This window comes from Mytilus californianus, unplaced genomic scaffold (genome assembly GCF_021869535.1).
Source record: "Mytilus californianus isolate M0D057914Y unplaced genomic scaffold, xbMytCali1.0.p SCAF_4, whole genome shotgun sequence".
Lineage (NCBI taxonomy): Eukaryota > Metazoa > Mollusca > Bivalvia > Mytilida > Mytilidae > Mytilus > Mytilus californianus.
In genome coordinates this window covers 116,808,182-116,917,886 of record NW_026262690.1, presented here as the reverse complement: position 1 = coordinate 116,917,886, position 109,705 = coordinate 116,808,182, and the positions used below count along the sequence as shown (strand labels likewise).

Sequence of the window (109,705 nt, the reverse complement as noted above, 5' to 3'; positions counted from 1 at the left end):
GTGACATGTCATCCTGCAAACTTGCCTTGTGGGCTAGAACCAAAAAATCTGGCACAACATGTTGGTGTATTACAAGACAGGGTATTAATTTTTAATAATCATGTTCTCATCCAGAATATGCATCTGACTTGCCACTGGTCGTTAAACAACCAACCATCCATCCAAGCTTATGGAGATGTTGCTTTTTCTTCAACTAAACACGTGCACAATCAATTATATATTTTTAAACCAAAGTAATGGTGGTCGCACTAATGCATCATTGTTACACAAATGTATTGAAAACGTTTGTTGGAGGTTGACAGAAACGTTTTTCATAAAACTTTATTTCAACGTTTTCTGAATGTTCCAAAATAACGTTTCTTCAAAATGTTTTTGAAACATTTATAAGAGTCTACAAATTTTGGTTTTTAAAACGTTTTAATAAAACATTCTAGAAACCAAAACAAAACATTTTTAAAACGTTTTTAAAATGTTGAATTGTTTGCTGGGAAATATCCGAGATATCAACCCCGTATCCAATAACTGAATGAATAAAGAAAGAAAAAAATAAGTAAGTTCACATTGAACACTAAAGTTTTGGGCAATATAATCCAACAATAAAATCAGTTAGAGTGTTATTGGTAATCCGACTGGTTAAACAAATGCTGCTTCGTACTACTATAATAGTAAAAGAGAATATAGCCAGATACATCACACACACACACACACACACACAAATGCTATGAAACGAAATCAAGTGCAAATGAAATGTACTAAACAATGTACACTACAAACTACTTTGTCTGATTATTTAGCCTCTTGTTATACCTCATGTTTATTTTTTATTTCTTGATTTGTATATTCAATTATATTCCTTTATGTTCGCACCATTGTTTCGTTGGTCATCGTAGTTAGGTGGGAGTAGATCAATAATTAACAAAAGTTCTCTTTTTTCAAAATTAATTCGGAAAATCAAGACTATTCCAACGAGCCCTGGCTGTTGGGTATGTATGTGTGATAATCCCGTCGTGTGAGCTTACCATCTAGAGAAAATATTTAACCTGAATTTTATAATATACTATCCCGTTATCACATCTACTTAACATTCAATAACCAAGTATCGTCCTCTGCTTGGCACTACCTTAATGTGTTGTCTCTCAATCTTTTTTTATATACTAAAAAAATAGAAAATTAAATCATTTAATGCAATGATAGGAAATTAATAAATCATAATCATTATAGTCAAATATAGGTATTGTTGTCATGCATCATGATCATATAATTATAGAAGAGGGTGTTTTCCAAAGAAAACCTCAAAAGGTAATTATAAAAGATCAAAAAATTTGTTTTCACCTGGCCAGGTAATTTTGAAAGAGGCAAACACACTTTTTGTGCTTCTTTGTTACATATTTGTTTGTTTTTATAGTGATTATGATTATAACACAAGGTTGACTGCTGTCTCCCTATTTTTGACATTTTCACCTATTATGTCTGTTTGTTTTGTTCACACATCGTTGCCAATATAATGGAATTGTATGCGACTGTCATACAAGTGAGAGGTTTAGCTAGCTATTAAACCAGGTTTAATTCACCATTTTCTACGTAAGAAAATGCCTGTACCAAGTCAGGAATATGACAGTTGTTCATTCGTTTGATGTGTTTGAGCTTTTGATTTTGCCATTTGATTAGGGACTTTACGTTTTGAATTTTCCTCGGAGTTCAGTATTTTTGTGATTTTACTTTTGAACATCGGTAAACTATTTTTGCTTTGACTTATGCAAGGAATAATTATTAAAGAAACAATGTATGTGTTTATTTACGCATTGCTTTCTACAGTCTATACTAACCTCAACAATTCACTCATAATTATCTACATGATATGAAATAAAATATTAATAGATCTTGTATACGCATGAAAATTGGTAATTCAACAAATGATCACAAATATTCAAAATTTCATAACAAAAATATCGAGCTTTACGGTAAATTCAAAAGGGGAAGGCCATAAAAACTAAACGTTATCAATCAACGGAATTAGTGAAAACAGCTGTCATATTCCTGGCTGGGTACAAGTATTTTCCGAAGAAAACGTTGGGTTTAACCTTGTATTATAGCTTAACCTCCCCTTTTTTTAATTTCCAATTTGAAAAAAATGAGGTGTGGTATACGTAAATTAGAATTTAAAAACCGACATATTGTAACAATCAACAAACTGAAGATGGCGACCAAAGAACTTGTGATGTTAAAGTTCCAGTAATTCTTCCTGATAACCCTGTCTTTGATTTAAGAGTGTATCTTTGCTAGTGAATTAACCAAAGTAGGAACAGGGATTAATAAAATCACTTTAATGTCAGTGTTTCACCTAAAACGAAAAGAACCCCCATTCGAAAGCAACCTTTTTGATACCATCATGCTTAAAGAAAGACATGCATGCCCTATATTCTGTGGTTGCAGAATGGCATTCTTTTCAGTATTTCAGAAGTCATCTTCCATGTAGGTTGGAATGGATTTAAATCAATTTGATTGATTGGGCCCTTCTTGTTATCCTGTTAGTGTTTACCCTCTTCCTTGAGCATATCTAAAGAAGATTGATTCCAAAACATATGGCCTGCTATTGATAAAAAATATATACATTTATATATACAATCAATAATCCTTTATTTTGTGCATTTAATTTGCTGAACTTTTGCAAGTCTTATATAAAACTGCAAAATAAATATCTAAATGCGTCTATTTAAAATAAATATCAAGATCTGCGGTCTCCTTTTTTGAGAAAAAGCTTGAACTATTTAATTCGGCGATAATGTGCAAATAACACTAATTTCGAATATGCATGGTGACATGGTGACCAGTTATCTGGCCCGTTAAAATCTCACAAAAAAAATGAATGGGTTTAAATAAAGCCTTTTATGAGCATTGTGTGAAAGTTATTTAAAAATCAAAATATTTTTAAAGTTGCCCCGAATCAAAGAATGTAGATAAAAGTTCTATAAACTATACTAGACCGTGCAATATATTTGAAAATGCTATTGGATTGCAACAATAGAATATGATTACGAATTATTAGAGAACTATCCATGGATTTGAGAAAAGAAAAGTTGTAAGTGTTTTATAACGTTTGAATAAACATTCAAACATAAAACCGATGAAGGTAGTTTAGAAAAAAGTATTAAAGATTATATAAGGATTATAATTCAAAAGTTTGGATTGACGGTAAAAATACAGCTCTCTTCTGTTTTAGACACTTAATGGTTAAGTATAATTTTACAAATATTCCATGTCACTCCAGGCCTAATTTCAATTTATGAACTTTTCGGTCATCTCCCCAAAAATATTTGGTCCATGCAACTTTTTGGTCTATAAACTAAATTATTTGAAAAATAACAATATCGTCATGATTTATGAATGAATTTATATTTGTCGGCAGATAATTATATGATCTGAATAGGATTATGTGTTATCGAATAATAAGCTTACTTTTCAAAACTATTACGACAAGGTATTAGATTTAAGATATAGCCTAACATTAGCAATGTTGAAATGTTTTGTGCGATTCATCTGCAGTTGCAGCAATATTAATCAACTTACACGGGATGGTTGGCGGTTACAGTGCGAAGTATCCTGTAAAAACGTTTTCCTAGTGTATTCCTCCCAACACGAATGTTGGTTCATCCCATAGTCTTCTAACGGATTTAAAGAAATACCAACTGTGTGAGATTCTCCAATGTAATAGCTGTCATTAAACCACAGATGTAGTACATCAAAATAACTGCCTTTGACTGTTGGACAAAATATGCTTACCATTTGGATCATGTGATATCTCGGTCTGCTTTTATAAGAGCTTTTTTCTTTTGTCTGTTGTTTTGTTGTGCGTGTGTCTGTGTTAATTTTTTTTTTACTCGTGTCTTTGTGGTAAATTATTTTGGTGTACGCGTGTCTTTGTGGTAAATTATTTTTTTATTTTTCTTTAACTTTGGTTTTCGAGTGCGTATAGAGATTTTAATTCATGAAATAATACATCATATCCCTTCTTTTCTATAACAATGACATATAGTGTCGTTTGGAGGCCGTAGGTTTCTAAGTGCTTGAGGTAAATGTTCTCATATTTTTATAGTTTTGGCGTATTTATTCTTGAGATAACTTCTATGTGTATTTCTTAAACTTTTCTCCTTCGGCTTGTATTTAAGGAATAACTGTAATATTTTTTCTGTCTATGAAGAAATAACATCAAAAATGTGATGCACACTGAATAACCCGCGTAGAATTCCATTTTAAACCGGAGTAAACAATGAAAAAACGTTGATGACGTCACGGTCACATGACTAAATTATGTCTATGAGCTGATAAACAAAACAACGTCAGCCAATCAGCAGACGCGTTACATCCAAAATTAAATTATACGATTATCGACATCTAAATACAGATCATGCTAATTATTTGCACTATTCATACATAGATTTCTACCAAGTTGTGTAACAAAGATCTTGATTTAGTCCGAAGTTTATTTAAATGTTTGTATTGTTTCTGCATTTAAAAGTTTGTCGAGCCAATAATGAGTGTGTGTTAGATCCCCCCCCCCCCTCCCCCCAACACCCCCGTATGGTCTCTAATTTGTTGATCGATATTACCCCATAGCTGTTCAAGTCTTTATTGCACAGGTAAATGGGCATCCGCAAAGAACTCCACACATATTGATGTTAGGGGCCGTGTTGACCTAGCAGTGAAGTTAAATCTTTTTGTTTCGTGTTGAAGGTCTCACTGTGAAAAAGCTCATCATAGATACCAGGCTTAAACTTTTTTTGCACCAGACGCGCGTTTCGTCTACAAAATCTCATCAGAGACGCTCGATTAAAAAAAGGTATAAAAAAGCCTAATAAAACACGAACTCAAAGAGCATTGACTTTGAGTTGATTGACAGCAATACGAGAGCCTTTTCTTTGCTTTCGGTTTATGAGAGTTCGTGTAGGTATATTATGTCATGCATCATATCCTTTCGTAAATTTTACGGACACCATCACGAGTTGGTTGACCGTTATGGAATATATGTTTCACAGATGACGACGGATATGTTCCAATTGTTGTAACTACAATCTCGTCCCCTTCCCCCGAATGTGACCTACCGAATTAGACATATCACCGGGTTTGTACTTACATGAGCAACACAGACGACGGGTGCCACATGTGGAGCAGGATCTATTTTCCCTTCCGGAGCACCTGAGATCACCCCCAGTTTTGGTGGGGTTCGTGTTACTCAGTCTTTGGTTTTCTATGTTGTTTTGTTTACTGTTGTTTGTCTGTTTGTCGTTTTCTTTTTTAGTCATGGCGTTGTCAGTTTATTTTTGACTAATGAGTTTGAATGTCCCTTTGGTATCCTTTGTCCCTCTTTCTTTCCATTTTATGTGCATAACAAGGCAAACTAACGTTGAACATTCCTTTAGTTATCCAGCACATATAAACTTGTCTTCAGTTCAAATATATAGCCCGTAATCGTTTACGTGCATTTCTAAAGAAATGTGTACCACACTATCCAACACCCTCTTGGAAGATTGATAGAAGGGGTACACATTCACGTACATGATAACGGACTATCTAAAACATGAAAACATGCGTACGAAGCGCTTTTCTTGGTTTACCTTCATCAGGAACGCTCAAAGCCTAACATTTAAAAGCCAAGGATGTATAAGAACCAAAACAGTTGAAGAGCTATATAACCAAAAAGGACCTAAAAACATAGCCAAATCCTTCTAAGGTCAACTTTGCCTGAGAGAGTTGAAACCTTAGTTTCTTTATAATTTGAAAATTTACAAACGGATAATTTTAGAACATGTGTGATTAAAGCAAGTCACTACGGTCCTTCAATACATGTACATGCTGCATTTGAATCTACATTCACTAGATATCAGCAGTATAACCTAAAATTTATACGAACTTCTAAGACAAGTTTTTAATTATATTCAGTTCTCTTTCAAAGGCAAGTCGAAACTTTAGAGATACATATGTATACACAATGAAAGTAAGTTCTCAACAATCAATAAATTCGGTGATGTCGTAATTTCATTAGAAATAAGTCACTTGAACGAACATCGACATTAAGAGTAAATGAAAATATTTTATTAAATTTTTAAAAGAAGTTGAAGTTCTGGCATGCATGTCTTGGCGAGTCCAATCCAAAATAAGAAGGAAATGAAAATTTAAATGCTTGAGATGGTATTAAACGAGAGTCGAATAGGTTTAATTGGATGTAGATGAATTTTATGTCATAATTGTAACCAGGAAATTCAAGAATATATGTGCAAGTTTATGTGAGGAAGGGCCGATTTCCAGAAATTCGTGTATTTACATTTTGAAATATGTTGAATATCAATAGTGAAACAAAAAATGAATCAATTGGACATTCCTAACCAAGATTTAAATCATATCGGCAAGCTCCTCTATGTGCTATGTGCATTATTTCATTTACAAGCTCATTTGTTTTGGTTCTTGGAATCCTTCACCGAAAATATGTCATGTACAAATTGCAATAATGTATCAAAATTGTCCCTAATAGTAATGTATGGCAGTAAATAACTTTCCAATATTATGGTTATATGTAAAACTATTGAAAATTGTCCAAAAAGCAATGTACAAGTAAATGTTATGCATATAAGGAATTTGTTTTAAAATCTTAAAAGAATTTCATTATCAAAATTCATCAGTAAGTTTCATAAATTTTCAATTTCGACCATATGAGTGGAGTAAATAATTACGCTAGAAATTGGTCGTATGTCTTTATTTAAGTGTTAAATATTAGTTTTGTGGAAAATGCAATCAAAGCATTTGTTCCTGTATAAGACCAATAACTATTGGTCTATAAGCTTGTTGTCATGTTTACGTTGTAGCATTGTAACATATCTCTCCTTTGTATTGTTTTGTGAACAGTTTTGCCGACTAAAGCAATAAGCTATGTCCAAACATTTAAAATGGGAGTGGATAGTGGGTTTTTCCTATTTCTCAAGGTAAACCAAACATATATTAAATATAACAAGATTGAACGGAATAAAATATTCAAACATGAACAGTAAAATGCAGGAAATGTATGCAGTGCACTAATGCATTATCATTATAAGTGAGTATATTTATGAAAATTTTCTTTTGGAAGTGTTCCAACTTAATTATTAAATGCTTCTGTATACACACTGCTGTGTAAACTCTACGTATATCCGGGAGAGTAGTCGTATACTAATTACTATTTCGCTTGTATTAATTCTTTCTACAATATATGACAAATTACTGTTGATCATTGCTACTGAGACTTCAAAGTTTTGGGGAGTAAACAAAGGAACATATATGTTTGAAAAAGCTTAGTCATTGTTTTAATGCAATTTTTAATGATACTGATATGTTATGGTAATATATGCATAGTTGTTTTTAATTCGTGTATTTTTTAAACACCTAAACAAAAGGGGGTATGAAGCTTAAATATTTTTATTTAGTTTTATACATCTATTTTTTTTCAATCTAAGCTATATACATTTTTTTTAAATTTAAGCTATGTACATTTTTTTCAATTTAAGCTCTAGGTTCCAAAGTTTAGTTTTTGTTTACTTGGAGTTCTAAAAAAAAAAAAATTGGCATGTAGGAATGAAGAAATACGCTGTTTTAAAATTTTCATTGCTTTTTAAAGTTTTCTCGAATTGTAAAATAAATTGATATTATTTTCATTATCATTCTCTTAGAAATCCCAAGATTACAGGGTGTATTAAATAAATGCATGTTTATAAAAAAAAAAACATTGTTGAATTAATTGGAAATTTCAGATTTTATTAAGGAAAAAATTGGAAAGAATATCAGAAAACCGTTGTTTTTCTTTCTATATTTTTGTTATCATTGCCAAAATTTTCAAATTTGTTCATTCGTGTTTCAAATTTAACGTTTTTTTTTATATTTTACTTTTATTTTTACAATACATTGAATTTAAACTAGACAAAGATGAGGTTATGTCAAATTATAAAATTCTCATTTACATGTTTTGTAAAGCAAACAAAGAACATGAAGAAATAAGCACATTTGTATTAATGATCTCTTGTTCTGGTTTTGTAATTTTTCTCCTTACGATGTGTGTTTGCCCATTCACATCACTTATTATCAGTTGTACGTTTCTGCTGATGCCATGATGAACGCAATGAGTATTATTTTTAGTGTACAATATTCATTTTCAAATAATGGAATAAATCGTCTTGAAGCCTTAAAATGGTAACTGAATTAAATTGCAGGAAAAATTTTTACCATATTTTTTTTCTAATTTCGGGTTATCATAAGTTGGACTTCATCGTTATACATGTTGAAATTGACAGGGTATTAGCATGTCCAAATATGGAATTGTATTTTTTTATCTTTGAAATATATGTCATCATAGTTATTATTGCAGTTATGTATTTGCATAAACGATTTTTTATAAGATTGAATTTGTCTATGTAAATTTGTGACAGATATTGCAATGGCGTCATTTCTAAGAAATTGTTTATTTTTTAAGGCGAATTAGTTGCATCGGGGCTTGGTTCAGTTTTTACGTTATGTTCGATGTAACTAATTGAGCATGATTAAGAGAAAAAAACATCTTGTCGATTAAATGTGTTCTCTTAATGAAGTATTTAGTGCATTCTATAGAATTTATAAAATTTCGTTTGTCTACTGCATCAACAAATCATCAAAAATAAATTCAATAACAGTATCCTCTCTGTGTAATTAAACTTGTAACAATTTCATTTTGCATTATTGGCATTTATTCTGTAATTTTCATTTCCAGTTTTCATATCAAAGGCATAATTTACAAATATGCTGGACTTTCAAATTCAAAATGGCGAGCTATGCAGTCTTGAAGAAGCTCTATATGACATTTTCTCAAAATCCAAGTGTAACAATGTCCTTGATGAATCACTAACAGCATTAGAAACAGGAGATCTATCTCATCTGGTCAAGGAAGAATTAAAATGTACAATACAAACAAGAAGACTAGCAAAAGGACAAGATGAACTCAAAGTCGACTTTTCTGAAGAAATCAAGTATCAGGTAAAATGATATTTAGTACTTGTAATTATTTTTAGGCCAAAGTTGTATTTTTCTTTGTTTGCGTTCGATTTCTAATAGGTCTTTTTGGTGGTCTGAGGTGAAACTAAAGAAAAAAAATGTCTACACTTATTATTCACTTTACTTTAGCTCCAACAATAGTCCAACCAAGAGAGTAGATATACATACTAGTACTAGTAATTATTTTAATGATACTGATATGTTACGGTAATATAAGAATATTTGTTTTAAATTCGTGTATTTTTAAACACCTGAAAAAAGGGGTATGAATCTTAAATATTTTGATTTTTTTTTGCATGTGTCTCAATCCCATTTCAGGAGCCAACTCTGTTGTTCCCTCATATGTTATATCTAAATTTGAATTTAAATTTAAATTGCGTTATATTTTCTATTTACAACATGTGCTGTTCTTTCTACAAAATATCTTCCAACTTATATAATGTCAGTTATAAACCGTCTTACATATATAGTATAATATAAAGTGAACTAGTGACAGGGTCAACAGAATAGGTTACTGACCTTTTAGCAAGTTTGAACTGATATATTATTTTACTGGTTGTCCTTTTGCAAGTTTAGATCTGTTGTGACTTGTCAGTTCTTACGCTTATATTTATCAACAGGGGGATTGATATGTTGAGATATGACAAACCCCGATCTACCCAACAATAAAATATACCTTTATATCTTTCATAAAGAGGGGGTAGGGGTATCAACGACCGCGATCAACACAATGACTCTATTTTTTTGCACGTGTCTCAATCCCATTTCAGTAGCCAACTCTGTTGTTCCCTCATATTCATGTAGATGTGTGTTATTGCGTTATATTTTCTATATACAACATGTGCTGTTATTTCTACAAAATATCTCCCAACTTATATACTAAGTTCTAAACCGTCTTTAGGTCAAATTTAAATAAAATTCTAAATAAAAAAGAACATAAAAAATTCTGGCGAATAGTGGAAAAGAAACCATATGAACTATATTCTTATTGGTTACAAATCTTTCATAATGTTTTCATTTTCATGAAAAATGTGGCATTCGAATTTACTGTATGATCTAATGTACTTTTGATTTTGAAGCTTACAGAACATGAACAGAACAAAATTATAAGAAGACGAGAACAAAATAAAATGGCTGCCAGGAGGTTTCGCAAAAGACGGAAACAAAATAAGAAAACACTCTCCGAGGTAAAAGGGTTTGATTTTGATTGAAACATGCAATATTTTGGACGATCTCTTCTTGCTTTATATGTTATATGATCTTATGACATTAACTTCTGCATACCTAGGTATGATATATAAGCAAGCAAAAACTTAAAAAAAAAAAAAAGGAAATAAAAAAAAAAATTCACACAACTCAATATAAAATATTCTAATAACTCATTTGATATAATCTCTATACTGCAAAATCAGAGAGCACCCAAAACATACACACACACACACAAACACACACACACACACACACACACACACACATATGAAACTATTACAGAAACAGGAAAAAACTTACACACATATACAAACAAAAGTATAATACAGAAACACTCAAAAACACAATCATGGATACATACACAAACTAAAAAAAACAAATACAAACACACACAAACGCCAATTAAAACTCCCAAAATACAAACATACGCTAAAACAAAAAACGCACAAACAACACACGCACAAACAAACGCTTTAGGACTTAAGTATATGCATGCATGTATATAGGAAATCTGAATAAAGATCACGCTAAAAGGACGGAACAAATTAAAGCAGCAAGACGGACAATACTGACAAACAAGAAAAGAATTATACGGACAAAAACACTTAAATCTGAAGGTTTAGACCATACGAAATCAGGAGCAATATCGTGGTACTCTCGATGGTTAAGCATTAGGGTGTTTTATACGGTAAGTGAATGCAAGGAACCCATTTGGCGCCTTACAACACGTGAGAAACAAAACTGCATCTGCTCGACTCATTCAGTGCATTATTATCAAAAACTGTACCCTCTCAGCTCCTTCTGTGCATGTTCAACAAAAGCTGTACCCTATCGACTCCTTATAACACATAATCATCAAACTGTATCCCATCGTAAAAAAATGCATCCCCTCCTCTCATGCCTTACAAAACTAGATCACAGGCGCTTGGGGAATGACCACCCTTTTTTTCTCTAAATATATTCTAATTTGCTTTTAGTAAATATTCTTTATATATTTCAACTTTGTTTCACTGACTTAATGTGTTTTTGCTCTTATCTATACGATATTAAAATGACAGTAGTTTATATATGATGCCCCTCTAGCGACTGTGCACGATATCACTAATATTGCATCTTTATTTTTTGTCTACTTTGTTAATTTTTCATTTTTTTCATAACAGATCCAAGAACTTGATCGTGATAATGATGCAAAGATGGATGAAATTAAGAGATTGAGAGAAGAAAAAGAGACTCTTCTTAAACTTTTAAATGATCACTTACTTGTCTGTCCTGGCATTCAAACGACTTTGTAAAAAATCATGATTGTTGTGATTTGAAAAAGAATATTTGTGTTGATATTCGTATGATTGTTGTTTAGATTGTTTGTGAATTGTGTAAATGAGAAGGTGTTTCAAAATTATTTATACAGAAAGTGTTTATTATATTTTTAAATTATTTAAGTTATACAGTTATAAATCAATTTGTTGAGAAATCAGGGAACAAGATATAGATATGGATCAGATTTTAAAATGTGTGCAATGTTTTGGTTGTTATATGTGTATATATTATGTGTGTTAAATATGTACACGGTTTGCAAGCGATTATAAAAAATAAATTAAGCATCGAGTTACCACTTACTGTACATCTAAATAGTTTATTTTAAAAGATTTTCTCCAGAAACTAACATTATCCTGTTTAAGTTTACCCAAATAAGGGTTTCCTATCTAATCTATACCTATATATGGTATAATCTAGGTTATTGAAACTCGTGTACTGGTGCAAAAAGTTAGTGGGAGGTGGGTTTTCCAAATTCTTTCATATGTCACCGACTATCAAACATGCATTTTGAGGGTAAGAACTGTACCGGAAAGAAACGGGGTAGAGAACAGTATGATTTAAACACCTGACCTTGACTTTATTGTCAGAATTTAGGTTTTTTAAAGTCTTTTTCTTAATTCATTACCGTCAGGCGCTCTTACTTTTTTTTTATTGATTTAACCCATATAACAAATTAATAGCAAAACAAAATTGCTTATTGTCTATCGTGTCTGTCGTGTGTATGCTTTTTATGTGTTTTTCTTTCTTTCTTTTCTATCATTGAAACAATCTTAGTGTAATATATGTTGCAGGTGTATGTAAAAAAAATCTGATATGGTTCGATTAAATTGGACCATAATTAAATATTGATTTAAAAAATATAATACATTTAAATCTAGCTTGCAAATATGTTCAACTATTTTCTATTTAGCTAAGTTGCTTGTGTTGTACGTCAGGTTGGTGTGATTTTGTAATGATTTTATGATAAATTTTCGTGTTAATGCCATCCGTTCACAGAATTTGTCTCTGTAAACAAATACCTATATACCTTTACTTAACTAAAAGTGTATTGCTATATTTTTTTGGCAGAGACAAGAGCCTTTGTTGCCATTTTCTAGTCTCAAAGATAAGGACGGGTCTGATTTTTATACTCCCGTTTACGGGACGTATTATGGTATACCGTTGTCCGTTCGTACGTCCGTTCGTCTGTCCGTCCGTCCGACCGTCGTCAACATATCGTACAATAACTCAAAAACGCTTTAACCAATGTGCATGAAACTTTGTTTATATCTATTGACGTGAGCTCCTTGTCGATTTTTATAAATTTTAGATTTTACATTTCCGAGTTATGGGGTTTTATTCATTAAAAAAATGGGAATTTTCCAGTCCTTAGGTGGTCTGTTGCAAGGCAAAGTTTCTGTCCCTATTCAAATACACTGGTTTTCTTGTGGCAGTCCAAATTCCTTCGACCTTCTTCCCGAACGGCCTCTATAACAGGACCTAATCATTGTATTTAATTTTAAATTATACTTGTTCTGAACATGCATGAAATATTTGCCACTGGACGTTGAGTAACCAACAATCAATCAATCAATCATTTTGAACCAAATAAGGATTTAAAAGTGTATTTGATAGCAGACCTTAAAATACCTACCAGTAACGAACGCCAAGCAAAGGGAAAAAATACAAATTTGGTTTAAATCGAAAAAACAAGAGCATGCATAGCAAGGATTAGATAATAACACCTTTTTATTTGATAAAAAAATGAGAACAACTTTTTATTCAATTTTGATGATATTTACTTATATCTAATTGCAACAAAATGTGCAAAGGGGAGGCTGGAACAACATGAATCAAAGACAATTGAAGAGTCAAATCAGATGGAGGGAAAGAGCACTGGTAAAATAATAATGACTTTAGACGGTTTTTGTTTTTGTTCTGTTTAGTTTCTTTGGGTTTGGTATTCCGAGAAGTTTTATGTATCTGCCTTTCCAAACCTTGGTTTCCAGTGGACATGCATGAAGTCTTAATCCAACTTTTGAAGAGACACGTATCAACTATCTTACTGTAATCCAGTTTATGATGTTTTAATTTCTACTTTAGAATCTGAATCACTTAAACTTATTGAATGGTTCAAAATTAATAAAATACAGACAAACACTGAAAAATTTCAGGTTTTATCAGATGGGAAAAAGACATACAACAAAAAATAATGTATACGTATTAAAAGTTTTGATCTTTCATGTGAATCAATGGTTAAACCGCTTGGCATTGACATTAATTCATCAGTTAAATGTTGATATTATATCAGTAACATATGCAGGAAGGCATCTAAGCAGCTAAATATTTTGAAACGTTTGGGAACTTATTTGAACAAGCTAAGTAAGCTAACTATATTCCATACATTTAGTTTGAGTATTTTCAATTTCTGCCCTTTGGCATGGCATTTCTGTACTGAGAAAAATAAAAAACAAAATAGAAAAAGTGCAAGAAAGAGAATTAATGTTTGTATATTAAGACCATTCATGGTCATACCAACAGTTGCTTGAAAAGGTTAAAATGCCTTCACTTTATATTAAAAAACAAATTTCAATGGCAATGGAAACGTTTAATATAGTTAATGAATTAGCACCTGCCTGTTTACATGATCTATGAATTCTGTCAGATATAGTAATATACTGGATATTCCTAATGTATAAATCCACACAGTTTGGTAAAAAAAAGTTTTAGATTTGCAGATGCTACTCTGTGAAACAGCCTACCCAACCATTTCAAGACTAAAAATAATTTTTTACAATTCAAGAGCCTTATACAGTCCTGGAATGGATCGAAATGTCGTTGTTATGCATGTAGATAACCTTTTCGTGTATTATGTTTTGGTTATAGCGCTTATATTTAAACCAATATGCTTAACTTTTGCATTTGCTCTAAATTTTGGATGTGTGCTCTGATTTTATTTGTCCTTTAAAGTCGTTTTGCTTAATTTTTGTTGAGCTTAAATTTAAGTTATGCTTTAATTTTCGTTATGCTTCAGTTTTAGTTTGTTTAGATATATAGTTTAGTAGTGCTTTGCATGTGTTTCAATATGCCTGTGCTGTATCTATACAGTATGATGTATTCTGCTTATATATATCTTATCTGCATGATCTCTGTTTTAATGTTATGTATATGTTATTTACATTCAGTAAAAAACTCTCGACAGCTTATTCTTGTAATGTTATATGTGACCCGCTCTCGACAGCTTATTCTTGTAATGTTATATGTGAACCGAATCAAAATAAAACTTTCGTATTCGTATTCGTACGTGTCGTGCGTATGAAAATCGACAGCATACCTTTTTAGATTAGACTTCAGTATAACTTTAAAGGCGGGAAATCTATTTAAGCGTTTTAGGAAAATAAATAGTGGAAGAAGTATATAAAAATCAGAATAGATCTTGAATCAAAGGGAAATAAACTAACACAATGTAAAAAATGTATTTGTTTCATGCAATCTAATTAAAATATAGATCTATCGTAACTTATATAACAGTATAACGAAATCCGGCATATATTTGCATGCCTATCTTAATTCCATTTATTATTATTTGCATGAAACTCAGAGGTCTATATTTTAATTGAATTGTGTTTCATGAAAGCAAATCATTTAATGTATCCATCAGTAGGGTTAAACATTTAATGAAATGCATGCATTTTAAGCTATATGCCCAATCAAAATTTTGACACTTTACCAACCTATTTCTTTAAAACATCCATCACATTATCCACCAATTAAAACTAATACATGACAATACCAGTTCTATAAAAAGAATTAAGAGCTACAAATAACAAAGAGAGGCTATCGACGGGTCCTGTATTAAAACGGAGAACAGAAACAATACGCAAGCCAACAGATGCAAATAAAATATAGTTCAGAACCAGGCATACCGATTAAACGAATAGACCTATACAAATTATAGAAAACTCTTCACACAAAAGCGGAGTGTATAGACAGGTAATCTTGTAACCCTCCACTAGAAAGAAGAAGAAAAAGAACGACCCCCTCCCCCTTCCCCACACCAAACAACAATAACAAAAATCAAAACAAGCGCAAAAAGGCATAATAATTCATTTGTTTCATTATATGAAATATTCATAGGGTAGATAGAGTTGCTCCTCTTACATTGTAGATGCTGTTTTTGTTAGAATGGTCATCATGTCGGAGCTTTTTGTAGCCGACTACGATATGGGTTTTACTCATTGTTGGAAACCGCTCGGTGACCGATACGCCATTTTGGTCTTTGGTGGATAGTTGTCCCACACGCAATTATACCACATCATATTTAACTGTCCTATTTGAATTGTGAAATTAAACATTGAAATTATGCAAACAAGCATTAGCACCGTCCTGACTCGGCAATTTTGTCTGTCAGCAGTCAACTTCAAACATGATCGTAGCAAATGCCCTAAAAAGAGAGAAGGTCAGGTAGGGTGCAGTAAACTGTGAAGTGAATATATAATAAAACTACACCAAATACATGCAAGCAGAGGTAAAGCAAGAATGACAAAGAAAGTATAATAATTTATGTTGTCTGCCTCCGTTGAACTTTGGGTCCGGTACATGACTTTTGTTCCGTAAAACTTAGGTTAACCAAACTTGGTATGCAGTTGCATCATGGGCTGGGGTTTGTCATATAACAAAGTCAGATCAATCTGCCCTTGGCTTTGACCTTTGACTCCTATGATAGTAAAACCTTGTCCAATTCGTGTCCATTGCATAACTTTTGTACCGTAAAACTTAGGATGACCAAACTTGGTAAGCAGTTGCATCATGAACTGGGGTGTGTCATATAACAAAGTCAGGTCAATTTGACCTTGGATTTGACCTTTGACCCCTATGATAATAAAACCTTGTCCAATTCGTGTCCAGTGCATAACTTTTGTACCGTAAAACTTAGGATGACCAAACTTGGTATGCTGTTGCATCATTGGATGGGATGTGTCACATACTAGTCAGGTCACAATGCGTGTCCGGCTCATAACTTTTGTTTTTTAAAACTTAAGTTAACCAAACTTGGTATACAGTTGCATCATGGGCTTGGGGTGTGTATACCAAAGTCATATCACTCTGACCTTGTCTTTGACCTTTGACCCCTATAATAGCAAAGTCTTATCCAATTCGTGTCCTGTTTATATCTTTTATACAGTAAAACTTAGTTAACCAAACTTGGTATGCAGTTGCATCATGGGCTTGGGGAGTGTCATATACCAAAGTCAGGTCACTCTGACCTTTGACCCCTATGATAGTTAAACCTTATCTGATTTGTATCCTGCTGATAACTTTTGTACCATAGAACTTAGGTTGACCAAACTTAGTCTATTGATATATTATGGGATAGGATGTGTCATATATCAAAGTCAGGTCACTCTGACCTTGAAATTGACCTTTGGCCCCTATGATAGTTAAATATTGTCTGATTCGTGTTTGGTGCATAGATTATGTACTGTGGTGCTTAGATTGACAAAACTTCGTATGCAGAAGCATCATCTAGATTTTACCTTTGATTTCTGAATTTTCAGTATACGAACCTTATACTTTGTTCCTGGATCAGTATAATTCTTTTCGCTTGACCGATCAGTAACTATGTATCAATCTAACACAGCGGCAATGATTATATAAAATGAATAGCTGGAAACCAAAAATCTCAAAACGTCATTGCCTCAATATTGAATTTCACAGTAGCAACTAAAATGCATGTACGGGGGTATTAGTCCCGCTATGTTGGTAGTTCTAGTTTTAATTAAGGAATATATCTCCCTCGTGTAAAGCTCTTATTCTTTGCCCGGCTTTGGCTATATTTTTTGTACTTTTTGGTTTGATCAGCTCTTTTTATTTGTTGAAAATTTTGGATTTTCAAATATTTTGGCCTCTAGTAACACTGAAGAGACATTAATTGTCTAAATGCGCATCTTGTGCAGTAAATTTGTTGTTACACCAAACTATCTTCCGCCTCCTCCGTATATTATTGAGTGATTTATTTTTGCAATAATCATACAAATTGAACGCACGAAGAAAGACAACTCTATATCATAAAGGTTAGTTGTTTGGTCTTGACTTATTGACATATTATTCATTGACTGGTACATCATTTAACCGTATTTTGCAAGATTTTCAAAAGAGTACATTTTTACTATTGAGTTCCTTGTTTGTGTTATGATAGTTTTACTCAACTAAAAGACAAATAGATTTAAAAGAAATAGAATATATAGAGCCAAATAATCTTATAGTTAGTAGATATAAGAAGATGTGGTATGAGTGCCAATGAGACAAATCTCCATCCAAGTCAAAATTTATAAAAGTGAACCATTATAGGTCACAGTACGGTCTTCAACACGGAGCCTTGGCTCACATCGAACAGTAAGCTATAAAGGGCCCCAAAAATTACTAGTGTAAAACCATTCAAACGGGAAAACCAACGGTCTAATCTATAGCTATATAAAAAACGAGAAACGAGAAACTCTTATGAACCACATCAACAAACGAGAACTACTGAACATCAGATTCCTGACTTAGGACAGGTGACTTAGGACAGTAACCTTCTAAATTATAATACAATAAAAATGAGAGAGAGAGAGAGAGAGAGAGAGAGAGAGAGAGAGAGAGAGAGAGAGACGGGCTTGCATTACTGTTCTTCATCTTAAAACCTTTAGGAGCATCTGAATTACCCTCCGGTTTTTCAGTCTGATTAGCGTTGACCAATATTTCGTTTTCTTTTGTGGACTCATTTGACATTTCGTCGTTTTTCTTTTGGTCAGAGTGTTGTCTGGTTTTTTTGGCAGTGGCTATTTTGCCGGCTCTGATTAAATTATCTTAATTCAAGCCGGCAAAATAGACTATTTCTATAGAAATGGCTATTTTACCGGCAACAGCAATATAGTGACTTTGTGGCCGGCGCTGGAAAAATAAAAAATATGTTATTTTGCTGGCATTATAGGAAAGCGGAAGCCAGTTAAAATCTATTTTGTTTACCATGCTTACACATATGCAATTCAAATAACTGGCTATTATTTCAAAAGCAAGTTTAATTTAAACATTTTTGAATTTTGAAGCTATGTGATTGACTTTGTTATGTTGTATAATGTTTAATCAAACTATGATGCAATGAGATTTTTAACTTTTATTTTTTTTTTATAACTCAGTTAAAAAATCTGAGATTTTATTCTTATGCATACATGAATAAATTAGACTGTCACTAACTGATTTTAGAAATAATTTCAACTACATATTTAGATATGATTTAATTGCAACAAATGGATGCTTAATATTTTTATTTTGTTTTTTTCTTGTTATAAATTCTTAATAGTTATTTATACTTTTACTGATAAATGTTTTAAACGATTATATGTGTCTCAAATATTGTTAGCTGTTTTCTTATTTAACTACTGGTATATCAGTAATTATTTGATTCTTTTATGTTGACAGTGCACATTTTCACAGTTCTTTTCAAAAGTAAATATTAAATTTCAATCTTTAAAAAAACTGCAAAATATTAATTTCGCTTTATTGCTGGTGCCGGTAAAATAGCCATTTCTATAGAAATATGCTATTTTGCCGGCTTGAATAAGGATATTTTAATCAGAGCCGGCAAAATAGCCACTGCATTTTTGTTCTGCTCCTTTTAAAATGCCCCTTGGTATGTTCTCATCCGTCTCCCTTTTCTCTCTGTATATTAATCAATCTTTGGTTTTGCAAACTTTTAGCTTCGAAAGAAAGGACAAAAACTGTACAATGAAAATATTTGAACGTTTGAATTCGATCAGGAAGAAATAAAGAGGCACCTTCCCAATAAGTCCTTTCATTCATATATCAAAATCGTGAAGGGATATTCAAAAGGAGTACTAGTATATAAGTACTAAGATGCAGCGACCTAAAATAAAGATAAGATATAGAAATAATGATATGATGCATGATCGCCAATGAGAAAACTATCCAACAAAGACTAAAGGATAGGGATGCCTTAGTTCATGTCAATCCAGTTTACATTCTAAATGTCTTTGTATCGTTGGGTCACTGTGTATCGTTAACACCACACACATCTACTTTTACAATTACCCAGTGTTTCCAAATTGAATGTCAGAGTGGCCCTTATTCTGATTCGAGATCCCCTAATCATGAAATTTCTTAAAATATGTTTTGTTTAACTGCAACATATGGCATTGTTATGAGCTTTTCGAAATTCAGATCACATGGTCAAAATTCAATAATGGAAAAGAGCCAACATAGATGAAATCAAGAATGAGGTTAAGCAATTTTTGAAACCTTTTACCTGAAGACCTTTATTGATATTGAAAACATGTGGAGGTATTTCAAAGAAAATATCATAAAATGATTTTTAGTAGACATATCTTTATATATCTTACTTCAAATTTGCTTAAACATATTAAGCCAAGACTTTCTCATATAAATGCCAAATTTTGAGTCTGTGAATTATGTATGTATGTTGTTATTTTTTTTTATGTTATTTATTTGTTTTTATATCTTATCTTAAATATATTTATATGAGGTTTTAAAAAACCCTTCTGTTACCTCTAAATATGACACGCCTCCCTCGCACGGTGATCCAATCAGATTACCCTTTTCTTGGTAAGTAGGAAACACCATTTCGAATACAACATCCGGAGGAAATGCATGTGAAAAATGTCAACAAACATCAATTACCTGAAAAGCAATGTTTTCATGCATTGTGCATCTGCCGATGAGTTTTGAATATTTAAAATATGACGTAGCAATTTACACATCATGGCTTTTGCATCCTCGACTAGGGCTGTGTATAGTAGACCTATAAAAAAGTTTGACAACTCTAAAGTTGATGACAAACCAACTTATGCCAACGAACCGCCTAAAAATTTACCACACCAGTATCAGAATGGAAGCCCTTTTGACAAAGTTAATAAGGTTGGTGTGTCTCGTCCCTTTAACAGAGAGACAGAAACCCATAGTAAGCATCATCGTGGGAAAAGCAATTTTGATAACATTCGGTCTGAATGTTTGAGGAGGAGAATATTGTATGAAGATCCTGATTTTCCTGCAAAAGACTCTTCAATTTATTACAGTCGGACATTGCCATATAGGATTGAATGGAAAAGACCTTATGTAAGTGGTTGTATCTGTCCCTATTTATCCTTTAAACTGTGGCATTTTACAACCGTACCAGTCAATTGTCTTTATTTAGGCCACCCCAAAATATATGTGTGTTTATGGCAGTACTCTGAATACCTGAAACATGAAAACTTGTTAAAAAGCCCAAAACTGATTGATATTGCCCAGAAACTGTATTTTATATGGTTTGATATAGCTTGTACATGTATTTTATGATAAAGACTAAAGTTATACATGCATATCACTATTATCTGTCAAAGTACAATTTAACTTCTGAAATATGATTTTTGTGTCTTGTATGCAATGCAAGTTCCCTTAATTTATATAGTAGTATGGGAAGATGCAGGCACAATTATTCAAAGGAATATAACTAAATAAATACATCTGCCATATCGTCATGATTGTTATTCAAGGAACTTGCATACGAGATACGAAGATCATATTCCAGAAGTGTTATTAAAAGTGAAGTATATATGTATGATTATCACAAAATTAAGCTGTATTAAACCATATGACGTAAGAGTTTTCAGGAATTCGATGTACCCTGTTGCTGGTATGCATTCCAACCCTTTTTTTCAGTGAAAATTGGGCAAATGATATTTCACTGGTATTGTTCCTGACAGAGTTGTTCTTTATGTTCTATCGCTGGCTTAATGCTGAAAATCGGCAACAAATTTTTTTTTTACACCTATCAAAATATAGATCACTGACACAAACAACTTTGACAAATGGCTCCGGAACAAGACAAGACTTTTCTGGGTTTGGCGATCAAATAGAAAAAAGTTGGGTTTTTTTCAAAGCTGACAGATAGAAGAATAGTGTCAAGATGAAAAAACTGTGTATGATCTCGATATGGCGTTATGCAGAAATTTATGATACATGTATACTTAAATATTTGACTCATCTAATGATGATCTTTGTGAAATATTTCTATTAAAAAAATGAAGGGGAAAGCCTAAATGGAAGATAAAAGAAAACAAAGTGGAAGGAAAACAGTATTAACCAATTCTGACAGAAAAAAATTTAATAGACCAAATCATTTACAAATGTAGCCCCTATTATGAAAAAAGTTTAACTTACAAATTGGTATGCTTGGAAAATATGAAGAAAAAAAACAAATAAACTTTGCTCTATAATCTCACTTTTTAAACACATGCTCCACAATAATTTATGTTAGTATTGTGCCTATCTGTCATTTTGTATATCAGACAATAATTTAAAAAACTTGTCAATAATTTGTATATACTTTTTATCTTGGTCGTATGATTACATTGCTGATGTTAATTTAATGACATGTTTAAGATTTGTAATCTCTTGCCCCCAGGGTAATAAATGTCATTTAATAAGTACAAAAAATGTTAATTCAATTCATTTTCCCAAATATGACATGCTGCAAAAAAAAATCCTTGCAACTTTAAAGTTCAATTCCAGTATTCAAATTATGATCAACAAAATAAATAATTTATAAGGAACATATATTAATATTTTGAATAGGACCTCTGAACTAAATACACAGTTCTTGAAATCTTTTTTTCCCTGGTGGTCCTTGAAGGATATCTGATTTGCTCACTATCATTTGTATTGCAAAGTACCAAAACTTTGGTCATGTTTGTGGTCAAAACTTGTGGACCACCACTTTTCTAGAACTCAGACCACATAAACTTCTAGTACAAATACCCTAGCTTGCCGTACTAGTGGAACACACATGTGAACAGGGGTTCAAAACAGCCACCCCATTCTATTTTTACTTTACAAAATACCACTGAGGCCTATTTCGTTATAATTATAAAAAATTACTGTAAACAAACTAATTTTCAGGAGCAATTTATTCAGGGGACCTTTATGTGTAGAAAGGGTACATCTAATTATCCTAAAGATCTTCTCTTACATGTATATACATTTAGTAAATATATACACCAATCAATTTAGAAATCACTATAATAAAAGAGTCATTTGCAAAAGTGAGAGGTGAAAAAAGTGTGAAAATAAGTTTAATTATACAGAAACAGGTCCTTTATGAAAACATTGAACATTACCTTAGCCTTATTTAGCACAATTTTGGTGAATTTTGTGTTTTTAGTGATCTTCCACTTTCTATTTGATTTGGCCTTCCGATTGTTTTGTTTCAAGCGTCCATTTTGAGTTTTTTGTAGAAGAAACACACCTCTGGCCTACAAAATTATACGCCTGATATCTTTGATGAGGTTTTACATGTACATTGTTATGTGCTGGAAGGAATTTTGAATAGTGTAAAAATGTGTTGTTGGAGTTCTATGATGTTATAATGTTAAACATATAGTGTAGAAGTACCTGTTATAGAAGTTTTGCAGACTTCTGATCGTTTAAGTTCTATAAGCATGATAAGATTTATAAAATGTTTTCTAATCTACATGTATAGAACAGTCAAATAAGTTCCTTGGACATTTTGTGAGAAAAAGAGATCTTTGTTAATACTTACATGGACATCATGTACATGCTTATTTTTATTGACCAATTTGGACATTACATGTATGTGTTCATGCGTCAGGTACAAAAAATGTAGCCTATGGCCAACAAGACTACTCCGTATAAGCTCAAGACTTACATGTTTGTTTCCATGTTTAAAATGTTCAAAAGGCAAGACATCTACATTGTAGTATGTAAAATATCTAATAATTTGTGAATGATGAGATGTACAAATTAATCTACATCATTTGTACACAGGCATCCATGTACATTTTTAAGGTTGAAATATGAGCGGAATTCTTTGTTCGGTACAAAATTGAAATGCATGTACATGTATTTATAATATCTACATTGTTTATACTTTGATTTCAGGCCTTTTTTGTTGAATGCTTGTAGTTTTTATACGCCCAATTTTCGTGAAACGTTGGTGATTTGTTCATATCTATTGATGTAAGCTCCCTTTCGATATTTACCAGTTTTAAATTTCACGTTTCCGTGTTATGGGATTTTATTCATAAAAAAATATGGGATTTTCCAGCTTTTGGACAATAATTCAAAAACGCTTTGAGCAGTTTTCATAAAACTTTGGTGACTTGTTTATATCTATTCAAATAAGCTCCCTTTTGTTTTTTTTTTATAAATTTCTGATATAACATTTCCAAGTTATGGAAATTGATGGAACTTATTTAGTTAAAAAATCAGTATTTCTAGTTGATCATATAAATTTATTTAAAGCATAAAGATGAGCTAAAAGGACGACAGGCATATCATGCGCTTCTTGCACAGCTCTTTATTTTAATTTGTTACCCCAATGATAAAAATTATATGTATAATGTATGTAGATGTGTGAAGATGAAAAGAGATTTGAGTGTAAACTTTTCACTTTTCAGATATAAGTAGGATAATTCATCATATTCTGTTTATAAGACTATGTTAAATATTTCAAGTATTTTAAATATTTTAAGTAGAAGAGACTCTGTTGTTTAACAGTATGATTATTGAATTATTAAAGTCCATCAACGAAGTTGCATGTACTTGTCAGAATGATCATAAAAGAAAGTTCATCTCTTTATTTGTAATCATTCATAAAACCAGTTGGTTGTTAATAAGGTGAAATATCCCAACTCAACCATAAAGTGGGCTATCATTGATCTAACATTGTATGATTACTACAATAGTTACAAATTTACAAGATTTTGTTTAAATCCCTTAGAAAAATAGTATGGTGTATTGATAAATTGCTTAAATTCCGAATTGATTCTGGTATAATTGTTTGGTCATTGTTTATATTGTAATTCAAATTAAACCTGAAGACAAAATGTATACACTTTACATTGTATGTCAATGTGTTTTGTCCATACTTGAGCACATGTACCTAGTTACATATTCATTTATGTTGTGTATGCACAGTAAAATTCCTCTTGATAGATATGATATGAACAAAAGATTATGTACATAATTACATGTAGAATTATTATTCATTTAGAGTTCTTTATGATCAACACATGATCATATAAGCCTTAGTTTAGATCCAAGTTTAGTGAAAAAAGGGTTTTATTTTACAATGACACTTTTTTTTTTTATTTTTTTTTTTATCATTTGGGCTCAAGCTGAAATATAAATTTTCAAAATGTGTATATGGTGCATCAAATTAATTTCAGTACAAATGTATTACAAAATTAAGTCTTTTTAATTCTATAAATGCAGAAATTATTGTGTGGATTTATTATTGCGTTTGTTGAAAAATGTCCTTTTATAGGGTTTGAATGGACAAAAACTCAAATTAATTTCAGAAAATATTCCATCATGTAGTGTCCATACAAATAATGCAAACAAATTTAGATTGTGAGTTTTTATTTTTGCGAAAAACCTATCCGGTCACAATAATCCTGATAATAAAACATCTGTTAAATTTCTGAATTTACAGTAATATATTGATATTGTTGCACAAACCATATGTTAGGGGGGTCCTTCAATTAGAGCCTTTTTACTGCGTCATTTCGAATTTAGAGATTAAAAAAAACAGCAATAAAAGCACCTTTCTTTTGCAATTCAGTTTTGGAATGTGTGTGTACATCTGCAACTTCTAGCAAGTTTTATTTGATGACGGATGCTTTTTAATCTAACAACGAATTTAACACCATGTATCAATTAATACATCTTTTCTCGTCTTTTTTATCGCTAGAATATATCTTTATATAATTTTTTTGGTTCAGGCACAGATTTGGTGTTAGTCTGTACCATGCATATATATTGTAGTATCTAATACTGAGTCACACAAAATTGAGTAATTTTAAAAATATTTAAGTTATTTGAAAAATATGTAAAATTTTTATAAATAACCACAATATGATTATTGTTTTTCAGGAGATTTCTGCAACGTATCGACTAAAGCCAAACTTTTTTGTGGATACACTTGATAGTGCCTCAAGGTTCGACGTCAATCAGGGTGAACTAGGTGAATGTCGTCCTTTAATATTATCTATAATCTATGGTATTTACATTTATTGATTTGGTCAAGGTGAACCAATTTAAATATTTCCTTACAACTAGCCAACTTATCAAAAAAATGTGTACATGTTCTCTGATTAGAAATTGAATGAATGAACAATTTTTCTGAAATTTATTTTCAGCGTAACGTTGATTTGATTGTATTCATTGACATTTCGAAGTAATAAAAGATTCAGTTTTATTAAATAATATGATACTACAAACACATTAAAATTTTGTGGCATGTTTACAAATTGATGTAACATTTAAATTTATGTGTCACAGTTTCACTTATATCTAATTCACCTGTAATAAACTTACACACAATAGACTTAAATGCCGTAAAAGTAAAGATTTTTCACATAATTAAACATATTTAATTTGAGACGAAGTTAATAATGTGCAACTCTATTTTATCTTTTACAATGCTTAATGTACTAAGATTTTGTGGTATAACACATTTTGATCTTGTTTTTGCTTTTCTCTATTATTTAATTAATATGAAGTAGAAAAAAATCATAGTTGGGATGGATGCATAAATATTGAAATATTTGAGGAATGATAGCAAAAGATAAAAACCGGTATAAAGTGTCAAATGAAAAAAAAAAGACATTTCCTGAACAAAAATCAATGAGATGTTTTCTCTATTATTCAACTTTTATATGGGTCATGTTACAATAAGAAATATTCCTCAGTTCTGTTCCCTAAAAGGTAATCAAAGTGAAGGTTATACAAAATCCATGTGATAATTATTTAAATTTTACATTTATAAATAAATGTTTTTGTGAATTCAGAAGCAATATTTCTTGAATTGATTGTCATTAGAATTATAGATAGCAAGTAAAGCCTTTCAGTTTATTCACTATTGCAACTGACCGTGCGAGACTCTCATGGGTACCGTAGTCAAGGTCGTTAAACACCCCCTAGTAGTACTTTTGCAAGAAATCTAACATACTCCGGTGACACTTTGTCATCACAGCAGAAAAAATGTATTAGCATCACAAACCAAAACTTATAATTTTGTAATAATAATAAGGTCAACTAATTAAAAAGAGCTAACAAAATATCTGACTTCAAGAACAAAAATATTGATGGGATAAAGGGGGTAAAAAGTGGGATCTGAGAAAAAGACGGGAAAAAGTTACAAAAAAGCTGGATTTAGGAAGGAGCACTGTGTGTCACTCTCTCCTCTGAATGAAAGTAATTATACATAAAAAAACATTGTAAGTAAACCTATATTAATGCAAATTAATCCCACTACAGAAATTATATCTTTCTGACATTAGAAAATTTGAAGGCGCAAGTTGTCAATTTTCAAATATAATCACTTTTATTTTCAGGAGATTGCTGGGTTCTGTCTGCTATTGCCTGTTTAACAAGTCCAGATCACCGAGAGCTTTTCCGACGTGTTGTCCCAGCAGACCAAGGTTTCCAAGATGGCTGGTACGCTGGTATCTTTAGGTTTAATTTCTGGCATTTTGGCAAATGGGTAGAAGTAGTTGTGGACGATCGATTGCCTACTTATAGAGACCAGCTGGTGTTCATACATTCTAATCAATCTAATGAATTCTGGGCTGCATTACTGGAAAAGGCTTATGCTAAGTATGTCAAAATGTTAATAAGCTCTTTTAAAGTACAGAGTGGGGATTTTGAAAAATATAACTCTGGTTTATCAGTTCAGATGAGCATCTGTGTTCTTACATGTACATGTAGCTATAAGTTATAGTACTAATTTCGGACTTTTAAAATTGGCAAAAAACTTGGATGTAAAATATTTCAGACTTAGTAAAGTGATAATTGTATTATATTTTCATACTGAAATTTTAGATTTTATCTTTGCATTTGAATTTTTTGTACATCTGCAATACTAAACTGTATTAACCTCAAAACATTCTTTTAAAATACTATGTTCAGTGATCTCTTGTTAATTACATACAAACTGATAAATGTGGAAGGACTTTTTGAAAAGTTTGTTTGGAAAAGGTCAAGTAAACACATCAATAAGTTCCTTGAAAATAACCTTATTACTTCTATTTATATTTATTTCAATAAAGCACTCATACAAATGTTTTAAAAATGTCCTGATGAAAAAAATCTCATCACACTTATAGAACTATTTTGCCTGTGTAGGAATTCATACTGGTGATGTCATAAAAAGGGGTTTATGCACATATACAAACATTTTGGTTCTCACCAATGAAAAAGACTTAACACTTAAAGTGATCTGTTTTTATTTTCAGACTGTATGGGTCCTATGAAGCTTTGAAGTCTGGGAATGTTGGAGATGCCTTGTCAGATTTTACAGGGGGCGTTTCAGAATACTACACACTACGAGGACAGAAAGCCAACTATCCTAAGGGACTAGTCAACATATTGTTTAAAGCATTAGACAGACAATCATTAATAGGATGTGGTATCAATGTAAGATTATTTGTATAAATTACAATTGTTGGTTGAAAAATACCAAAGATTATATTAAACTAAAGCTGATTTATTTCTGTAATGAGTGCCAATAGAAATACATTGTACAACACATCACAATCGCTTTGGATCTATTTGAATGACAAAATAATAAAGCTCATTTAAGGCATTCCTTTAACATTTGGCTACACATTACTTGGACATTTCGGTCTTGCACCAACATAGTTCAGAAACTGGCAATACAATTTGTAAGTCTCATAGAGGTCAAAGCAAAACTTACTCATTAACTTCATGTTTACAATTATTAATTGCAGGGTAATCGTTAGTAAGCATTCACACACAGTTCAGTTTATTGTCTTTTTATTTCATCTACCAGCTGGTCTGTCTCAGATTATGCCTAGTGGATTGTTAACATGTTATGCTAGAAATGTTTCAGGTCTATAAAACATATTGTTCATTATGTGTTTGTTTTTTTTAGCTCCCACCAGATGGCAGGTCTAGGACAATGTCTGATGGATTAGTGACAGGTCATGCTTACAGTGTAACAGATTTAAGAGAGGTAATTTAAAAAAAAAGTTCGTGATGACAGGATAAAGTTAGCTTCTGGGATATAGTATTAAAATGTGCCCTCTTACTAGACATCACCACATCCGGGGATAATATTCCAAATAAGTATGTCTGCTCTTACTCTTATATGGTATACCGTAGAAAGGCTTGTATAGTTCGCACTGGTACATAGTCCGCACCCCCTTCTCCCCACGAAATTTTAGGTAAAAAAACTTTTTGTAACTGTTAGAAAAGGTCTAATGAAACTCCGGTAATTTCAAATCCTGTGCGGTCGTTTGCGGTATTTTCTTGGAAAAACCTGTTTTCCATCATCAAACAGAAGCTGAAACAGCTTGTAAATAATTCTAGAACGCTTCATGATTGTTAAAATAAGTTTAATTTACTTAAAAAACAATTTCGAAACTTGTGTATGTTTAAACAGGAAGCTTAAAAAGCACGTGTAAAAGAAGAAATTAACCGGTGAGAGTCGAAATCCGTACATAACAGATATCACTATAATACGACTTTGAAAGTAAAACAGTTCCATCCTTTTGTAAAACAGTCTTTAATATATCTATCACATTAATGTTTGAAGGGTCTTAAGCTAATACAAACCATATTAGTCAGTATGAAACACCAAAACGGAACGAACAATAACCGATTACGTTTTGTAGTCTACAAATTCTAAGCTGGTTTACGGTTGTCTTTTTGACTATGTTTGTATCGTTTCAATCAAGCAGATACCAGTTTATTTCAACCAATGCATTGAAAAGAAACGAGAAATTTGTAATGAAAGGTTTAGTTTTTATATTTATCAGTATTAATTTGATATTGAATAGAAATAACTTATTAATATGGATGAGTTAAAATTATTAGTTTGAAAAATGATAAGAGCGCCCTCTACAATATAAATAACAAAGATGGCGGAACGTAAACAAACCACCTCGCCCGCGAAATTGAAATTTTTCTCTTATTTCTTGCTTATTGTACTCTATAGTCCGCACCCCCTCTGGAAGGTCCAATTTTGGAGAATAAAACCGCGGACTATACAAGCCTTTCTACGGTATGCCTCAAGGAAAAGTACCAGTTTTTTGTCTTTCAACAACTGCTTTGAGAGTTTTTTTAATTGTTTATCTGTTTCAAGGCAAAACTCTTAACACTAACAATCCAACCCCAGCAGGAGTAAACCAAATACTTTAAAATTGGTATTTGCTGCTTCTCACTGAGCATGCAGTATTAAGAAATTAGAGCAAAGACTGATCTTCTTGGAGTTAACATTATGTGTCAAGGTAGGATGACATGTCTTCCTACTAACTGTTACCGTGTGAACTAGCATGTTAAAAAAATCCGGCTCAGTATGTCGGTCTAGTACAAAGCAGGTTGATATTCATATATCATTTTAAACATGTTCTCGTCCTGAATATACATTTAAATTACTGCTGGATGTTAAACAGTCTTCCATCATCATCATCTAACAAAAACAAACATCTCGCCATTTTCCAATGGTAGTTTCCCAGCTGTCCTCAAAACTCATCCATTTTTATGCCCCACCTAGGGGCATTATGTTTTTCGGTCTGTGCGTCCGTTCGTCCATTCGTCCGTCTGTCCCGCTTCAGGTTAAAGTTTTTGGTCCAGGTAGTTTTTGATGAAGTTGAAGTCCAATCAACTTGAAACTTAGTACACATGTTCCCTATGATATGATCTTTCTAATTTTAATGCCAAATTAGAGTTTTGACCCCAATTTCACGGTCCAATGAACATAGAAAAAGATAGTGCGAGTGGGGCATCCGTGTAGTATGGACACATTCTTGTTTAGAACCTATCAAACTATTGGTTTTCATACTAAAAAAGCATGAAATATCAAACAACAGTGGATAAGTCTATCAATTTCCTCTTTGAAATTAGAACATAACTAAAACATTTAAATTCTTATGGGAATACTTGATGCTTATTTATCTGTTGCAGTATATAAATTTTGATGGAAAATTCTTCCTTTAAGAGCACCGCTACGCAGCAAATTACTGCCTGAAAAAATATCTGTTTCATGTACAGAATTTGTCAAAATAAATCTCTATATAAAGGCCATTTAAATCCACATACAGCATTGGCTATACTTTTAAATGTGACAACAGGAAAACAGATGAAAGATAAGACTTAGATGAGCCTGCATGTCAGGTTTAAAACCAATCTATATGCAACCTTAGTAAATGTACAATGCCCAATGCCTGTGATGCAGATTGTAATTTATTCTGGTGTTGATATACCTTCACATTTCATACATTGTTTTTAATGACAACATTAATATTGTTTTGCAGATACTGTTGATGTCTGATAGTGGAGAAATTCCTATAACATTAATCAGAGTAAGGAATCCTTGGGGATATAAAATAGAATGGAGGGGCAGATGGGGTGAAAAGTAAGTGTTTCTTTACTCTAAAAAAGAATCAGAAAAAAAATCTGTATTGATAGGAAAAAATACATTTAATGGTGTAGCCAGTATGTAAGTAAGAAGATGTTGTATGATTGCCAATGAAATAACTCTCCACAAGAGACCAAATGACACATTATGCATTCTTGTTTTTGTGGAGCATCCACATTGTCTAAAAAATCACTAAATTATCCTCCATATTTTGTATGTATGTGCATGGTAATGCCACTAAAAGAGCAAAGAATTTTTAGTCGGTGTCAGTTACAATGGGGTCTCATTGGGGGTGTGGTCTGATCCTGGATCCCACTTATTGTTTTGTCAGATTCCTGTATCCCGCTTATCATTGTAATAATAACGCTTGTAATTTCACATGTCCCTCCCGACTTCGTTTCATGTTTTCACTCACAATAATTTGACTTTCACGAGTCACACTTACATAAAATCAGCCAATCCCGCATCACGCTTAGACCCAAATGAGACCCACTTCCAATGAAGCTCTGAAAAAATGTATCATTTGTGCATTAATTTAAATTCATATTTTAATTCTGATTGCATTAAATTTATGTTGCATTCCTATTAGAAATAGCATTAGTTTATGTCACATTCTCTATAAATCATTAATTTGCTATAATAAAGGCAAACAATAATTTGCTTATTCATAGTATCTGAGAATCCAGTTTCTATAAATGTCCTTACACTGCCTTGTAATATAAGTTCCTTTTGATGAAATGTCTTGTACTGCTAATTCAGAAAAGTAAAGTTAAATTTTTATCATACACCAGATTTATTGTCTTAATAGTATCTTGTTTATGTTGTTTCACAGATCAAGAGAATGGAACAGTATTCCAGAAATAGAACGAGAAAAAATGGGACTTATATTCAGGGACGAAGGAGAATTCTGGTAATGCAGCTTATAGCAGAAATGTTATTTTTAATTCATGAAAGGGGAGATAATGTGTATTAATGTACAATCAAGCATTTGGTAGAATAACTTGCATTTAATAAGGGGGGAGGGGAGAGGGGAGACAGTAAAATAGGAAATTATCAGAAAGTTAAAGTCTACATTATGTCATTTAAATCTTTAAGATTACAATTAAAGTTGTGGAAATGATAAAAAATCTTATGAAGTGCCTGGAATTGTCGAATGACATAATATATGATGTACAATCTGTTATAAGGAATATTCTATTGGATAGGATGGAATTTGGAGATTTTCTGCAGAAGTATGACACATTAGAAATCTGTAATCTGACTCCAGATGCTCCTGTAGAAATGCCAAAACAGTGGCATACAGCGGAATTCCACCATAGATGGGTCAGAGGATTTAGTGCAGGAGGAAGGCCTTCAAACCAAGGTAAGAAAATTACTCTATACTATACTGAAGTCTTATGGTTGCTCTGTCAGACCATCGAATAGTTGTTGCAGATATCAATATGCCTCAAGATATTTGAACAGTGTTTAGATACATGGTGTTTATAAGGCAGCAACCCAACTACACATGATTGACATCTAGGGATATTTTTACAGTCTTAAACGTTTGAAAAAGCATTTATAGCAGCAATCAATCTCAAAATACTCTATGTTAAAAAATGGTCTGTGTAAACTCAAGGGAGATAATCACAATCAAAATTGTGACATTGTCTTCAAACTCTTAATTGTTAGAAAGAAAATAAAGAGACAATAAATTACTGTTCTACCATCCTTTAAATAAGTGGGTAAAAATTAAAGCTTTAGAGCCTGTTGGCCTCAAAAGATATATTTAATTATACTTACAAAGATTTAATCACATTAAAAGTACCAATATTACTGCACCAGATGGGCATTATGACAATAAATGTCTCTACATTGAAGCGTGAGGCCTAAATAATTGAAAATCTAAAAACCTAATAGAAAGATTGAATAGCTTATAAACATAAACAGACCAAAAGGTCAATCCTGGACAAGGAATCAGAGCTACGCATGAGATATGTTCCTTGATTTAAGATTATTTCAAAAATATCAATACAGCAAATTTAAACTTTTTATGAGATATGCAATTCACAATTTGAAAGAGACGGTTTACTAGAAAAACAGGCTTTTGGTTTTTTTTTGAAAATTAAAAGATTTTCCTCTTTTTGCAAAAAAAATTGATTAAAACAAATTTGAAAATTAGTGTAATTGTTTGCAATTGAGTTTGATTAAAAAAAAATTGAAACATAGTGTCATTGTTTGGAATTGGTTGATTTTTTTTTTTTTAAAATGGTGTCACTGTTTATATTTTCTCGGTTATTATAGACACACATTGGTCCAATCCTCAATTTTCTGTTACCCTGTCAGACAGAGACGAAGATGGAGATAACGTTTGTAGTCTGGTTATACAACTTATGCAGAAAGATGGAAGGAAACTAAAACAGTTTGGAAAAAAAAATCAACATATAGGCTTCTTTGTTTATCAAGTAAGAATTTTATCAAATAAAGTGGAAAGTTTTAGCCTCTTATAATTTTCAGATATACTAAAACCAATTCATCATTTGAAAACAGATGGAATACAGAGTATATACAAATGAGATAATCTGGGTACCTATTAAGAGCAAAGGCAAAATACCCAATGTTATCAAAGATATCAGAAATTATGGTAATAATGGAAAATTATAGATTTTTTGTGTAAGTTTGGTTTTCAATTCTATAAAATTATTTTCCATGGACTTATAAAAATTTAATAATAATTGTACTCTTGTGAACTTTGTTTTGTGTGTAAATTTTCATAAATATTGAATTTGTTCACCCTTTTTTAGTGTGTAATTGTTGATCTGACTCCTTGTTACATTATTGTATAATGAAGATTTACAATTCAGTTTACATTTCCTTTTGGTAGACCAACTTTTCCCAATAAATCTGCAGGCATTTTTGTCATACTGGCAAATCTTATTTTTACAATCACATGAATAATTCTGTAAATACTTTACACAGGTGATCTGTTCATCCTGATAATAAATATTGTGTTACCTCATATTTTTATTTCTGTCTGAAATTATCATTTTGATTGAACAACACTAGAATTTTGAGGAGTTAAATGCATTGTTTACCTCCCTGAATGAAGGAGCTAATCATAGGATTTTCGAGAGGGAGAAGTGACTTCTGTTTCCAAGAGAGAATAGGGAGAAGCAGTCAACTTTTTTGAAAATAGATTTCAATTACCGTGTTTTAACGATTAAAATCATCATTTTGCCAGCAAGATTATGCCCTGTCTGAATGTACTGTGTAGCTGCAGACAATGTTTGATTAATAAGATAGAAGTCATTTACAAATAAATGTTTTTAAGTTACAGACTAAATAATACTTTCTTGTAAAAAAGTGGAAATTAGTCTTGGATTGTACTGTCTTGAATATAAGTTTATTAAGGAGTATAGATTTATCTATTTGGGAAATATAATTACCAGCGCAAGCCAACAAGTGACTAAATGTCTAATCAAAGGTACTATCTGTATTCCTGACTTTGCTCTCAATTTCTTTTTGTATAAACAAATGTTTATTCATATTCCTGATGAATTAATTTGAATTTCTTTTCGTTTCAGAATTTAAAGAGTCATCCATTGCCATTGAAGAAGGAATTTTTTGACAATAATCAAAGTGTACAATCTAGTGGGCTATTTATAGATTCTCGACAAATTATAAAGCGATTAACTTTACCGAGAGGACAATATGTAGTGATTCCATGTACATGGGATATTAATGAAGAAGCAGGATTCTACCTCAGATTCTTTTTTGAAAACCAAAACACAGCAGAGTATGTATTTTTTACTGGAATTACACTCTAGACCAAAATTTGAAAAAACTAAATAATATATAATGATTTAGAGTATGTCCAGTAGGACCTATTCAAAGGTCAAGACTGAGAATGGTCAGTTGTGTTTGAGGAGGTACAACCTAAGTTTTGGTGTAGCCTAATTTATGAACTGATCATTTAGAGATATAATGCAACCTCTACGTATTAGTCAATTTTTAGTTTCCCCATTGCATTGCAGGTTTCAATTTACAAAAAATTTCTATATTTTACAGATGTACATCCGCTCATTAGGGAAAATGGCCTTCATGCTATTTCTGACATTTTGTATTAGTTGTCAAGTCAGATATTATTGTTAACTTTATATTAATGTGATTGAAAGCAACAGGACAAAAAACACAATTAATCTAATAGTATTAGATATTCAACTACGACATGAAATTCAGGAATCACTTTAATTACTGTGAATTCATTATTATTCGTGGGTTACCAATTTTTCGTGGATTTCATTGGGATAGGTGAACCGCGAATTTAAATATTGAACGAATTACAAATTTCTATTGGATTTTATGCAGACTTTGGAAAAACCTAGAAATCAAATGCCCACAAAAATGCAAGATTTCCTCAATCCACGAAAATTGGTACCCATGAAAATAAATGCATCCACAGGAATCTTGCATTATTATTTGTTGTTTTCGATTTTAAGAATATTAACAGTTTTCAGTACTTCTCAATGAATGCTTAGAATTAATGCTATTGGAACATTATGATCTTTTTTTAGACGGTATACTTTTGTACTTTCAGAGACATTGATGAAATTCCAGAAAAATCAGACACGCCACTACTTCAGCATCCTCCAGATAAAGAACGAGAGGAACAGTTTAAACGATTCTTTTATGCTGTGTCAGGGGAAGTAAGTCTTGTAGCACATAATCAAAACTACTGAAACAAGATCTGTTAATATGGTTGTTGTATCAGGAAAAGTAAACCAATGTTAAACAATTTCAGTACACTAACATGTCGACAGAAATATTACTACATTCAATGGTCTCAAGGTAGTTTGTTTGTTTGAAGTGTGAGGTGGAGGGTTTGATCCTTGACTGGGTTAAACCAAAGACTTGAAAATAATTATTTGCTGCTTCTGCTCTAAGCGCTCAGTATTTATTGATAGAAGCAAAAATTGGTCGACTTGTTATCAGAATATATTGTCCAGGTATAATAACCTGTCTTCTGAGATCTGTTAGCGTTTGAACTAGCATGTTAAAAATTTGGCTAAGCTAATTGGTCTTATACAAAGCAGGGTTCATATTCATCTCAAATTAACATGTTCTCATGTTGATGTGCATGTACTATTTGCTGCTGGACAATAAACACCAATCAATCACTCCATTTACACATACATATCAATTTTTTATAGAGGAACATTTTAAAGAAAACTCTTATGTAACGTAAAACAAGGCCACCCTTTGGAAATTCTTTGTTTGATGTTGCCTACCCATGCCTTCTAGGGTTGGGTAGGAAGATAGTAATCTTATTTTTTTTTTTGGCCTACAACACAAGTTACATGTTTTAGACAAGAAAACAACATTAGAGCAGGAAAAAATCTTTAAAATTTTTATTTTTTTATTTTTGGTCCAAATGAAACATTTTACAATGTAACAATAGATCAGATTTAAGGAGTGGATAAAAGGAGATGTGGGGTATGCCATGGTAAGACAGAAATGTGATTGATGCGGAACACACACAAAAAACATCTCTAGGTCAACAAATGATCTACAACAATAGAAAAATGTCTTTGCATAGTCATAAAATTTAAAATACATATACAAAAAATACTATATTTTTATATATTTTCCTTAAAGGCTACAAAATAATATAGTATTCTTATTGATGGATTTATAGAAAAAATATTAATGATTGTAATCTATTTTTTAGGACATGGAAGTAACGCCTTATGAATTGCAACAAACATTAAATGAGGCATCAAGGAAAGGTAATTAAGGATAAGAAATAGACAAAGGAATAATTAGGCTTCCTAAATAGAATTAATTTATGTATGTAGTAAAAACTACATCAATTTCAATAACATTATATATTTTCACAAGACTGCAAAATGGTATGAAATTGATAAATGTTAAGCTCCCTAAAAAGAATAAAATTGTATATGTAGTAAAAGCTACAGCAATTTCAATAATATTTCATATTTTCACAAGACTACAAAATGGTATGGTGTTATGGTTATCATCGTTCTTCTGTAGACAAAATGAATTCCATGCAGGAACTAATATTCTTTTAAACACTTGCTGAAGGAAATTTGAGATTTAAGGATAGTCCATTTCCCAAAAAGATGGTTTACAGAAACTTATAAAAGTGTTTTCAATGATATTATTATAAATCATTTTTTTATATGACTACAAAAATTTGCGGCCGTGTAAAGGTATGGGGATGTTGTTGTCGTAGTTGGTCATCCCAAAGACATTTGGTTTCCAGACAATAACTTGAGTAAAAGTGTATGGATTTGTATGAAATTGTACCACAAGGTTTCATGCCACAAAAGGCAGTATCACTTAGGAATTAGGGGCCAAATAGGGGTAAAAAATTAGCAATTTTTAAAACTTTGTTTAAATTGCTTATTTCTGACAATTTCAATTGGGTTTAAATTATCTTGAAATATTGGTGTTCTTTGATATGCTTAATCTTACCATGTATTTAGCATTTTATTTTACATCAATGTTGTTTAGATTTCCTTATTATTTTTTTTTTCATGAAACATATCAATGTTTTTCTAGGTTCTATGCTGTTTCTGGTATACAAAGAGCTGAAAAAGGGGGAAGGGTTCTAAATTTAAAATCAAGTCTATTTGATGTCTTGTTTTTATACGACCGCAAAAAATTTTTTGTGGTCGTATATTGGTATGACGTTGGCGTCGTCGTCGTCGTCGTCGTCGTCTGGCGTCGTCCGAAGACACATTGGTTTTCGCACTCTAACTTTAGTTTAAGTGAATGGATCTTTATGAAATTTTACCACAAGGTTCAATACCACAAAAGGAAGGTTGGGATTGATTTTGGGGGTTATGGTAATAACAGTAAAGGAATTAGGGGCCAAAAAGGGGCCAAAAATAAGCATTTTTGTAACTTCCAGACATAACTTGTGTGTTAGTGTATGGATCTCTCTGACATTGTACCACAAGGTTCCATATCACTAAAGGAATGCTGGGATTGATTTTGGGGGTAATTGCCTCCAAATTTTAGGAATTAGGGGCCAAAAAAGGGGCAAAAAACAAGCATTTTTCTAGTTTCATGACAATAACTTGTGTGTAAGTGTATGGATCTTTCTGAAATTGTACTACAAGGTTCCATATCACAAAGGGAAAGCTGGGTTTGAGTTTGGGGGTAATTGCCCTAAACGTTTAGGAATTTGGGGCCAAAAAGGGGCCAAAAAACACATTTTTTTCTAGTTTCCAGACAATAACTTGTGTTCAAGTGTATGGATCTCTCTGAAATTGTACTGCAAGGTACCATACCACAAAGGGAAGGCTGGGATTGAGTTTGGGGGTGATGAATCATAATGGGGGTTCAAAAAATTTTGGGGGGGGATTTATTTTTTTTTCCTTTTTTTTCTTTTTTTCCTTTTTTGTTTCTTTTAAAATTTTCCATTTTAAGTTGGTTATTTCTGATTTATATTTAAAATCAAATAATAATGATATGGTAGGAGATACACACCAAACAGGATGTGTAAATTATTATATAATAAGTATTGTGCAATAGCAAGAAATTTTCAATTGCACAGTATTGCACAATAGCAAGAAATCTTCAATTGCACAGTATTGCGCAATAGCAAGAAATCTTCAATTGCACAGTATTGCGCAATAGCAAGAAATATCCAATAGCACAATATTGCGCAATAGCAAGAAATTGTCAATTGTACAGTATTGCGCAATAGCAAGAAATATTTAATAGCACAGGATTGTGCAAAAGAAGATACTTCCTATAAATTGCTTATTTCTTGACCAATTTCAATGGGGTTTTATTCTTGATTTCATGGGGTTCTTTAATATGCTGAATCTAACCGTGTATTTAGTTTTTGGATTTTGGGCCCCGTTTTTAAATTGGTCCACATTGAGGTCCAAAGGGTCCAAAATTTAACTTTGTTTGATTTCATCAAAAATTGAATTATTGGGGTTCTTTGATATGCCGAATCTAACTGTGTATTTAGATTCTTAAATTTTGGTTCCGTTTTCAAATTGGTCTACATTAAGGTCCAAAGGGTCCAAAATTAAACTTAGTTTGATTTTAACAAAAATTGAATTCTTAGGGTTCTTTGATATGCTGAATCTAAACATGTATTTAGATTTTTGATTATGGGCCCAGTTTTCAAGTTGGTCCAAATCGGGGTCCAAAATTAAACTTTGTTTGATTTCAACAAAAATTGAATATATGGGGTTCTTTGATATGCTGAATCAAATCATGTATTTAGATTTTTGATTTTTGGGCCCCGTTATCAACTTTGTCCACATTGAGGTCAAAAGGGTCCAAAATTAAACTTTGTTTGATTTCATCAAAAATTGAATTATTGGGTTTCTTTGATATGCCGAATCTAACCGTGTATTTAGATTCTTAATTTTTGGTTCCGTTTTCAAATTGGTCTACATTAAGGTCCAAAGGGTCCAAAATTAAACTTAGTTTGATTTTAACAAAAATTGAATTCTTAGGGTTCTTTGATATGCTGAATCTAAACATGTATTTAGATTTTTGATTATGGGCCCAGTTTTCAAGATGGTCCAAATCGGGGTCCAAAATTAAACTTTGTTTGATTTCAACAAAAATTGAATATATGGGGTTCTTTGATATGCTGAATCTAACAATGTATTTAGATTTTTGATTTTTGGGCCCCGTTATCAACTTTGTCCACATTGAGGTCAAAAGGGTCCAAAATTAAACTTTGTTTGATTTCATCAAAAATTGAATTATTGGGTTTCTTTGATATGCCGAATCTAACCGTTTATTTAGATTCTTAATTTTTGGTTCCGTTTTCAAATTGGTCTACATTAAGGTCCAAAGGGTCCAAAATTAAACTTAGTTTGATTTTAACAAAAATTGAATTCTTAGGGTTCTTTGATATGCTGAATCTAAACATGTATTTAGATTTTTGATTATGGGCCCAGTTTTCAAGTTGGTCCAAATCGGGGTCCAAAATTAAACTTTGTTTAATTTCAACAAAAATTGAATATATGGGGTTCTTTGATATGCTGAATCTAACCATGTATTTAGATTTTTGATTTTTGGGCCCCGTTATCAACTTTGTCCACATTGAGGTCAAAAGGGTCCAAAATTAAACTTTGTTTGATTTCATCAAAAATTGAATTATTGGGGTTCTTTGATATGCCGAATCTAACCGTGTATTTAGATTCTTAATTTTTGGTTCCGTTTTCAAATTGGTCTACATTAAGGTCCAAAGGGTCCAAAATTAAACTTAGTTTGATTTTAACAAAAATTGAATTCTTAGGGTTCTTTGATATGCTGAATCTAAACATGTATTTAGATTTTTGATTATGGGCCCAGATTTCAAGTTGGTCCAAATCGGGGTCCAAAATTAAACTTTGTTTGATTTCAACAAAAATTGAATATATGGGTTTCTTTGATATGCTGAATCTAACCATGTATTTAGATTTTTGATTTTTGGGCCCCGTTATCAACTTTGTCCACATTGTGGTCAAAAGGGTCCAAAATTAAACTTTGTTTGATTTCATCAAAAATTGAATTCTTGGGGTTCTTTGATATGCTGAATCTAACCATGTATTTAGATTTTGGATATTGGACCATAATAGGTGAATGTCCAATTTAAAATTTTTAAGTTCTTAGACCACATTCAATCTGTGTTAGAAACCTATGCTGTGTCAAATATTTAATCACAATCCAAATCCAAAGCTGTATCAAGCTTGAATGTTGTGTCCATACTTCCCCCAACTGTTCAGGGTTCGACCTCTGCGGTCGTATCAAGCTGCGCCCTGCGGAGCATTTTATTATAAATCCTTATAATATTCCTGTCATTTCATGGCAAAATTTGCCCTCTTGCCCCTCTGCCATAATTGAATCAAGACACAACATGGAATGAAATTGCAAACTTTAAGCTGTTTACTTTAAATTAATTTGAATGTTACTATTTTTCAGATCAACATCACAGAAATATGAGTATAGACACATGTAAAAAGTTTGTGTCTTTGTTGGATGTATCCTTACCATCTTTATTTATCATATAATACTGTGGATTCATTTATTTTTATGGATGCTTATTCACGTGCATTGACAAAGAATTGAAATTTTGTAAATATTTGATTTCATGGTTTTGCCAAAGTGCATACAAGTTTATAGAAAATGTGTACTTCATTCAACATTTAAATTGCTGGTTTACCTTTACCAATGAAATCCCAGAAAAATGATATCACACAAATAATAATAAATCCACAGAATAAATAATGATTCAATTCGTATTTCTTAGAGAGATACTTTCCTATTAGTATGTTTTGAACCATACCGATCAATATGTTTAAAGTCTTTATCAATTTCAGAAAATATTCAGATTTATGATATTTATTTATCACATGATGCCAGATCATTTGAATGTTTGAAAGGCAGCAGACGACACCAACAGATCATTTGAATGTTTGAAAGGCAGCAGACGACACTTACAAAAAAAGTTATTTTGAAGACTACTTTTGTTGTCTCCTTTACTTAGCATGAAAATACAAATTTTGTTGAATAGAATTTTTTCTGTTATAAATTTTTGAAATCATTTTAGATAAAGAAATATATCTGCCTTATCCTTGTCAAGATTTGGTCTTATTTAAGGTAGATTCATGGTATACCGCCATCTTGGATTGTACAATCGCAATACACAATCGGTCTAGATCTTTGCCCAAATCTGCAAATTAGGAGACGGTTAGGCAATTTATAGGTTAGACTGTTTATTAACTGAAAGAAAACTTTGTGAATTATTGCATTATTCAAAAGGTTTAAATAAATACGAAATAATTGTGTTTTTAGACTCATTTTTTCAACTTGGCCATTTAAGGGGAGATAACTCTTATAGTTAAAAATTTATACTGGACTGATAGGGAAATTTTAATTTTTTACTTGTAGCAAGAAAACAAGTTCGGTAACACCATTTTTTCTTTTTATTTTCTTAAAGCATATTATTATTTTCTTAAAGCATATTATAAAACCTATCTTTTCATATTTTATTTCAAAATTCTATCTCATAGATTTCTTTTTATGCACAAAAATGTGTTTTTTCATGAACAATCTAAGCAAATTTGTGCAATTTTGTACGACCCGTAGCTTGAAAAATAGCACGGTGACCCATACTTTTTATTATATTTTTGGAAAAAGCATAAAAAAATCTTTATTTTGGCAAAGTATAAAAAAATTCTATTTGAGGAAATATATACCTATGATCTACCTAAGGTTCTTTTTGGGTTTTATCAGCTCTTCAAAGTTTGTATTAGGTTTTGGATTTTCAAATATTTTGGCCTTGAGCATCACTGAAGAGACATTACTTGTCAAATGTGCATCTGGTGCAGTAAAATTTGTACTGTTTATGTTATTATAGGATATTTTTGGCAAAATGAACAATGTTATATCTCTTTAACCTTATTCAGACAGAATTATTAGGCAAAATAGGTTATACAGAGTTCTTGTACTTGTGGAATTTACTCAAAAGTTGGAAGGTAAGTCATTTTAGATTCCATATAAAACCATTGATATTAAAGTTAACACTAAATCTGTTGTTTTTTTCTTCTATTTTTAGTCCCCTACCGACGAAGTCGAAGGGGACTTTAGGTTTGCACTCTGTCCATCCGTCAGTCCGGCAAATAAGTTTTCCACACTTGTTTTCTTCCTGCTTGAAGATATTGATTTGAAATTTGGTATATAGTTTTATCATGACAAGTTACAGATCAAGTTTGAATTATGTTCCGGTCTGATGATTTTGTGCAGAGTTATGGTCCTTGGACTTAGAAAATTCACTCAAATAATTAGTTTTCTGCATTTTTTTTTTGTCATGCTTGAAGATATTGATTTAATAATTGTATATAGTTTTATCATGACAAGTTACAGATCAAGTTCAAATTTTGGTCGGTCTGATGATTTTGTGCTGAGTTATGGTCCTTGGACTTAGAAAATTCACTCAAATTATCAGTTTTCCACTCTTTTTTTCATCATGTTTGAAGATATTGACTTGATATTTGTTATATAGTTTACACCATGACAAGTTATAGATCAAGTTAGCATTTTGTTCCAATACAATGAATTCTTTACCGGTAGGGGACTATGTATTGCCATGCAATACTCTCAGAATGCTTGTTTCTTCTCTCTCTCACTAATGACAAAATTGGCAGGTTACATGTTACCTCTGTATGAATTTGCTGATCGGTATAATGCATGCAAAAAACACACTACAATTTATTCAGAGATAAAGAGAATTTGAACTACATAAACTTTGTTAACTTTAAACTTTGATATGAAATTGATAATCAATATATACTAGGAAGACAAGCTAAAATATCAGAAGCTGTCAATGGAAATTCATGTGAAAATTGGCGGTTTTGAAAATTTTTACAGGGGTAAAACAGCATTTATAAAAGAACATTTATTCAAATATACGTGGAGAAAAAAATACAGAACATTTTATAAGGTAAACAGAACCATTCTTCATGTTTATGTTTGGTAAAATGTTTTAACTTTTATGATGACGATACAAATATGCTTCGATATGCATTTCTGCTGGTACCTCTATTTCTTTGAGTTTGTTAGAATTCTTGAATATTATGGAATAGGCATGTGGAAAGTAAAGTTAGATTAAGATCAATATTCCGATAATCCATTTTTAGTTTGTAAGGCTTATGAACTTTTTATGCACCACCTAGGGGCGTTATGTTTTTCGGTCTGTGCATCCATTCATCCGTCTGTCCCGCTTCAGGTTAAAGTTTTTGGTCAAGGTAGTTTTTGATGAAGTTGAAGTCCAATCAATTTGAAACTTAGTACACATGTTCCCTATGATATGATCTTTCTGATTTTAATGCCAAATTAGAGTTTTGACCCCAATTTCATGGTCCATTGAACATAGAAAATGATAGTGCGAGTGGGGGCATCCGTGTACTATGGACACATTCTTGTTTACATTTACTTTATTATTTTTATTTTATTTGCTACTAAAGATTGGCTTTGAAAATATGGTAATAGATCTACATAAGTTTTTAGTTATTTAATATTACATGATAATTGTACTTTATAGTAAGATTATCTCCCTTATTAAGAATATTTTTTTAAAATTTATAGTTAAATATAAATTTCATAATTTTACCCACTAAAACACAAGATGTTTCCAGAGATGTCTCCCCTTGTAAATCTATTCCAATTGAAAATAATCAGATAGTTTAAAACTCTTTAATTGAAATCTTAAGTCTTTCGTATGATGAAATTTCAGAAAAAAACATTTTCTTGCCAATTTTATAGATAAGTGGAATACAACATGTCACAAATTATACTTTGCAGAAAGATGTTTCTCAGGTTCCTTTACATGCTTAGAGTTAAGTTCAATACATGTATTATAAATCCCTCAACTACATGCAATCTAAAAATCTTTTAATGTTCAGTCTTTAATATTAAATTTGGTTAAAACTGAATAATTTTTCAATTGTAGAGAATCTACTTCCAGTATGATACAGATAATATAGGATCTTTTAGTTGTTTTGAATTAAGGAGGGCACTTGGAGCAGCAGGTAAATTATATATAGATGTTATATAGATCAATTTTATAAGCAGTTTGTTCTGTTTGAGCTTGTATATAGTGTATATCTTTAATATGAATTTATGCATTAAGATGTCATGAAATAATTGTATTGTTCTAAATACTCTTTACATAAAACTTAACAATTTATCAAAAGTGATATGATTGAGACTGGTAGTAATTTGTATTGTTTGTAAGGATTTAGGAGTAATATGTATAGTTTGTAAGGATTTAGGAGTAATTTGTATAGATTGTAAGGATTTAGGAGTAATTTGTATTGTTTGTAAGGATTTAGGAGTAATTTGTATTGTTTGTAAGGATGTAGGAGTAATTTGTATTGTTTGAAAGGATTTAGGAGTAGTTTGTATTGTTTGAAAGGATTTAGGAGTAGTTTGTATTGTTTGTAAGGATTTAGGAATAATTTGTATTGTTTGTAAGGATTTAGGAGTAATTTGTATAGTTTGTAAGGATTTAGGAGTAATTTGTATAGATTGTAAGAATTTAGGGGTAATTTGTATAGTTTGTAAGGATTTAGGAGTAATTTGTATTGTTTGTAAGGATTTAGGAGTAATTTGTATTGTTTGAAAGGATTTAGGAGTAGTTAATTGTAGTTTGTATTGTTTGTAAGGATTTAGGAATAATTTGTATTGTTTGTAAGGATTTAGGAGTAATTTGTATAGTTTGTAAGGATTTAAGAGTAATTTGTATTGTTTGTAAGGATGTAGGAGTAATTTGTATTGTTTGAAAGGATTTAGGAGTAATTTGTATTGTTTGTAAGGATGTAGGAGTAATTTGTATTGTTTGTAAGGATGTAGGAGTAATTTGTATTGTTTGAAAGGATTTAGGAGTAATTTGTATTGTTTGTAAGGATTTAGGAGTAGTTTGTATAGTTTGTAAGAATTTAGGAGTAATTTGTATTGTTTGTAAGGATTTATGGGTAATTTGTATAGTATGTAAGGATTTAGAACTGGTCACATGTTGTACAACCTATCTAGAAACAAAATCTAGGGATAAAAGTACTTTGAAAATATTATAATTTTTGCTGTTTTTTTCCAGGTTTTACAATAAACAACAGTTCTATGCAAGCTTTGATATTTAAGTATTCTAATGAGAAATGTCATATAGACTTTGATGGTTTCCTTTCCTGTTTGTCTAAGCTGACAAAATTGTTTAGTAAGTATGAATATGACATTATTTTTGAAAAACAAAATCATCTGGATATTCAGATAAATTGAAGACAATATGACATAGTTCTGCCATTATAATTACAAGGAAACTCATCGTAGTTTCATTTGGACATAAGGTGAAAGAATATAAAAAAGTTGTCAACTCATAAATTATTGCCATGTAAGGTTGGCGTTGGCAATGATAGATTAAATGAAAATAAGATATAATAAAAACTCTCATTCATAATTTCAGTAATGATTTTCCTTCATAAAATTTTTGCAATCTCATTATTATATTACACAATTATGCCAGTGGTCAAGGATCAGCTATAATATATGCACACTTTAATTTCTGAATTTACAATATTTAAATTTTTATGCCCCTGCGACAAAATTACCTAGTGACAAAATGTCTAAGGGCATATTAATTTATCCCTGTCCATTTGTCTGTCTAGATATACATGTAGATACATGGTTTGTCCGGCTATCTCCTACATTTGCCAGGTATTTAGACTTAGTCATTTTTTTTGGTACTAAAAGTCAGAAAGGGTGGATGTTAGATATTCACAAAAACCGGTAGATGGACTTCTTTTCCTTCTCACTTGCTATATAATTGAAAACTTGGGTTGTACTACTACAATTTAATATCCCTAGTGCTTGAATAGATATGATTTTTCAGTATTGTCAAATATTTGATCAATACCTTGTTGACCACTGGAAATAGAAAGTTGAACTTGGTGACTACTAAAACTGGAGAGTTGAAACCTTTTGGCTGTACATTCAATCCTGCAAATGTAGACATTCAGAACAAAAATAAAAGATAGATCATCGTACTACTTATCACAAATTTAGTAAATTTGTAGATTATTGCAACTTGTTTCAGGATTATTTCTTAATTTTGACATCAATTTTGTGTTCACTTACTCCTTCAGTTGCTGAATCAAGTTACATATAGGGAAGGGAGGGTATTTATATCGATAGACACATTCTTATTTAATTTATTGTTATCTTTTTCATAAATATTAAATGTAATACCGGTATTTATTGAAAATGTTTTTGTAGGAAATCTTTTTGATTGATAATTGACAATAATTAATATATTTCAGATGACTTCAACAATATGAAACAGAATGGCCAGATTACGTTAAGCATTGATCAAGTAAGTAATGTTTAATAATTTTATTCAGTGAATGTAGCAGACACACTCAGAAATTTTAAAGTAAATTATCTACTGATGAACAATATTTGTATAAAAAAGCTTAAACACCGGCTTTGTACTCGGGTCAGGTTTATGAATTTTATTCAGATGTTCAGACTTCTTGGGTTTTTTCCTACGATACAGGGTAAAATATTTTGCCCCTTATCACCCTCTTTTCTTTTCATAGAAGACTTCAATAGCTCTTAAAAAGGTCATTACCAAAATTTAAGCAGATTCTAGATTTTTTTCTTACCATTTAAGACCCAAATAAGGCCAATGCTAAATATATGGCAAAAGTCCGAGTCAGCCTTTTCCTGCCAATATTTAAAAATCGAATATCTCAAAAAGGAGTTCCATAACCTATCAATATTTTAGCTTATTTTGTTCCTTTACTAATAATGATCTTCTGACTTATAGCAATGTATAGTATCAATTTTAAATTCCAGATTTTTTTTAATTTCACCTAACTATATCTTTAATAGAACAATTGGTTACACTTTTAATTTTGAAATAGCTGTCATAGTTATGAAGAACAGCCTCAATATTTGAGTAGTATCAATTTCTCTTTTGTGTTTTAAGTCTATGATTTAATACAGAAGAATTTAAATCAGTTAAAAAATTCTTCATAGAAGATGTTCAAATTGAAACAGTCAATTTACTCCACATGCCAACTGTGACTTTATTTCCTGACTTCCTGCCGACACTGAACTTTGAATCTCAACATTAAACAATGTCTCCCTGTTTAAGATGACTTTTTTTGAATAGCACAGAAAACATATTCATAGCCTTTAAAACAAATGTGGTGTTTGTCCTCACTGATTTGAATTTTACCAAAAAAGCAATTATGTTAATAGAACTCACCAATTTGAGCAATCAGATTTAAATACAAATCCTATGTCCACGCTTTGCTTACAAGGATCTGACAACTTTCTGTTCTACTTTCTGTATTCCATCAGCCAATGAAATGTCTGCTTCCAAATATTGACGGTGTGTATAATTACTACAACATTGTACAAAACCAGAGACTCCAAAAACATGCAAAAGATCTTCGAAACAAAGTTGGACGAAGTGTTTTCAGATCTTTGAGCCAATTTAAAAACTGTTCTTAAAATTTCTTATTCTTAGCACATCTTTAGGCAAAACATATAATTGATTTAGCAAAATTATTATCATATCCCCCTCCAAATGCAAACTGATATTTTAAAAGTAACCTATAATTTAGGATTGCATGGGCTTTATGTTAATTTAGCCAAAGTATCCTCAAAATTGCCTATTGACATATTTCCTTATAGGGTCACTTTAATAAAGCAGGGAAATTGTGTCATAAGACCAGCTTAAAATTTAATATGACAATTTTTTCCTCATTTCAGTTTATACAGAAATCATTCCTATCATGACACTAGGAGATGTAAGGATGTAGTCTTGGGTTATACTGAAGGAAAGCTTCACAACAATGAGATGTTGTCAGTTCATTTACCATACAAATCACTTAATACACAGTCTCATAGCCTACCAGCTTTAGCCATTACAGTCATTTGAGTGAACACTTACAATGTTTGAACAAAATAGCACTTGCAATCACTGTAGAATTCTTATTGTCTCGCCTTGACAGAGTCAAAAAGCAAGACTTAGGTATGCTGTTTTCGCTGGCAGTGCCTCATTGGTGGCATCAACAATTTTGATGAAGTTTGTGATTAGGACAGTTTAAGGGGAACCACTTATGATAAGTTAATGATGATATTTAGTATGCAGTTGAATTAGCATTGACCACAGAAAGTATTTGGCTCTGTACCTTCAGTTATGGTTTATTGGCATCGAATATTTTGCCTAATTTACATGTAAAAGTACAGCTATTTTTAATTTCAACAGTTGCATTTTACTCTCAAAATAACATACAGGTGAGACATATCTCTATGTCAACAGTTTATTTACTAATTGATGAGTAGGATGACATGCTTAAGTCAGTAATCTGATGTTCAGTAGTTGTCGTTTGTTGATGTGGTTCATAAGTGTTTCTCGTTTCTCGTTTTTTATACAGATTAGAACATTGGTTTTCCCGTTTGAATGGTTTTACACTAGTAATTTTTGGGGCCCTTTATAGCTTGCTGTTTGGTGTGTGAGCCAAGGCTCTGTGTTGAAGACCGTACTTTGACTTATAAATGGTTTACTTTTATAAATTTTGACTTGGATGGAGAGTTGTCTCATTGGCACTCATACCACATCTTCTTATATCTATTAAATTGTAATTTTGGATATAGGGGATTTTATAAAAGTGGGATCTTGGAAAAAGAAGGAAAAAAATTACAAAAAATGGACATTATGAATAAGGTTGAAAAAGGGTGAGAACAAAAGCAATCAAAAACTAAAAGTTGAAGAAAAAAAGAAAACACTATGGCCAAATGAAAAATAGACCAACAACAGTCTGCAAAAGACAAAAGATTCATCAACACGAATCAGGTGCTCCAGAAGGGTCAGAAGTTCATTGTGATCAATATTGTTGTGAAAAGACAATTGTTTTTACTTCTCTCAGGGTTGATCATCTCAGTTTGATGTTTTAATGATCCATTACATCCATTTATTATTGTAAAATTGTATATATTTGTAATATACTGTAAATCTATATTTATATACGTCTGCAAATTACAATATCCAGTATAGATGATATGGGTTATTTTTTAGAATATATTGTTTATATATAAAGTTGTTAAATTATATATTTATAATTTTTGTACTTGAATGTTTTGTGGTGACATTCCCTCCATTAAGTGTGGTTAAACGGCAGCAGGTTGTGAATATCTATTTTGTTGTTTGTTCGTGTGTTTTTTAATTCACTGTTAACAAATGTTGCACTGTACATATATATTTATATAATTATAATAACTTTTATGAGGCTACATCAAATTGATTTGTTATTCTTGTTTACTTTTTGGAAATGTTTTTTTTTTTTTAATAAATAATAAATATGTATATACAATTATATTCTGCAAATGCCTTGATGCAATTTGCACTTATTTTTGATAATTTGAAAAGACATGAAGGATTACTGGTAATAATCAACTTGTACAATAAATAAAATTCAGATTTATTTTTTTTAATTTTCTTAAGATATGAAATATTATGCCATTTGTTGTCGTAGAATTGTTTAAGTGGGGGAATTAAATTAAGATTTTCAAGTTGCAAATATTTGTTTCATAAAAATTGAACAAAATTCAATTTATTTGATGTGAAAGCTACTTTCCATTTATTATTCATCTATTGTTCTGAATATTTATTTACCCTTTATAACATTTAATTACAAGGCCAATTACTTTTATACGATCGCAAAAAAATTTTGTGGTCGTATATTGGTATGACGTTGGCGTCGTCGTCGTCCGAAGACACATTGGTTTTCGCACTCTAACTTTAGTTTAAGTGAATGGATCTCTATGAAATTTTACCATAAGGTTCAATACCACAAAAGGAAGGTTGGGATTGATTTTGGGGGTTATGGTACCAACAGTTAAGGAATTAGGGGCCAAAAATAAGCATTTTTGTAACTTCCAGACATAACTTGTGTGTTAGTGTATGGATCTCTCTGACATTTTTGTTCCATATCACAAAGGGAATGCTGGGATTGATTTTGGGAGTAATTGCCTCAAAATTTTAGGAATTAGGGGCCAAAAAAGGGGCAAAAAACAAGCATTTTTCTAGTTTCATGACAATAACTTGTGTGTAAGTCTATGGATCTTTCTGAAATTGTACTACAAGGTTCCATATCACAAAGGGAAAGCTGGAATTGAGTTTGGGGGTAATTGCTCAAAACGTTTAGGAAAAAGGGGCCAAAAAGGGCCAAAAATAAGCATTATTCTAGTTTCCAGACAATAACTTGTGTTCAAGTGTATGGATCTCTCTGAAATTGTACTGCAAGGTACCATACCACAAAGGGAAGGCTGGGATTGATTTTGGGGGTAATTGCCTCAAAATTTTAGGAATTAGGGGCCAAAAAGTGGCAAAAAACAAGCATTTTTCTAGTTTCAGGACACTAACTTGTGTGTAAGTGTATGGATCTTTATGAAATTGTACTACAAGGTTCCATATCACAAAGGGAAAGCTGGGTTTGAGTTTGGGGGTAATTGCCATAAACGTTTAGGAATAAGGGGCCAAAAAGGGGCCAAAAAACAAGCATTTTTCTAGTTTCCAGACAATAACTTGTGTTCAAGTGTATGGATCTCTCTGAAATTGTATTGCAAGGTACCATACCACAAAGGGAAGGCTGGGATTGAGTTTGGGGGTGATGAATCATAAGGGGGTTCAAAAAATTTGGGGGGGATTTTTTTTCCCTGTTTTTCCTTTTTTTTTTCTTTAAAATTTTCCATTTTAAATTGGTTATTTCTGATTTATATATAAAAGCAAATAATAATGATATGGTTTGAATAGGTAAATTAAAAATTTATAAGTTCTTAGACCACATTCATTCTGTGTCAGAAACCTATGCTGTGTCAAATATTTAATCACAATCCAAATTCAGTGTGTATCAAGCTTGAATGTTGTGTCCATACTTGCCCCAACTGTTCAGGGTTCGACCTCTGTGGTCGTATCAAGCTGCGCCCAGCGGAGCATTTTATTATATAATTAAAATGCTTTTTAAGAAATGCTGGTATGATGTGGTCAGAAAGCGCTTCTAGTAAATGATACTCTTTTTCTTAAATCCTACCCGTTATTGAATAGGCGAAAACTACAGATTGAGGAAAAGTTTTGACTTTCATTATAAAAAAAAATGTTTAAAACATCTACGCAAATATTTGTGTTTTATATCGTTTTTCTATTTGTTCTGTTACTATATATTTTAATTGTAAAGACTTTTAGCTCACCTGGATTAAAGAGCTGTTGGGAGCTATTGCCATTACTTGTCATCATTCCTTAAAGGCTTTTTTTTTCCTCTGGAATTATTGGTCCAAGTCAACAAAATTTTGTATTATGGCCCTTTGGTGGTTTCAAATCTGTATGCAGCAGACATGCCATCCCATCTTACAATAAGGACATTAAAGCATTTGTTTTACTGAGGCATTTTGACATTTCTGATGAAATGGCATTACCAACTGAATCCAGAATTTTGAGGAATGGTTGTCTCTAAATTGGTCCGATCAAAGTCATGTCTGGAAAATTGGCCAGAGTCCGTGTTTGAAGAAGCCAGTTTTTAAAATTGCCTGAAATAATTGATAAAATTGATATAAACTCTATTAGAATGGCCCTTTGGTGGTCCTCTCTAAAACCATAATTGACAGCTCTGCCTATTATCCAAGACAAGAGCTACTGGTACTCATAGGCTGAAACATTTTTAACATCTCTGAAACTTAGCCAACTCCAAACCAACTTTGGTCTCCTTTCAAAATCATTATTACAAATTCAGTATGTCATACAGCATAGATTATAGATCTTCTAATTGACATAGACAAATTTAAGGGGAGTCTTTTTATGAAAAATTGTTGTTGCCTATTGCCGATTGAAAACTAGTGCAAAAGATAGCAAACATTTATTTTTTTTAACATGACAGTTGAGCAATACATAGAATTTGTTGAAAGTTGATTACTATATTTTAAAATGGATTGAAGCAATTACTGAAAATTTTATTCAAAATATAGAACTTTCTTTACTGATTTTGGTGAAGATGTTGGCCCTTTTTAAGATGGATATTTACAGTTATCCTTTAATTGTAAAAAGATGTAATGTTATCAAATCTGGCATGCATAAATGAGAGAAAATACAAATGAACTGAACAAGTGGACTGGTTTTAATTTGACCTTGAAATCTTAATTCTATTGTTTATTTTAGTTTTTATTTGGTTCTCTAATACAATGCATGTTGAGAATATTATATATTACTTTTATGTTTTTTCTGTTATTATGTTTTAAATTTTCATTTGATGACTTCTGATCCAGTAACACATCAGGAGAGCAAAAGATCAAAAGATAATTCCCTAGTTGTATGATATCATGCAGAGTCAAAGGCACTTTTATTCTATAATAGGCAGCGAGTTTATCACCTTACATCATTTTCTTGCCAGAAATAGATCAATTTTACCATTAAACATTAATATCATTGTAGATTTAGTTGACGATACAGTTAAAATGACTTGAAATTACTTTAACAGTATGAAAGGTTTAAGAAAGCTACTTATTACAATGTTAACATATCGCTATAAATCATACAAATTGTACAAAAATAGGGCAAAATATGATTATGCAAAATTGAATTAGCAGCAATGGTGCTTTTTATTGTCTGTTTACTCAAATATTATTTTAATATTTATTAGACATAGAATATATCAATTGATAAGTATAGTTCCATTGAAAAATTTTGTTGAAAAAGGAGATAACTTATGAACAAAAAAAAACATCAGAATGAATTAGCTTCTAAAACTATAAACTCAGCACTACAAAAGAAATTTATTTTTATATTTTGATATTTAAATGGTATTTACTTAAAGTATCCTTAAAGGGGACAGACAGTTTAGTAGTGCAACAATATCACATATCACTGGTATTAGTTTGTGTCTTACATGGAGTGCTACTTGATAAATGGAAGTTTTTATTTAAACTTCCATTTGTTTTATTTACGAAATGGCAGTTATAATTTCATAATCATAAAAATTACGAACTATTTTCATTTATCAAATGATTTGTAATAGATATTGTGTTTATAATACTTGTTTGTAGAACATAATTATAGACTGGTTGTTTTTACTTAACTTTTTCTGTGAATTAAAATGTAACATGTGATCAACAGTATATTGTTTTTCATGACCTTTTTATAAACATTTGTGTTTGGTATGACCTTGGGATTTCGTAAAAATCTCACAGATTGAAAATTCCATGAAAGGTCTTATCTTTGACATCTAAACTGTCTGACGTTATAGGTACAGTTATAGTGTCAAAGTTAAACACAAGACATTTTTTTTTTGGTTGCTTTGTGTACCCTTTACAATTGAATAAATTTGGCCAAGAGGATATTTTTAGATGCAAAATGTGGTTGTTATGTTTATCAATGAAGAAATCCCATGTTACCTATTAAATTCCAGAATTCAAAATGGTGGCTTCTTGTTGCTACAGATCGATAAGATTGAGAAATTTACTTTTGTTGTTTTCTCATCAGATCCAACAAATGTTAAAAATTGTACTAAAACTAAAGTTGCAACTACTATGACACAGATGGTTTTTGCTGTTAAGTTTCTGTTGTTTTGAAATTGATGTTTCTGAACTTTTCTTTTATACGACTACAAATTTTTTGCAGGCATATAATATTTAATCACAATTCAAATTTAGAGCTGTATTGCACAATTAATGGAAATTGTAAGTAGATTCAGAGTTAAAAATAGATACATCATCAAATTCTAATTTTAGAGAAGAAATCATGTATAAATATAGTTTGAAATTTACTGTTCATTATAAGATATTTTGAAAAAAAGGTAACTTTGTAGATTTTTTTAAAGACATTGAACTAATGATGAATGATATTTTGGATATTGTTTTTTTTCATTTATTTTATATTTTATAAAACTTTTGAAGAACTTTGTGGAAGGTAGGTTTGTTATTCTGTATAAATTTATTTTTAGAATGCTATATATATACATGTATATATATATTTTTATGAAGCGAACCCCTTTAAAAAGTTGGCTTATATTGTCCATTAATAAATAAATAAATAAAATTCTTGGTGTACTTTGATATGATGAATCTAACCATGTATTTAGATTTTGGATATTGGACCATAATAGGTAAAAGTCCAATTTCAAATCTTTCAGTCTTTGAACATGTTTTCTGTGTCAAAAACCTATGCTGTGTCAAATATTAAATCACAATCCAAATTCAGATAGTAGTGTCCAGTGTGGACCCAACTGTACAGTGTGCAACCTCTGCGGTCGTATCAAGCTCACTCAGCAGAGCATTTTATTTATCAAAGCACTGAGATTTCATAATGAGGATTCTTGATGCATACTTGAAGAATTCATGTAAGATCACTTATAACAATGTCTACAATATACTTATACAAGAAATCCTTTGTTCAGCACAATCTTCTGTCCTCATTGATTTTATTCTCCAAATAAAACACCCCTGCCCTCATTTAATAATTGGACAATTTGAGAATTTAAGACTCTCCAATAAGTTGGATGGACTTAAATCTGTTTTGCTTGTGTAGAAATGTGTTGTCTTTTTGATAAAGTGATATTATCTCCAAATATTCCATGACCGTGTGTTTTGTTATTCCACAATGTGGATACAGTTTGTTTTTTTTGTTTCAGGGATTTGACTAAGTACAAAATACCAACAATATAAAGTTATAAACACACAACAAGTGATTGGAAGGTAACCAACTCTTTAAAAAAAAAAAATTGTCGTTTCAATCAATTTTGAAATCTACAAAAATTGAGACCCCAAAAAGTAAAAATGACAAAGTATCCTTATTTTTATTTCAAGTATGGTATTCAGGTTGGTTATTTGCTATGATAATTAGGTTTGAAAGTGAATTTAATTTTAACTTAGTGTAAACAAAGTAACACATTTTTGTGTAAGTGTGTGTTAGTGTACGGTATATGTGAGCTACATATTAACTTGGATGTTTCTGTGAGTTGCATGTTAACACTTTATGATATTGTAAGTAGCTTGTTAATCCTAGATGTTTTTGTGAGTTACATGTTAACAATATATGTGTGTGAGATGCATGTTAACACATTGCTATTGTGTCAGTTACATGTTATTCCTAGATGTTTTTGTAAGTCACATGTTAATAATATATGTGTGTGAGATGCATGTTAACACATTGTTATTGTGTCAGTTACATGTTAATCCTAGATGTTTTCATGTGTTTCATGTTACTGAGGGGTGTTATGAGTTTCATGTTAACACTGAATGTTTGTGTAAGATACTTGTTAACACTTTATGAATATGTAAGTTGCATGTTAAACACTTTAAGAATATGTAAGTTGCATGTTAATCCTAGATGTTCTTGTGTGTTAAATGTTACAGCTAGATGTTCAGTTGAGTGACATGTTAACACTTAATGTTTCCATTAGTTATTTAGATATGATAAGTAATGGCATTGGTATTGCATCTTTACATGTTATATTTATTAAAACAATATAAAATACTAACAACATAGTCAGTTCTTATAGGCATTCTGAAGATAAGAAAACTTAGACAAACTACAAAGCACAAACAGAACTTAACAAAACACTATTGACAGCATCTGAATATACATGCTACATGTTTTGTTGCTAAAGAGTGCAGATTTAACTTAATGCTTATTTGAGATATATATTGCGATAATTGAAATGAGCTCCAGAAAATCAGTTTTCCATATATTACCAGGCTAACATTGCAGACATTAGACTATAGACAATAATGTCATTTTGATTCCTTTGTCACCAATTTGAGTATTTCAAATAACAGGACTGTTTTTTGTGTAACCTGCAACAATGTAAGACATAGGGATGCTAATTCGGAGGCAGCAACAGAGTAAACCATTTGTATAAAGCTTTTTAAATTTCAAAAGGTAAAGGACCTGGATACGTCATATCTTGTATAAAGATGTCTGATGTTCTGAATCGTCGGGCATATGTTAATTGATTTCCTTGTTCTCATTTTCTTGGTTCAGTGAATGCTTAAAAGACTTAAGTTAAATTTTCATGTGACTTTCTATCTTATGACTAATATGACAACTAGATTTGATATATAGAATCATTGCCAGGTATACATGTCTACCAGACTTGGTTCTCTTGACCATGACCTTATTTCATGGATCACTGATCTATGTTAAATTCTCGTGGTTAGGTCTATATCTCAGATGTTTTAAACAATAGTTCTACTATATTTGGTTTATGGAATAATTGTAAGATGGTACATGTCCATTTGGCAGGGTTCATCTGACCTTGGCCTAATTTTTATGGTTCATTGGTCAATGGGAAGTTTGCATTATTAGTTCCGTTTCTCAGCTACTAGCAATAATAGGTCAACTATCATTGATGTATAGAATGATTGTAAAGTGTGCATGTCCATCTTGCAGTGTTCATGTGACCTTCACCTTATTTTCATGGCTCATTAGTCAACATAAAATTTTCATTTCTCAGATGCTCAAAGCAATATGCTAACTGTATTTAGTGCATGGAATGATTGTAAGGTGTACATGAGGATAGTTTTCACATTTTTACTGTCCAGTTTAATTATGTATACAATGTCCCATATTCATTTGTATTTTTTTGTTTCAGCTCAAAAATTGAAAGCACATTTTGTAAGTTTTAAGCAATATGAATGCAACTCATTTGCAAGATTGATTGATTGGTTGATTGGTGTTTTAATGCTCCTTTTAGCACTATTGTGCTATTTCGTGGCGTTCAGTTTTTTTTTGTATAAAGGAAGCCGGAGTGCCCGGAGAGAACCACCGACCTTAGGTAGGAAAACTGACAATCCTAGTTAATTAAGATTGGAGTCGAGTGCACCTGCCACGTACGGGATTCGAACTCACAACCTCAGTATTGACAGGCTAGTGATATAGTAGTACGACTACTTCGGCCACCGGCCCCTCATTTACAAGAAGCATGGAAGCACTTGTTAAAAACATACACTATAAAATTGAGAATGGAAATGGGGAATGTGTCAAAGAGACAACGACCCGACCATAGAGCAGACAACAGCCGAAGGCCACCAATGGGTCTTCAATGCAGCGAGAAACTCCCGCACCCGGAGGCGTCCTTCAGCTGGCCCCTAAACAAATATGTATACTAGTTCAGTGATAATGGACGTCATACTAAACTCCAAATTATACACAGGAAACTAAAATTAAAAATGATACAAGACTAACAAAGGCCAGAGGCTCCTGACTTGGGACAGGCGCAAAAATGCTGCGGGGTTAAACATGTTTTTTTTAAACCGTACGCACAGTAAAACTCAGTATAAGAGAAGTCCGAGTCCGATGTCAGAATAGGAAACAAAAGAAAATAAACAAAATGACAATAATACATAAGTAACAACAGACTACTAGCAGTTACTGACATGCCAGCTCCAGACCTCAATTAAACTGATTGAAAGATTACGTCTTCATCATATGAATATCAGGCACAATCCCTCCTGTTAGGGGTTTAGTATTATACCGTCATAAAATATATGAGAAGAACATAACCCGTGTCATGCCAACAACTGGTTTTAGAATAAATGTGTTTAATTCCGATGCAAAGACCCTATAAGTGAATCAATATTAAAGCCAAAATATGCAATCTTTAATGACCTGACAACAGTATCGTAACTATATCCCTTCTTAATAAGTCTGTTTAAAGGGTTTGTTAGCTTTTGGGGTGAATACTGACATTTTTGTGCTTTGTAAAGAATATTACCATAAAAGATTGGATGTGAAATACCCGAACGTATAAGATGTCTGCATGTTGAGTTATATTTACGAATGATGTCCTTGTACCGATGATAAAATTTAGTAAATGTTTTGACTAGTTTATGATATAAAACCCCGGTGTAATAATTTTTCAGTAGTGCATAAATTTCTCTCGCTAAAATCTAATACGTTGTTACATACACGAGCGAATCGTACAAGTTGAGATATATAAACACCATAAGATGGTGAAAAGGGAACGTCACCATCTAAAAATGGATAATTAACGATAGGAAATGAAAAATCATCTCTTTTATCATAAATTTTTGTATTTAGCTTCCCGTTAATGATATAGATATCAAGATCGAGGAAAGGACAGTGGTCATTGTTAGTATTAGCTTTATTTAAAGTAAGTTCAACAGGATAAATTTCTTTAGTATACATACTGAAGTCGTCATTATTGAGAGCCAATATATCATCCAAATATCTAAAAGTATTGTTAAATTTTTGTATCAGATGTTGTTTCGATGGGTCTTTGCTGATTTTAGTCATAAATTGTAACTCATAACAATACAAAAACAGGTCCGCAATAAGTGGTGCACAGTTAGTCCCCATTGGAATTCCGATAACTTGACGATATACGGAATCTCCAAAGCGAACAAAAATGTTATCAAGTAAAACTTCAAGGGCAGATATAGTATCAAAGCATGTCCAATTGACATATTTCTTTTGTTTGTTGCTACTAAAAAATGACCTAAAAGAGTTTGACATATGTATTAGCATTCCGACTTTTTAAATGCCCATTTAATTAGGTGTGTGAATTTTTTCTTAATAAGAATATGAGGCAAAGTGGTATATAGGGTAGAAAAATCAAAACTTTGAACAGATTCAAAATCACCAATATATGCATGTAATTTATCAAGTACTTCCAATGAGTTTTTGACACTCCAAAAGTAATTAATTCCACTATGTCACCTGCTTTCTTGTCGTTCTACACACAAAAAAATCTCTCAATATTATGCTCAATGAATTATTATCGTATTGATTTGATATTAATTGATTTACCATATATATTAATTGTGGAACGTGCCTCAAAATTGTAACCTGTTTTTATACGATATGAAAGTTTGTAACAACACCCCATGGTGTACGCTTTAGCCAATAGAAAATCACATATATTAAATAAAATAAAGACTACTATATTAATGTATAAGAATGATGTGGATAATGGGACGTGTTAAGTAAAGTTTATGTTTAAAAAGAAAATGTACTCCGGAAACCATCATATATTAAGAACTATCTGCCTTATTTCAAGGAACTGTAGATACTTTGGATTCGTTAAGTTTTGTGAGTATCAATTTCCTGAAATGATGAAATTAGTTAACGTATTTTCCTAGGATACTTGATATCATGGTTTTGTCAAAGTCTGTTTACAATCCTAGAAAATGTGTGCTACAATTTTCGAATCACCTTTACCAAAGATATTCATTGAAATTGGTATTACACAAATAAATATAAATCCAGAGTGGTCAATGTCACAGATTGTTGTTTGATTTTTCATACAACTTTTATATAATAAGCTTATATTGAAAATTTAACGAGGTGGTATTCAAAATATAATACAAAAATATTCTTTTTTTATTTTATGATGACAAATTCATGTCGCCTTTTAAATAAGAAAAAAAAACATTAAAGAACTCGATAGAAAGCCAATATAAAACATGTTTCCGTTCAATGTAGCCTAGAATTGTCACTAATATTGGGATAAAAAAAGGTAAAATGAATACCTTGTAAGAAATGTAAATTTACACTACAAACAAAACATATATTCACTCCAGTGGCTTATTCAGGATAGGGCGTAGAGGGTTTACGCCCCCTTTGATCGCCAAAATAAATCTAAAATCTCGTGTTTTTTTTCACAATTTATATGAATTTTTAGCATAAAATCGTTCAAATAATTTTTCACCTCGCTCTGCACGACCGTATCTATTACGTTTTTTGGGAAGTACAAATTAAAAAAATCCTGGATCCGTAACAGATTTACCGCCTAAAGCTTTTTGCACGTATTTGCAAGATGGACCTCTTCATTCTAAAATGGATTTGTATCTTTATCCTCGACACAATGATAACCACATTGAATGATATATACATTCAGATTTTTGTCTAGCGGAAATCAATTTGCTGCAAGATGTCGCCATTTTTGAGTGTAAAAGGGGGGTTTTGATTTAAACATGAATAATTGTCTTGGTGAAATTTAAAGATTTATACACATATAGGTGTTAAAATTAGTATGTAATTTGCACATTTTATTAATTGAATTAAATTCATTTACAAGGTTTAAAAAGGGGATCAAAAGTCATTTTGAACGTCTTTCCTTAAAACCGCCCCTCTCGTAATTTGTGCGTGTACTAAATAACAAATATGATAACGAAATGAACACAATTTTAATAGTCTGGTGAAAATGAGGACGTTCGTAGTATTTATGTTGGTCCTAGGATATAATTTTAATTTTTCACAAGGTTACAGCGGTGGAGTCGCTCTTACTTTCGAACTTGAGGATAAAGAAAAAAGCTGTTTTACTGAAACTTTTCCAGGAGGGAAGCGTTATGTGTTTTCATACCAAGTTATAAAAGGAGGCAACCAGGATGTTGACGCATGGGTCGTTTCACCGAACGGGAAAATTCTCTATAAAGAACAAAGAAAAGAGGGAGATGAATTCATATTTGACCCATCAAAAGGAGATTTCCAATTCTGTTTCGGCAATCAGTTTTCTACAATAAGTCACAAAACAATCTTTTTCGATATAAGTCCAGAGGATCCGGATTCTTTAGCCGTGGAAGCAGGCGATAAAACACCGACAGTTCAGACTCTAACGGAAGCGGCGTGTGATGAAATACATTATGCCATGAGAGGAGTTGTAGAACACCAGAGAGACTATAGACTCAAAGAGGCCATCGGTCGCCATGTAGCGGAGGGACTGAACAACCGAGTATTTTGGTGGTCTATAGCTCAAGCTTTCATCTTGCTAGTAATAGGATTTGGACAGGTCTTTATACTTAAAACATTCTTCACTGAAAAATTACCAACACAAAATAAACCCCTAGAAACATCAACTTAGAATATTCTAACAATTCCGTATTACCATCCTTACAATTATGAGAAAATCAAATAAGTTGGAAGTTATCATAAGTCCAAAAAGTGACAGTATACTTAAAGATTGTTGATACATTGTGTTAAAAACATTTCTAACTGCATAGTACTTATTTTGATTATAAATTTTATCTTTTTTTCATTTAACGTACGTCTTTTTATTCTTTGTGTAAAAAAACCAAACATAGTATGAATAAGAAAAACAAAATAAACCACCAATGAGGATAATTGCTGAGGTTAATTAGGGAGGTTTGATGCAAGCTCGTGTGGCGGATCTAACCACTTTTGAAGGACGGGGTTTTTTTTTCTCGATTTTCCAGATTCTGATATCAAGTTTGCCTATTTTAAATGATTTAAAAATCCAAAGAAAGTGGGTTCAGACCCCGACTCTTCGTCCTTAAGAATTTGCAACTATTTAGTGCATAAAAGATAACTTCACAGCTGTTATCGATGTTGCCACATGTGCCAGATTTCAATTCAAAATATTTGTCAGTTGATTTCAAATTATCTTCTAAGTATATATCTTATTTCAGTTTATGTGCACATGTTCTAAAATTATTGATATATGTACTGAGTATTGATATTAGTTTAACAATTGGTGAATGGCTGTCATATTCTAAACTTGGTGCAGACACTTTGAAAATAACAGCGGTGAGCTGAACTACATTTGATGGCAAACCAACCCTCCCTCTAGTTCCAATTTATCTATGAATCTTGGACTCCTCAATCTGACTCTACTTATATTTTAGAAGATAGTAGAGTAAGATAATCTCAACCACGTTCTGAAATTTCTGTCTATTATATATCAATTAATCTTGAACTCGTTTACATGGTTCAAGGTCTGAATAATAAATGTCATGAGTTACATTTTTGTTATTATAAGAACATGTCAATCTGACAGGGTTCATCTGACTTTGATCAAATTTTTACGGTCTTTGATATGATCAAAGCCAAGTTTTCGTTATTAGGCCAGTTTCACTAATATAAGTATCTACAATAAAGCAACTGCAATTGATCTAAAAATCATTTGAATGTCAACCGTTCCGTCTGACAGATGTCATCTGACCTTGACCTCACTTTCATGGTCCAAAAATCATAGCTATACGATTTCGTAGTTATTGTGACGATTGTAACCGGTAATCATTTAAAAACAAACGTCCCATTCCTTAGACGTAGTAGGATCGATGGATAGTCGGTTAATTACTAGTACTCTAGGTATAGATCTACTATTTAGCATATAAAATTGTTGCAATATGTGTACATCCGCCTGACAGACATCAACTGACCTTGACAATTTTCATGGTTCGTTGCAAGGTTAACAATAATTTCAGCGATTATGTCAGTTACTTCAAACCTTCTACCTTACACATAATGAGGGGGTGGACAGGGGTATGGAACATGGTAATGAGGGGCCGGGAAGCGGGAACCGGGGGAAGAGGGGAGTAAAATAGGGATCCACTTCATTTGAACTTTAATGGGATAGTTGTCTCATTGGCAATCATACTACACATCTCCTTTTTTTTTTTATATGTCCATTTTAAGTTTGATACATGTAGCTACCCGATAAAAAATTATTCATTCATAATCAACTACGCAGGCGAGTCATTTCGGCGTACGTGCCCAATCTTGTTTTACATTATAAGACTATCCAATTAGAAGTTTGTTTAATGAATGTTACCCGGCACAGATGTTAAGCAAAAGAAAACGTTTTGTATTTCATAAGTCAAGAACATAATTAAATAAAATGATATTTATGATTTATTCCCAAATCGATTACGGTCACCGTTTGAACTGTAAAATACAGAACTATGAATACTCTGCATCCGTTTTGTTGCTGAACGGGAATCAATATGGTGCAAGATGTCACCTATTTTAATCAGTATCATAGAGTGTAAAACGGGGGTTTCTACTTTAGACATGAACTTATACCGGTTTTTTTTATAAAAAAAACTGTACACCTTTATATGGAAAGTATTTAAATGACATTTTATTTGCATATTTCTGTAATTTATTTGAATATAAAGAATTGAAAAAAGGAGATATATAATTTTTGACTCCCTTTCCTCAACAAAGTCGCCTCTCGCATAACAATTTGTGTATGCGGTATAGAACTAATATGACAAAGTAATGAACATAGATTTAATAACGGTAAAAATAAAGACGTTCGTAGTATTTTTCTTCATTTTGGGATGCAATGTCAAAATTTCACAAACTTTTTATAGCGGTGGTGTCGCTCTAACTTTCGAACTTGGGGATCAAGAGAAGAGCTGTTTTATTGAAACTTTTCCAGGAGGGAAGAGTTATTTGTTTTCATACCAAGTTATAAGGGGAGGTAACAACGATGTTGATGCTTGGATCGTTTCACCGAACGGGAAAATTCTTTATAAGGAACAACGAAAAGAAAGTGACGAATTCACCTTTGACCCATCAAAAGGAGATTTCCAATTTTGTTTCGGGAACCAGTTTTCTACAATCACCCATAAAGTCGTCTATTTTACCATTAGTCCACAAGGGATAGATTCTTTAGCTGTTGAAGCGGGCGATAAAAAACCGACTGCTCACACTTTATTACAGGATGCATGTGATGAAATTCACGCCGCTATGACGGAAGTATTTGAAAACCAAGTGGATTTCCGGCTGAAGGAGTCCATGGGACGCTATGTAGCTGAGGAACTAAACAATCGCGTAATGTGGTGGTCTATCGGACAAGCTTTGACCGTTATGATTATAGGGTTTGGACAGGTCTTTATACTTAAAACATTCTTCTCTGACAAGCTACCATCTCAAAATAAGCTTCTAGATACATAAACTTAGCATTAATTGTAGAACAGAATTATTTTCATAAAGATAGATTTTCATAAAAAGTCAGACATTGATGCCATTTTGTAGTGAGTTCGAGAAATGATTGTACTTAAACATTTGTATATTTAAGATATCTTAGTATAGTACTTTAGTAATTACTTTTATCATACATATAATGGTTGATCTAATTATTGTATTTGTATCAGTATTAACAGACCATGTTTTCCTACTTCATAAGAAGCTTGGTTCCACATTGGTGGCAGCTAATGTATTAATGAGTACCATATCTTATATTTTGCCTAACTTCATATTTGATAAAGCTGCTTTGAGAATATATCAATAAGATAAACTTCTGCGTGTTCTACATATTTATTTTTGTAGAATATGCTTCCGCTTTAGAGTCTGAATTTGAATTTGAGACTGGTTTAATTAATATTTAATATTTAATAGCCATATGAAGCCAATAAAATATTTATACTTTAAATAGTTAATCTGGTTAAGGAAAAGATGTCGCAGATGTTGATCTCTTAATTCATATATCAATTCATATTATATTGTTAACAATGCAGTGTGTTCTTATGATTAAGTTAACAATCCATGACAAATGAATCTTTTTGTAATAAATTTGAACTTTTGAGATTTTGTCAAATAGATATTTACATTTACAAAATGCATCTGCCATTCCTTGATATTAGATGCAATAATATGTGTTTTACAAAATGGTGTGATTTTTTTTTCTTTTTTCACTGCTCTATCTAAATATTTCTTCAAATGGTTTCACATGCTAACAGCAGTCATTTTTACGAGCAATTTTATCATTTTCTTCGTCAATCAATAATTGAGATTTTTGCCAAATAGAATATTTCATGATAATGGAACTTCTAAAAGGCGTTAAAATTTAAGGATCCAAGTTTGAAGATAACAGCCATATTCTCCTAATTGGAGGTGATTTTTAACACTACAGCTTCTCGACTTACTTGGAATCTTCAACACACAAAGTCACGTGTCAGTAAGTCTCTTATTTTCTGAAAACCGAACCTAAATGTAACATGAAGTATCATGGATCAGGGTGAACTATTATTGTACTTTCCAAAAGTGTTAGATATCTTGGTTCCCGGGTGTAACATATTCAGAGGTTAATAAAAATGTACTAGGTCAATGTAACCTTCTTTAGATTGTGAATTGTTGTATAGTATAGTACTCCTTCAGATATGTTTTACATAGACACGAAGAAGTATATACTGGCGTTTAGATCAACATTTTCCATAAAAACACAAAGTTGTTTTATGAAAGCCTTTGACAATTAAATAAACTTGCTTGCAATGCGGTGTAGGTTTTGCTCATTGTTGAAGGCCGTAAGGTGAATTATAGTTTCTAAGTTCTACGTCATTTTGGTCTCTGGTGGAGAGTTGTATCATTGGCAATCATACCACAACTTATCATTTTTATGTTTAGTTTAAACATGTTCTATTTGCAAAAGTAGCAAAAGGTATTGGACAAAAGTTATTACAACATTAGTGACATCCTCTCCCTTTGCAAATATATACACAAAATACATTATATAATGACAATCCATAATAGGAATGCATGTAATACAAACTGTAAACAAAAACAAAATAAAAAATACAATAAAATACAATGAACTATTAGATAAGGCTGGACTGGAGTTAAATATGAGAAAGGAGGACTTAAAATTTTTAATTGTATGTTCTAAATCTTTGTGTACCTATGATATAAGATTGTACTCACAAATTTCTTAACTTCGCTGAAATGTAAGTTCGCCGTCGCCAGCCAATAGAAGATCAATTGATATAGCATTTCTTTCTTATTTTAAAAGCAATATTTATCTTGCTTCATTGTGAAAAGGGCACTCAGAAAAATAGTGAATACAATCATCAACAGGATGGCCGCAGCTGCATGCGAGATTTGGTTTATTATTAACACGGTGCAGAACTGCATTTAAAGAACTGCACATATTTCTCAAACGTGTATGAATAGTATTTAGGTTTCTATCGCCACACTACTTAAGTAGGAGGGTGGCTGTATTAATACAGTTTTCATGTTTCGTTTGAATACATTTATATTTCAGGAAGCCCATATGTCGGGGTTTCGGCAATTCCATTCAATAGTAGTTGATGGGAAATAAAAAGGATTTTCTGGTTATATCTAGTCTTAAACAAATCATAATTAGATATTTGACCAACAAGTGGGGCATTAAATCGCAGATGTATTCAGGGGTAGTCCCATTATGTACAGAATAGAATATATTGAGCTTTCTTGACTTTCTTCTGTCCACTAGCAATTGTTAGCTTTTGAAATACATAGCTCCCCGACCAGCATACAGCATACATATTCTTTCTGCTTCCAACTGAACATGTTCTAAATTGTCAGAATCTTGTTGAGTACAACCATCCCATAACTCACATGAATATTCCGTAATTGGTCTAATTAATGTTTTTAAGTATATACGAGCAAGATAATTTCTATTCAATACATATTTCATTTTTTAAGAACATTATTTTGATCTTATGCTTGCACAATATATTATGTGTTCTATATGAGGGGCCTGATGGGTTATTTTCGTTCTTCGTGATCGGTGCATTTTCGCTATCGTGATCCGTTTTTCTACAGATTTTTTTTTTTTATATTTTCGTGATCCGTGATCATGGAAATTTATTTTCTGTGAATCGTGATTGACAAAAAAATCAACTCGTGAATCGTGATGAGACCCCCATCAGGCCCCTCCTATATATGTGTGTGGAATTTATCATTGGTACCAAAAGCAATTCCAAATGTTTATTACAGGAGACCCAATTCTTTACTGCTTGATTTTGAAATTCAATTTCAATATCATATCATATGGGGAAGTATTACAGGAGAATATCATAGCCTAGTATTAAAATTAATTAGTCAGTCTTTAGACCATGTTGACATTTATTCTAAATCGCTGTTTAAGACATCCTCTATTGTGTCAGGGCTATTACTGGAATAAGAAAGGGATGTGTCGTCAGCAATCAATCGAGTGCTTATCAAATTATTAGCTATGTCATTTACATAAATAAGGAATAGTAGGGGGTATTTTATATTAATCGAAGTATCCAATTTATACATGTGCTAGATGTGGACAGAAGCATTTTTTTAGTATAAAGTGCTACCATGCTTCATACTAGCACTGATGGGTTTCTTCTTCATATTGCTTCATAAAATGTTTTTCATGATAATAATAAAATTAATCTTGTTGGAAAAGTTAGGTCAAAGACATTATTACTCAATTACTTTTATGAATACATTCAGATTTAACTTGTCATTTTTTTTCCTCTGCCAAAAGAACTTATCTTGTTTACTCATGTTAAGCTTTTCATGAAAACAATTCTATAAACTTGGTGGGAAATGCTAAGTCAAATGAAACATGAAGCTTTATTACTTGTTACTTCATTTCCTCTTGCCAACAATGTCTTCAAAGGCGATTTTTTTGTTGTCCTTGTCATCATAAATATGAAGAGTTAAAATTTAAAATCCGTATTGATTGACCATTTCGTCGGGGGATCTCTTTGTCTAGTTATATTTCATCATCCTTCAGTCCGAACTTTATTTGAGTACTATTCATTTATATTACTTGCCATGTGCTTTGGTTTACCTCGATTTCCAAAACTCATTCTTATCGGTCAGTTCCCGTATAAGTACACTCGAAGTTTTTAGAAACAAGACCAAAATCGGGTCTGTACCTGAGTCGCTGCATGCAACTGATTGGGGTAACATGTATATCGGAGCATAACTGATCATTCCCAGACCAAATATTAAAAACATTCACTTCAATAGGAGCCAAGAAAAGTTTGACTAAGAATCTTTGTACAATGAGTGTTGTAAAATTTTAAACTATCGGCAAACAGGAAGTGGATACACGACAGATGTAAAAATTGCTTACTCTCTACAACTCAACATTATCAAGATGCAGACCAAATATTAAATCATTCCCATTCATAGATGCCAAGAAAACTTTGACGAAAATTTTCCTTGTACAATAAGTGTTGTAAAATTTTAAACTATCGGCAAACAGGAAGTGGCTACACGGCAGATGAAAAAAAATGCTAACTCGCTACAACTCAACATTATCAAGCTGCAGACCAAATTTAAAAATCAACCCCTTTCATAGAAGCCAAGAAAACTTTGACCAAAATTTTCCTAGTAAAATGAGTGTTGTAAAATTTCAAACTATCGACAAACAGCAAGTGGCTACACGTCAAATGTAAAAATAGCTTACTCGCTACAACTCAACTTTATCAAGCTGCAGACTAAATATCAAACCATTCCCTTTCATAGAAGGCAAGAACATTTTGACTAAAGGTTTCTTTAGGACGGACGGAGTCGAGCGGTTACTAAACCTGCTTCCGCTTCGGCGACGCAAGTAAAAATAGGATGAATTTCTATTCCATTCGAGTTTTTGGACACCGTTTTCGACAAACCAATCAACTTTGACAAATTACTAAAGGGTATGTAGTAAATGAAGTTTTGCGAATGTTCATTCAATGTGGTCTACTAAGTAATAGACCATAGAATCTTTTGTAGTATTAATATGAATACGAAGGATCAAAATGACTTAAATGGTTGCGCAAACTTGGAGGTTAAACGTAAAAAAGGAAGGAAAGCTTTGAATGGTTAAAAAATTGTCGCGTAACTTTTTCTTGTGCACAATCTTTTTGCAAAACACGAAATAATATAACCAAATTTGTTTTTGTAACTGCAATATTTTCATCCATTATATAGCTGAACCAAAAAGTGTGATATTTTTAAATGTTGTCTTATTCACATTCAATTCACATCCATTTTATTCGTCTGAAACAAAATCAAAGTTCCAGTAGACTGAGTAGATTAAGGACAAGTTTGAGAGTTTCGCCATAGTATGATTTTCATTTTATATTTGTGATAATAATGAATAACGAGCGAACCCGAACGCTGTTGTCCTTTCTATTTCTCTCTAGACTTGGATTTAAAAAAATGAAATGGACTTCACATGATGGATGGATGTATAACATCCAGTGGAAAACATTACATGTATATATCAGGATGACGATATGTTGATTTGACATGACTTTGAACCCGGCTTTAAATTTGATTAATTGATTGACTCTTGTCTGTTTAGCGTAAATTGGCGAATATGTCATGATTATCCAGGGTCAGCTTCATAGTCGTGGAGTCAGATTTCAGCATGCTATCTCAGAAGTTGACAAGGGCTCATGAAGACATGTCAACATACCCAGACACACCATTCCAACTATACAAGCCGACCATTCTTTGCTCTTTCTCCTAAATGCCACGTGGTAAGCGGAGAGGCAGCAAATACCAATCATTTCGAGACCATGCACCGAGGCGGTTATAAATTTAAGACAGACATTTTGCGTTTGGGTCTAAATACGTGAAAGACGTCACTTGACCATTGAGCATTATTTGATTTTCATAATTAAATCGTGTGGTCTTTATAAGACATTTAAATGTTTTATTGTAAAAGTAATTATGGTCCTTGTTTTCTATACGAGAACCCTGTTTTAGTTTCATTTGCAATTTTAAAATGATGAAGAAAACATGCGAAATTATGTTGTCAAGACTAGTTTAACCATGCAGTTGAATCAATAGATATGGAAAATGAATATTTAATAGATAATTTTTAATGAATAAAAATACACCAGTTTCACATAAGCGACTTATCGACTCTAATGTCGAAATCATATGCGCTTTTTAGTTTAAATCCCGCGATAAAACAATTTGTACTATAAATCCAACCCATTAACCTTACATTTAAGTTATTTTTGAATTTCTGACTATTATACAACAATACGATTTGGTCACTCTAAACATAAACGGATTTTCAGCTTAATGGCTTATGAAATCATTTCCATACAGATATTTAAAATTGATTTTATTATGACAGCAGATTATGCAAAACATGAAAATCTATAAACAACAATGGTATGTTAAACTCTCAAAAACATTTATAACAAGTAAGTATTGCATAACAAAAGGTACTTGAGCAAGACTTTAAATACTGTTTACACTAATACTGAAGTGACTAATGAATTTATAGTAATACTGTGAAAAACACATACACCATGCTTAAAAATACCATTGACATTTCGTTATATTTAATGCGCATGTGGTTGTACTTTCTCCCGCCTGTTGTCAATAATCTCGTTCAACATCAAGAAAACGACTTACAAATATAACACTCTGGTCGAACTGATCTTTAGTTGTAGATAACAAATTGTCAATGGTATTTTCAAATGCAGTGTATCTATAAAATGTGAAAAACATCTATCAAAAATATATCTAACAAGAAAGACAGGTTACAAACAAATTTTCAACAATAATAACAATATTTTATGACATAATACTGAATGGTTTAATAGTTACAAGAGATCGTCTAGCACACTGAATACTGGTATGGAATAAAATAGTATCTTTTTATGATTGTAGAAGGAAAGCAAACAAGTTTGGTTCAGTCATGTGAATAACTATATGATAAAGAAGCAATCGTTTAAATTCGTTTCTGGGTTTCGAGTAAGAATAACTCCTCTTTCTCTAGTGTAACTTGAACAATTTGTTGGTCGTATGCATCTCATCTACGTACCTGAAAAATAAAGATAAATAAATATGAAAATAAGAAGATGAGGTACGATTGCCAATAAGATAACTATCCAACAGAGACCAAACGACATAAATTTTAGCAATTACAGGTCACCGTATAACCTTCAACAATGAGCAAATCTCATATCGAATTGCAAGCTATAAAAGGCATCAATATGAAGTTCATACGAGAAAACCAAAAGCTGATTTATGTACAAAACTACAAATATGATATACAGCAACCAAAAACAAACACTGGACTACAAGCTACTGATTTTGGACAGGCACATGCAGAATGTGGCGGGGTTAAATATGTTTGATGTCGCCCAACACATCACCCCAGCATGTATATGTGTACATATCTATGTAAAAAGTCACCAAAGATTCAAGGCTTTTAAATCAGTACGTCACACGTTTCGTCTAAATAATACGTATTAGTGATGCTCAAATCAAACTAGAAGAAAGACCGAATCAATTACAAATTTTAAAAGCATGTTAAATGTAGATGTGGGATAAGGTTTGATAGTTGGTGATTGAAACTACAAATGTAGGTATAATGTATATCAACAGTTTCAATTTGTTTGTGTGTGGTGAACTTCTAGGGAATGTTTAAAATTCCACACAAAAAACACAGACATCTACTGAGAAGTTACCACACGGTCTTCAACAATGACGGACAAGTAAGTTCCAACCCACTGCAGCCTATACAACCAATTTTTATTTACAAAATGACAAACAATCTTATACCAACTCGTTTGCTTTGCCCGTGTCTGTAGTGACGTTTTGGATTTCAATGAACGTAATCTATGTATTACTAGTAAATTATTAAGTCAGGGATTTTGTTACCACAAATTACGTAAAACCTTTACTAATTTCTTCCATAGATACAAAGATTTGGTTTTCAAGTTTTGCTGTGACTGTTGAAAACTTATTTCAAACGGAATAGCACATCCTAAATTGTATATGGCGATGTTAACCGAGCCCGGAAATTTAGATACGATCTGGGTAAACTTATCAATCCTTTAAATAAACTTAATTTAAAAAGTTACCAATTCAACGCCGTAATTAATCTTTGAATATTGTTTTTATTGGTATAAATATTGATTTTGTTATCAGTAAATTAAAACCATAGTAAATATTATTGTTATACACATATGTACTTTCACGGTACTACAATCTGTCGATACCTATATTTTGGCATTGCACAAGGTCCTGTTTTTCTCTTACTGTTTATGAAGTCTTTACACTAAATCCATTGGATGTTGGATGTGTACTGATTTTTTTTATTAGTTGTTATTGGCTTTGAACAAGCTGTAGTAACTGCTAGTACTCTCAGATGTGTACTTAGTGTCTTTTTTGTTGTTAGGGATGAGGGATGGATAAATACCCCGCCACGTCCGGTCTGTGTTTTTGTTTGATGTTTATCGGCTTTGTATCGATCTAATGAGTTAAGCCTTTTTCAACTGAATTTTAGCTCACCTGGCCCAATGGCCCTAGTGAGCTTTTCTCATCACTTGGCGTCCGTCGTCGTCCGTCGTCGTCGTCGTTAACTTTTTACATTTTGAACCTCTTTTAGAGAACCACTGAATGGATTGAAACCAAACATGGCATGAATGTTCCTTATGAGGTGCTGACTAAGTGTTGTTACTTTTAAGCTGATCCTTCATCAAGGATGGCTGCCTGCGGGGGACTTAGTTTAACAGAGGACCCTATGGAAAATACATACAAATGCTTCTTCTAGATGTGCACTAAATGGATTGAAACCAAACATGGCAAAAATGTTTCTTATGGGGTGCTGATGAAGTGATTTACTGTTCAAGATGGCCACCAGGATTTTTTTTTATTAAACTACAGGGCCAATATTAATCCAAATTTGGCCTCACTCATTATTAAGGTATCTGTTATGATTTTAATCTATTTTTACATGATTTCCAAAACCAAAGTAGAATCAGATGAGCGACACAGACTCTTGAGAGCCTCTAGTTATAGTTTGTTCTTATGTTGTGCTGTTACACCACTGTCCCAGGTTGGGGCCTGGGGAGGGTTGAGCGCTCACAAACATGTTTAATTCCGCCACATTCTTTATGTGCTGGTCCCTAGTCAAGAGCCTGTAGTTCAGTGGTTGTCGTTGTTTCATGAATGTCAATTTGTTTTTCGTAAATTGTTTTGTTATAAATTAGGCCGTTAGTTTTTCAAATTGAATTGTTTCGTATTTTTCATGTCGGGACCTTTTATAGCCGACTACTAGAAAACGGTATGGGTTTTTCTCATTGTTGAAAGCTGTACGGTTGCCTATAATTGCTCATATCCATTTCATTTGAACTTTGGTGGATAGTTGTCTCATTGGCAATCGTACCAAATCTCCTTATTTTTATATTAAACACAATTGTCAATAGAAAAATACACGGAGAGACAATAATATTTATGACGAGATTCTTGGTTTGGGATTATTATATAAATATTTTCCTTCTTTCATTCTAAGAGGAAATATAACCCAGGCGCTGAAGGCAGACAGACAGTAGCATAGCAAGAAAGAAAAAAGACGAAAAGACAAACACCAATCCACAAATAAACTGTTATCCGACAGAGATATGACTCGCCTTTTTGTAATTTTGTAAATGCAAATGTTGAAATTAAAATAGCAATACTTTAACATGTAAGTTATGCAAATATTCAAAGTCGATGAACCATGACTGAAGGTACATGGCTAAACAATCTCCATAGAATGAGATGTGCCAATGCTAATACAACTGCCTACCAAATACCATTGACCTATTATAAGTCGTTCCCTTTAAACAAACCTAAACACAAACATTAGCACATATTTACAACTTCTCGTCCAATCAAATTGCTTATATTTGCCTTCTAATTTTCATAGTACATACTTTTCCCGTGTACTAAGTAACTACGCATGAATGACCACAAGGGTAAGATTTCATTGTATCGTAATCAAGATATTTAAAACAAAAATTGCCACTGGCTATTTTGAAATAAAATGCTGTGTTCCAAATTAAATTAAATAGTTTGTAATTAGTTTTCACGTTGATTTTTAAATATCCTGCTATTAAAATCTTTGGATCTAAAAAATGTTTTTGACAATTGCAATTTTTTTTCATTTAAATAAAGGGTATCATCCATGCAATTACTTTGTACACAAAAAAATGTGTACTATGAAACCTTGTGAAGGGAAATTAAAGCAACTTGGTGATAATTTTTTAAACTTTCTTAAGGAAGGTGATCTATTTCGTCATGAATTGATTGATTTATTGATTATCGGTTGCTTAATTTCCAGTGGCAAATATTTCATGCATGTTCAGGACGATGTCATGAATTGAAAAACTGTGATTATGTCTGAAGATAATGTGCCAATTATATATATAAACATATTCTGATAAATCTTTTAGTTTTTACTTTGAAATAATAATAAAATAAATAAAAAACACAAAACCTATAACCTCTGATCTATTTGTAGTTGCTTTTTAATGCCTATATAATGACTATATCTATGGGGACAAACAATCTAAAAATATGTTTCAAATTTATTATACCTTTAGTTTTACTGTGAAATTAAAAAATGTTTTCAAAACATGTAAAGCTTCCACTGCAATTTAATTATTGCCTGCTTTTGGTCAATTTATTTGGTCATCTTACCATGTAAGAAGAACATGTATAGTAAAACACCGCTTTATATCAATATACATACTTACACCAGCAGCTACCATCTTTTCATTCTGGAGTCAAGGGCCTTTTGAAATTACGTGTCTTACAATGATACTAGTGAGTAGATTTACAAAACTTCGTTAATGAGTTCCGTTTTACAAACACCTGTGATACAAGTAGTCAGCCAAAATAAACTATCAATAGACCAATTAAAAGATTACTCGAGTTGTAAATATGTGCTACATATACATAGACCATGACTGAGGGGCGGGGCCAAATATTCTCCATAGAAATGAGATGTGCTAATGCTTATACAACTGAACACCAATTAACATTGGCCTACCACTAATGGTTCCCCTTGAACTGACCTTATCACAAACTAATACATGTTAACTTAGCAAAATTTTCAGTCTATAGACCATGACTAAGGGGGCGGAGCCAAATGATCTCCATGGAAATGAGATGTGCCAATGCTAATACAACTGCATACCAAATATCATTGACCTACCACTAGTGGTTCACCATGAACTAGACCTAATCACAAACTAATACATTGTTGACACCGCCGTCGCTGACTCCGGAAACAGCATACCTATGTCTCGCCTTTTTGACTCCATCAAGGCGAGACAAAAACTAAATATTGATCAACAGGAAACTCACCAAAAATGCAAGGGATGTTCTGGTAGGATTAGCAATTCACGCTCCAGTATTGGCACTTGTGTTGATTATGACAAATAAATTGATTGATTGTTGTTTGTTTAACGTTCAGTGCCAAATATTTCATGCATGTTTAGGACGAGAACAAATTTACAGTACATACAATTGGGGGTCGACCAGGATGATGGACGGAAAATGTTGAATGCCACTGGAAAAAAGTGTATATTGGATGGGGACAGACATTTAGCCTTACATCAAAGTTCACTCACTACACGAGGCATCAGATTTAATGTCCCCATTCTGACCAGACGTGGCTGCGAATTTATACATTCATTACAATTTTCCGAAAACGGGAGTCCTATCCAAGATCAAATGGACTCATCTGATAATGAGGAAAGGATAATACACTTAAAAGTTGTCAAAAGTTAAAAGAAAAAAACGAAAATTAATTTGAAGTACATGTTGACTACAAATAAGACCATCAACGAGAGAGTCGTTCTAAGAAGGTTTTAACACAGACGTGGGCCCGTGGTGATAAGAACGAGGATATTGAGAAGTTCTTGTTCGGTATCCTTGATTGTTTCAACCACTTTTTACATTGTTGTTTACAGTTCTTTAATATTCACCTTATTACTCTCTATTCGGGATTTTTTGGGGTAATTATCACCTATTCATAAAACTACATTCAAACTTTGTCGGAAATTAAAATTTGGATATATACGACGAAAAAACATACATGCATTGATTTTCTACAGTGAATCTGACTCTTATAACATGTTACAGTTGTCTCAAAGTGTATAATATCCATTATTTATTCAGTATTCGGCTATACAATTTGCTCTGATTTAGATCATGATTAATAAATCTATAATATTAATTGTGAATACCTAAATGTTTCTATAATCGGTCTTTATAGATAAAATCATCATTGTACCTAGACTCCCAAATTCAATAGTACCAATAACACCTCAGTCATGTAATTAAGCAAAAAGGGGGGGGGTTGAACAGAATAAAAGACTTTACAACTTAAACCCAACCTGTGTATACATGCCTACTTCAAAATTTAAATATTGTATTTCGTTTTTTACAAAATTATAGGAAACATCTCCCTATAGAAAACAGTTTTTGCTAGTGTCTTTGAATATAAATAAAAAGAGAAGTGGGTATACACCAATGACATAGACATCTAAAGGTCAACATACTGGCTTCAATAAAAGACAGGTGTCTGTATGTCAAGCTCTAAGTCTAAAACATCGAAAGTAAAACAATGTGAATAAATTTAACCTTTACTTCGTGTATCAAAGTACTGATATCAACTCCAAATTCTCCAAATGACAAAAACATTAAGACATGACAAAGTTAACCACTGACAGAATTTCCGACTGGAGACAGCAACATATATAAAGTAACAAGCATGTGGTGGGGACAAAGTTTTAAAAAAAATATCTAAACCCAGAAAGGCTTCTTTTTTTTACAGAACTCTTCCTGACAAATTTGGTGTGATGAATCCATAAAAAATGAAAGTAGCAAATAATTTTCTTTTCACTTTTATAAGCAATGAAGTCATGTATCAAATATTTCATAAATAAATCATAAATTTTTTGTCAAAACAGCTGAAAATGTTTTTGGGATTAAACTATAAATGTGTATATATATTCTCATTACACCATTGGTAAACATAAAAGAAAAAAACTTTTAAACATGACAATTTGCAACATTGATTCGCATCTGTCAATTAAAAGTAATGTAAAATTTGATTAAGATTAATAACAATTAGTTGAGTTTGGTTCTCAATATCTTTTTTACAAATGTATGTCATTTGTGTGTTTTGTTTTATTCATTATGAATAATGAAACTGTATTACAATTATATGAACCATTTATTATTTTTAAATCCATTGGAATAATTGAATACTTTACACTAAATCCATTGGATGTTGGATGTGCATTGAATCTATCATGTCTATTGATTGATATTTTATTCTTAGATACATGATTTTTTTAATTAGTTGTCATTGGCTTTGAAATAGCTGTCAGTAACTGTGAGTACCCTCAGATCTGTACTTTGAATCTTTTTTGTTGTTAGGGATGTACAAACAAATGTATAAAAACCCTGTCATGTCTGGTCTGTTTTTGATGTTTTTCAACTTTGTATCGATCTGATGAGTTAAGCCCTTTTCAACTATATCTTATAGTTTGTTCTTATGTTGTGCTATAACACCACTGTCCCAGTTTAGGGGGAGGGTTGAGCATGTTGAGTGCTCACAAACATGTATCCCAAGTCAGGAGCCTGTAGTTCAGTGGTTGTCGTTGGTTCATGTCGGTCATATTTGTTTTTCGTAAATTGTTTTGTTAAAAATTAAGCCTTTAGTTTTCTCAATTGAATTGTTTCATATTTTTTCATGTCAGGTCTTTTAAAGCTGACTATACGGTATGGGTTTTTCTCATTGTTGAAGGCTGTATGGATGTCTATAATTGCTAACATTCACTATATTGGAGCTTTGGTTGATAGTTGTCTCATTGGCAATCATACCACATCTTATTTTTATTTTGCAACATTTTTATATGCCTGTATACACCTGGCTTTATTGTAAATATTTTAAGCATGGTATATGGCATACATGATAAATGATGTAAAACATTCTTTAATGATTTCATCTCTTGTTGTCTCTTGTTAAGAAATTCCTAAAAATTGGATGACTACTTTTTTCTTTTTGGGTACCCAATTCATTAATCATGTTAATTTTAAACATCATTTTTTGATGATCTTAAGACAGCTTGAAATCTAGGATAAACCTGAAGCCAAATTGCAAGCTGATGCGTTAAAAGTACTTATGTTAGATTTTTTCATCTTTTCTTTTTTTATACTATTTGTTTTTATTTAAAAAAAACAAAAACATTTCATTTCGGGGAAAAATCCAATAAGGGAACAACCTTTTGATTTTCTTGGGGGCCAGGAGGATTTTGAAAATGAATAACTTAGTCTGGTAAGAACAAAAAAAAATAATTCTGCGCTTAGCAAAGCTGCAGGAAAAAAAGGCATACATAGCAATAGATCCTAAAAAAAATTTATCCTATCCCCCATGGTCGTCCCTTGTATAGTTTTTTAACTAGGTTCAAACTTATTAGATAATTATTGCAAAAGAATAAGTAAAAGGTGTTTTAAAGAATTAGAAAAAGTTGTTTTAAATTAGGAGATCTTTTAGATTTTGTACATGTATCTGTGACAGTGAAATATACTTTAAGAAATATTTGAATTTGAAAATAAAACATATAACTTACATTGTCATTGGACTATTTATGATAGGAAATCTCTTTTGGGGTCGCTCTTCATACACCACTGGAACACCACATCCAGTTCCCCAGCGAGGAGGTGGAAATGTACCATAACTTCCCTTTGACGGCAACATTTGTCGAAGTGTTGAATATTGTTCAGATCTTGTACTTGGATGAGATCTAAAAATGACTGGAAGCGTTTTCCGTTCAAAACCTCTGAGTGGTGGATCTGTAGGGGGAACCCAGTGCCGGTCTGGAAATGGAAGTTGTTTTGGGGCTAATAACTTGTGTCTAGGGACAGGTGCAGTCGTCCGTAAATCTGTTGGAATATAACGTTTTGTTACCCACACAGTTTCCGGATCTTCACTTTCTTTCCTCGCCATCTCGTCTTGTTCTTTTAAATATTTACTGTATTGTAACCGATAGGCGCCAAAAGCGCCCATACTAAGGGCTGTCATTTTGCAAGAGGAAGACGTCCAAAATCAGTTTCCAAGTTCGTTGTCAATGTCAATTTATCGCACAGGCGCTTGAAAGTCAGAATCAAAATAGCGTTTGTTTATCGATTATGTCCCTTTTGGCGGACTAATGGTTTAAATAATTTACCTTTCTAATCTAAGTGATTAAAAAGACTAATTGTGTTCACTAAACGACATATACTGAAGTATAACGATTATCTGAGACTACTGTAACACATGTGTTATAGTAGTCTCAGCGATTATGAAGTATACTGTTGTGTAAAAAATATCGTGATAGTTAGTTTATAAGATAAATTACGATAAATTTATAATGTATTTCCAAGAGGACCCATAATGGGCAAACTCAGTACAGTGATTAGTATATATATAAATAATTACAATATAACTAATACCATAGAAGTATTACAATACTTCCATGCTAATACAAAAGAAAAATTCCCAGCTTAAACATGAATTGTAATATGAGTTTTTATGTTTGTAACAAATTTATCTGTAATCATTTACTAGTAGTTGATTCTTTCGATCCATAAAAGTATACCAATTCAATAAATACCCCAAAACATTTCAAACTTCGATATGCGTTTGCTTGCACTATTGAACGTCTCAGATGAACTTCGATATGCATGTGCTTGGACTATTTAACGTCTCAAATGAAATTCGATATGCGTGTGTTTCCGACTATTTAACGTCTCAGATGAACTTCGATATGCGTGTTTTTGCACTATTTAACGTCTCAAATGAACTTCGATATGCGTGTTTTTGCACTATTTAACGTCTCAGATGAACTTCGATATGCGTTTGTTTACACTATTTAACGTCTCAGATGAACTTCGATATGCGTGTGTTTACACTATTTAACGTCTCAGATGAACTTCGATATGCGTATGTTTACACTATTTAACGTCTCAGACGAACTTCGATATGCGTACGTGTGCTTTCACTATTTAACGTCTCAGACGAACTTAGATATGCGTACGTGTGCTTGCACTATTTCACGTCTCAGATGAACTTCGATATGCGTGTGCTTGTGAAAGAGATAAATTTGTCCTGGTAAAATATTTCCGGGCGGACACATATTACTAGTATAAAAAGTCCATGGTTACAGAATTTACTAGTATTTTTAGTCCGATGTTAGTAATTTATGTCCCCAGACTAATTTTCCTAGGAATTCAAGTCCATGTCATTAATATTCCTAGGTAAAAATGTCCATGTCCTTTTTTTATAGGAAAAATATTAATGAATCAAATCATTTACATTAAAAATATGGAAATTTAAAAGTTATGTTTTAATATTGTTCTTAAGTTCTGTATTTATATTTTTAATAAAATTTATGTCACCAGACTAAATTTCCTAGGAAATCATGTCCATGTCGTTAATATTCCTAGGTAAAAACGTCCATGCCCTTTATTTTAAAGGTAAATATAAATGTTATGTTTTAATATTGTTTAAGAGTTGTGTATCAATATTTTAATAAAATTTATGTCCCCAGACTAGTTTTCCTAGGAAATCATGTCCATGTCATTAATATTCCTAGGTAAAAACGTCCATGTCCTTTATTTTAAAAGGTAAAATTTAATGAAACAAATTATTTACATGTAAGCAATGGAAATTCAATTTTTATGTTTTAATATTGTTAAAGAGTTGTGCATTAATATTTTAATAAAATTCATGTCACCAGACTAATTTTCCTAGGAAATCATGTCCATGTCATTAATATTCCTAGGTGAAAACGTCCATGCCCTTTATTTTAATAGGAAAAAATTAATGAAACTTTCCAATCTTAACTAAGACAATATGCTTTTTTGCCTCCTGAATTTAAAGGGGTCCCAGACTTTTTTCCTAGGTAATCAAGTCCATGATCATAATTTTACTAGAAAAACAAGTCTTAGGACAATTTTTCCTAGGAAAATAAGTGCCAGACATATTTTACTAGCTATGTACTTATTTCCCTAGGAAAATGTGTCCTGGGACTTACATTCCTAGTAAAATCATAGTCATGGACTTGATTACCTAGGAAAAAAGTCTGGCGGACAAATTTTACTACCGGACCAAATTTACTGTTACACTTGCACTATTTAACGTCTCAGATTTTAATGATATTGTTTATTATCAAAAAAAATTGAACAGAAATCAGTAGATGTATCATAAATTCGTCAATATGTATACAAATTTATCACAAATTTAGAGATTAATTGTGGATATATATGACGCCACAACCGGGCATGAATTATACTTTCTTGTTGGGTTAATAGACTTATTGATTAAGGTTATAGTTTAATGTTGTTATTCAATCCTTGCACCGGGTACTTTTATATCAATTCGCTCAGTAGTGTTTTAAAGTTTGAATAAGATTAAAATGTTTCTTTTCTTCTGCATTAGATTCTGTATACAATTTATCCTGAACACTGCACAAGATTGTGTCTTGACTTCCTATATATACCGTTTATGATGTTGGAGAATGAACCCCCCTCATTCCCAAGTATATCCGTGGGATAAAGTCGGGCTCCAAGCACTCGAAATCATGAAGCAGTCATATTGTTATGCGTTTACTTTTCTACATTGGCTAGAGGTATAGGGGGAGGGTTGAGATCTCATAAACATGTTTAACCCCGCCGCATTTTTGCACCTGTCCCAAGTCAGGAGCCTCTAGCCTTTGTTCGTCTTGTATTATTTTTAATTTTAGTTTCTTGTGTACAACTTGGAGTTTAGTATGGCTTTCATTATCACTGAACTAGTATATATAATTGTTTAGGGGCCAGCTGAAGGACGCCTCCGGGTGCGGGAATTTCTCGCTGCATTGAAGACTGGCCTGTTGGTGACCTTCTGCTGTTGTCTGTTCTATGGTCGGGTTGTTGTCTCTTTGACACATTCCCCATTTCCATTCTCAATTTTATGGATTATAAAATTACCTGATCGATGCCGGGGATATCCGTAATCATACAAACTATATACAAGGTGTAGAGGAGGGACGACAGTGTAGGTGCCGTGTGCAAAACTTTTCATGTCACGTGGTACGATTTCAGCTTCCGTTTGGCAATTTTAAATATTGTAAAAGATCGATTTGTACGTGTTTTAAAATCAAATATACTCTACTGCATTCATGGAAAATATAGCAAGTTTTCACTGAGAAAGATTTGTTGATGATCGAAAATAATTTTGACATAAACAAATTAATGTATTTTTACTTTTTTGGGGTAAATTGTATCTTTGAAGATTATATTCCGTAATGGCGGGAATTTTATTCGCTGTCTATAAAAATATGAAGCACAAGTTTTTGTTAATATTTCGTTAGTTCGCCAGTAGAAGTTATTGAAATTTATAACAGTTAAAGAATATTGTTCATACAACCTAACACATTAAAGGTCTCCTTAGTCTCCACCCGTTGCTGCATAGTACGACGCTAAAAAATTTTCAAATAAAATGTCCAAATATATTTGTCAAATACGCGAGTAAAGATCAGTAAATACTAACCTTATGCATAAAAACTAAAAAAAAATTTGTGTATTTTGATTATATTCAAGATATAATGAAAGTGTTTCACCCAATAAAAGCCATGTAATAAAACAGCTTATTAAAATTGTGTATAGTTTGTGTATTGGTCGGCTTCAAATAAAATGTTCAAATATATTTGTCAAATACGTGAGTAAATATACTTAACCTTAAGCATAAAAAATACATTTTTGTGTATTTTGATTATATTCAAAATATAATGAAAATGTTTCACCCATTAAAAACCATGTAATAAAAGAGCTTTTTAAAATTGTGTATAACTTGTGTATTGGTCGGCTTCTTTCTCTAATTGTGTTTTCTCGTTTTTTATTTTTGTACAGATAAATGAAGAATGAATACAATATTAATAGTTTTGTAATTAATAAAATGTGGTCCCAAATAAAACCTTAAAATCAATCAAATGAATTCTATTAATGTCCATGCCGTATGAAATAAGCCCTCGGGGATAAGCAGTTTAAATACGGGTATATGACAAGTATGTATATTCCGGACAATAAAATGACAATTACAAATTCGTTTATAATGTGTACATGGATGTATATTGTATAACCATTACAACTGTATATTACTGATTATATTTATAATCTCAGTCCACAAATTTCGGATGTCCAGGTGATGTTCACGCCACGGACTGCTTGTAATAAATGACACATTATCACCGCGACCGATTGATAATATAAGACAAATCTGCGTGCCGTGTGCAGAGTGTCGTCCCTCCTCTGTACAAGGTGTAAATATTGCGAAAAACTGAAAAACTAATATTTGTATATAATAGGGAGACGTGATAAAAAATATTTTTCATAAAAGTTGCAAAACATTATGAAAAACTGAAAATGCTATTACGCACGTCATTAATTGTCTTTTCTAAAATGTGTAATAGTTTATTTTTGGAGAAATGTCATATTAAGTACTCTTAGATCGGTACTTTAATTTGTGTCTTTATAGATTTTTTGTAACGGTATGGTGTTTTCTCAGTGTCGATCTAATGATTCAAGCCTTTCCCAAACTGATTTTTACATCGCGATGACCTTGAGGTCATGCCGATGTATTGCTATCGCCTAGATTTCCTTTATGTAAATTAGTTTTGGGTTTGTAACCGATCTATAAATATGATAAATATGCGCACATAAACGAGTGCAAAATAACATTCCTTATCGTTTGATATAAATACATCTCTTCAATGAATACTGATAAAAATATTTTTGTTTACAACATAAATTAATAATATGAAAATGTTTTGTAGTTAGATATATATATATATAAGTAAAAAATCATTGATAATATCAATGAACAAGTACCGAAAAATTTTGTTAAAGCATGCGGAAGAATATCTCAAAGAACAATACCGGCAAGGACCGGTAACTCTGTAATTGTTTTTGCGGGAAAATATGAATGCCTACTCGTATCCAATCTTAGAAAAATCTAATTTTTACAGAAAAGTGTCCACCATGCACTTGCATTGCACTATTATTAGAATAGTAGAATAGAATGATATACAACTGGATGCAAATCATATATATATGTAACTGTTATTTTAATATAATATATAACAACAAATCAGTGTATACTGATTTGTATCACTACAATATAATAGTTATTACGGTGAAGCTGAATTTCCTGACATTTATTCATCATCCACGCACGAACTTGTCTCAGAAAAAATATATCTCTGTACATTAACCTCAGTTTCAGGTAAAGAGATATGTTGTTTTTTTCTGAGACAAGTGCTTTTGATCATCCTCAAGAACTTTTGGTCATCCGATGTTCAGTACTTCAGTACTTTGATTACAGTCTGTTTTCATGTTGTGCTGTAACATCACTGTTCCAGATTATGGGGATGATTGATCGGGCACTCACGAACATATTTAACTCCTCCAAATTCTATATTTACCTGTCCCAACTCAGGAGCCTCTATTTCATTGGTTGTCGTCTAATTTGTTGTTTTTTAACCTACTATACGGTTTGGGGTTTGCTAGTTTGTGATTGCCGTACAGTGCCCTTTTGTCAAATTTATATATTATTCTTTGGCATTTACAAGATAACTAAATTTTGGTAAATTGCACGTATGCGCAACGACAAGTAATCGGCTTCAGTATCCTGAAGTTGTGTTTTACAACTGAAGAAGAAGAAGTTGTTTATATCCTCATCTTTAGGTCTGTGCTGGATATTTTGTCTCATTGGTAATACTATCACACCTCTTCCTATTTATATTTCTGCTAACAGTTGAATTTAAAGATATCTGTGCCTTTTTTGTGAAAGTTGGACGATGCAAAATTTGCCGTATTTTATATAAAATATAATACCTAGTATATTTTTTGTATGGTATGGCTTAATAGATGGTTCTAGGAGTTTTATGCGATACAATATCAGTATCATGATGAGGAAGTCGATGTAATATCCATTGGTTTCGATGTGAGCGTCAAATTGAATTTTTAATTACTAACTACCCCACCGTTCACAGATTGTTTCTTTACTTCAATGAAGCATTTTGTATTCAAGGAAGTTGAAAAACCGGAGGGTTTCGGTTTTAGATATACCTTTTATATTTTATTATTGTGTTTTTTTTTATATCCGCATGTATATTTCCAGCTGATCCTTCCGGAGTATCATATTCTAAATAAAATATTTATTGTTATGTGTTTCAATGTCCGATGGCCCTTTCAGTAAATGGAAGGACTTTTTTTTTTAGAAATAAAGTGCATCCTCGTCTCTAAAGCAAACACCAGCTTTTCAAAAACTCTCCAATTTAAACGAACAAGTTAAAAGGAACGATTTTTATTATAAAAATTTTCTTTTAAATAACTATCGAAGATAATTCCAGGAACAATTTTTTTAAAACTCATAGCGGATGGCGAGCCCGATTTGATTTTATCGTTTTGTTTGCATCTTAAAGACACTGGCCGGCGATTACAACAAACTATATGGTAATTTTGACATATTTATTTGTCAATACCATAATAAACTTTGCACTTGTATTGTGATTTGGAAATTTAATCCAACGATTTGACATCACCGCAAAGAAATCATTTTCGGTGTATGGCTTCGCGTATCATTCTATCTAAACATCCATTAATACCATTGAAAGCTTATTTCATGAACAAAGGCATTTAAAGAAACTATATAGGTTAGATTGATACACAGTTCGAAGAATTACTTTATTGTGTCCATTATTTATGCAATAGCAAGTTCGCTAAGATTTGCATGCATAACAGAATTTGTTGAGAAAAAAAAAACACATTTGTGCTTCAAGTTGGAATGTATTCAAGCGGATATAGTATCATTTTTCTCTGATTTACAAGTGAGTATATTATATTAAACTTATTACATTGATATTTAACAAACTGAGCTCATATAGCAGTTTATGGACAAAGTGCAGTCATCCCTAAAACAGTAAATTGATCAAAGCGTACCGATGTTCATTAGAAAAATTGGAGTCAATATAAGTACTTAGTATAATACACCGAGTCTAAAAGTGCAAGATAACCATGTCAACACTAATAAAAAAAATACGCTTCCACATTTTTTTCTTTTAAACTTCTAGATTTGAATCGATTTATTGTTGTTTTGTGCTTTACGTCTAGTGGCAAATATTTCATATAAAAATTAGATGTGGTATGATTGCCAATGAGACAACTATCCACCAAAGTTAAAATGAAGTGTATGTAAGTAATTAAAGGCAACCGTACGGCCTTCAACAATGAGAAAAACCCATACCGTATAGTCGGCTATAAAAGGCCCCGACATGAAAAATATGAAACAATTCAATTGAGAAAACTAACGGCCTAATTTATAATAAAACAATTTACGAAAAACAAATATAACCGACATGAACCAACGACAACCACTGAACTATACAGGCTCCTGACTTGGGACAGGCACATAAAGAATGTGGCGGGGTTACACATGTTTGTGAGAGCTCAACCCTCCCTCAAACCTGAGACAGTGGTGTAACAGCACAACATAAGAACAAACTATAAAAATCAGATGAAAAAGGCTTAACTCATCAGATCGATACAAAGAAAAACACAGACTGGACGTGGCAGGGTATTTATTTATCTCTCATCCCTAACAACAAAAAAGAACACTAAGTACAGATCTGAGAGAATTCGAAGTTACTGACTGCTAGTTCAAAGCCAATAACAACTAATAAAAAAATCATGTATCTAAGACTAAAATATCAATCAATACACATCCAACACCCAATGGATTTAGTATAAAGACGACATTTACAGTCAGAGAAAAACATGACCTTGTGCAATGCCAAAATATAGGTATCGACAGATTGTAGTACCGTGAAAGTAAATATGTGTAATATTTAGTAAGTTTTTAATTTACTGATAACAAAATCAATATTTATACCAAACATAATGTATTTATATCAAAACAATATTCAAAGATTTAATTACAGTGTTGAAAAGGTAACCTTTTAGAATAAGTTTATTTAAATGATAGTTAAGTTTACCCGGATCGTATCTAAATTTCCGGGCTCGGTTAACAACATCACCGTAAAATTTTGGATTTGCTATTCCGTTTGAAATAAGTTTTCTACAGGTACAGCCACATGCATGTTTAGGACGAGATTAATAAATCAACAATTAATACAATAGGTAGCTTCTGTAATAGGGGCTAACCGGGATGAAAGCCGAGAAATTTGGAATGTCCCTGGAAAATGAAGGTAAAGTGGATAGGAACAGAAATTTAGCCTTGCAACAGGCTACCTACTGACCACCCAAAGACTCTGTCTACACGTTCCATTCTGACCGGATGTGGCTGCGTATTTATACATCCCGCACATAGTCAAACAGACACCCACCCACTTTCTGCCGGTCGGAGTGGATGACCAAGAATGGTCATATTTTTAAGCCCCAGTCACCCTTGGGGTATTGTAGAATCGGAAAACTAGAAACGAGTATAAAATTACATGATTGATTTTTTTTAGTAGATAAAGCACTTTAAACTTGCCTTCTTTATATGCAAGCATATACGGTATACTTGTTAGTCTTGCGACTGCAACTGCCTTTTCGTCTGTTATACCAATATTATAGGGTTAAGCTGATCATAATAAAAAGTCGTTGAGTATCTAAAAATAAGATAAAAAGTAAAATCACAAAAATACTGAACTCCGAGGAAAATTCAAAAAGGAAAGTCCCTAATCAAATGGCAAAATCAAAAGCTCAAACACATCAAACGAATGGATAAAAACTGTCATATTCCTGACTTGGTACAGGCATTTTCCCTGTAACATGTAAATGTGGCAATAGAAATTCGGGAAATGTACGAGTCGGTGATATCTTTATGTGTTGTCTTATCTTCTTTTATTCATAAACATAAATAGAAGTAAAACAATCCACAACCACACACTCCACCAAGCGGAAACAACACAAATTCATAACACTGACTAGAAACGACAAATAATTGGTTTTAGAAAAAACAATGAAACCAAATGCAATTGGAAGATCCCACCTCACGTAAGTTAAAAAGGGACTTTCAAATAGCAAATTTTGATCACAGGGACTCGGTTACCAGATTTAAAAAAATCAATGTTTTTTAATTCTTTTTTAGCATTTCCTGTCTATTTGTATTACTTTATTAACGTATTGGACGATGGCATCAATATTTCTTTGTTTTCTAGCAATGTGCAGTTTACTATCTATATACGATTTTTCAGTATACGGATATGGATAGTAAATTGCACATTGCTAGAAAACAAAGAAATATTGATGCCATCGTCAAATAAGTTAATAAAGTAATACAAATAGACAGGAAATACTAAAAAAAATTTAAAAAAACAACGATTATTTTTTTTAATCTGGTAACCGAGTCCTTGTGATTTTGATATGTTAGAATGTCCTCTTTATGATACTCAAAGGGAAGACTTTTTTCAATACATATCTGACAATTTTTAATATGAGGAAGGCGCTACCTTGAATGCCAGCTTACCAAAACTATGTCCTACATATTGATTGATTGTTGGTTTGCTTAACGCCCAGTGGCAAATATTTCATGCATGTTCAGGACGAATGTCCTACATATAGTTTTTGTCTAAAATAAAATAATAAGTTTAGATGGAAAATGTTTAGGGAAAGATCATTGAACTTCAAAAGGCAGCAGGAGGTATGGTATTTTTTTTGGTGTGTCGCAGGAAGCATCAAAGCAAAAATTTAAAATAGCCTTCCTGGACGTCATAATTATTTGGACTAGTATTTTTCTTTAAAAATTGATGACAAAAATACTCTGTTCAAGCAGAGGACAAAAAAAAAATATTCTGAATCCAGATTTTCCCCATACCTTCTAGTGTTTATATTTTGACTAAATAATTTTGATTGATAGCATTGAAGTGCTTCACGTGTAAAAAATCTGACTCAAACAAAAAACCATACCCCCCTTTGAAGCTAAATGGTTGCTCCCTTATTGTTTTCTGCTGAAAATGAATTTATTGGTGATTTATATAAATGACAATGCTTACATTCATTATCTTGTGCATTTTCATATCCATTTTTCTTTCTTTGCAAATTTTATAAAATTTAAAACAATAAGACATTTGTTTAATTTCAAAACTATGAATACTGTACAGTTATACAATCCATAACTTTATTAAATTAATTTTTTGTTGATTTTCATGAAAAGGTGGAGGATTTGGAATATCTTTTTCATCAATATCTAAAAGTTGTAGCGTTTTTTTTTTATTTAGTATTGCAAACAACGCTTTCTGTTTGTTGAATTATTTTTACTTTCTAAATTAGCTGGTTGTTCATATTGTATTCCCAGTTTCCTGCATCTCATATAAGAGGATCATTCTGATTGTTAAAAGAAGAGTTTGAATTTACAGTGAGCCTGCTTAGAATAATGTTTTGATCAGGTTTTTTATTTTCATCTAAGCATATAAGGAACCATAAATAGGATTGTTAAGTTGATAATCTAAAGATTCATCTATTTTCTAGGATGCTTTTTAAAATTTGAGGGGAGAACACTGCTCAGCAGTATAAATGTATTCCTGATCATCTTCTTTTTGTGGGTTTCTACATCAATTTCATGTACTAATTCAGAGTCTGTTTTATGTCATTTCTTGCATAATTTGTTTTATTAGCTTATTTTTCAAGTTTTTATACGACGGCAATATAAAATTGAGAATCGAAATGGGGAATATGTCAAAAATTTGCTTTCGAGTAATGCTATCATGTCGCTGTTGCTGTCCGAAGACACATTTGGTTTCCGGACAATAACTTTAGTTTAAGTAAATGGATCTCTATGACAATGTATGAAATTGTACCAGAAGGTTCAATACACAAAAGGAATGTTAGAATTGATTTTGGGGGTTATAGTACCAACAGTTTAGGAGTCAGTGGTCAAAAACAACATTTTTAGGTTGTTTTTTTTCCATAATTTTTGGGTTTTTTCTCCAAAAATTTACCATTTTTACATTGATTATTTCTCATTTATATATAAATGCAACAAATACTGATATGGGAGGTGATACACACGAAACAGTGTGTGTAATTCATTTTATCGGTAATTTATGCATTTTTCCTTTGATGTGTATATACTCCTTGTCCTTGATAATGTTGACGTCATTATCAGTGGACTGGTCATGATAAAGAAAATATACTGGGTTAGTTCGCAATTGACATGCACAAGTGCACCGCAAAAGGATCTTCTTTCCCTTTAATTCACAAAATTGCACATGATTTTTTTCACAGAAACGCACACGTTATTTCATGAATGAAACACTTGTCATTGTTTGAAACTTTCACAGTAATCAGCTGGTAATAAAACGTTAGTCTTTTTGAACGATTCACTGATTGTGTGAAAATTTGAACAGAAAATATTTGTACGATAAACCTGATAAAATTGCGGAATTATTGATAGCTTTCCTTACTATTCACAAGGACATATCACTAACATATCGTCCATGCTATTCCGATTTGAGTTTTTATTCCTACATAGTCTGGCATGGCTGGTGCTGTTCCAAGTTGTCTTCTTTTGCTGCATGTTTCTTGAGAAGTATTTGTTTGACCTGGTCAGTCACTATAAAGTGTTACAATTCATATTAAGACGCAACACATAAATAGTGACCAAAAAGGTACAGCTTTCACATGCATGACATGAGAGAATCTAGAAAAAAAATTAAATGTACACATTTTCAACATTTTTGTGGGACTATCATATAAAATTAAGGAGATATGTAGTTGGAGACTGCTGCTGAATAGAAATGTTTGGGCTCACCTGATACCTGTTTTCAAATCAGTCCATATTAAAGTTTGAAGGGTCCAAAATTAAAATATGTTTGATTTCAACTGACATAAAATTTTTGGTGTTTTTTATATGCTAAATCTACATCTGTGGTTGTATCAGGCTGTGCTTGGCGAAGCATTTTATTGCTGTTTTGTTTGTACTTTATTTTATTTTGGTCATGAAAATTAACTTGTAGTTGTGAAGTTGCTAACATTTTTAAAAGATGATAATTAGATAACTTCGCATGGTGACGACACTGATGTTTTCGTAGATTTACTTTTTCCCAGGAATGCTTCATCTGTTGATACATGTATATTCTCACTGTAAACGATTTGTGTCTCAAAAAAACTTGTAAGATTTCTCCATCTCCTGGGACTGTTTAAGGTAGATATGTGTCATAATTAATGACAAGATTTGTTGAGAGTTTGTCAAAGGAAGTACAGTGACAGTCTCCAAATTAGAAGATTGTGAATTTGAATATATATATTTTTTTTAAAACTTTTGTTAAGTTTTGAATTACACCTGCATTTGTCTGTTAGCTAGGAATAACAGTGACCACATTCCACAGTATAACCAACTTCATTATCACTGTAACTTGATATGGGAAATTCTGTAGCAGATTTTACTATCTTCACCAGGTCAGGAATAACCACCAATTGATGGATTATACCTCAATTGACGTATAATCCACCAATTGACATATATTGGTATAGACCAATTGGCGTATAATGCAATTTTTTTGTTATAAAATGCTAGTGTGAGATAGGAGCATCATTTTGCAACTTACAACCTATTTTATGACCATTATTGAGTCCTCTGAAAGTTTCAGTTTTGTCAAAGCCTGCTGCATGTCTTGAGAATGCATGTGTACAACAATTCTTTTGTTGAAACATCTATACTATTGACCAAGAATTGACAAGATAACAATAGAAGAAACTGCAAATACAATTATTGATTAAATGCAATATGTTATGTCACTATACTAAACTAGGAATGTTTGACATGTTTTCATACAGTTATATGGTTTTAAGAAAACAATGCTCCATTTTGGTTGAATAATTTGCTTTAAAAAAAAAATTATACATCAATTGGTCTATACCATTACATGTCAATTGGTGGATTGTACGTCAATTGAGGTATAATCCACCAATTGGTGGTTATTCCTGACCTGTTCTGTGTTCACCTCCGCCTCCGGCTACGAGCCTACGTTTCTCCCAAAATTTATTGCTTGCACTGCAGAGGGTTTTTCTGTGTTCCCATGGCTGGACGGAACTTTTACACTCAAATGTTATCATTAATTATGATATTGTGACTTTTAAATGAAGTACCTGTGGTAATTTAGGAGATTTGTCACTGATAATGGAAAGATGAAGCAGACGACGAAACATGGCGTAAGATGTTGTTGTCCAAACTTCGGTTGTTTCCGTGGTACAATAAAATTGAAATAAACTGCACAAGTTACTAAAATTTCTAAATTCTTGTTTTTGTAAACAAATAAGAATTCATGTCACATTTAACATCAAATTTATTCCGTTTTGTCCCGTTTTTTCAAGATCGCGATAAACGAGAATCTGGCAGCCATCAAAAATATAAGGGTTAAACTAATGTCCTGAAATTGTCCTTACGGATATTCCAATGCTAATTTCGTTTTCATTATTTGAAGAATGGACCTTATATTTGGAGCCAAGCAAGAATACAATGATTATTTAATAAATATAATGAAAAAAAAGAAAACAAATATTTTTAAGAGTTAAATAACTTGACTTGATCTACTTCGAAAATTAAAAAAAAAAAATCGTACGAGATTTAACGAGAGTGACGAAACTTTTTAGATTGCTCATGTAGAGAGAGTTATCGTTCTTTATTCCAATTCGATGCTTCTACCATAAGTGCCAGCTAAAGCTGGCATATAATTTTAAAAATTTAAATAAATCTTCTAAATTTTTATGGCTCTTGACTCAAGAAAATGTAACTCTTATGGAAAAACTGGGCTGTTATATTTGTGACTGTTTTGAATTAAGGAGATCAGGTATGCATATTGACACTAAGTCAAGTAAATGATTTGAGAATGAATGCATATAATGTAATTTTATTCTTTTATTCACAATATATATGTGGTTTTTGGCTCTGATTCTGACCAATGCTAATATACTAAATATATATTTTCAAGTGACTATTATTGTTGTTGTTACCAATTATGTAAATCAATTGTATCTGATTTTATGCCCTTTATGGGCCCTGTGATTTGGGAAATAAAAATATTCTATTCTATTCTATTCTATGTTGATTGACCCGAACACTTCATAAGGCACTTCAATAAAAATATTCTATTGTACAAATGGATTATTCATGTACGGTGTAATTTTGAGAGATGGAAATCAATCATTAACAAAAAGACTGATATTGTGCTGTTTAGGATGTTAAAATCGAGATTAACCTATACTTGAAATATGCCGACTTTGTAATAACTGCAGTCTTTAAAACAAAACAAAAATTTACAATGTACACCAATGAATACATACTTGAACTTCATCTGCTTAACATAATTGAACTTAAGCAAAAGAGACGATTAAAAAGCTTGAGAATGTTTCATTATATCAATTAACGCAAATGTTTGAGGGGGTGACACGGGGGTGCTCATTTTCTAAATCCAACTTTTTAAACCTGTATATCCCACATTTTCATTATTTTAACCCCCTTTCACCTATATCCCACATTTCAAAAGTGTCACCCCTCAAAGATGCTTGATGATCATACATTATATCAATTAACGCACACGTCAATATGTCTTCTTTATCTGAGAGTGCATGTATCGAAAAATCAATTGATCAAATGAGTCTGACAGTTTAAGTGGTTTTATGATTTTCTTCTTTCTGTTCTACCTACTATGTGTTCAAATATCAAAGTATTTTGATTGGTTTAATTGATCTTTTGGTTTTGCGTGGGTTGATTGTTTGTTTCTTCTCTTCTTTTTTTTTTTCTTTTTTTCTTTTTTTTTTGTATGTTTATGTTGGGTGTTTTTTTGGGGGGGGGGGGGGGCAATATTTGATGTTTGCATCTTTCAGGACCTTCCAAGTATTGATTCTTTGATTATATTTATTCTTTGAATCACATATTTACAACTGTTATGAAATCTTGCCAACATATCTTTTCATAAGCATTCGAAAAAAATATTTCTCTATGACGCAATCGTGAAAATGATGTGCATTATAATATTATCAACAGCCAAATTTTCTTTCAGTTCTTATGGTTGCTCTTGCATTAACGTATACCAGACATTTCTGTGTATTCATTTAAATAATGAATTCAAAAGCACGTTCAATAAAATTAATGAAAAGCATTAATATACTGGTAAATAATGTTGATTAAAAAACTTGGCAAGGGATACACACATATATTAATCCTAGTTTTTACTAAATATTATCTCAAATCTATAGAAGGAGCATGATTTCATTTGATTGAATTAAACTAATGTGGTATTTTATGCCTACCCTTTAATGGTTAGACTTATTTATAAAGCAAAAAGCTATAAGAATGCAGTACAAATCTTCCCTTTGACCTTACAGACTTAATTTCAAAAATTATCATGCTACTGTTGTTGTGAAATCTGTACGTCTTGTGTATATCGGGTTAATAGACTTGCTTAAGTACAGTTTGACAATTTACTTTGCGCATTGTACAGTATTTTGGTTTAAAAAAACAACTTTGTTTTACCCATCATACTATCTCATGTCACAGGCATGTCTCTGACAAAATACCTATACACGAATGGTTTATTATGGTGCAACCTGTATAATTATATGCAACGAATACATATTAGTAAAATAGTACATTACAGCCAGCCAATTAGGCTTACGATGCATTGACAAATTGAAACTCAATATATTTGAAAAAAAAAAAAAATAAATAGCAAAAAATTTGGACGAATGGCTAAGTTGTTAGAAAACACAACAGTTAAAGCAAAATAATTAGAGAATATACCATTAAGGTATATAGTATTTTTTTCAGAGACAAATGCCTGTGTCCCATGTCCACAGTTAGGAGCCTCGTAGGTAATTGCTTTTGAATTTGTTATTGGTGTCAAATGCTTTGTAGTATTTTTAGGCCTTGTCTACGATAGTAGAAGCCACATAATGTTTTTGTTCTGTCCACCCATTTGTCCGTCCGCCCGATTTTGACTCCGATTTCAGGTTTACTGAACATGGGCATAGGATATGGTGCGAGCGGGGCATGATGTCCTATTCTTTTTCAAGGCTCTGTTGAATTTATTCACGGAAAAACTTGACAAGATTCATGAAGATTGAGAGCTTGACATAATCTTGATTAAAACAAATACCCACTATAATCTGATGTTCATTAGTTGTCGTTTGTTGATGTGGTTCATAAGTGTTTCTCGTTTCTCGTTTTTTATATAGATTAGACCGTTGGTTTTCCTGTTTGAATGGTTTTACACTAGTCATGTTTGGGGCCCTTTATAGCTTGCTGTTTGGTGTGAGCGAAGGCTCCGTGTTGAAGACCGTACTTTGACCTATAAGGGTTTACTTTTATAGTTTTTACTTGGATGGAAAGTTGTCTCATTGGCACTCATACCACATCTTCTTATATCTATCACTATATCATCCTTGATATTCTGACAATGAGTGCCTATATAGACTCATTTTTTCTGCATTTTAGGGGCAAACACGTATTGTGAAACTCGAGTTTCTGTACTTCTTCCTTCCGATCATGCTTATATAAACACAATTTTTTTTCGAGAGAGAGTTGTATTTACATTAGTATTCCTATTAGGGACGACACAATTATCCTATTGATAATATTCGATCAGCTGAGCCTGTATAGATGCGTTTAAAGTTAATTGCCTCATTACTTGATTTAGTACAGATCATACTTTGATTTTATCGAATATTCTTATCCGGCATTTGACTTCTTATTATGAAATCATAGTAATTGGATGGAGAGCACAAATCAGTAATCGTATTACTTAAACATCCATTCAGTTTTATAGTTTTTTGTCAGAATGCGTCTTGAATATCCACGAAATATATATTTGACATTGGACGCAAAGCAAAGAGCAATCGATTTTCACGAATTTGAAGATTTTTGTAGAGTGTTAAGACAATAAAAACAAAATGTATTTGAATAGTTAATGATAAATCGATTCTTGTATTCGAGGGCACGTTAGTGACCGAGGATAGATCTATTTACTTCTCATAGAAGTAGCACATACTCAACCAACAAAAAAATTGTTTAGTACAGAAAAAAACCGGATAGGGTTGCACTCTTTCAAGTTGTTCTGACTAACTTTTTAAATGAGAAATCTTCATTATAGAAACTGTATTGTCATAACATTGTTGACTGTATGAATGAATTGTGGCACAACAAAATCGTTTTATTGTATGTTTGAATTGACACAGCTTGCAACATTTGCTGATCAATAAGAGATAAAGATACATCTGGCCGAGAAAGCGTAAGTATATACAATATACGGTATGTACTATCAACGACATAACTTTTTTGTTGACGTCATTGTCAGATTTCAAGATTCAGTATCTACTACACCTTTTTTGTTGGCTTCTTTGTTAGATTAATTGGTTTGTTTGAATTTTGTAGTCAGTTGTGGTTATGTTTGTGATGTATGTTTACAAAGTTTTGGCTGCTGGATCACAATTATTGTACGTCACATTAACTAGTTATGTCTGTTTGGGTTGCTCACCCAACTTTGTAAATATATCTCAACAATAAACAACTCTCATACAAGTGGGAGGTTTAGCTAGATGTAAAACCAGGTTTTACCCACCGTTTTTTTCGGGAAATGCCGGTACAAAGTCAGGAATATGACAGGCAGTTGTTTTTCACTTGTTCCTTTGATTGATATCGTTTGATTTTGTCAGTTTTTACGGACTTCCCCTTTTTGAATTTGCCTTGGAGTTCGGTTTGTTGTTATACATTTTTTTTATTTAAATATTTTTTATGAATGTCCGCTTCAATAATCTGATTACAGGTAATATTTTTGAATTGAATACTTTTGGTGTGTCATTTGTCCTCGGTTACTTACGTGACCTTGGATAGATTAGAGATACAATTTATAATCTATTACCCAATCATATCAGTATATTAAATCTTGTAACTGTACTGAATCCACTGACTCTAAAGAGAGAATCACTTAGTTTATAAAATATGGGTCACATATAACAGATACAGGTTTTTAATTAAATCCATATTTTGTGATAATTTACTATAATTAATGTTTACACACTATTTAATGAAAATATCGACAAATACACAGCGCGAGTTATTATCAGTAGTCATGCATCTGGGGGTTTACGAGTTGTATGCCTCTTCGTTTATATTATAGATTATGACTGAATTTCGGTGTCTTCTAATCAAGCTAATGAATTATGATTTTCAAAAGGTTTTAGTTTATGTGTAGTTAAGTAAAAACAGTTGGGATGGATAGAAAATGACATATTTTTCATTGATGTAAAGTGTTATTAACACTTTTTAGTTATCGTTAATTTTCGTTCTTCCTTCCTGTGAAACCCATTATGTACGTAGAGGTTTATCAACATCCCAAGCATTTATAAACATCGCTTAATTTCCAAACGGTAAGTTATATTTCTTATTTGAATATGAATTTTAGGGGGTGGATAATAAGTTTTTGAGAAATATGTCAAATACATATTTGTATGTCTAACCACAAATACTTTTGAATTGAAAAATACGATACGACATATGTACACTGTAGCTGAACGGAATATTGGTTAAAATACGACGGAAAAGAGTTTCCCTCTGTAAGGAAACGCTTTATTATTTTTCAATTAATGAATTAAAAAAGTTGGATATGAGAATAATATTTAACGTGGCCGTTTATGTTTTCTTTCTCAAAATTTGTATATTTATCAAATTCAAAGTTGTTGATCGTTATACTAATTTTTATCTTATGCACAAGTACTTTGAATAAGATCAAGTAAGCTTAATTTAACTTCGATGTTGTCTGTGTGCAAAGCGATGAAATGATAATTCTCTTAAACTGCAACTAAAATTCTTCGCCTCCAGTTGTAGAAAGAACCTTATATAAGAAAAATACTCCTAAGAGGGTCTGGATGGGGGTTCCTTCATTTCTGTATTTTTTGATTTTTTAGGCCATTTTTCTCTATTCTGTATACCTTTTGCTCATTATTCTCTATTCTTTATTTTTTTGGTCCAATTTTCCCTATTCTTTATATTTTACGCCCATTATTCTCTATTCGGTAAACCCCCATCCACATCCTCTCCGAAGGATCTCAGCCGAACAGATATGCGAGTAGCTGAAGTCATATAATTAAAGTTTATATTTGTTGGAGAATTGCGAATGGAAGTAATAAGATATTGTTTTCTTCTTCTCAAGTCTCATACTGTTTCAATTACGTTTTCAAACGTTAAAGAATGGTATTTTTCAAATTCATGGAATATTTTTTATTTTCGAAGACTATTTTTGATGAGCTGAAATTAAATTAGTATATGACATCTTTGAATTAATGATTAAAATCATTCGATATTGCGACTTAGTTTTGCTTGTATATAAATATTTCTCTGATATGGTTATGTAATTTGTATTTTGTTTGTCACAAGCTGTTCTTTATATGTTTTAGGACAATACAGATATTATTCAATATTTCATTTTTAAATAAATATGTTATAATCCACTGAATATTCAAAAATCTATACATGATGGCATACATGTTTAAATAATATATGTGTATTCAGAGAAACGAATGAATTGTATCAGATGTCTGCATAACGGGAGTGATATATAACTTTCAAAGAAATTCTAATTTCACCCAAAATATTTAGTATCTTAACGATACCTGTGAATTACAAATCAGAAAATTGAAAGGATTTCGAAAACAGTTCTATGCTATAACAGACTGCTTGATAGAAACTAATATATGGACTGAAAACCCATATTCCAATAAAAAAAACACATATTCCATGAAAAAAAAACATATTCCTTAAAAAAACATACTATTAGAATTAAACATTAATCTTCATTTGATCTTTTCCAAAATTATTGATTTTAATAATATATGAAAACTGGACAACTAAGTTATACGGAGTCGCAATCTGTATAGACATAATTTTGAAAGAATTACAGCAGCGTTTTCTGTTTTATTTCTAACTTGTAAAGATTAAAAAAAGCTTTTTAAAATTACACTAGTATATTCCTTACAGAACAAAATTTAAAAGATTTTCGTACCGATACCATACATTCCGATAGCTTCTCTATAGAGGAGATAAAAAAAACTTTTTTATTACAGTTCATCTATCTCCTATAATATATATAACGATGCACATAGAAAATGTCATCACTTTGAATGACTTGGTGAACATGTGATGGGATTTGTAACATACATGAGATGGCAAAAGAAAAGCCTTTTCATTACAGTTCATCTATAATATATTATCTCCTATAATACATATCGATGCACATACAAAATTTCATCACTGAATGACTTGGTGAACATGTGAATCAGATTTGTAACAAGCTGAAAACAAAACATGAAATCTGTCTAGAAATCTATTACCTACAGTATACACCCGGAATTGATAGTAGCTAACTTATGGAAAAACCCGCTTTGCATGTCGGGGACTTTTGTAGCTTACTATATGGATTGGGTTTTGCTAATCGCTGAAGACTGTGCAGTGGCCTATAGTTGTCGATATCCTCATCGCTTGGACTCGGTGGATAATTGTCTAATTGGCAATCAAACTGCACAATTGTATTAAAATCTGTCGAGGCATAAAAAGGTTAATAAAGAGCTGCGCCATGAGCGCATGATACGCCCGTCGCTTTTTTCAAAGAATATAATTTTTCCTTAATTCCTTAATGTCATACCAGAAGTTTATAAAAAAAACTAAAGGGGCCTTACGTAAATAGATTTATACTTACTCGTTCTATTTGAGCAGTCAAAATGCGTTGACTGTATATTTCTATGTCATATACAGTCACTGACCCGATATCACTTTTCCTCATGAATATTTAAATAGTAGAGCCGACTGTATTTAATTATTCATGACGACCTCTTCAACCTGTCCTTGTTTGCAATGTATACAACGAAGCGTGGAACAATATTTAGAAAAACATATTTCACTTGTTAATATTTTTTGTTTGAAACCTATAAATCATTATGTTTTATGCTTATTGTTGATATTTTAGTCCATACTCAAACGAATTCGTTCACCATCGATTGGTTTCAACAGGTTATGTACATTTCATTGTGTTGTATATTTCTCCCCAAGATATGTGGCCTTTTTAAAGGGGGATTTTCCCAATATTTAAATCGAATAAATAACATTAACACAATAAACAACAATTGAAAATGTTTTTATCTAGATTGCAGTATAAAGACAATAATAGTGTATTGACTTGACATATCAACGATATAAGGATTCGGCCCGAAACGGGGAAAAAGCTCGGCAGAGCCTCGCATTTCCCCGTTTCTAAGCCTCATCCTTATATCGTTGATATGTCAAGTCAATGCACTATTATTGTCTATATAAACAATTCACCAAAGTTCCATGAAAACTGCTCAAAGCATTTATGTTTTATTGTCCGAAAACTGGAAACCCCCCTTTTTTAATGAATAAAACCCCGGAAACGTAAAATCTAAAATTTATAAAAATCAAAAGAGAGCTCACGTCAATAGATATTAACACTTTACCAAAGTTTCAAACAAATTGGTTAAAGTGTATTTGAGTAATTGTCCGACATGTTGACGACGGACGGACGGAGGGACGAACAGACTGACGGACAACGGTATACCATAATACGTCCCGTAAACGGGCGTATAAAAATTGCATACACATAACTCCTGTGTCTGTATTTCTTATTCCATAAAAAAAAAAAACACCGAAAAATATTGTATTGTTAATTCTGAAGACAGTTCATTTAAAGAAATATTTTGTTTTTCAGGCATCACAAAATATACGAGCCATGAATGCTTCTGCCTTAAACAACACCCAAAGTTTCAGGAGATCTATGCCATTTACCTTGGAGACATTATCAGAAAGGAGAGTTCTTATAAACATTCCGTCTATAATATATACATTTATATTACTGTTTATCGGCATACCAGGCAATGCAACTGTCTTCTACATCTACCTTACAAGATGGAAGAAAAGTTCTACACGTGTATTTATCATTGCCCTGGCAATACTGGATTTCACCAACTGTACATTAACATTCCCATTTGAGTTAGCACATATGTTCAACCCATTTACATTTGATTTTCCTGTATTGTGTAAGATATTTCGGTTCACTACTTACACATGTAATAGTGGCGGGGCTTTGTTGCTGATTGCTATTGCCGTAGACCGCCACATGAGGATTTGTAAACCGTATAAAAAGCCAATGAACCCAAAGACAGCCAAACTAGTATCAATCGTAATTGTTGTGACTTCTGTCGCCACGTGCTGGCCTTCTCTAATAATATACGGCATAGAAGTTCGGCCCATTACACCAACGATTCAACTGAAATTCTGCTTAATTGAAACTGGATATCGTGACACGCAATACCCATTGGCATATCTTCTTGTTCAGTGCGCATGTACTATAGTTATATTTATAGTTTTAGTCGTCATATATTCAATTATTGGCGCCCAAGTATGCCGTCGTTGGAAGTTCAGGACAACATCATTAAAGTCCGTGGGCGAGGGTGACGATGGAGTTATTGCTGACATTTCGTCTCATTGCAATGATAAAGATGATAGCGTATGGAAAGATGAAGAAAAGGATAATAATTCCTCCATTTTAAATGAAAATGAGCATAATCTGAAACCGGATGCTGTAAAAGTGCCATATTTATCCCAATCATCAACAATGCTAAAGAAGAAAAAAGTTTTTGACTCCCGCGCGATACGTATCGGAAAAACAACAATCATGTTATTTGTCGTTACCATTGCATACATTCTTTGTTTCTCACCATTCTTGGGGTTAGCAAGCCATCGATCGATTTACCCAGAACGATGGCTAAATCTATCTCAGGCCGGAGAAACACTTTATCAATTTTTCTTGCGATCCTACTTGGCCAACTGTGCTATCAATCCAATCATATACTCTTACTTCAACCGGATATTTAGACAGGAGTGTGTCAAGTTCTACCGGAAACTTTTTTGTACAAAACAAAACGTTTACCGACCTTAACATGCTTAATAATATGATGATGGGTTATGTACAAAACATTCTGACGTTTTAATTTTATGCGCATTTGTACGAAATTTCCAACTTCTGACGTTGATGTTTGTGTTTGTGTGTCTGTAAATGACCTTGAACTTCAGTAAAAATAACACAAACACGGGCAGATGTGTTTTGCTTATAAACACATTTGTTTACAATGGTGGTAAACAGAACTGCAAATAAGTTATTAAGGAGCTATTTATGAAACAGGAGGCAAATAGTTACAACCTAATGTTGCCGAGTTCGTTGATTTATTTTATTGGTTGTATAAATTGTATAAATATTTCAAACAAGTCTGAGAAAGACAAAACCTTTATCTTGGATATCGATGAAATAGCTGCCACGGAGTCTCAGTATTTTTTCAGTGATAGTTACTGTAAGAAGAAACTAGACGAGCATTGAGGTGACTGTTAAAGGGGAAACGTCCGGTTATCAAGAAAACAATGAAAAAAACATTAAAAAACAGAATTAAAATACTTAGTATGAAAGCTAAGGTTTATATATTTGACTATTTTAAAAACATGTCATTTTCTGCAGGCACCAATGATTACAAATATTCATTTGTAAACATTATGTGGTAGAATGTCAAGACTGTAAGATTTTGAACAAACGATGTTGTCTTATAATGGTATTTTGATAGAATTTAAAAAGATTAATTTTCATTTGATCTTTTCCAAAAGATTGATTTTGATAATAAATAAAAACTAGACAACTAAGTTATACGGAGTCTCATTCTGTATAGATACACTTTTGAAAGAGTTGCAGCAGCGTTTATTGCTTTATTCTTAACTTGTAAAGATTAAAAGAAGCTTTTTAAAATAATACTTGAATATTCGTTACAGAACAACATTTAAAAGATTTTCGTACCGATACCATAGATCCTGATATCATCTCTATAGGAAAACTTTTTCATTGCATTGCATCTATCTCATATAATATATACCAATTCACATAGACAATTTCATCACTTTGAATGACTTGGTGAACATGTGATCGGATTTGTAACATACATGAGATGGCAAAAGAAAAGCCTTTTCATTACAGTTCATCTATCTCCTATAATACATATCGATGCACAAAGAAAATTTCATCACTTTGTTGTAACAATCTGAATACAAAACATAAAATCTGTCTAGAAATCTCTTACCTACAGTTTACACCCGGGATTGACAGAAAAGATAAACTTTTTATCACATATGTTTATGTTATATTCGAAAAGTGTTATATTAAGATTGATGCTGATGTATACATTCCAAAGTCAAATCATTCATCAATATGAAATATGTTTTGTAAGTAAACACATTATCCCTTTGCTTTTATACTGTGCATTTTGATAATAGATAACTGCATGAAGACATTCCTAAGACGACATATACAGTCAAACATGCATATAAAGGTCACCCAAGGGGACAACACTTACCTTATAACAGAGGTGACCTTTGAATAGACTTATTTATTTCTACTATGGGACAAGAACTGGATGGCCTGACAAGACGGGCTTTCGCTTTAATAGAGGCGACTTTTATAGCAGGTTCAACTGTACTACCCAGGTTTTTATAAATTTATCTATATTTTTTACTCAATACACTAAATGAAAATTATCTACCTGAACATACACTTATTCCAAATACTAAAATATATTACTTTTCTTTTCCTATTGTTTGTTTTTCCTTTCCTTGGCGATGATAGGAAGTTTCGTTTATTCTACATTTTTCAGTTGTTTCTATAAGCGTGTGTTTGAAATAACATCTCAACTTTCAATGAACGTAATATTTCTATGATTAAAAATATTTTTACAGCAGGAAAACACAAATCATGAATTGAATTTTGTAAATAATCATAACTGTATATTAAGTCGATAAAAAAAAAAACTGTCACACAGATCTTTCCACTTTTTTTTTTATTTCGGAAGTTTCCTCTTGTACCGGAACACGAGGTAGGCTTGAACAATACACTAAACCACCAAAACTATTTAGATCTTCTTCAATTTAAAAAAGAGATATGAAGTTCTTTGATTCTTCAATATTTCAATAGCTTTATTTATAAAAGTTATGTATTATCCAGGCTATTCCAGCAATTATAAAAAAATTCTTCGTTTTAATGGATGGGTTTTAGACTGAATTTAATAACTTTGTCAACAATTCCAAAACTGCAAAAACTCTTTAATGAAGAAAACGATAGCAAATTTTCCTTTATGGTTTCATAAAATTATTAATAAAAATAAGTGTAATAAGCAGTTGTTAAATCATTGCTACTTGTATTTTTCGGTATTAATATTGGTGAGTGAGGACTCAAATTTTTTTTTTGTGTTTAATTCCTTTATCCCCCGGGTTTAATACAATAGTATGTTCGTGCACTGTTTTATTGTATCTGAAATCTATAATTAAACACAGAAGATTTAAAATATAATGACAAAAAAATATCTCCCTTGCAAGCATTGAGAAATGGAATTCTTTAACGTTTGACACGTCCTTCGCGAGAACACTTCGGCTCACACACAAAATAAAAAAAAACTTTATCGTAAAACTTAAAAAATTTAAATTAAAATAAAAACAGAATTACCACACAATGATGTATATGAACTCAGTTACGGACTCCCATATAATTCATACAAAACCCCGCCTCTAGGTGCGGAATTTTCTCTCTGCGCTGAAGACACATTGGTGGCCTTGTGTTGTTTTCTGCTCTTTAAACGGGTTGTTGTCTCTTTGACACATTCCCAATTTTCATTCTCAACCCTAAAAAAAATAATTTTTATCACAATATTCAGTTTCGCTATTTTGTTCTAAGTTAGAGTATTTTTTTCTGATGAAATTGCAGTAAAGTTAAGATTTTTTTTCTACAAAATGGAAGATAAATTAATGAAAACAAAAATTTTACTCATTAGATTTAACGTCTTCCATCGAAGATAACTTGATTTACGCGCAGCCGCTTTCTCTCAGTAAAGGTTGGTTAAACTTGTTAGGTTGGGTCAATTTCCCCTGTATTTTGTTTCACTCGAAGGGTCAAAATCTAAAAGTTGTCAAATCCTACTGATTTTGAAGATTACAGAGTCTATATCATATACTTTAAACATTATTCGACAGTTTTACATTTTTCAATAAAAATCTACATGGTGCTGTTGAATGCGTTTTGATGTAAAATTACAAATTGTTCATGTTATTGTAAAATTTTGCATTGAAAGACGTCTCTAAACAAAATAAATTGGTAAGAATCGGAGAGACAAAATATAGTTTTACTTCCAAAAGAATTTTGGTTTTGGTTTAGAATTTCCTTCTTATATTTTTTGTTGTTGACAAATACTAAAATTTTGCCACAATCTGTCAAAATCGTGGTTTTGATCTATGTTTAGGCGTTTAATATTTGTTCATCCGTCTGTTCACCCGATACAATACTTATTTGCTTCTTGAAGAAGAAAATTATTAATGCTGTTAGTCTTCTTCAAGTTATAACAAAGTATACTGTATAGACCGCACAGTACGCTACGGTACATTGTTAGCTTGAATTAGAAAGATGCACTTCGGTCCTACAAACGCGTTCGGAACAGTGGTCTGTTATTGTTAGAACCTATGATCTTCTTAGTTTATTATCATATGATACTTCTATTGCAATTATGTGAGAAACTTCTCTGTAAAATGATTTTTCATGATTCATAGTTACTTTAAAAGTATTTTTAACTCTTGATATGATATATGTTCAACAACAGCGTATGTTGCGTCCTAATTAATCAAAGTTGGTTAAGTACATTTGATTATCTAATTAAAACAAACACAAATCATATTTTCGAATAACAGCCATGTTTTTTCAATGAATAATTATGAAAAGAGAGAGATGGCTTGTATTAGTATTCAAAGACATCAGACAGAATGACGAATACGTCGATCGATACTGTACTCTTAGACCGGAATTAGTGTTATTATTCAAACTTACTAGAGATACGTTACTCTGTCATCGGTTCATATGTGTGCACCATTGTTGTTGGTTGGTTGCATAATATCAAGTGGCAAATATTTAATGCATATTCAGGACAATTGCACCATTGGTATCCCGTTTTTCTGCCACATAAACCTTGCAACAACTATATAGGGTCTAGGTGGCCTGTTTAAGGGAGCTACCATTTGATTTTTATGGGGGGGGGGGGGGGGGGGGGGGGGGGCTAGGATGAAATTTGAAAAAAATAGGCAGGACAGGAGTTTTGAGTAAAAAAAAAGGAAGGATGAGATTCTTTGCCAAAAAAAAAGGCAGGATGACAATTTATGTAAAAAAAAAAGTTAGGATAAACTAAAAAAAAAGGCAGGACCGAATAGAGGGAAAAATAAAAAGGCAGGACCGAATAGAGGGAAAAATAAAAAGGCAGGACAAAATTTTTCATCCTAGCACCCCCCCCCCCCCCCCCCCCCCCCTAAAAATCAAATGGTAGCTCCCTAAAGTCAAAATCTCTGTCCCTTTTTCAACATACCCTCATTTTCCATTTTCAGACAAATTTCGCACCCATTATCCCTGTCTCTTTAACTTGCAAAATCTAATCATTGTATCAAAAGTCGGTAATATGAAAAAAGTCTATTGAGGATGATCAATCCGATTTTCCGTAAAGGGAAAGCGCAATACTCTCTATCCGTATATAGAAAAGAAACTATCAGTTACTCTGCTGCATGGCAACAAATCTCAGAGAAATCTGTAGATGGCAAAATTTCTGACGTATCAAACAAAATCCCTTTTGCCAAAGGCAGATTAAATAAATCACGCCTTTCATTCCATTCGATCCACTTTTCAGAAAGATTTATCGTTAATTCAGTTCTGAATACACACGAAGTCTGCGCATGCGCCGCAAGGAAGTAGTGAAAATTTGAGAGAAATTATTTATTTAAAATCGCGTTAAATCCGATTACTTAGAAGTCATCCGACATATTTTATATGAAAATAAACAATTTGGAAGCCCTAAGAAGAGATATGTAGGAGATACGACGGGTCAAGCTGTGTATCTTTCCCAATATACCACTTTGAAAATCTGCATAGCCAAGGTGGAAATCAACATTCATCGACATCGTCACTTCCCATCAACTTTAGTCACATAAACCCATTGCTATATATTTACCAACATCGACTCACTGAATACCAACAAACTTTGATGTCAAAAACCAAACTTTTGAAGCAATTAGAGCGCCAACTCGAACCACCTACAGGTGGACGAGCGCATACCCCGCCGTACTTTCCGACAGCAAAGGAACTTGAAGTGGTTAGAGAGGAAAATCAACAACCCCCTAGAATCAAACCTAAAATGGTGGACAAAATCAGGTGAGACTACCGAAAAAGGTTACAAGTGGTTGAAAAGCAACATCAGACACAAAACAAGGAAACACGGTCAAATCTGGTTATGTATATATATGGTATGGTACCTGCGACCTAACATAAAAAAACAAAAAGTGTAAAGCCCTAACACCAGAAACAGACAGCGCCGTAGACAAAGCTGCTGAATACCTTGGGAAAATCAAAGAACTGATCAAACAATATCCTGGCTGTAGAGTCACCTTCCTTGAAATACCGGTCTACTCAATCTCAGAATACAACAAAAAACAAAGTCCATGAAACACCTGAAAACTTCAAGGAACAAGACAAGAAACTAATAGCACAAATATACAAACTAAACGAGAAGATCAGAAATCTCAACAAAGATGAATTAACATACTCGCGCATTTTTTACAACTGATATCATCCATAATTCAAAAACAATCAAAAACAAAAGAACCAGGACATCAACAACAAGAAAAACATTCAGCTTTTGGCTATACGTTGACGGGATACACCCAGTACCACTTCTAGCTAAAGTCTGGCTAAGGAAAATAACTAAACATGCATTAACCAACTGTTGGAAACAAGATCAGTAAGGATATCCCTGGCTATACCTGTTAAACACATCAACTACAACCAATACAATCAGTAAGGATATCTCTTGCTACATTGGACCGCCACTCGAGATAAAATCAGTAAGGATTTCCCTTGCTACATTTTACATGCAACTTTAACCAATCAGTAAGGATCTCCCTTGCTACACTGGACCACCACATAAGAAACAATCAGTAATGATTTCCCTTGCTACATTGTACATACAGATAAAACCACAAGCCAACAACAATCAGTAAGGATCCCCCTTGCCAAACTGTAAACAGATAAGTAAATCAGTAAGGATTTCCCTTGCTATATTATTTACAAAATGAATTACACACTGATACTTTTCCTAAACAGCTCATTAGTTCTGCATATTATAAATGCACATACAGGGTCATCAAAACAAAATCTATTCAACTTGCTAAACCCGAAACTACATCAAAGCGGTAGAAGGCCAATAACATTACCAGTACAAGCAAGACAAAATGTAACAACAATGCTGCCCATTATCATACTATCAGGTGACATTGAAATAAATCCAAGTCCTAAAACAGCAAACATCTTCCCATGTGGTCTATGTGAAAGACCAGTAACATGGTCAAGAGAGGGAGTATGTTGCGAGCGCTGCAGCATTTGGCACCACCGCTCATGCATCGAATTATGCACAACAAACTACAAACTTCTACAAAGGTCAAATGTGCAATGGATGTGTTGCAAATGCGACAGCCTAAATGTATCTTCATTCACTTACCATGCATACGAGATAGAAAACGTAAGCTATTATGAACCACTAACAACAGACCTTAGCTTCATGGACTCTTTTTCTTCATCATTTAGTCCACTTGTAACAAGCAGTCCAAAAGACAAATCAATAAGCAAAAATCGGTCTGATGTAAACAGAACAAGAAACAGTGTAAAGGATACAACACCACTACCCTTTAATATCACAATAAAAGAAACCTCAGAACCATGACAGTAAACTGTAGAAGCATCAAAGACAAAACCTCTGAATTTAAAACAACAATACAATATACAAAGCCGGATATCATTATTGGCACCGAATGGGTTAAACTCAAACTAAAAACAGCTCAAGACAATCATCGGCTCATTCTACATGCCACATAGAAACAAAGCCTAACTAGAAGAACTGGAAAAATCCCTGAAAAAATCACAGAGGAGAACAAAAGTAATACAATCATACTAGCAGGCGACTTCAACTGCTCAGACATAATGTGGGACAACCTCTCCATTAAGAAAGATGCTCAAGATCCTGACGTTCAAAAACAGCTTACAAACATAACAGCCCAATTTGGTCTAACAAAATTCAACGAAGAACCAACCAGGTAAAACAACCTGCTGGACCTTGTATTCACAACAAACTCGTCACTGGACAAGAGCCAACTGGGATGAAGTGAATAAAGATATAGATTCACTGTCGTCACATATAAGGTATAACATCCAAAACAACCAAAATGTCAACAAAGCATGGCTGATGTTTAAGAAACACCTATTCGCCAGTCTAGACAAACACATACCATCAAAAATAGTCAAGTCCAACAACAGACTACCATGGATTACCCACAAGATCAAGAAAATGCTGAAAACAACCACCTGTATAACCAAGCCAAAAGATCAAAATCATGGACAAACTACTGCCATTACCCAAAAACATGCAAAAGAGAAATCAGGAAAACAGAACATATCTATATTAACAACGCAATAATTGTAGGAATGAATAAGAACAACACAAAACCGTTTTGGAAATATGTTAAATCAGGGAAACAGGATAATATTGGGGTTGTACCACTAAAGAGGCAAGGGCAGCTCATAAACGCTAGTAAGGAGAAGGCCCAGATTCTACTGGAGCAATTTGCGTCTGTCTTCACAAAAGGAACAACACAAACCTTACCAAAAACAAACATCAGGGTAAAAGACCCCATA

The 109,705-nt window shown here is 32.1% G+C and overlaps 4 protein-coding genes and 1 long non-coding RNA gene across 5 annotated transcripts; 4 read left to right on the top strand and 1 right to left on the bottom strand.

Moving 5' to 3' along the window:
* Positions 1–6,944: 6,944 nt before the first annotated feature.
* LOC127739213 (uncharacterized) lies at positions 6,945–11,863 on the top strand. The gene is made up of 4 exons (XR_008000315.1): positions 6,945–7,084; positions 8,765–9,027; positions 10,125–10,232; positions 11,415–11,863. It is a non-coding gene; the product is annotated as an uncharacterized LOC127739213 (long non-coding RNA).
* An 8,338-nt stretch (positions 11,864–20,201) lies between these two features.
* Positions 20,202–53,689, top strand: LOC127739180 (calpain-9-like). Its single transcript, XM_052250790.1, has 18 exons — positions 20,202–20,682; positions 25,501–25,591; positions 26,964–27,225; positions 27,864–28,044; positions 28,523–28,603; positions 30,906–31,006; positions 31,842–31,919; positions 32,215–32,372; positions 33,293–33,453; positions 34,573–34,784; positions 35,586–35,694; positions 36,717–36,774; positions 40,952–41,010; positions 42,439–42,507; positions 44,481–44,559; positions 45,624–45,740; positions 46,840–46,892; positions 48,302–53,689. Exons 1-18 carry the CDS (start codon positions 20,329–20,331, stop codon positions 48,326–48,328), a joined length of 2,250 nt encoding a protein of 749 aa, XP_052106750.1. The 5' UTR covers positions 20,202–20,328; the 3' UTR covers positions 48,329–53,689.
* Positions 53,690–61,428: 7,739 nt separating this feature from the next.
* LOC127739194 (transmembrane emp24 domain-containing protein 7-like) lies at positions 61,429–64,872 on the top strand. The gene has a single exon (XM_052250814.1). It carries the CDS (start codon positions 63,561–63,563, stop codon positions 64,239–64,241), a length of 681 nt encoding a protein of 226 aa, XP_052106774.1. The 5' UTR covers positions 61,429–63,560; the 3' UTR covers positions 64,242–64,872.
* Positions 64,873–70,132: 5,260 nt separating this feature from the next.
* On the bottom strand, positions 70,133–78,980 carry LOC127739200 (uncharacterized). The gene is made up of 2 exons (XM_052250819.1): positions 78,452–78,980; positions 70,133–70,857 (listed from the first exon to the last, which is right to left on the bottom strand). Exons 1-2 carry the CDS (start codon positions 78,901–78,903, stop codon positions 70,809–70,811), a joined length of 501 nt encoding a protein of 166 aa, XP_052106779.1. The 5' UTR covers positions 78,904–78,980; the 3' UTR covers positions 70,133–70,808.
* A 17,984-nt stretch (positions 78,981–96,964) lies between these two features.
* On the top strand, positions 96,965–102,594 carry LOC127739185 (alpha-2A adrenergic receptor-like). Its single transcript, XM_052250794.1, has 2 exons — positions 96,965–97,268; positions 100,616–102,594. The coding sequence occupies exon 2, from the start codon at positions 100,637–100,639 to the stop codon at positions 101,843–101,845; it is 1,209 nt and encodes a 402-aa protein (XP_052106754.1). The 5' UTR covers positions 96,965–97,268; positions 100,616–100,636; the 3' UTR covers positions 101,846–102,594.
* Positions 102,595–109,705: the final 7,111 nt, after the last annotated feature.

Bases quoted from the DNA above. Each gene is read 5' to 3' on its own strand.
- LOC127739185 (XM_052250794.1), top strand. From the start codon at position 100,637: ATGAATGCTTCTGCCTTAAACAACACCCAAAGTTTCAGGAGATCTATG.
- LOC127739200 (XM_052250819.1), bottom strand. From the start codon at position 78,903: ATGACAGCCCTTAGTATGGGCGCTTTTGGCGCCTATCGGTTACAATAC. The intron at 70,858-78,451 runs GTAAGTTATATG...TTTATTTTTCAG, and splicing joins ATAAATAGTCCAATGACAAT to GTACGTAGATGAGATGCATA.
- LOC127739180 (XM_052250790.1), top strand. From the start codon at position 20,329: ATGGCTTTTGCATCCTCGACTAGGGCTGTGTATAGTAGACCTATAAAA. The intron at 33,454-34,572 runs GTAAGAATTTTA...TTTTCGTTTCAG, and splicing joins TAGGCTTCTTTGTTTATCAA to AATTTAAAGAGTCATCCATT. The intron at 35,695-36,716 runs GTAAGTCTTGTA...TCTATTTTTTAG, and splicing joins TTTATGCTGTGTCAGGGGAA to GACATGGAAGTAACGCCTTA.
- LOC127739194 (XM_052250814.1), top strand. From the start codon at position 63,561: ATGAACATAGATTTAATAACGGTAAAAATAAAGACGTTCGTAGTATTT.